The sequence below is a fragment of the Coffea arabica genome, chromosome 1c (assembly GCF_036785885.1).
Source record: "Coffea arabica cultivar ET-39 chromosome 1c, Coffea Arabica ET-39 HiFi, whole genome shotgun sequence".
Lineage (NCBI taxonomy): Eukaryota > Viridiplantae > Streptophyta > Magnoliopsida > Gentianales > Rubiaceae > Coffea > Coffea arabica.
In genome coordinates this window covers 3,935,857-4,057,973 of record NC_092310.1, presented here as the reverse complement: position 1 = coordinate 4,057,973, position 122,117 = coordinate 3,935,857, and the positions used below count along the sequence as shown (strand labels likewise).

Here is a 122,117-nt window from a genome sequence, read left to right as displayed (position 1 = left end):
AGAACTATAGGCAATAGCCCCAATCATCAACTTAAGAAATCTATGAAATTGTCTGAAAAATTATGTTCAATTATCATCTACTATAGCAATTTCCTACCATTTGTTCTATTCTATAAAAATTCATCTCATTCATCATGCTGTACCTAAGAATTTACAATATTCTGAAATTGTCCATGAACAACAAAAGAATTATTTTTTTTTTGTAGTTTTGTCAAGTAACTTTTTTTTAGTAACTTACATCTTTACCTTCACAAAATAAACTTAAAAAACATCCAAAAGACAATGAAAAAAATTGTGATCTATGAGAAAAATCTAGTGTGTAATCTCATAAAATTCTACCTTATGGGGTTTGTAAATAGCCATTCAAAATGTTTTCAGAAAATTCCACAAAACAGTCCCAAAACCAATCCATGCGTATCGTTGCTTATTTAAGTTCCCATAGCAAAATCAATTCGCCTTAAAGCTTACCCTTAGTATAAGAGTATTATATTGAACATTTTCCAAATATAATCACTGTGAGTATGCGATATGATTAGAACTATGTAAGTAAGAAATGTTAAAGAAAGAGAAAAAGAATACACATCAAAAAGCTATATTCATGAAGAGAAGATACTAAATAAACAAAAGAATAATTAGGATTGTGTAGTTGCTTTAAAATTTGCTAATAATAGACAACTTCTTTATCCCAACCAAAGATAATAGATGAAAAAGAAAACTAATTAACCAATATAAGTATGCAAAATAAATCAAAGTTTAAAATATGCACTTTATTATATACAATATAGAAAAGTGTTCTACACATGCCATGTTTGATAATCCAATTCAGAATTTAAATTTAATGTATTCAAATCTTAATATATTCAGGTACATTTGATAACTAAAACTAAAATATTTGAATTCATTAAGTGACACTGAATTTTTTAAGAAAAATTTGCTCCAAAAAATAAGTAATAAACTATTTACTTATCACTTAATGTAATATACACTCAAATATATCAAATTTAATACTTAAAAATTCACTAATTTAATGGATTTAGATTTTATATTTCAAACTTCAAAATTTAGTTTTCAGATTTTAGTTTTATCAAACGTACCCTTAGTTTTAGGCTCTTCTTTAAACCTATTAGGTCAAAGTATAGGCTTGGATGCATGAAAATTAAAAATATATATATATATATATATATATATAGTTCAAGTTTATGGTTTTAGTTCAAGCCCTATCCTCTGTCATGTATAAAGAATGGAATATTTGAATTAGTGAAAACATAAATAATTGAGTCAAAGTTGAGATGATGTGTTAGGGAAGTTTGGTACTTTATATTAGTTCAAATAATTAGAAAAAAAGCCTAATAAGAAGTGTCCTAATTTCAAAGAGTAATGCTCACATAGAGGAAAACATAATAGTAATGTACTACTATAAAAATATTTATAAAATGAAAATTTTGAGATTGTATTTTTATGTTGTTCAAATATTTTTTCTAGAATAATATCACGATAGAATTGAATTTCGTGACTTCATTAACACAAGATTTTGTTAAACAAAGTCATGAACTAAGAGTTTAACATACAATTGATACAACAATTTCCTATGTGCAGTCTTAAAAAATGAAAAAATGAAAGATAAATTTTATAATAAATGAATAAAAGAAAAATGTATGTTTTGTTACAAGATAAGAAAAAGATTAAATATTTAGTTTGATTACGCAAGTTAGAATATATGAGCATCTATGTAGTTTTTTTAATGTCCATTCTGAAAAATTGATGGGAAACACACCTTGCATTTTGGGAGATCCGATTTCTTGCAAGAATGTTAGATTTTCTAGGAAAAGCAAATAGATCAAAAAAAATTGGGAAAAGCAAAGAGATGAAAAAAAATTGGGTTTGTTACAGTATTTTTATTCTTTTTTTAAAAAAAAATTTGATGCTCTATTCAAATCATGAGAAATGGGAAATTTTCCTTAATTTAGTATTCAACACATTAGATTTTGGGTGAATTTCAATTTGGCCTTTCAAAGTAGACCAAAGTGTCAATTTAGCCCCTAAAAGTGATTTAACTCCCAATTAAGCCCTTCAAAGTGGAAATCTGATTCCAAATAAGCTTTTTCACCATTTGATATTTGGTCAATAAAATTTGACAATACTTTAGTAGTAAAGTGAAACCCTACCTATTTTTTAGGGACTTTAAAACAATTAATTTCTTGCCTAAATGATCTAAAAGGGATAAAATATTGCTCTTCTAATCTTAAAAAAAAAATTCTGATGCTATTTTTAGTGTTCCAAATCTGGTTAGAAGAGTATTATTCTATTCCTTTTGGATCATTTAAGTGAGAAGTTAATTGCTCAAAAGTAAGTAAAAATTATTAGATTTCACTATACCACTAAGGTTTAATTAAACGTTATTGATCAAATGTAAATTGACAGAAGGTCCTATTTAGAACAAAAGTTCCAGTTAAGAGGGCTTAATTGAAACTTGTTCACTTTCATGGACCGAATCAATACTTTGGCCTATTTCAAAGGGCTAAATCGAAATTTGCCCTTTAATTTTTTACAATTTCGTTTATTTGGTGTTCAGATCATTGAGTTGTTCACCGTTATATTTAGTAAAATGCACCAATTCTAAAGATGTTTTGTTAGTTTGGTGTTATAACAAGTGCCCATAGGGCATTCATTAGAAAAATCGTTAATTATTAGATAGTTATAGCTATTTTTGTTAAGGTTAATAAAAGATTAAGGTAGTTGGGGGAATCTTTCTTAACATTTAATTATTCACTATAATTTTGGTAAAGTTAGGAAATTTTAACCATCGTCTAATTTTTTGGTAACGTTTAGAAATTTCGGTTGTTAAGGACTAAAGTTTTTTTTAAGAAAAAACTATTTTTAGATTGAATGCACACAAAAGGAATTAATGATACTAAATTAGCAGTAGAAGGCGCTAATTAAGAAAACATGTTTAACTTTTTTCTTGGTTAACTCACCTATATATGAGTGTGACTAGCTGTTAATTTGTCTACTTCTTTTGCACTTGAAAATTCTACACTACAGCCTCCTAAATCCCACGGCAAACCATGAGGAGTTACTCTAGTTTTGCAACTGCGATTGTTCTTCTCTTCATCACAGTCGGTAAAGAATCTCATTACTTCTCTTTTTTTTTTTTTTCCTTAAATGCCTGTTTTGCTGTTCTTCATGAATAATACGAGGAAGATACTAGTTTTGATTAGATTACAGTGTAGAATCATAGAAGACACAATCGACACTTTTTAATATTATGATTTTTAATGCACTTCAGTTATCAAGGCATGTACATTTTCAACGACTACAAAAGAGTTTCCAACTATTGTTTCAAGAGCTTAAATTAAATCACATAAAATCTTTCTCCAGTAGTTTCGTTTTCTCTAATTTCTATAAAATTATTCCTTTGTAAGGAGACTATTCAAAGAGTAAATAAGAAGTTAAATAGTTTCCAACTAGAAATGTCAATGGGTCAAATCTTATGTAGATCCAACCCAAACCTAATATAATTGGATAGGATTGGATTTAATTTCTCAAATTCAAACTCTACCCAGAGAGTTATAAGCCTGAGTAGGATCTGATTTTTTACGATCCATACCTAAATATAGATCCAACCCTACTTAGACTCATGTATGAATAAATAATAGTGTGCGTATACACACATACGTGTGTGTGTGTGTGTAAGTAAAGTTATAAAATAATATAATATTTTATGACCATTAGATCGAATATAGTAAGATTTCATGACTGTTAGATTAAAGGAGAAAAAATAAAGGTAAACAAATGAAAGATTGGATGTGAATGCAAATGAAATTTTAAAGATAAATAGAAATAGTTGAAAATAATTTTTTCTTTGAGTTCATAATATTACATTCAACTTCTTGAATGTTAATTTTGTTATTTGAAAATAAAATTAGCTGGTATTTATGTTTTTTGGAGCTCTATATATTTTTAAATAATTTTACTTTAGTTGTTCATTGAATGTTCAGTAAAATTACCCACGGATACCTATTGAATACCAAAATCCATGAGGGTTCGAGTCTGAATTTACTTTTTCAGATCTAATTAAATTTAATTCTAGATCTAGATCAAAAGAATCCAATCCAGACGCTACCCATTAACATATCCAATTCCAACAACAATAGAACAAGATATATTTACACACACTTGCAAAAACTGACTTTTTTAAGACAATGGCAATTAGGGGTTTTCTTAGTTACTTGCTTTAACAATATTCTCAAATTCCGTTCCAACTTTTGAATGATCAAATGTAGGGAATGGATCAGTGTCAAAGGTGGACGCAATAACTAGAGAATGTGCAGTCATTATTCCTACTGGAAAAACATGTAACAGCAATACTTGCAATGCGGAATGTTTGAAAGAACATGGAGGAAAAAACCAAACAATAGCTAGCGGATTCTGCTCCAGCTATAATCCTGACCAGTGTCTCTGCTTCTTTTGTTGCTTTCCCCATTGTGGTCTGAAAGACATCATGGAAATGGCAAAAAAGAAACTGGGATAAAATTCATGTCCATTGTTATCTTGGTTCAGTTGATGTTTGTTTTTGGTTTTTTTGGTGATGCTCACGTTAGATGAGCAGGAATTGACCAAATGGCAATAAAAGATAACTTTCTAAGTCTTTTTTTTTTCTTTTTTTTTTTTTACCAATTTACCCTACTCTCTTTCTTCTTTTAGTGTGAATCATTTATTTGCTTTCGATATATTAAATGTAAATAAATTACTGAATCCCTAGTTTGGACAATTGAAGTTCTTTCTTGCATAATGGTCCAGAGAAGGCGTGGGTGAAGTTCGTGTGGAGGCGTGATTCTTAATGCTATCTTATTGTAGCGAAATGGAGAAGTCAATCCACGCTTTTTAGGAGGAAGGAAAGGAGGCGTAAATTTGAGGAGCAAATACCAAAGCACGTCTTTGTAGTTGGGGTATGCAACTAATTTTCACTTTGATTGTGCATAATTCATATGTTTCTTAACGAATTTAGTCTACAGAGATGATCCACATGGACAAAAATCTGTGCGAATTTTATGAATTTATGTTTAATAATAGTGAATTATGAGTTTATGACAGATAAAACAAGGATCTATTCTAAATCAAAACTCAGTTTGGAGTTATCTTGTTTGCAAAAAAATTAATTTAGTGAATGAGTGATAATGCTAGATTTCATAATTGAGAAAAGCAAAAGAAAACATATTGCTATAGTAGAGCACTGCACAACTATACATAAAACAACATTACTTTGTTCCTCAAGTGGTGAAGATACTTAACAATTGAAGTAGTCGAATCTCTTATTCTTTTGATGAAAGCAAAAACTTTTATTACTAAACTTGCTGAAAATTTCCTTCTTCAAAATTTTTTTTCCTTCTTCTATTTTCTTCTCCTTTTGCATAGAAGGCTTCTATTTTCTTCCTCTTCCATTTTCTTCTCCTACTAAATTTTCAAGGTGAAAGTGAATGCTGCAGTATTCTTCTTTCGAAAAGTCAATTGTCAACCTTCCCACTCATCTATTTCAACTTATTTTCTCTAGGGGTGTAAATGAGTCTAAATAAGCTAAACAACTTTTTTATTCAAATTTGTTTGATTTTTTTGATGAGTTTAAAATTATGTTCAACCTTGACATGTTTACTTTTTTTAGTTGAGCTCAAATGGGCTTTTATCAAGTCGAATTCAAGTAGTTTATATATAAAATTTCACTTTCATGCTAATCAAATTGAGCTTGAGCTAAACTTGAAAGTTTATTAAACACAAAATGTTATTCAAGTGTGGTTTGATTAGTTAGTAAACCAAACTCAAACGAGCTTTCCTTAAACTAAATTATCGAGTAACTTGATTCGTCTTTCAGTCTTATTTAAGACTATAAAAATTAGTTTTTCAAATGCTATAAAAAAAATTTCAAAAATACTCTAAAAAATAGTCTTAATTTTTTTAATGATTAAAAAATATTCCAAAATATATTCTAAAAATCCTACTACTCTTAAATATTCCAAAATATATTCTAAAAATATTCCAAAATAAACTCTAAAAACTCTGCTACAGTAAAATTTTTTTAAAATGCTCCCAAAAATAGCTTATTCAAATGGAGCCATTTAATGTTTTTCATTCGAAGTCCATGTCCAATTCTCTGTAAAAAACGCAAGAATGGAAACTTTACTAAAAGCCCACGAGCATTCGACGGGTACGCTGAATATCTTTGCAGCCCAATGCAGATGGAGTGTCCAAAAATTAAAATACTATACAAAAATTTATTTGAGTAAAATTAATTGTGCATGATCAAATTAAAAAAAAAATCTTTTCTAGCCAGATTAGAGCTGGTTTAACAAGTAAAATTTGGGTATTTCGTCTAGAGAAGCTTAGATTCTAATTCTGATTTGGTTGGTATTGCGTGTGTGTGGATACTATTGGACAAATATCAGTTAAGATCTTTGGATGTTTATTGAATAAGTATTAAAGTCTTTTTTTGAGAATAAAGGTCACTTGCTTCCATTAAGTGGTTTTGAGATCTATAAGATTTGTTTGGACGGATACTACTTACACCAGTTATAAGGGCTACTAAGTTATTCAAAATCCTCTGGAATGGAGGGTGTTCTTAGTTTTAACATTTTTGAAAGGCCTCAAGTTTAAGTTCTTTTCCATCTCTGGATCAGTTAAGTGCGATTTGACATTTCCACTTCTGCATTCTTTGCAAAGAATACCAAAACTCAGATTGTCCTGAAATGGTTCTGTCAAGTTGTTTACAGTTATTATAGCAAGGGAATACATTAATACAGGTAATGTGATGCATGAAAACACCACAGCGACAAAATGTTCAGTCATTATTTGATCATGTTGCTTGCACGATAATAGTTTGGAATGTCGAATGATGAAATATGATTTTCATCGACAGTAAAATAGGGTGGAGCTAAATCCACACCTCTTTAGTCTAAATCCACACCCTTTACACCAAAATGTCTATAAAGCCCAAACTATTTATCAGGATTTCATAGGAACTCTTTCAATACCAAACCTAACCTTTTGTGGTGAAAAAAGATGAAGTCAATCAAGTTTATCTTTTTCCCCACTTTACAGTATCATTTTATCGTCCTCGTCCTTACCTTCCAATACCGAAGACTTATAGTGGCAACTATCATCATCAACTAAAATGCACTAGAGTATAGCAAACATTTATAAAAAAATTATTATTGATAATAAAAAAAAACAAAAATTTCAGGATCAAATTGAAGAGTGATACTTGATTTTCAAATATCTACTGATAATAAAAAAGAAAACAAATGATGATCATGGCAATGATTTCATATTCACTTGGAACTAGAAGTTTGAAGTTCTTCAGCTGATGATAATAGTGCTGCTATAGTTCGTAAATATCAGAAGGTAAGGAATAGGGATGATGAAAGGATGCAATTGAGTGGGGGAAAAAATAAACTTAATTAGCGCCATCTTTTCCCATCACAAAAGATTAGTTTTGGTATTGAAAAAGTTCCTATGAAATTTTGATAAATAGTATGGGCTTTATAGATATTTTGGTGTAAAAAGTGTGGATTTAGACTAGAGGAGTGTGGATTTTGCTCCACCCTAAATAGTAGGGGCTTTATAGACATTTTGGTATAAAAGGTGTGGATTTAGACTAGAGGGGTGTAGATTTAACCCCACCCTTTAAAATATAGAGAGTGAAGTACAACTAACACCAAACGCTAGGGAGGTTTATAGCAATAAACCTACCATAAATCTCTAAAATAGTCCAATTATTCCTAAGTAAACATACAATATTTGCTTTCAATCAAAAGGGATGTTGAGAATCTTAAAATTGTGGCTAATGAATAATCTTGTCATTGCTTTGAGTAAGAATATTTGGCACATGTAAAGCTTGCAGATGGAGTGCAAGGTAGTAAAATAATTTATTGACAGGGAGTTTTTTTTGTTTTAATTACCATCAGTATTGAGATTCAATCAAAAGGGAATATCAAAGAATAATTCATTTATTTAATTAGCACCGTAATCAAAATGTAACAACTCTAATAAAAAAATACTTTTGAGTATCACAGAAACTAAAGATCAAGAAATACTAACACTTAATTTATCACACCCATGTCTATGTATATGTATGTATGTATATATATATATATATATATATATATATATGGTAAGTGGGAGGTGTTAAACCCAACACCTCCTACTCACAATCCCTCCCCTATATGTATGTATGTACATATATTAATGCCAAAATATCACTTGCTGTATACAATTTGGATGCCTCTTCCCCTGTCATTTCCTATCTCAAAGTTTGCAAGGCATCCTTCATGGCATACAGTTTGATGTACACACGCACATATTATTGTTGTTGTTGCATGAAGAGATGATCTATATGAACAAAACTCACAAGTATAACAATATTCTGTGGTTTTACGGAGCATGTAATATAAAGCCAAACAGTGACGGAGCCAGGATTTTTTTCTAGGGTGGGCCAAAATTTTTTCCTAATAAAATTATCTTAATATATTATGTTCAAAATAATTTTCTTATATTTAAATATATGACATCTAAAAATATCAAATATTAAATTTAATTATAAAGATATGTCTATTCATAAATATACGGTACAGTCATAACAAAAACTAACAAAAAAATAATTTTTGATTAAATATATTATAACATCACAAACCATCCAATTTGCACATTATGAGAAGATGCTCTCTAATATGTCACCTGTGCAATATATATATATATATATATATATATATATATATATATAACCATGTAATATAAATGTAACTATTTTCAATTGAAAAAAGATAAAAGTTATGTTAACATACTTTGAAATTTCAACATCTTTTTTTAGAAGTAAATAGATTTCTACGCTCTTTTATAGAACTTAATTCATCTATGACTGAATCACTGCTAAATTTTTCAGCAACTTCCTTTTCTATATACACAGTTAGACAATCATTCAAGAAATTATCTTCCATCTTGTTTCGGAGCTTTGTCTTGATTATTTTCATAATTAAAAATGCCCGCTCTGTAGTTGCAGTTGATATAGGAAGAGTAAGAACAAGTCTAATCAATCTGTCAATAAGAGGATATATTACTAATTTTCTTATCTTCACCAAGCCTTGACATAACTCATGAATACCAGATAATTCTTGCAATTCAGGATAATTTGGAATGCCGAGCTCAAAATGTGGAAGTTCTATTCTTAGACGTACTAGTTCTTGCTCCATAAAATCATTCGGATAGAATTTCTCTGCAAGTTTACAAATACAATCAATCTTGAACAACATAAATCCATTTCTAGGATCTAAAGTAGTGCTCAAAACAAGCAATTCCATGGTATGATCATTAAACCTGCTATATAACTCTTGCAATTGATAATCAATTGTTGCAAGAAATATATCCACTAGATGACCAATTCATATATACATATATATATCAACTCTCATAATATAAACTAAAATTGTAAAAATTTAGGGGGGCCAATTTTATTTTACACACATATTTACATATTATGAATTAAAATTTTTAAAATTTAGGGGGGCCATGGCCCCCCGCTGCTCCTCCTTGGCTCCATCATTGAAGCCAAACACATGCTGGATTAGTTAGTAAAGACGAATCACTTATAATAATTTATGATTCTGAGAATATGTTCTGGTCCATGATGGTGATTAGAGTTGAAATCAGCCAAATCTAATCTTGAAAGAAAAAATGTAACATAAATAACAATCGTGTAATAATTGAACATAAGACAATTATATTTTGTCCCACCCAGTGGCAAAGGTGCTTAACTAGCCAATTGGTGTTTATAGATGATGGAAAGGTATTTACAAATAACAATTACAGTAATCAAATCTATCTCCCATCTCCCCTCCTCCCCACCCCTCCTATGTTGTTGTCCATTTGACACAAGAGTTCGAATTTGGAGCTGAAATTTGATCACGCCGATTAACTACTGATTTTTCATGGGAAAAGTGTAATCAACAATTCTTGTTTTGAAAATATTATTTTTACATTATGAATTTTTTCCTTCTCTCAATTTTTCCCCTGACACAGATGGGCCTATAGTTTTGGCCTCGCTGTCCACGTCCAATAGTCTGTAAAACATGTAATGCTCGTAGAAATCCCACAAGCATTTTGTGGAATTCAAAAAGTCCTTGCAGCCCAAGGCATGTTCACATTAAAAAATAAATATTTTTAAGAAAATTTTTTGACAAAAATTCATTGAACCAGTGATATCGCATGTACACTGAAAATGGTTAGATTCATGACACATATATAAAAATTTAATTTTAAATTTAAACTCAAATTAGTTATCATACATCCAACGGTAATAATATATATAATGTTAGTATATGTAAGTACGAGTATAAACGAATCTAATCAATAAAAATACCCTAGTACTCAGATTTGTTTGATTATGTTAACAAGATTAAAATTTTGTTTAAATTTGGCTTATTTATTTGACGAACAGAGTTTGAACTACCTTTTTATCAAATTTGAATGTTATCGAATATAAAACATTATTCAAATTTGGTTCGACTAGTTATCGAATCAAACTTGAATGGGCCCTTAACAAGTCGAACTCGATCTGAGTATTAAGTAACTTGATTCACCTTTTAGCATAAGATTAATGCATAAAGTGTAAATAGAAAACAGCTTTGATATACAGTGGCAGTTTCCAACAAGGATGCTTTTACTCGGGCATTAGCTTTGATATAGGCTTTAGTAGAAATAGGTGGTTCTGCCCAGTTTTTCAAACGCCAAGCAGAAGAATCGAAACTGTTACTTGTCCTAGGCAGGAAAATGTTCTATTCATGTTTATAAGAACAGTACAAACTTCATGGTCTATTTCTTTTTTATCTTACCAAAGGACAAAATAATCCACAAGAAGTAGGCTTCGATTTCCCTTGGCTTAGGGTCTGTTTGGTTGGAAGTAAAATATTTTTCTTGAGAAAATATTTTCCGTGGAAGTAATTTTTCATGAAAATCATTTTCCTTTCATCATTTTCAGGTGTTTGGTTAGCTTATTGAAAATATTTTCTTACTTCATTTTTCTGGTGTTTGTTTAACCTTTGAAATATTTCACTTTTATCTCTATCTTTACTTTCTACACATTATAACTACATACTTCTTCCCATGCAAAATAAGAAAATTTATCTCATTGTTTAACTTTAAAAAATCTTGGAGAAATGTATATATGAATAAAAAAATATCTCCTTAAACAATAAACAAATTACTGGCCATTTAGTGTCAAATATCAATCACATGCAATGCTTATTGTGACATATATCTTGCACTCTCACTGCTGAAAGTTTCTCTAGAAAAGAATGTCCCTGTTATACATAATTAATTACTAGCATAGGATGAGCAGGATGAGGTTTTTTTTATTTTGAATATACTAGGGGAGTTGGGTTGGGTTGGGTTGGGTGGTACGGGGGAGAGAGTGTACGGAAGAGGTTTTGGGTTCGAGCCCTCCTGTTTACACTAAAAAAAAAAAAAAAGAACATACTACAAGATGATTTCAATAAGTTTGGGACATACTACAGGCAAGATGCATGCATTTCGGAAAACAATTTCAGTAAGTTTGGAAGGGAAGTCTGAAGTTGTTTTCCATAAGATGAGTGAAAATATTTTACATAGGAAAATATTTTCAGTAACTTTTGTGCAACCAAACACGGGAAATTAAGAAAATATTTTCCTGAAAAACATTTTCACCCAAAACAAACGGACCCTTACTGTTGAATTGAACTTGAAGCTTTAGATCCAATCACTATAAACAGTTTCCTGATAGAACTGCCTAGCAAGTAGCAATGGGTTCAATATTTAGTTATGTTATCCTTTAGGTTCTAAATGATCTCAGGTTGGAATATAAAAGGCCATCATAAGATTTCTTGCCAGTTTTAACTCGAATCTCTGAGGACATATCAACTGGACTAACAAATTGAAATGGTCATTTGGCCTGATTTTTTTACTAGAGTTGCAGAAAATGAAACCTCAATTCGGTTTCCAGAAATTTAGCTTATTAAGTAGAAAGAAACTCAAGTTAGGCACAATAACAATTTGCACTAACAAGTTCCGTTCTTAATGAATTTCACGCACTAGTTCTTCATCTATTACAACTCTTTATTCATACAAAACAAATTGATACATAAAAATGCACCTGGTGCTTAAGTACATCTAAGAATTTCTACTAACAAGAATGTGATTTTTGCAACAGGTTTATAGAATGAAACACAAGCCAAGCCTGCCAGCTTGGAAAGACATGAGGCTAGGTCAACATACACGTAGCTTCTGGGTATACCAATCCTATCTTGAGCCACAGGATTCCCAATTCTTTCTTTCACAGTCCACCGCCGATACTATCTTCAGTCACTGGATTCCCAGTTCTTTCTTCCACAAAAGATGCATCCAATTTTTTTTTTGCACAAGCCATCCATATATTTATAAGAATATATTCAACCTTCCGATCTCGGCAACACTTTAATGTTGAGTCGTTAATATATGATTTATTATACCTAATAAACTCATTTCCTTCCAAGTTACCTCCTCATAAGTCGGAATAAATCGTCCCCACAATCAATCTCATGTATATATATTTATATCAATTTATCAATTAATTCACCTCACAACGCAGTAACAATTAATATCAATAACTTATACATAGAAACCGTGGTCGTACAACATGATCAATCTCTCACTTGAAGACACCAAGCACATGAAACACAAGAACGGCCGAATTCATCACCAAATTTAAGTTTCTGCAAAAGTAATGTTTCATGTCCAGCAGCACGGAATAGATATATCTCCTTCATAATTAAAGTGAATGAATACCTGTATCGTTGAAGACCAATTGAGCTTCCAACAGCTCCGATTAAGCTTTACAACTGCACCGCTTCTATTTCTCTGCTTGTGTTTCGAATCTTGCCATCAATATTTAAAGGTAGATTTCGGTTTAGGGTTATGTCAAAATTAGTTTGAGTGACCAATGTACCCTTTATCATCATGGCCAAAAGGACAAAGGGACCGCAGATGTTGGAAAACTTGCTAAATTAGCCCCTGATAAGTCTTTTTATAAATTTTTGGAATTCCATTTTTTGGGTTTAGAGCAATAATTTAGGAGCTAATTACAGTAAACACCCAATAGAATTGGGGGTAGTTACACTTTGCCCCCAAAGCCCACAAAAACATGCAATCAAGGGACACTTTATACCAAGAACATTATACTTAAAAGATTCCATTAGACCTTAGACAAAAATTGACAGTTAAAATCTTCTAATACTCACACTAATTTCATTTTACCCTTCTATATTTTTTGTATATGACATTTTAGATACTAGTGTTAGTATAATTTGTAAATTCTATTAAAAGAAAACTCACAACTGTTAAAGATACTCATCTTTTACTTTGCTTTGTTTTTTTTTTCTGCCTTTTTTTCCTTTAGTTTATTGTATATAACTTTTAATTTTTTAGCTTCCACAGTCACTATTAAAAACACTTATAGAGATAGAAAAATCTTTTTTTTTTCTCCTTTACAAAGTGATTTATTTTTGTTTGTAAACGGAGGACTGTACATGTTATATGATTATGAAAATTTAAGATATGATTATGAAAATCTTAATTAGAACAATCCTTAATTTTCGGGTTATAAAATGTGTATGCATTATTCATGTATTAATCCAATAGAGTTAAGGTTACTTTATGTTGATCTTACTAATGTTATTGTTGTTTAAATATTTATTAACAACATGGTAATTCTTCTATAGTTGGATTTCAGGGAAGTTTCTTTTTTTTTTTTTATTTCCAGAAAACAAGCAAATTAATAGCAGTGAGACCCATCTAAGATGCATATTCTGTAGGTTGGGTATAGGCTGGGCATTGGCAAGATCAAGTTTCTTTAATTCTTCATAACTTTTCCAGTTTTTTTTCTTTCTATATACTTGAATGGGTAAAACAAGGTCATGGCCTCATGGGTATCCTCCTTTTGACATGGTATAATTTCTTTTTTCAATTGTAGAGCAAATTGGATATGTTGTAAAAGGGGCAAAAAGAAAAAAGAAAAGAAAAGCTCACCACATATTGCGACCATGTTGTCCCTAGATTGTTGTTTCGATTTGCACAATATTTGCAAGTAGCTTCTAACGTAGCTAAGAGTTCCTAAGGGAGTTTTGTCCTCTACAATGGGTAGGTTTCCAATTCCATTGGCTTTGTATTGCGTTGAATTTGAAGGTTCTGATCTATTCACTGTGAATTCTTGCACACAATACAGGGTTGGAATCTCCTAATGTATGAAGAAAATGATCATATATGAACATCTGCAGAGTACAATTAAGGATATAACAAAATGCTACAAGATGTAAGCGTTACATAGGTTGTTCGTGGCCTTGTTTGAATTGCGAGTTCTTGTAAAAAAAATTTTCTCAATATTTGTCAATATTGCTAAAGTATAATTTTTTTACAAAAGCTTCAAAAAAATAAAAACTTACAATCCAAACGAGGTAAGTGTCAACTTTACGGCTTTCCAATAGAATTATTTCTGCCAATTATAACTGTCTTCGAGAAAGAACATCTCGACAAATTAAATGGCAACTTTGCTGATCTTTTCAACAAACAATTGCAGGAAAAATAGCATATTAAGCAGGGGAAGAAAATCAATTTACATTCACAATGAATTTCATACACGAGTTGTTATTCTTCAAAGTACAAAAAGTAAGAAAATGTAAAAAATTTCAATAAAGCATTGGTTTGCTTCCCATTCACACGAAAAACATATTGATACATCATATGCCTTCGGCGTGACAAGAATAATCTTTCCGAAAGTAAGCCTAATACAATGGCTGTTATACTCAATTCCTAGAGCTAACAATGAAAACGTAACATACTTATATCCAATTTCTTTTGCACAAGCCATCCACATTCTTTCGCTCAAGCCACAATTTCTTTGGCAATCCACATTCCAATTTCTTTTGCACAAGCCATCCACATTCGTTTGCACAAGCCACAATTTCTTTTGCACAAGCCCAACCTCAATCCAAATGGTAGAAACAAGGACGAATTGCAAACATATTGTAAAGACAGGAACTGTTTTCGTCATATGCAAATTGGCTGACAAGGTAGCTAACATTGGTCCCAAGAGGGATGAATTCAACATTAGTTAGGCAGATAAGAAGTCGAAACTGAGAGATGCTGTGGTGGCATGTGCAACCAAAAGTCATACCACAAATAATGACGTTTGTCATTCGATATATCAATCGAAATATTTCAATATATCCTATAAATCTATCTCACGAGGCAGTAACAATTAATCTCATCCATATATTTTTTCTAAAATATACCTATTAATTCACCTCATGAGGCAATAATAACTAATTCCATCAACTTATACAAAGAAACCGTGGTCACAAAACCTAATTAATTTCTGGTTCGGAGATGCCAAGCACATGAAACACAACAAGAATAGCACAAAACATCACCAAATCTAAATTTCTGCAGAAATAATGTTTCACCTCCAACAGCACCGAATGGGTACATGTCTAAAACCATGACTGCGCCGCTTCTACTCTCCTTGCGTTTGGAATCACTCGGAATCGATATTTAAACGCATATATCCTCTTTAGGGTTACGCTAGATGGACCACTATACCCTTTATTGTGCAAATTGCTAAAACAGCCCCTTAGAAGTCATATATTCGATTGGTCTCATCGAAATTTGAAATTGTCATATTTTTCCTTTTGAATTATCCCCAAATATTTGTCACATACCCAAATGGATAATTAAATCCCTCTTGTTCAATTTTTTACCCTTTAGGATTCCCTCATATTTTACATTTATTAGTGGACCTCTTGAATTTCATTTGTTATGGACAAAAGTTGTTTTGCAACATAAAAAAAAAAAAAGGCTAAAACTTGCACTGAATTGGTACTACGCACAAGAAGTTCAAATTCCAAAATATGACAAAAGCTTTTGGGATGGAGGGAGTTTAAGTTTTGTAGATTTCATATTTAGAGTCCAAAATTAAAGGTTTGTCACAGTAAATACCTTTTTATATTAGTTCTGAAGTACTAGTATTAGTTTAAATTGTAAACTCGTTAAAATAAAAATTCACAATTTTTCTGCGTACTCATCTTTTCCATTTCTTTTTTCTTCCCCTTTTTCTTACCCTCCTGACGTTTATCATTCTTTTTAGGGATAATTGCAGAAACCTCTCCTGAGATTTCTGACATTTGCACTGACCTCTCCTGTGGTTTGAAAAATTACACTAACCTCCCCTGAGGTTACTAATCCTTTGTAAATTTAGTCCAAATGATTAAAATATTATTTTAGAGAGTGAAATTAGAATTTTGTACCAGATTTGCCCTTTGTTCTACATATCCAATGAATGACAAAGTATTATAAATCAATTAACAATTAATAAATTTTAAGGAGTACAATTTATGGGCAAACACGCATTACTCATTTAAAGTACCAGTTCTTTACGAGTATTTTGCTTTCAAATATTTAATTTATGATAAATATATCAATATTTGTAACTAAAATTCAAAAATTGTTATAGTAATATTCTTGCAAAAAGGAAATCAATAGGTTATTTATTTAATATAAATTAAATAATTTTTTTAAAAAAATAAATGCTCCATAAAGTATTAATTTTTTATAACTTTCATCCATTACACGAGTAAAGTATTCGCTCTTTATGTGCATTTTATTCTGAATCATTTAATTTATGTTAAATACATAAATGTTTGTAACTAAAATTGAAAAAGTGTTATATTAATATTTTTACGGAAGAGAGATTGGTAGGTTTTGTATTTAACAAAAATTAAATATTTGAAAGTAAATACAAATCTGAATTTGAGCGTAAATATTTGTATTAAATTAAATGTTTGAAAGTAAAATACCCTTAAAGAACCGGTACTTTAAATAGTTACCGACTCTCTATAGGCAAACACGTATTACTCATTTAAAGTACCGGCTTTTTTCGGATATTTTACTTTCAAACATTTAATTTATGATAAATATATCAATATTTGTTAGTAAAATTCAAAAAGTGTTACAGTAATATTCTTGTAAAAAAGAAATCGGTAGGTTATTTATTTAATATAAATTAAATATTTTTTTTTAAAATGACCCATAAAGTATTAATTCTTTATGGCTTTCATCCATTACATGAGTAAAGTATTGACTTTTTATGGGTATTTTATTTTGAATCATTTAATTTATGTTAAATACATAAATGTTTGTAACTAAAATTAAAAAGTGTTATATTAATATTTTTACGGAAGAGAGATTGGTAGTTTTTGTATTTAACAAAAATTAAATATTTGAAAGTAAATACAAATATGTATTTAAGCGTAAATATTTGTATTAAATTAAATGTTTGAAAGTAAAATACCCATAAAGAACCGATACTTTAAATAGGCAATGCATATTTGCCTATAAACTATACTCCTTAAATTTTATTAATTATTAATTGATTTATAGTATTTTGTTATTCATTGGATATGTAATACAAAGGACAAATTTGATAAAAAAAATTCTAATTTCACTCCCTAAAACAATATTTTAATCATTTGGACTGAATTTGCAAAGGATTAGTAACCTCATGGGAGGTTAGTGTAATTTTTCAAACCACAAGGGAGGTCATTGCAAATGTCAGAAACCTCAGGGGAGGTTTCTGCAATTATCCCTTCTTTTTAACTAATGTAAGCATTGAATTTCCACATTCGATATTAGCTTAAAAGTGATTTATGTTTGCTAATAAATGGAACTACCCAAGTCATCATCTTGACATGTATAAAATAATTAACAGGATTTAAAGGTATTGATTAAGCAAACTGCAGCTAGGAAATTTTCCTTGAAAAATAACCCAAAAAAAAAAAAAAAAACATCATCATAGAAAAATCAACCAACATTTTGCTGAGTCAAATAGGACCTTTTTTTTGCTGGGATTAAGGGTTAGTAAATTTGCCGAAAAAGTCTTTGGGCTTTGGTAATAAAAAATAGGACCTTTTTTTTGGAGGATCATCCTAATCAACCAAAAGAAAGAATAAAAAGTAACCAGACATCCAATCCACAACGAAACATCTACTGGAGCCTGGAGTTTGAGCAAATCAGCTTGTGACTGTCTGCAGAGGAAAAACTACCAACAACTAGTAGAGAAATCCAGAATTCCAGATAAAGAAACATCACTCGCAAAACTAGATTTCCAATAATCAAAAACATAAGATGCCCTATAGATAGTCATTAGCACAAGTCATTTAACTTGATCCATCAACCTGCAATTGTTTTTGGTTGGCCACTAATACCATCAAGCAAATCAGACAAACGTCAGACTGAACAGAAATACCGATGTTAACTGTGTTAAGATGGCTATAATGGACGTTTAATGAATCCATAATGAGGCAAACCCATCCCACTTAGGGGCCAGAAACAATAGCAGAACATCCACTGAAAACATCCGAAAGAAGCCTAATAACAGACCATCTTTCCTCCACAAAAACCCCATCCCAAGTGAGAGTATGCCCTTCTACAAGGGAATACAATAAGAACGAACTAGAAATTGTCCTACAAAAGTGAAGGAAAATGTAAGAACAGAATGGACTCGCTTAGATAACTAAAGGACGTGTAAAAAGGGAGGATGAAAGATTGATATACGAAAAAATTGATGCCGCATCAATTCCATGAAATGGTACATAAGCAGCAGTAAGTGTCCCAGATCCTACACCTCGTTTTGCTGTATCTGCGTACAGTTTCAGGATAGCAACTGCAAGAGAGTAGCATCATCTGCCCTTCTGTAAATTCTTTCTGCCAACCCACCTCATTTGAAACATATGATAACAAATCTCAGAAACAGCTCTTGATGCACAAAGCAGCAAGCACAGACCTTCTGTAAGACAGTCACTGAACCATAGCATATGCAGCTTCATCATAAAAAGTAATCTGGTGTTCTCCTAGTTACATCTGGCTCTCCTCTCCGAGGAGCAGGCTCAAACTGCAGCCACAAATATGTTTAACTCGGGGATCAAAAGGCAAAAAGAAGCAAACGATACATCCAAACAGCTAATGCAAGCAAGACTCTTTTCCTTCTACTCACCATTAAACACATGAAAGGGGAATGTGTAGGCGAAACAAATTAGACAGATTACCTGAATAAATGTGTGGCCTTTGCAGTCATCCACTTCCAGGATGGACGCCATGTTTCCACAGCGATAGCAATAATTTGGTGCGCTAAATATGGTAACAACTTTTTGATCCTGTAATAATTAGCATTATAATGTGAACAGTCATATCCCATTTTGGAAAAAGTTGGAGGGTGAAAAGGGGGGGGGGGGGGGGTAAGGCATCACAGTGTTGAGAGATTATTTACATGAGCCCAATTGAATCCTTCCATAACCAACTGATGTGCCCTAGCAATAAGCTTTAAATTGTTGGTGTGATTAAATTGCTCTGATATGTCCTGTTGAAATTCGAGAAACAAGAAAGTTTACTTCGCGTGATATCAATGATTCAACGAAAACAACTGAAGGGAAGAGCAGATACTTGGCCAAATGTATATCCAGCACCGCGGGGTGAAATGCCCCAACCACAACGGTCATCAGGGTCAGACCACAAAAGATCACACATGGGTCCCTCGTGAGGAACTTCTTGTACACGATCAAAATTTCGTATGTTGTCTAGAGTTTCAACTGACGGAGACAACCCTCCATGCAGACAGAAAATTTCTGACTCAACCTAGAATATTTCAAGACAAGACATTAAACACGTACAAGATATGACCACATCGTCAACAGCAAGACACAAGGCAAGAGAAACAGTATAATCTAGAGAGCCCATCTAAGTTGAGAAAACTATCACTAAGACTACAAGAATCATCCATTCAACTTTCTCACATAAGACCATGGCACTCCAGTTTGCACTTCAGCACACATAAAAGCAGTGCTCCTGACAGGATACCACCAAACTAGTAGCACCAATGAAACTAGTATGTGGTGATAAAGGTTCTTCGTGCTCAGTTGAAAGACTGATCCTTAATATGGTTAAGGAGACAGTCTTGATGGCAACTGCTATAAAAGTGCGCAATTTTTCCACCAAAGCAGGTAGAAAAAGAGGACAGGCAATTAATCAGTTTTACTCACTTCTCTCCTCCCAAACAAACCACATCCTTGCAGAGTCACAAGAAAACCTCTTTCCAAGAAATTAAGAGCAAAAACAAGATAAAATGAAGGCTATGACGTAATAACCCACAATACCAAATGGGGTGGGGCATCTGCAAATCTGAAGAATTGCACAAGCAATAGAATTGCTGCCACATGTTTTACAACTTGAGAAATCTAAATTACATATTGACTTCTTGGATTCATTAATCATTCATTGTCTGGCCAAAGAATTTACCAACAATTCCCCAGTGCTTCACCATATCCCCCGAAGTGATTAATGATTGAACACAAATTCAAGTTTTGTTCCCCCATTTCACTTTCGATCAAATAACTTCAAAAAATGCAATAAGCCAATGATCCCAACAAAAATTCATTTACTTTGAAAAACAAGGGCTTGATTGGAGGATGGTCATGTCAGGGATGACCAGGGAAAATGAGCATTAAGGGATTATGTTTTTGACATCCAAATAAAGTGGTTGCAAAGAACATCTTTATCATTTACGGCCGCACCTGCAACCAAGTCAAAATCCCAACCATCTGAAATTACAAGACTTATTTAACATCTTTTAACATATTATAACATGTCAGAAGTAATTTATCAACCTTCAGAGCGCTACTTCCCAACAAATGCATATCTAATGTCAAGATGCTGTGACATGTAATCAAATGAAACAATTTCTGTGACTTCAAGAAAAAATTCAAACACTAACCACTCTGCAATGTCCACAAGAAGAAAAGTCCTGATCAATTTAGGAAAAAGTACACCAATAATTGCCAACATGGAATGTTAATTACCAGCGCAGTGAGTGGAAAGTAGTCAAATAGATCAGTAAAAATCTTCCAGACATTTGCATTGCCATATCTGCAAGGTAGAGATAGCCAACAATTAATACAGTCAGTTCCAATTAATACACTGCAGCCGTAGACATTAAATACAATGAGTTCACGATCAAGTAGACAATTTGGGATCTATAACGTAGACAAGTAAAAGAAATCCATTGTGGCTACTACATCTGAAACACTTTTCAACACCTGTTTTCCCTTGAATTCCCTCAATTGTCTTGTATCATTTTCAACATTAAGATTTTGTTCATGTCACATTTTGCACCAATTCGACACCCCTGACAATTAGAAATGGATAGGGGTAACAGGATGCCAACTTCCAAATGCAATATTTCTATAAAACAAAATCAGTTGCAAATGACACCTCTTTTGGCAAAGCAAAAGAAGTTTGCCAGCAACTGTGTACAAATTCATAAAAGCAGTGTGCCAAGGTACAATGCTGAATTGTACAAAGGTTCCAATAACATCTAGACAAATCAATATTACTCCAATGCATATTGCAAGGTGTATCTTCAGAAAGGTCAAAACCATTCTAAATTCAATGCACTTAAGCAAGCAGCAATAAGCCCCATATATATATATATTCCATGAAAAGTAGATTTTATCATCTAAAGCTTCACATGAAAGATAATTAGCTTCACATGCAAGATAATTAATCAACTGATGATACTGAGTTCATTGAGTTCAACTTTTATACTACCAACTTTTGCTCAACCTTTAACCTGCCAAATTAGCTTAGCATCAAATTTTCAACTTAAGCATGAACAATAAAAGCCAAAAGGGACAAAGGGAGTAGCATTTCCAAAGGAAAGTCTGAAACTGAAAAAGAAGACAAGAACTTACTTCCTTAGGCATTCATCATAAAACCCATATACTTGAGTAATCTGAGACAGGAAATGGGGGGAAAAGAGCCAGTTTAGCATAAAGCATCCAAACCCAAAAGACATAACATGATGGGAAATTTCAAAATGAAATAAATCCAGCAGAATACAGAAGAGAATAGACCTATAATCTCTCAAATTACAACTTCTGACGATAAAAAAGGGTAGCTACCACCCAGCTCCACTTAATGTTAGAATTTCAACACATTGGGGACTCATCCTAGTGAACAAGAAATGGGAGCCATAACTGGGTTGTTTAACAGCTAAAGAAAGTGTATGAGAAGCAAGACAGGTTAGTCTATATACCTGTCGACTCTCATGATTTCCTCTTAGAATAGTAATTCGTTGAGGGTAACGCACTTTGAGGGATACCAGAAGCTGAGAAGAAATTTGACTAATCAAAATTAGAACAACCATTGCAGCACCCAAAATGCAGTACTAACTAAAGAAACATGGCAAGAAAGAAAGAAGGGGAAAAACAAAGAAAAAAAGAAGACATACATTAACTATTAGACCAAAACCACCAAAAGTTTCAGGAACTGAGTATTGAAACATATAGAATAGGAAATTCTGGCATATACCTTTGTGTTCTAAATACTAAAGTATAAGATAAAAGTCACTAACTATTTTTGCCCTCACAAATATTTTAAACCAAATTCTGCATGCTACAACAAAGTAGGAAGCATATTTGAGAAGACTAGCGAAAACCAAGCACAAAATAACTTGCCAAAACATGATGATCTATGTGAGTAAAAATAAGTTTGCAGGGACACAGTTGTGCACACAGCATGCTCAATTTCATGCAAGGAATAAGGAGAATTTATTTCAGTGTATTCACCCAGCTTAAATTTTTTAATGGCAACTCAAAATTTTTAACTAACAGGACTGACACACATGAAGATCATTTTTTCCAATTCAAAGCCTCAATTTACACATCTCAAGATCAATTTTTCTCTAGCCATAGCATTGCACAAGCTATAGTTAAAACCTGAATTTAGATTGCCAACCTATACTTAATTTGCCACCATCAGCTGCCCAATATCTAAAATAAATTTGAGTCTCCTAACAAAAAGAGAGAGAGGAGAAAAAAAGAAGTAATGCAATTGCAGATATTCTGGTTATCACGATTAACATGGCTAAGCAAAGAAACTATTTTCATTAATATGTAACAGATTGAAAGAAAAGTTTAAAACTCACAGTTACAGTTTCAACTGAATAATACCCACGATCTACATAATCTCCCATAAACAAATAATTTGTATCTGGACACTGCAAAGCACGCAAATAAACTTAATTAGTAAGATTCAACTTGACAAACATATTAAGGAGAAAAAAAGCTTAATCAAGTCAAATCCCAAGGATATAGATTATGTTACCAAAATATAAAAAACATGAATAACTGACAAGACCTAGAAAGACTCCAGTACCATAACAATGTTGCAATAGGAGGACAAACAACTAGACAAGCATTTGAACCGCAGAGAGAGAGAGAGAATCATGCTACGATGGGACCAATCCATTCAGGTCATTTGGAAAAATTATATACCCTTCCTGCCCCAATATAAAAACTTGGTCTAATACCCAAAGTACAGAGAGATGAAACAACTGAACACAGTTATCTCAAGAAACCAATTGATTGAGGAGGCAGAGTATTGATTGAGCAGATACCTTGCCACCAATACGGAAAAGCTCAGCAAGATCGTGGAATTGTCCATGAATGTCACCACATATGGTCACAGGACTCTTCACAGGCTACACAGACATCAAAAGAAAGTGAAACTCCTTACATCACATTACATTCTATAAACCAGGAAGATTCTTTGATAGACAACAAACAATATGACAAGACCAAATGAAAGACCAAAATGAATAAAAACTGTCAGGCTTCATGTTACACCCATTCAAAAGGCATAGTAAAGCTCCTTGCATGCATATTAAACATAGAGTTTCTGCTAAGTCAATAAAAATGCTTTGAAGATCATTGCCTCACTATATATGATGTTGAGACCAACTATGACCAACAAACACAGCCTATATCTATCAGAAGAAAAACTTATTACCAAGTTCATGCAAATTCTGGGGCAAAAAACTTTCTAGCTACATCATTTAAAAAAATGTGATTTCAGACTATGCAGCAGAACCATAGATATCATAAAAAATTTTCTAGGAGGACAACAACAAAGCTTTGTCAGTTTGATAATTCACAAAAGCAACTCCAAAACCTCAAAATCACCGAAACAACAGCTTTAAGTTGAAAAAAATTAGATCATTTAAAGGAGATCAAAACATGCAGCATGAATTAAAGCTGAAACCTTTTGACTCCACATAACCAAAAAATCCACCACATGTAAATGCATAAACAAGTTAGCATATTTTCTTTAACTTTCTCCCCTACATAAAATATTACTTTTACAATTAAATGTTAAACAACAAGTTTTCTCCCAACCATGTACCATCAGAAGAATGTTCTACCGTAACCAACAGTTCCTCTTACATGCACCTCAATATAATAGTTCACGGACAACAAAAATCAAGTACATAAGCAACCAGAAGATTGTGCATTGCAGCATTAATAAAATTATCAGAGAAAATCATACTTGAACATTGCTCTCATCCATTAAGATCTCCTTGGCCTTCTCACATAGCAGTCTCACCTATATACAGGAAGAAAAGAGCACTTGAAAAATAATATTTCAACCACCAAAACAAAAAATTCAATAGGATTACACAACAAGATAAATAATTCAAATGTGTATATGACGCATTACCACAGATAGAATTTACCTATTTTGGATAATAATCATTCCAAATTTACATCTTGACATGCAATTGATCACTTTAAATATGTATACTAACCTATGTCTCATTCTATGGAAAGTCGCCTCAAACTGTAATTCTTCTTTGTTTTAGGTTTCTTCATAACCAGCCTCAACCACATTAAACTTCAGTTCCTACAAACTCAGAGAAGATTGACTATAATTTGATGCTCCCAATCTCATCTTGCCCTCCCTCCTTTAAATCATTGCACATCTACATCTTGACACGCAACTGATCACTCTAAATATGCATACAAAGCTGTGTCTCATTCTATGGAAAATCGCCTCAAACTGTAATTCTTCCTTTTTTTTAAGATTCTTCATAACTAGCCCCAACCACATTAAATTTCAGTTGCCACAAATTCAGAGAAGATTGACTACAATTTGATGCTCCCAATCCCATCCTGCTCTCCCCCCTTAACCCCATAACATATCTAGCAAATGAACTTATCCCAAACACAAACAAAACAGCTGGCCTATTATAAATATTCTCTGAGACTTGTTCTAATGTTTCAGTGACTGTAACAAGATATGTAATCCTCTATCAAAATTTAACAATAAAGAACTTGCTCAACCTAGAAAGGTCTAGAATTGAATATTCCAAATGGTTAACAGTGTTTATTCCTCATCTTAAAGTGAAAATTTCAATTATCACTGTCCCCATACCCCATCAGCTTCTTCCCCTCACCCCTCCCCTTCTACAGGAATAGTAAAAAGATCAGCATTTTCTCCCCCTCTCCACCCCACCACCACCCCCCCCCCCCAAAAAAAACTAAACTAAAATAAACTAAATAAAATGGTTGTTTCTACTGAAAGACCATTTCTACATCATAACGAAATTTGTAGCACAATCAACCTTACTACGAAGTGCGTAAACTCCATGTCCCAAAAAAAAAGGAAAAAAAAACTCGAAAAATCTCTTTGTATATTAAATTATCCAGGAACAGAACTCAAATGCTAAATTTCCAGAATCCCATTGAAGAATAAGGGGTCAATTAATTTTTTTAAAAAAAGGAAAAAAACCAAAAAAAATTCCATTCCTTTGGTTTTATAAATGAAAGAAAACAAGCAAATAATTCTGGTGCATTCTGATGTTATCCCAAAAAAAATCGAAAACCAAAAAAGTTCAAAACTTTCCAACCTTCTCCTCCATTACAAAATAAAAAAAATTCCAAAATAGATCTGATTTAACAAACCCATTTCACTACATCACCAGATTCAACCACGTACACGAAAAGCTCCTTAATTTCGCCAAAAAAAGTACCGTAAACTCCCACAAGGAAAGGAAGAAAAACCGAAATTCAAGAAACAGATCAAAGAGCATCTCTAACAAATACGTAAATAACTTTTGCACATTCACCTCTTGTTCGGACAAGGGTTTGCACTGCATAAGCTGAGAAATCTGCTCATCGAGGCTGCCGCCATGAACAGAACCGGGAGACGGCACAGCCGAATCGGAGCTCATTTTTAACAATTAAAAATTTTTCTCTTTTTTTACAGAGAATTTATAGAAATAGATGATAAATCTGCAGAATTGTGGAGTTGTTGGATGGAACCCAAGATGGCTTCTCTCTTTTGCGGATTTTTGGTTTCGGCCCGCCTTCGGCTACGACGTCGTTTGGAGGATTGAAAGTGGAGGGAGAGAAACGAATGGAGAGTGGAGGCAGTGAACGGTGGTGGTGAAACCAACGAGAGTGAAAGGGAAAGAGAGAGAGAGAGAGAGAGAGAGAGAGAAGGAATTCCCAAGGGTAAAATGGGAAGGATATTTTATTTTTTAGTTTTTCTTCTTTAAAAAAAATAATTATTTTTAGTAGGAGTATAATTTTTCTGTACAGCAGAATTTGTTTTTTTTTGTGGTGGGGAAGGAATCAGGGACTTGTCCGGATTGCTGTTTTTTTTTTTTTTTTATAGATAAATTTCTATTTAGAAATTAGAATGGCACAATTTGGAACCTATTTGCACATGTGACCAAAATTTGTTGCGCTAAATTCCATATGGACCCATGATGTTTTGACAAAATGTCGCTTAAGGCCTATTTTGGGAGTTTATATTTTCAAGGAGAAGGAGAAGGAAATTGGTTTAAATACATTCCGCTTCCTTGTAATTAGGTATTAGTAGCAAATGTCCCTTGTATTCATGAAACCTACAAATTATCCTATGATGGTAATAGTCTAATGTATTTGGACAGCAAAAAAGATAAATTATGCCAATGTTGTTATTAAAATATTGTCCAATGACCATTTGTCATTTTCTCCTTCTTTTTGTTGTTTTTCTTATTATTGTTTAATTTCTTTCCCAGTATGAAATACAAATTTTCATAATAAAGTACTAAAGAATGTTTTATGAAAAATTTAATTATCATGAAAAAATTAAAAAATATATATTTATTCTAAGTAACTCCTTGTTATGCATTAATTGTTACTATTGTTATGCATTAATTGTTACTAAAATTAATTAATATTTAGTACAAATATATTACTTCTATTTTCTCTTTTTCGTCGTCTACTTTTCTTCTTTGTGCTTATTATCAGTTTACTTGACACTTAATTATACACAGTTATTTTTTCTATTGAATTTTTTTTATTGTAAGCAGAAGAACTCAAACCTGAAACCTCTTGCTTACCACCCAACCCATCCCTCCGCCCCTTTTCTATTGAATATTTAATGACAGTACTTTATGTACCTTTTAGTTTTGTTAAACAATTAGTGCATTATAAACATCACAACTGTTAAAGAAAAATAGAAATTGCTTTAGGTTTTTTATTAAATATACACTTTCACATATCGTTTAATAATTTATGATAGTTAAATATTTTACATAACTAAATAGTGACAAATATATTTACTAATTAAAAGAATTTATTTACAAGAAAATAACAAAATATGTTAAACCACAAAAGAAGTTTTTTGGTACCTTATTTAAAATTTGTAAATCACAGTCTATAGAGTAAGAAGAAAACTATATATATTAGGAAAAAGGATGGGAAAAAAAGAAAAGAAAAAGGATCATCTAACAAATGAGGGCATAATTATCTTTTTGCTAGAGATATATATATTTACCTAATAGTCTTTTTTCCAAACAATAACATATTTGCCTAATAGTTGACGGGGGTAATTTGTAAGTTTAGTAAATAGAGGGGATAATACTTGACCCTAATTACAAGGGGCAATACGTGATTAAACCAAGAAAATACAAACTTAAAACCTACTTTTTTTAAAACAAAAGGTTTCAAATTCAGAATCTTCTACCTACATTATCTTACCTTATCACTCAACCCAACTTAAAGCCAACTTGTTATTATGTGCAATCTTATACAAACTTAAATTTCAATATGTCTTTTTTTGTTTCTTTTTTTTTTCTATTTGTTTTTTTGAAAGAAGCTTTAGTTCACTCTCTCTTAGTTATGTCTCCATACTTCAAAATAAAATTTGTTTTACCTCCAACATCTTCAATTTTTCTTTGTTTCTCCTAAATTTACTAATAATGGATTAAAAAGGCGCATGTCTCTTTTGCACCAAATTGGTGAGGAAACTAGGGCTGATTTCCTGCAAGAAATTATTCCACAAATAACCATGGCCAAAATTCCTGGCAAACATTAACAAAATATCATAACGAGTATACATCTTGATCTACAAACAATCCCACTTGCAGCTATATAAAGCACCCCCACGGAAACTGAAAGGCCTCACTCCAGTCGATCTGGTTTAGCGATTGTCTTTGCTTGCTTCAAACTTGAAAGATATGAAGTCTTGCACTAATCTATTTTTGGCTTTTTTGTTCTGATCATGTTTTATCCGGGTAATTCATTAAGGAAGTACACTTAGTTTATCCATTTCATCTGTACAAAGTGGTTTTATTTTATATACTCTAGCTTTTACTATCCCATACTATTTGCAGCCATAATTGTTAATCAAATTCTTGGCTTTTACTGTCAAAAGCAAAGAACAAAAGTCATGATAATCTTTTTAGGAAGTTTGTCTATACATACATACATATATATACATATATATATATTATAAATCTTTCTTGCGCTGATAGTGTAAACACTATTAACATTGAATGAATGACAACTTTATAAAATTTAAATTTGAAATTTAATTTTTGCACATATTATGAATCTAACAATGATAATATATATATTGTCAGTGTATATAAAATTTACTTATATATATGTATATATATATATGTGTGTGTGTGTGTGTAATATACAGAGAAATTCTATGGTCACTTTAAAACATTGCAAGGTATGATGTAAATGCTTAACCATATTGCTTGATTTTGTTGTACGAGGTTGTGAGCTACAGTTGCATCTATTTTGTTACTCGTACTAATGTTCTTTGCTGGCAGAAACAAGAGTCATGGTGGTCAGGGACCAGGGGCTATCAATGTTGGAAACTACTACTAGTAGGACAAATTGTACCTAGCTTTTTCATCAGATCAATGCAACGCCTTAACTGATATTTGTTCTGTTGAATGTATGGTTTGAGGGATAATGGAGACATTTCACGTTGTTTGTGTGGTCGACAAGTGAATCAAGTGGAGGAGTCAACTGTGTAATATTTAATAAAAAATATCACATGTTTATTTTGAATTCAAACACAATAATTTATAAATTCTTTAATAAAATTTCAGTTACAAGTTCAATCATTCAAATGCATAGTTATTAAATCAACACAGCAGAAGAACCGGATTAGCAGGTCAGTGGTCACCGGTTGAACCGTCAAGTCACATTATATAATAAAAAATATATAATATAATTAAATAAACATATAAATAATAATATAAGTACAGAAATTCTTAAATGTTAACAAGTCATAACCTATTTATATTTCATAGTTCCTACATACAAACCATACCCATGTATGTTCCTTAGTTCATGAATTCATATTAATATTATACACAAACATAAATAATAAATCTAAGTGTTAAAGAAAGAAAGAAACCCCTACTCCCAAATCCCTTTTCAATTTTTCTCATCTAATTGTCAAAAACACAACAATACCCATGTTAATGTGGTTGGTCAAATTAAAAATTTAGGTAAAAAGGTAATTTTAAAAAAATTTCCAAAATCCATCGGGTTTATAAAAAACCGCTAAGTTTAGCAGGTCACCAGTTTGACCATCCGAGTCAAATGGTTCAAACGAGTTATCTGCAACTCCGATCCAATTGCTAAACCGGCCCGATTCCATGTGGGTCCATCGGTTGATCGGTTCAACTGTCGGATCAGGTTGGGTTTAATAACTATATTCAAAAGTGTAACATATGTCTTTAAAATGAGACTTAGATTTATGCCTTGAATTGTGTAACCTAAGTAATAATTAGTTTTATGAATTCATTTAGTGAATTTTTATCATTATACAATGAACCTGGAACTTTTCAATTTGTAGTTGAAAATATGAGGCGTTAATTTCTCTTAATATTAGTATTTTAATACTCCCAATTTCTCTGCCTATAAATGGAGGTTTCTATCTACTGAGTCTTACACATATTTTGCTATTTCTAGACTATCTTCTATTTTACTTTCTCTCACTACTATAAGAGTTTATAGGGCAAAGACGGTGTTATGTAAAGTTTCTGTTTACTCCAATAATGTAAATTGGAGTAGACTAATGAGATAGATTGGGTTATTTTATTCTAGGGGCGACACATTTAGACTTACTGCACCAAAGGATATTTCATAGGGGTGCGAATCGTCTTAAAGAAAGTGACTTATTCTGCGTTTCAACCCATGCCAAATTAACTTTTTATGGTACATATTATTTACATTTTTTAATGCAATATTGAGGTATGAGATTTTTGTTAATTTATTTGTTAAATTTTATTAGAGAAATTATTGTTACTTATATGATTATTTTGGTCTAAAACCAACAATTTTAAGACAATTAGCCTCTTATTGCAAAAGAATTTTTTGCTTAATCTTGACTAGCGTGATTAAGGAAAAATCATTGGATTTGTGGTTTCCTTTAGACTCAGGTGCATTAGTGAGTCTTAGCTAAGTTTTTGTTGCTTATTAGTTTGTGAGTAACCTGAAAAGTTAGAGGCTAGATATTGTGGCAATATAAGAACAAATTTGAGAAACTAAACATGCTACTTTGTACAAAATTTGAAATTGTCAATTATCTTAGCTTATGAAAAATGTCTTTCTCTACAATTTCGATTATTGACATATTTTGTACCTAGACCTAATTTTTCTCACTCCTTTGAGATGCCACATCTCTGGTTTTAAAATTTCATAGTCGAGTATCATAGTTGCTTGTTGGTGATAACTGGTACAAATTATTAGCTTTGGATAACTGTCAATAGATCTAGTGATTGATAATGGCATTAAGCCCTTGAGTACTTAAGTCATTCTATGTGGCAGTAATCTTAGAACAAATATCTTTTTTAATCCTATAATAGACTGTATCTCAAAATCGCATCACATCCTATAGAAATATGATAAATAGTGGGGGTAAGTAAATCTCTATGGCTAGTATGAAATTTGTTCTTAATTGCTATAAGCAATAGTTTTGTCAAGTGACTATCTCAAATTATTTTTTGCATACATTAATGCCTTCCTTAAATTATTATTATTTGTTGGCATGTATTGATGAAAAGGAAAAGTCGGAATTGGAGCATTATGAAGTGATAGTATGCATTACTGCTCCTCTGTTGGAAGGTGAAGGATTTTAATATATTTTAAAATTTGCTACCATTTTGATGTCTCGTGTGCAACTCTTGATAAATGTATTTTTGAAATAAAACACCGTGATAGTGGAAGTGGTGAAAAAATAATGAGATATCATTTTATTTGCTCAATTTATGAGTATAACATTATTTTTTTTTTGGATTTATTTTCACTCTTTTTTTGAGTTATGTAGACTAGCACTCACTGAAAAGTATGACCTGATGTGAAGGTATTTGAATTATTTTCTTGGTATTTTTGCAAAAGCAAAAATAACCATGGAGTTTTTTGAGAAGGGCTTCTAGTGCGCTACTAGACTACTAGCCATTGAGAAAAAAGTGAAAAAGTTGAATATGAACAAATATATGCCTATACTATTTGGCAAATATAAATAGATGAGAAATTTTCTCACTAGAGATTGATTCAATATATTTGGCCCACTAAGAGAGATTATTTGGAAAAATTCGAGAACATCATATGTTTGCTATTTTATTTGTGTAAAAGATAAATCTCAAATTAAAGTCAAAGATATGATATACATCGAAGGGGATATGACAAAAGCCCAATATATATTAAAAATCGTCTACGAGAATACAATTGCTTAGGGACTGGAGATCCCAAGAACTAGGTTGGAGACAAACAAATCATAGAGTGGTTTGATTGATTAATATGCATTATTTTGATTAAATTGTCTATCCCTATGGCGTAAGTGCATTAGTGATGGAATCACGATAAGTGAGGTTGAGTATTTCAAGTCCTTATGGGTAGCCCTTATGGGTAGGATGTCTAAATCATGGGAGAATTCTTGATAGATTCACCTATATAATTGTGGACGTGGGGTTGTTTCCTACGAGAATTTGGATTAGTTCTCTAGGGTTGTCATGAAAACTAGAATAAAGCACAAGGCCATAAATGTGTTTGCTTATGAAACCTGTTTTAGAACATTGAAAGGTTCATGTATGTGATATGATTCCACGTGCCCTCAAGTAGTCATCGTTTAAAGGCTAAATCCACCTTCACTTTAGTACAGGAATTGTTGAATGCTAAATGAAGGTTTAAAGGCACTGCCACCTTTATTATGCATGAACTTTTAATCTTTGCCCTATTAAGTGTTTAGTATTGAACACTATATTATTTTTTATTAAATAAGTGGGGGATTGTTAGATATTTTAATTAAAAATGTCACATGTTTATTTGAAATTCAAACACAATAAATTACAAATTCTTTAATGAAATTTCAGCTACAAATTCAATCATTGAAAAGTGTAACTTATAGCTTGAAGTGTGTAACCTATGCGATGATTAGTTTTATGAATTCATTGAGTGATACAATGTACCTATGCCTTTTCAATTTGTAGCTGAAAATATGAGGTACTAATTCCTTTTAATGTTAGTATTTTAATACTCCTAATTCTCAGTCTATAAATAGAGATTTCTATCCACCGAGTCTTACACGTACTTTGCTGTTTCTAGATTATCTTCTATTTTTCTTCATCTCACTACTATAAGAGTTTATAAGGCAAAGAACGGTGTTATGTAAGGTTTTCTGTCATATTCCAATAGTGTAGATTGGAGTAGGCTACAATGAGATAGGTTGGGCTATTGTATCCTAGAGGTGACATGCTGAAACCTACTACACTGGAGGATACTTCGTAGAGGCATGAATCGTCTTAAAGAGAGCGACCTAGTCCATGCCGCAACCCACGCCAAAATAACTTTTTATGGTACAAATTATTTGCATTTTTAATGCAATATTGAGGTATGAGATTTTTGTTAATTTCTTTGTTAAATTTTATTAGAGAAATTATTGTTACCTATATGATTATTTTGACCTAGAACCAACATCAAGAACAAAAGAATATAACTGTTGCATTGTGATAAGTGAAGATATTTGGTTTTCCATTTTGTCTTTTTTTCCCATTTAAATGGATTAATTTGAGAATAATAGTATCACAATTGAGATTGGCGTGTGAACTGTTTCCTGGTTTGTAATGTATAAATCAATTAAAGAGTCAGTTGATCAATGTATGTGTATATATATATGTGTATAGGTGTGTATATATATATATATATATATATATAGGATGTGTGTGTGTATATATATAGTTGGAGAATAGGGCTGAAAACAAGTGTCATTGAGTTGGACAGAAGTATGTTCAAAATTGGTTTGAAGATTAAAAGTAATCTTTGAACTTGTCTTGTATTTGACAATTTTTTGAAAGAAATTGATCAAGTTTGGCTTGAAATTTCTAATGTATGTTCATAAAAAGTTGGCTTGCCTTATCTTAGTATCGAAGTCAAGCACATACAATCAAAGCTCGGTTTAGCATGACTTGAAATTTTATGTTGAATTAAATAAAGATTTTCACCCTAATTTATTGCTTTTTTCCCTTAATTTTTGCCCCATGATTTTCAAGAAATCTATACGATGAATTAGGGATGTGATTAAAGTCAATTATACCTATTCAAGAAATCTATTATGATAAATTATGGATATGATTAAAATCAATTATGCCTATTTAAGAGATATAAGTATTATATGCTTGTTATTTAATAAGATAAGCAATATACGGAAGGAAAGAAGTGAAGTTCAGGAAGGAAATTTTAGACATATTTTTATGAAATTTACTTATATTATATGTTCCTGAATATATAGAGTTGAACAATATGAAGATCGTAATTTGTTTGTTAATATTTTCAAGTTTAAAATTATGTTCGAATTTGGATTGATACCTAAATAAACAAGTTTGAACGAGTTTGATTCGAGTCGAGTATCAAGGTGATTGATCCGATTTATTGTCCTGTTTGGAAGGGATGGAATACTGTGATCAAAGAAGCGGAAAGTGGAAATGGGGAATTGAGGAGATTCATACAATAACTATGACATCTTCGTTTTGTTTTCTCAAATGAAGAAAACAATCACACTTCTAACCATTTGTCCTTTTAATGGCCTTGCAAGTTCTTGTTGTGCGTACAAATTATAGTATGTAGCGTTTCAATTGGGTTCTTTTGGAAACCCAAGTCTTGGCCCAAACTATAAATATTAATTAGGCTTGGTCGTGATCCATTTCAGTTAGATAAACCTGACTCAAGCTAAGATATTTTTTTTGTTTGGCTTTGGGCTTGGAAACATTCTGGCCCAAATTAAAGAGTTTCTTCTTTAAAACTTATTAACTATTATTTTCCCCACAGTGTTATTTATTTATGACATACAATACCAAATTTCAAAAACAACTTCAAAAATAACTCTAAAATCTCAAATACAACTTACAAAAAATAAAATAAAATAAAATAAAAAGAAAAATAACAAATTCTATCACCTTTTTCTTCTTCCACTCATTATCACCAGCCACCCACACTACCATCTATCGTCGCTACCATTTCTCCACTCCTCTCTCCTCCACATCCACTATCACTACTGCGACTCCTCTCTCCTCTCTCTTCCTCTCCCTCCCTCTTATTCCTCCCTTTTCCCCTCCCCTGCTTCGCAGTCCTTCCTCTCTCTTCCTTCTTGGTCTAGTCGCGGCCTACCCTCCCCCTTGGTCTGGTCGCAGCCCACCATACTAGGGGACAAAGGGAAGGGAAGGGAAGGGGAAGGAGAGAGGATGAGGGAGGAGGAAAGATGTGGTGGCAATGATCGATAGTGGTAATAGGTGGTTGAATAAGCATGTTGATTTGTTCATATTAAATAAGTATGTTGATTTGTTATTATTTTGTATAAATTAAGTACAATTTGATATAAGTTGATTACTATCATTTAATATAAGTTGAAAGCAATTTGGTGTAAATTGAGAGTATATTGTTAATTTATACCACCTTGTGCGAATGAAATTCGTGAAGCCCCATTTCTGTATAATTTTCTTAACACGAGCCCTCAAGAGTAGAAAAGCAATGCGGCCTGAATGGTTCGATTTGAAGGACAATGTTGGAGTTACACGCATCGATTGTCAAATGTTACGAGTGTAAGAAAAAGCTTAGGGAACAGATTTGTTTAGTTACTGCTATGCGCTCTTCTTTTTGGGAGAATTTGTTTCAAAAGAATATTGTTGTGCAGAAACTGCCAATCGAAAAATAATTTGAGTGTTTTTGTAGACGTACAATTGCACATTCCGAGTTCCCTGGTAGAAGTCAGGAGCTTCAACAAATAACGTCTTAATGAACCACTAGAATTTTACCCGTAACTTAGTACGGGTCTTTTTTTTATTGTGAATTTATATAAATATGAATAATTTAAATATGAAAATTAATAACAATCGTACATGTCCATTCATATTCACTTTAAAAAATTAATGTACTCTAAATGTTTAACTATTTACTAATTTTTAAAAATTTATTTACATACTTTCACTTTAATATGATAGTATATATTAAATAATGTATCTCATATCAAAAACTTGATAGATATTCTTTTTTTAAAACATTCTTTAAGATAATTTAAATTTTTATAAGGGAAAATCATTTAAAACTTCCCTCATATTTTGTAAAATGATTTTTTTCGTCTATCACTTTTAAAAGTATACTTTTACGTCCTTTATAAATTTATATTGATCAAATTTTGTCCTTATCTAGATTTTCAACTAATTTTTTGTCGAAATTCACCACATGCCTTGCACGTGATCATTTTTTAAGGATAGAATTGTTAAATCCAAATTTACATAATCCGATCCATAGTTCCTTACATTTCACAAAATGAATTTTTTTATCTCTCACATTTCACAAAATGGATTGTTTCGTCCCTCACATTTCACAAAATAAATTTTTTCATCCCTCATTGATCATGTATACGAATAACTTTTTTTTTTAAACTCATGTATATATCTATTTGATTTTGCTTGAACGTACTGTTTAAGTGAAATTAAATATTTTTTAAACTCATGTATATATCTATTTGATCGCTTGAACGTACTGTTTAAGTGAAATTAAATAGATATATATATATATATATATATGGGTTTAAAAATTGTTAGTTTTTCACTGATGTTCATTTCCTTTTACTCGAAAATTGAAAATAAAGAAGACATTTAATCCTAAACATTGTCAAGTGTTTATATCGAATTAAATTTGGACAGAAAAATACACAAAGGAAAAGTATGACAAAAAAAAGTAAGTGATTGATACTTTCAAATTTTACGACAATCACAAGGCAAAAACTTAAAGGTAGTGAGTAAAAATTTTAAATTTAAACTGTAATTTGTTAGCATGATTATAGAATTCGAATTAGGATCGATTTTTAGATAGCCTTATTACACAATTCAATAAATGAATTATTACCAAAAGTGAAAGGTTATAAATATTGAATAGATTCACATGGTGAAATCAAATAAATAAATATATATGGGTTTAAACCAATATTGTTAAGTTTAAACCCATGTATATATCTATTGAATAGCATGTATACAATTACAATTAGTCTGTTTAAATGAAATCAAATAGAGATATATTACATGATATTCGTACTGTTTGGGTAAAATCAAATAGATATATACATGGATTTAAAAAAAAATTATTTGTACACATGGTCAATGAGGGATGGAAAAATTTATTTTCTGAAATTTGAGGAATTAAAAATTTTATTTTGTGAAATATGAGGGACGAAACAATTCATTTTGTAAAATATAAGGGATTATAGATCGAATTAGGTAAATTTTAATTTGACCATTTTACCCTTAAAAATGATCATATGCAAGGCACTTGATGAATTCCTGCCAAAAATTAGTTGAAAACTTAGGTAGGCGTCAAATTTGACCAATGTGAATTTGTAAGGGACGAAAAATACACTTTTAAAAGTGAGGGACGAAAAAATCATTTTATAAAATATGAGAGATGTTTTGAACGATTTTTTCTTTTTTTATAATAATCATAAATCTATAACTATATATTCACATTTAATTAAGTAGAAAAGTTCCAGCAATCCACTTTTTTTCATTAATAAATATTTAGTTTCTAACAATATTGGTAATTCTGTCGATGCAATAATTAATTCTCTTTTTTACACTAAGTTAATTCAAAATTAAGGAAAGAGATGATGAGTAATTTGAATACTAATCAACAATATGGTGATGAAAGGAAGTAATTTATGGAATATGTAAGATTTTACTAATTATAATTTGAAAAGGGTTTACTATAGTTCTATATAATAATTTGATAGAAAGCAAATATCATTAAAATAAGATTACTTATTTTTAAAAGTCATTTTAGATATCATTAAGATAAGATAAGTTATTTTTTAAATTTATTTTAAAATTAGGGACAATTTTTTAAACATATAATATAATATTCAATAAGGGTAAAATCCAAATGATCCATAACTCGTTAATTCTTTTCAATTAAGCATGCCACATAGGAGTGATAAATACTCTAATTAAAATAGGTATTTTCATATATATATATATATATATATATATATATATATATATATATATATATATATATAGATTAGTTTATTGTTGTTAAGCAAATTCTTCTGTAAGGAAAAAAAAGCAACACATTTTTTTTCTCTTTGTAAGCTTATAAGAGTGGTATTGGAACTTTCGAATAAGATTTGTAACTAATTACATGTTTGTTACTTCTTGGAAATGGGGACAAGAAAAATGGTATTATCACGTTACTCGGTTAAACTATAGCACTATTACTAATTTATCCATTCGCATGATTATTAATTTACCCATTTACGTTATTTTTTAGCTACTTTACTTCTACCGAAACCGACTCAACATGTTGAAAATTTTAGAAGAAGAGTACCCTCATCTCTTATGCACTACTACAGGGCTATCATCATTTTACTTCCTAAAACTATAGTGCTACTATCAGTTTACCACCTAACGTTATTTCTTAAATATTTCACTCCACCATTAAGCAACTCAATATGTTGAAAATTTCTTAATGAAAATATCCTTCTCCCAATCTGTAGTCAAAACAATACAAATTTTGGAAAAACTTTTGACAGGTTGTCGAAACCTGTGCAATAATAAAACGTGCTCAAACTAAAAATAATTTCTGTAAATAGCGGTAAGCAGGGTCGAATCCACAGGGACTGGGAGTAATTGTTTCTTTTCGAATTCTCAGTGACAAGGGGGTGTTTTTATCTCAGAGGTGACAATTTAAACAATCCAACTAAGAGTAAAATAATAAAAATAAAATAGCCAACTAGAAATTAAAATAACAATTTACCAAAATCAAAGGATCTAGCCAAGGAATAACTTCAGCAATGGTTCACCTAATTGATCATCGATAAGCAAAGGCAATTCCAATTATTTATCAATAAATAGGTTATAACTGCCAAACAAGCGAAGACAGTCAACCCCTCCTTACTGTGTCGATGATTAAGGTACGCCCGTTAATCACTGCTCTAATTGAGAAATAATCCTAGGTACGCCCATAGAATTTAATTTCCCAATTGCCTTACGTATTAGAGGAGCCCTATTCTAATCAAATAACGCACTACCAGGGTTATTTTAGATTAGCCCGCGTATTCCCCTGACACAAGTCTAATTATGCCAGTTGTCACTATTTTGAGGCAATTAAACAATTACGGATTCAATCCCTCAATTGACAATAGATTATTAAATTGATTAATTATCCGGATCCAAGACAATCAATTAATTAAATAACCATAAGCACTGCAATCAAAGAATATGCCAATACCAATAAATAAGAGAAAAAGATAAAATTAAATCGATCTCACAAATTTAGGCCAACCAAGACCTCCGTTGTTCCTTGACTAGAAAAGAAAAATTAGTTCATTCCTGGTGAACAAATCCCACGCAAAGTTGGAGAGGAAGCCGCAGCCATTGTCCTTGACCAAGGGAGCTCAGTTCGCTCAGTTGATGGAAGAATATAGAAAGTGACCAAGACCTTCAATTGCTCCTGACATGCGCAGGAGACATCCACCCAAGACTCAAGGGAAAAGTCAAAAGGAAAACTATGCTAAAGGTCCTACGTACGAGGAAGGTAAAACAACTACTAAGAACTAAAAGGGAAGAAAAGTCAACAAAGGCAACTCCCTGGTGCTAGTGCTCATTCTCTGCCATATATCAATTGCTCCTATTCTAATGGCTACTGTGTGCGGCAGCCCCCTTGCGGAGAGGACGGAGCCTCCGAAGGAAGAAGAAGCACACCTTGTGCGGCGCTCCAGCCTCCAGTAAAATAGAGGCCTCTGCCCTGCTCTCTTCTTTTGAAATTACCAAAATGGGCAAAAGTCTTCCTTTGCCAATAATGCCCCCGGGATAAGCTCTGTGCCTTGGACTCTTTTTCTGTCAAATTAGCACCTGTTATTATATTTTCGTTCTATTCCCTGAAATAAATGCAAAATACTAAAAGTGAGTAGAATCCCGCAATTAATCCACATCAAGTCAGGTAATAGGAGAAATTAATTATAAAATAAATGATAGAATTGCAACCTATCAATTCCCCCCACACCTAAACCATGCTTGTCCTCAAGCATGAGAACATCAAATAAACACCAATATTTGACAATGGTCATTACTCCATCTACCATATTGCCAAGATACCAAGAAAAATAATAATCAAGCATCAATAGTCAAGTCCAAGAAACATCACTCCGGTTAGCTTCTAAACCACAAACTTCTCTAATTTCAGGATAACTAATCTAAGAAAAAGGAATAACGCATAACATTTATCAGCAAATGGTCCAACTATTAACCAAAATCTCAACATTAAATCCATAATTCGGCAAGCTGACTTTTATTACACACTAACACAACCTTCACTTTTTTTTTCACATTTTTTTCTACTTTTCTCTCTTTTTTTTTTGAATAGTAACAAAAGACTTAGTCGCTAGCCATTAGAGCCTTTTGACGCGAACTCCAACATTGGCCAGATGAAGGAGCCCGGTTACTCAGCTTCTATCGCCACGTGACCACGTACTCATAGCAATTACTACTTTTTGACGCGAGAATCGACACTTTTAGGTGCAAATCCCCGGTTATTCAGTAGTAACTAATAGCGGAGTACAGTCAAGTTTATGCATAGCTAAAAATCACAAAAACTCAATATAACACAAGAACCAAAAGAAAACTTGTATCAGCTAGCCTCATTTTCAAACATGGAGAACTAAAGTTAATAACCGGACCAATTCACATGAAAATGCCAATAATCATTCCCTATGCCTAGGAAAGTTAACCAAAAATTATAAGAGTAAAACAATCATCGATATTCACCAAAGAGATGTTTTTGAATTCAACCACGTGAACTGGATATCCTTTTATTATTAAAACTTGGCAAAAGTAGAAATAAAGGCAATAATCCAACATCAAACTTGGCAGTCATAGGAGAGCTAGACAGATAAATGACAAAAAGTAAACGAAAACTAGACAAATAACAGACTAAAAATAAAAGAAAAATATCTGAAAACTAAGAACTAGAAAAACTAACACCATAACTGCTCCCCCCCACACCTAAATCCTACATTGTCCTCAATGGAGGTAATAAAGTAATTAGAGTGAAGAGAACAATGAAACTTCCCTCTTGAGTGGTGAAGGGATAGGCGGGAATGGTGGAGGAAAACCGATGTGACGGAAATATGCACCCAAGTGCTGAGACATCTAACTCAATTCAACTAGCAAATGCAAAACTCTGTCCACCCAAAATCTCAACAAATAGCTCCAATTGGCCAGTTACCGTTTGAACTCAAAATCAGCAATAGCAATGCAGAAATTAGACAGTAACAAATCAATAAAAATACTCAGCTCTCAATCAAACAGTCACCCAAATAGCAACCTAAGTCAGCAGCCATCTTGGCACCGACTAATCACTTAAATTGGACCTAAGTCAACGAGTAGATTCAAGTGCCCTCGTGCCACCCAAAACGTCAACCAAGTGAAACAAACGGGCAGAGTATTCTTCAAATTGTTAACTTAAATCCAGTCAACAACCAAGGCAGCAAAACAACCCAAAACAGTGCAATTAGCAACCCCAGCAATTCAATCAGATGCACCCAATTGGAATAAGCAATGTAAATGGCATAGAAACCTCCCAATTTAACAAACAAGTGCGGTATTTCAGCTCACCCAAAGTCCCAACAGTCAGTTCAAAGCAACAGAAGATCCCACAAGTATAGAAACCAGCAGAAGCAACTGGCAAAAGAAACTCAGCAAACAACAAAGCAAAACTCTCCCAGTAGTAACCCAATTAATAACAAACAAAAGAATTTTAGCAAGTAATTCATGCGGCCAGCCCCTCTAATTCACAAGCAATTTCAGAAATAACTCAACCAAAATCCCAAAAGAAACCTCAGCGAGTTATCCAGCAATTCAAGCAAAATAATGCCCAGCAATTCACAACTAGTCAACCAATGTCCACAAGCAACATGAGGTCCAAAGTGTCCTCCAAAGTTAACAAACAGTCACAGCAATCAGCTCACCCAAAGTCCCAACAAATGGCTCCAGTTGGCCAATGAATTGCACAATTTAACCCAACCCAAAAGAAATAGCAGTTCCAATCAACAATAGTCCGACCAGTACCACTGGCGGAAATCACCAATTGAGAAAATAAATTCCAACCGTCAACAATGCTAACTATGAAAAAACCCCGACAGTACCAATTAGTTATTAAGAGATTGGGGGGCAAGTTCCAAATTACCTCCACCGTAGATGACAACCAAACTGAAGGTGACAGTGGCGGGTGGCTTCAGGCGCGCAAGTGAGGCGCGTGGCTGTGGTCAAGGGTGGAGCAGGGGCGAGCGGCTACGTGGGCAGCAGAGGCGGGCAGCGAGGTGCGAAGTGGATGGCTGGCTGGTCCTTCGCGCGAGACGCGAGGTGGCGGCGTGAGTGAGGTGGGCGGCGCGAGTAGGCGGAAAGCAAAAGGGATTCGGACAACAGAGAGAGAGCAGGAGAGAAGGAAGAAAGAAAGAAGAAAGAAGAAAGAAAGAAAAATTTTTTTTTTTTTTTTTGGAAAACTGAGCTACGGTGAAAAGGGAAGCAGAAGAAAAAAAAGAAAAAAAAAATTTTTTTATTGAGAAACCTAGCTACGGTTGAGAAATTTTTCTCTTTTTTTTTTCCTTTTTTTTTTTTGAATCCTTACCTTTCCCGCGAACGTGACGCGGGCACGTCAAGAGAGCAAGCGAGCTCCCAGAAGTTTCTGATCGTGAGCTTCCTGCACATCACCACGCGGGCGCGTCATGAGGGCAAGAGAGCTCCCAGAAGTTTCTGATCGTGAGCTTCATGCACGTCACCACGCGGGTGCGTCATGACTGAAGGTCACCTACAAATCAGCAAAAACGAAAATTAACACCCAAAACCAATCAAACTCAAGAAAAACATATTTAAACTATCACACGAAATCAAACAAATAATTAAAAGGAACAATTGGGTTGCCTCCCAATGAGCGCCTCTCTTTAATGTCTTTGGCTAGACATTATCATGTTTTGTTCATGGAGGATAAAATCGTGTGGCTCGTTTTAATGCTTCATCCTCTATATAGTCCTGATAACCCTCGTAAATAGAATAATCCTTGAGCATACGAGCTACGGGCATCCATGGACTAGTGAATGGCGCCAAACGAGTCGATGATAATTTGCATTCTCCATTCACTTCTCCCTCACTTGCATTTATTGGTTCAAGATATCTCGCCATCGCCACTCTTAATTTATTCCTGTCATGAAATTCAAAATTGTCTGGTATAATAAAGTCAATTTCGTTAACAGGAATTGAAGAGTAAGAGTCAGGAGAATATTGATGAAGGAGTGGAGAAGATGTCACCGCATTTGGAGATTGTTCACTGGATTCTTTCACGTGAATGGGTTGCGGTTGGGGTTCCATTTCTTTCTTTTTGGCTTCTTTTTCAACTGCATCTGTAGATTCCTCATTTTGACACTCTTGCATCTCCTCATCACTAGTCAAGCAAATTGCACTCTCGTTTTCTTCTAGATCAACAACGATTTTCGAGGGCAATTTTTCCATTTGAGAAGCCCATCGATTTATTCTGGATGTCAATAGACGTAGTTGATCTGCCAGATAATTTAATGCATCCTTCATCATCTCATTCTCCATTAGTGTCTCCTGTTGGAATTGGTATGTGTTAGTAGCTATTGGTTTAACTATTTCTTCAAGAGACATACCTGACATAGATGCCGATTCTTGAGACTCATACTGCTGAAAATTCATTGGCCCCGTTGGATAATTATAATTGGAGTTATCCCACCCTCCTTGATCATACCCATATGGATTAGGGTTATACCCCGTTTGAGACCAGTGTGAAAAATCTCCATAATTATTGAGTGGGACACTCAGATTATCTTGATATTCGGGGCACATACTGGTTGAATGATCCCTGGCATAACAAATTTTACATGTTGCAGCAGCCATTCTTTTTCTAATAGAGTTTACTGCCTCTGCATATGCCAACTCAGGAAAAAAACAAATCTCATCGCCTTGCCCGGAAATAAAATCCAATACATCACCAAAATACGGAGTGTTAGAAGCCATAAACTATATCAAAAAAATAAGAGAAAAAATAAATAAAAAATGAAAACAAAATGAACTCAAAAGGAAACAAATTAATCTGACACCAGTCCCCGGCAGCGGCGCCAAAAATTGACAGGTTGTCGAAACCTGTGCAATAATAAAACCTGCTCAAACTAAAAATAATTTCTGTAGATAGCGGTAAGTAGGGTCGAATCCACAGGGACTGGGAGTAATTGTTTCTTTTCGAATTCTCAGTGACAAGGGGGTGTTTTTATCTCAGAGGTGACAATTTAAACAATCCAACTAAGAGTAAAATAATAAAAATAAAATAGCCAACTAGAAATTAAAATAACAATTTACCAAAATCAAAGGATCTAGCCAAGGAATAACTTCAGCAATGGTTCACCTAATTGATCATCGATAAGCAAAGGCAATTCCAATTCTTTATCAATAAATAGGTTATAACTGCCAAACAAGCGAAGACAGTCAACCCCTCCTTACTGTGTCGATGATTAAGGTACGCCCGTTAATCACTGCTCTAATTGAGAAATAATCCTAGGTACGCCCATAGAATTTAATTTCCCAATTGCCTTACGTATTAGAGGAGCCCTATTCTAATCAAATAACGCACTACCAGGGTTATTTTAGATTAGCCCGCGTATTCCCCTGACACAAGTCTAATTATGCCAGTTGTCACTATTTTGAGGCAATTAAACAATTACGGATTCAATCCCTCAATTGACAATAGATTATTAAATTGATTAATTATCCGGATCCAAGACAATCAATTAATTAAATAACCATAAGCACTGCAATCAAAGAATATGCCAATACCAATAAATAAGAGAAAAAGATAAAATTAAATCGATCTCACAAATTTAGGCCAACCAAGACCTCCGTTGTTCCTTGACTAGAAAAGAAAAATTAGTTCATTCCTGGTGAACAAATCCCACGCAAAGTTGGAGAGGAAGCCGCAGCCATTGTCCTTGACCAAGGGAGCTCAGTTCGCTCAGTTGATGGAAGAATATAGAAAGTGACCAAGACCTTCAATTGCTCCTGACATGCGCAGGAGACATCCACCCAAGACTCAAGGGAAAAGTCAAAAGGAAAACTATGCTAAAGGTCCTACGTACGAGGAAGGTAAAACAACTACTAAGAACTAAAAGGGAAGAAAAGTCAACAAAGGCAACTCCCTGGTGCTAGTGCTCATTCTCTGCCATATATCAATTGCTCCTATTCTAATGGCTACTGTGTGCGGCAGCCCCCTTGCGGAGAGGACGGAGCCTCCGAAGGAAGAAGAAGCACACCTTGTGCGGCGCTCCAGCCTCCAGTAAAATAGAGGCCTCTGCCCTGCTCTCTTCTTTTGAAATTACCAAAATGGGCAAAAGTCTTCCTTTGCCAATAATGCCCCCGGGATAAGCTCTGTGCCTTGGACTCTTTTTCTGTCAAATTAGCACCTGTTATTATATTTTCGTTCTATTCCCTGAAATAAATGCAAAATACTAAAAGTGAGTAGAATCCCGCAATTAATCCACATCAAGTCAGGTAATAGGAGAAATTAATTATAAAATAAATGATAGAATTGCAACCTATCAACTTTCACTTTTTTTTTCACTCTAAGCGTACCCAAAAAAAAAAAAAGAAAAAGGATTTGTCTCCTCTTTTTTTCACTGTTACTAATGTCAAGGGAATGAAAAAAAAAAGGGGATAGAGAGATGGGACGGAAGGATACAAAAGCACAATTTTTGAAAGCAGAAAAATAAAAAGGAATTCAATATTATTATTACTTTAAGATTGTTTGTGTTGGAATTGGGTGGTAGGTGGAAGAATAAGAAGTGATTTTAAAATAATAAGTATACTAGATTCTTTCTTATTTTTCCTTTTTTTTAAAAAAAAATTGAACTCTCTCTCTCTCTCTCTCTCTCTCAGCATTACTAAGAATGCAAACCAAAAAAAAAAGGAAGGGAACAGTTTTGCTTTGGTAAATAAAAAGAAGAACCAATATGTGTGTGTATACACAATACATAATTAATCTTATATATATTGACAGTGTATATGCTATCACGATTGGATGCATGAATAAATACACTATCACGATTGGATACATGACATGTATGGAAAATTATATATATATATATATATATAGATATATATATATATATATATATACATACTCTGTGTGTGTGTGAAATGAAAAATGCTCTGCTGTCTCTGCTAAACTCTGCCAAATAGCATTCAGACTAAACAAAACAAAAAGGAAGAAGAGGTGGCTGTGCATTCATATTTGGTCGACCGACTGGGGAAGTTCTCAACTGAAGCCTTTAGTTGAAATGCACTTCGACGTTCAATGTGAAAAGGTTCATTTGAATAGCTGGATTCTAGATCATATTCTGCTGCAATGTGGAAAGATTGGGAATTCAATTTTGTCTTGATGGGAAACATGTATTTAATAAATCAAATCAGCTGCAGAGGCGGCCAATGTTTCAAGTGGAAATGCTACGAGAAAAATAAAGGAGCAAGTATACAGAATATGAGCTGGACATCTAGCCCTCTAAACATGGCATAATTCGAAGCTTAAGACAACTTGTGATAACATGAATGGTTTCCACCAACAATTGAGAGATTCTCTACATGGCTGTTTACCTTCAAATTGTTTGTTCTTGATTTAAAAGGAGAAAAAATAACAAAAAGAAGGAAAAAAATAACGCAAAATTCAATATGGTATTTGAAATTCTCCGACCATCAATATTTATCGACCACCATGAATGGCTCAGCATGTTTGTCGAAAAAAGATACAATAGACATCCAGCTACCCTAAGAGGAGATGGTAGAAATAGGGATACCTGTGCAGGTGCAGCTGAGTTCGGTTATTGTATTTCTTGTAATAGGTGTATCCTTACCTAAATTATTGTATTTTTTATAGAGGATAATTTTAGAAACCTCTCTCGAGATTTTTAACAATTTCACTTAGTTCTCTTGAGATTTAAAAAATTGCACTTAACTCCCTTAAATTTATCATTTTGGTAACAAAAACTATTCTTTTTTTTTTTTTTTTAACAAACGGCAATATCAGGTAACAAAAACTATTCAATGCTCAAAATTTTGAATGAATAACCAATTTGCCCTTATGAAATTGTGAAGTTCATTTTATCTTCTTATAAAATTCTATAAAAAAAAATATGGAATGTGCACAAAACCTCAAACCCACTTTCAACCCTTATTTCTACTATTCTAAACCTTTCATATTCTTACATCTCAAATTAGTACCACTATCTTCATGACCACCGCTACCATCAGTCCCAAAATCCTAAAATCTCAATCTAAGTTACAAAAGAAAAAAAGAGTACCGTAAAATTTAAAAAATTTGACTAACTGTATTAATATAACATTCCATCTCTCAAATGTTGGAGTACCAATATATGCCCCGTTATATTTAAATCGTCAACTTGCATCTCCTTCTATTCATCTTTAGATCTTTCAAGTCAAGTTAAAATTAATTTGTAATATGTTAGAATTATGTTTAGGATATAATTAGTTATTCTATAAGTAAACCTTATTTTTGTTTCCATTAAATATTTAATTGTGTGGTGCATTCCTATGCACAAGATTAGGAGCGTATTATTTAATTGTATGAAAAATATTAATATATTAAGGTTATTATGATCATTTTATAGGGTCAAGGGAGACAAGTGTACTATTGAAAATCTTAACGGTACTAGATGAAATTGTCAGAAACCTCGAGAAAGGTTTCTGAAAAATGCCTTTTTATAATTATTTGGTCTATACAAACAAAATTTATATTTTTTGCCAATAAAAAGAGTAAAATTTACATGTACAACACGATAATATAACTGTATGCAAAAACAGTGTAATAATTGTAACTAGCGCATGCAACCGTGACTTAGATTAGCGTACCCATCACTTTTCTATAAATATAATTACATGATAATCGAATCCACGACATCTAATTCCTAATGCCTTGACCCTCATTTTGTTTTATAACTTGAGCAATTTTAGACACCAGTTGATGGATTAGATATACCGCATTACGAGCCTACACTTTTCATTCCAGTTTTGGAATTAGGCTAAATCATTATTGTCATTCACCATAATAAATTAGAGTTAATTTTATATAGGATTATTATTACTTTACCCCTTTAACGTTTGGTGTCACTATCAATTTCCTCCTTAACATTATCTTTTAGTCACTTTACCCTCAAAACTAACGGTCAAACTAAACGGAGTTTGTTAATTAAAGTGAAAAGACGTGTTTAACCCTAAAATGATTATCACTTTACTCCCATAAACTATAGTCTCATTATCAATTTATGGCCCTAGAGTTATTTTTTAGACAATTTATCTTACCATTAAACCAACTTAACAAGTTAAAAAACTTTAGAAGCAAATACTCTCCTCTTTGCATGATAAAAATAATAAAAAATTTAGAGTAGCTTTTCTCAGGGGCGGAGGGAAGGGGGGGCCGGGGGGCAACCGCCCCCCCTCCAATTGTTAAAAAAAAAAATTCTAAGTAAAATTTTTTTATTATTATGTTTTGCCCCCCCCAAAATTGATCAAAAAATTCATTTTGCCCCCCCAAGGGCCCAAACAATAATGTTTGAAAGCTATTTGGACTTGGTCCAAATAACAGAGAATTGCCACTATTTTCTTAACGGAGAATAACAGATTTGGTCCAAATAACTTACCTACTATTTTCTAAACTTTACAATTGCCGTTTTTCACCAATTCACCTCTTATTTCCTTCTTACAGAAAAGCCTCAACTCTCAATTCCCAACTTCAATTCCCTCTTCGATCTCCAATTTTATTTTTTTTTTCATTTCAAAATACAAGCTAATACTCTATGGCAGAGAATTGTAACTCCTCAGTTCTCACCCGAATTTTTCTGCAAAAGTTGAAATGCGCGGCTTTGAAACTGGATGTACCAAAAGCTCTGAAATTTCAAGCTATTACCATTTACCAGGTTAGTTTGACATTGCATTTATTTAGTGAAATGTGGGTGTAAAAAGTTCGCCCGCCAGTTGTTTGATGAATTGCTCGAGAGGGACTTGTATTGTTTTTCGTACTTGGCCTTCTGAATTCGGGTGATAAGCATTTATTTTAGTTGATTCTGAGACTGGTTTCCTTTTCCAATTTTCATACTAATCTTATTTTAAGGATCCTGTTGGCTTCCTTGGGTGATGGCCGGGCTTTTCAGTCAGGCTGAATGGCCGAAATTTGTAAGGGAATTAGGGAAACCAATTTTTGCATTGGTCAAATTCCCATCTCTATAGGCCATAACTAGTATTTCTCAATCAATTTTATTTCGATTACAGGTTGTTGTTTTGTTGCAAATATAGTGGTAATGGCCAACAAGACAATTGATTCTTTTTTCAAGAAAAGACATCTAGAACCAAGTGGAAATAGTGAAACTCCTTGTCCTCTTCGTGATTCTTCTCCTAAGCATCAAACAAAGAAAATTTGTAGAGTTGAATCATTAGAGTTTGATATTTCATCCATAGAACGTGATCCTGGAAAAGCGAAAATCCATTTAGGAATATCTAGAGCATCAAAGGGTTGAGGTACGGAGAGCATATATTAAGTTTGGGCCATACCAACCTGAGCTTCCGATTGAATCAATGGTTGTTGACAAGAAGGGCCGACGTTTCCTTTTCTCTTGGTATAAATTGTTTCCAGATTAGTTGGAATTTTCTCCAACAAAGAAGGCTGCCTTTTGTCTTCCTTGCTCACTTTTTTCCAAGCCAACGGACCGTTTTGGATCAATGGCCTTCACAACTAATGGATTTAAATCATGGAAGAAGGTAAATGATGGAAAAAATTGTGCTTTTTTAAATCACATTGGAAAAGATCCTAACTCATCACACAAAGTGGCAATGCAATGCTATCATGATTTGGGAAACTCATTGCAACATCTTGATAAAATTATTGAGAAGCAAAATTCTGAGCAGGTTGCAAAAAATCGGTTGCAATTTCAAGTTTCCATAGATGCTGCAAAATGGTGTGCATTTCAAGCGGTGGCTTTTAGGGGTCATGATGAAAGTTTAGATTCTAACAATCGAGGTAATTTTATTGAGTTGATCAAGCATGTGTCTTCTTATAATGAAAAAGTGGCTGCTGTGGTCCTTGATAATGCTCCTCGAAATGCATCTTATACTTCTCCTACGATCCAAAAGGAGATATTATCCATTTGGTCGAGCAAGATACAAAAGTATATTTGAGAGGAGATTAGTGATTCAAAATTTTCTATACTTGTTGATGAGGCTCAAGATAGATCAAAAAGAGAGCAAATGGCTATTGTTCTTAGATTTGTGGACAAGCAAGGCTATATTCAAGAGAGATTTTTTGACGTTGTTCATGTGCACGAAACCAATTCCTTGACTTTGAAGAAGGAGATATGTGATGTCCTTTCTCGCCATAATCTTAGTGTGCAAAACATTCGTGGCCAAAGATATAATGGAGCTAGTAACATGCGTGGAGAATGGAATGGACTGCAAGCATTATTTATTCAGGAGTGCCCCTATGCATATTATATTCACTGTTTTGCTCATCGGCTGCAATTAATATTGGTAACAACATCTCAAGAGGTAATTCCTGTGGAACAATTCTTTACATACTTATCTCTTCTTATAAATTTAATTTCATCTTCTTGCAAACGTGTGGACCAACTTAGAGTTGCTAGAGCTGCTAGAATTGCTGAATTGATTGCTATTGATGAACTTGAGACTGGTAGGGGTCAGAATCAGATTGGTACCTTAAAACGGCCAGGGACTACAAGATGGGGGTCTCATTTTAGTTCTATCTGTAGCTTATTCATAGAATATGAAGACATTTGCTCTGTCCTAATTGATGTTATCAATTATGGAAATACATCAACTCAAAGAAGGGAAGCTGACAGAGTTTACGATTTCATAACATCCTTTGATTTTGTTCTTGTTATGCATATGATGAGGGACATTTTAGGATTTGCACAAGTACTTTCTCAAGCTTTACAATGCAAATCTCAAGATATTTTGAATGCCCTTAAATTGGTTTCAGTAACAAAGGATCGACTTCAAAGTTACAGAGATAATGGATGGAATGAATTGTTCACAAATGTAAAGACATTTTGTGATGCACGAAATATAGAGGTGCCTGATATGAATGTCATTTATAAAGCAGGTCGAGGAAGAATTCGAAAACAAAATGATCCAATTACCATGGAGCATCACTACAGGATTGATGTGTTTTTGGCAACGGTTGATTCTCAAATACTTGAATGAAGAATAGGTTTAAGGAAGATATAATAGAGTTGCTTATTCTTAGTTTAGCAATGCACCCCAAAGATAATTTTCAGGCTTTCAATATTGAACAAAGTTGTCAACTTGCAAACAAGTTTTATTCAGCTGACTTCACAGATCAAGAGAAGTTACACTTAAGAACTCAATTAGACCTTTTCCAGATTGAGTTTTCCTGTAATTCTCAGCTTCAAAATTTGTCATCACTTCAGGAGTTGTTCCAAGTGTTAGCAAAGACAAGAAAGTCAATGTGCTATACTCTTATTGATAGATTGATTCATCTTATTTTGACTCTTCCTGTTTGAACAGCTACAACAGAGCGTGCATTTTCTGCTATGAAAATCATCAAGACTTGTTTGCATTCTAGGATGGAGGAAGACTTTCTTGCTAACTCTATGATAATGTATATTAAGAAAGAAATTGCTAGAACTTTTGATATAAATTCAATCATTGATGACTTTGATAAAATTAAAAGTCGTCGTGCACAATTTCATATGTCCCACATAGTCAAATAGATTTGTAAATATGATGGTATTTTTGTATATGTGAAATGTATAAGTACTTTTCATTCTATATAAGGTTGTTTCTAATCTTGTGGTATATATGTTTACATTATTTTTTTTTGTAAATATATTTTACTTTCATTGCTATAGACTCCCCCCCCCCAAAGTTAATTCCTAGCTCCGCCACTCTCCTTTTTAGTATCAAGAAAAAAAGTCAAAGAATTCATTTCTTTCTTCTTGACAATTTTATTAATATTGAAAAAAAATAGAAAGATGGAGAGGGGGAGGGGAGAGAGAGAGAGAGAAAGTTCAATTCTTTTTTTAAAAATTACAAATAAGAAAGAATTGAATACTTTTATTATTTTAAAATTATTTCACATTTCTATTTACTACCAAATTCCAATCTTAATCTCGACAACCTTAAAGTAATACGATAATGTTATACTTTTATTTACTTTCTTTTTTTGCAAAATCTAATTTTTTGTCTCCTTCTTTCCCATCTCTTTTTCTTTTTCGAGTATTAATAAGTGTGAAAAAAAGAAATTTGAGAAACCCCTTTTATTTTTATGTTTTTTGATCTTTTAAAGTGAAAAAAAGGAAGAATAACCATTTCAACTTTTTTATTTTTAATTATATATAAAAAAGGGTAAATATATTTAAAATTTTTTGACCATAGTAGTTAGATTAATGATGAGGTAAAATGCCTAGAAAATAATGTTAGGAACTAAAGTGATTGTATTGTATCACTATAATCTAAACGAATAAAGTGACGATAACAATGTAGTAATGTTATAAAATAAAAGGGTATTTTTGTCCAAAATTTCTTAATGTATTGAGTTGAATTACTTATGGAGGTAAAGTGACTAAAAGATAATGTTAGGGGGCAAACTGGTAGTAGTAATATAGTTAAGGAGGTAAAGTGATAATAACCCTTTTATATATACTGTACTTATCGTGTATACACTATCACATTTAGATACATGACACATATGTAAAATTTGAATTTCACATTTAATTTTAGATTATGCATCATATATCTAATGATAAAAGTGTATATGATTTCGGTGTGTAACAAATTAATTCAATAAATTAAACATTTCAAAACTTGTGAGCAATTGGTCCCTCAGTCCCTAGCCAAGAGTGTGACGCCTTACAAATCCATCGAAATAAGCCCAGTCATGAACAAAAAAAAAAAAAAGAATAAGAAGCTGATTGATTTCAATAGTGTCATGATCAGCCCATTATCCAAAGAGAAGTTAAAAAAATAATAATGATAAAAATTAGAGTGGTTCTACTGACACTGGATTTTCCTACCCCTCATGGGCAAGGAGTCAAAGAATAAGTTAATTGATTGAAATTAAAATAAAGTTCTTTTTCAGAAAACTATATTAATCACTCCATGCAAAATTTTCCCGGGGAAGGTTGAAACCAAAGTTCTAAAAAATGACTCCATGTTTGATTTGTATTCCTTCCAAAAATACACTCCATTTTATTGACATTAGACTACCAAAGGCAGCCACATTCATTGGCTCAAAATAGAGGAGCCTGATTGAAACTTTCAGTGGAAAATAAAAAAAAAGTAAACCATTCTTCTCAAACAGGTAGAGGAAAAAAAAACAGCGAACCCTAAAAGTTTAGCATTTTCAGCTTTGCTATTTTAGTGATGATTACTAGTTATGACACACAAAAAAAATACAAATTCACTGAAGGTGGACAATTGATTTTTAATCTGGTGGGTAAGAAGTATTTAGCTGAAATTTTTGTAGGGGCCAAAACAAGTTCAAATGCTTTGATTCGTCAGCGATTTTTATTTATTTATAACTCTTTTTTTTTGGGTAAGCACCACATTGTTTTTACACTAGTGTATGGAAAAGTTTGAGTCAATATCATTGTTAAGAAGTAAAATAGTTCCTGCATGTACAAAGTAGCAATTGTAAAAATAGTTTTGGAATAATGGATTAATAATCAGAATTTTCTTCTCCTTAACTTGCCATAATCAAAAATTAACCTTCACAAATTAAATTAAATCTTAATCATATTATGGAGGAAGAAACAAAGCGGAAAGAACTTGCCCTTAACTTGTCTGTCCCAATAATGCCAACTAATGATGATCATGACATGATATGTGACCAAATTATTAAATTAAACTGACGAGATTAAAAAAGAATTAACTGATTAATAACACTTTTATGTGGTTTTCTTACCAGGCAAATATTTAAAACAAGGCTTGCCTGCTACTACGATTTAGTCTTTACTAGGCCATACTTTTGTTGTCTGATTCGGACAAAGAGAACTTTTTATTGCTAATTTCAAATTTTTAAGGGCGCCACCATGGATCAAAGAAAAATTTATCATTGCTTCTATACTACACAGAGTTTACGCTATTTGCTGCTGAATCAATCCTTCCTTCCTTCTCTGAGAACAGAAAACTTTTGCTCCTAATTCCAATTCGAAGCAAGAAAAAATGGCTGATGCTGCTATTAATACAACTATCAATTTCGTTCTGGGGACTGCTGTTTCCCTTGCGGCTGATCGTATCCGTATGATTCTTGGGGTCAAAAAGGAGTTGGAGAGGATAAGCGCGACTGCTGAAACGATCCAAGGTTTCTTGGCTGATGCTGACGGGAAAATGCATAGCCCAGGGGTCCAAGATTGGCTCAAGCAGCTCGAGGGAGAGGTTTTTAAAGCAGAATATGTGCTGGATGAGGTCAATTATGAAAATCTCCGTCAGGAGGTGAAGTATCGTGGTCAAGTCAAGAAGAGGAAGGTATGCTTCTTCTTCTCATTCTCCTGCTTTAGCACAATCGTTTTTCGTTCCAGATTGGCTTCAAAAATCAGGGACATCAACACCAACCTAGACAGGATCAACGGTAAAGCCAACGAGTTGGGATTGGTTGTGAAGTACCAAATTGAAGCCGCACTCCCAGCTGCCGATGGAGCCACCACAAGCCGACAGGCTGACTCTATTCTTGTTCCAAATGTTGTGGGAAGAGCCAGCGATGAATCAAAGATAGTGGACATGATGTTGAGCCCCTCTGATAAAGTTATTTCTGTTGTTCCTATAACAGGCATGGGAGGGTTGGGAAAAACAACTCTCGCTAAATCAGTGTACAATAATCCGCGAATTGATGAGCATTTTGGCAAGAAGATTTGGATTTGCCTGGCTAAAGAAATTGAATTAATGGAGCTGTTCAAATTCGTTTTGGAATCATTGACAAGAAAAAAAGTTGAAGTGGATGGTGGGGATGCTATTGTTCAAGAAATTTGAGGAGAAATTGCGAGAAAACGACATCTCCTTGTTCTTGATGATGTGTGGAATCATGAAGAAGGATTGTGGAATGACTTTTTCACCACTTTGGAGGGACTCAATCCAACCAAAGGAAGCTGGTGTCTTGTTACTACTTGTCTGGACCCAGTAGCTGATGCAATGTCTATACATATGAAGATGAATGATGGTCCATATATCTTGGGAAGGCTAGCCGACGATGAGTGTTGGTCTATTCTGAAAGAAAAGGCAATTAGAGGGGAAGGAGTACCAAAGGAATTGGAAGCATTAAAGGAGAAAATTCTTAGAAGATGTGATGGTCTACCACTAGCAGCAAGTTTAATTGAAGGTATGTTACGTAACAAGGGAAAGGAAAAGTGGCTGTCTATTGTGGAGGAGACTCTTGGATGGAGATCAAGGTGAGATCGAGCAAATACTTAAGGTGAGTATTGATCATTTGTCACCTGTATCAGCCAAGAAATGTTTTGCATGCTGCTCGATCTTCCCCCAGGATACTGAATTGGAACAAGATCTATTAACTGAGCTTTGGATGGCGGAAGGCTTTCTTCAACCAGGCCACCAAAATGGAAGTGTGATGGAGGAAATAGGGAGTGACTATTTGAGAATTTTGCTGCAGGCTTCCTTGTTGGAAAAAGTAGAAGAAGAGGAGAGAACATATTATAAAATGCATGATCTTGTGCATGATTTTGCAAAATCAATCTTGAATCCTAAAAGCAGCAATCAGTACCGCTACCTTGCATTGTACTCATCTGAAGCAAAGGCAAAAAATATCACAGAGAAAATTCCAACCTCACTTCGCACATTATTTCTAGAGAATGGCATATCTGATAACATGTTATCAAAGATGGAGTACTTGCATGTTCTGAAATTGGCTGGACCAGATGTCAATGTGCTGCCAAACTCCATTGGCAGCCTGTTACATTTACGGTTTCTTGATATATCAGATTCTGGTATTACAACTTTGCCAGAATCTCTTTGCAAGCTTTACAACTTGCAAACACTGAGGATCAATGGTGAAAAACTTCATGAAGGTCTTCCAGAGGGCACAAGCAATTTGATTAGCTTGAGACATCTTCACTATTATCATAGTGATGCAGAACTCCAAATGCCGATCAAACTGGGACGATTGACTAGCCTTCAAACATTAGAGTTCTTTAACATAGGAGAAGAGAAGGGTTGTGGCGTTGAAGAGCTTGGAACCTTGAAAGATCTCAAAGGATCGTTGGTGATAAGAAATCTTAAGTTAGTAAAGAGTAAAGAAGGAGCTGCACTAGCAAAATTAATTGAAAAGTCAAATCTGTCTAGGTTGGTATTCGAGTAGGGAAGTGGGGATCGGGAGAGTGATAACGGCGATGGAGCTGTGTTGGAAGGTCTCCAACCTCACTATTATTTACAAATGTCAGAAATTCAAGATTTTATGGGTTACCAATTTCCGCAATGGTTTATGAATTTGTCGAAATTAGTGTCCCTGGAGTTAAAAGGTTGCAACAGATGCAGAGAACTCCCTGCTGGGCTAGGAGAACTACCATTCCTCCAACTTCTTTCTTTGAGTAAATTGGAAAACTTAACATGCATTGGCCTTTCATTCTATGGTATTTTTGATAAGCAGGATGGAAGAGGGAGCACTAGTGAATGCAAATTCTTTCCAGCCCTTAAAAGCCTCACTCTAGAAGATATGGTGAATTTGGTTGAGTGGAGGGACCCAGACGAAGTGAGATCAACAACGGATGAAGATGTAGCTGCATTTCCTGTCCTGTGCTGAAGAGGTTGTCTATCAGTGGTTGCTCCCAACTGACCACTGCTCCAACTCCTAGTCATTTTCCAACTCTTGAGGAGCTCGAAATCAGATTCTATTGCCACTCTTCTCTGGCAGAAAAGGTTTTAAACAATAGAACCACTCTCTCGTCACTCAAACTAGATGGAAGTATGTCTTCGCGACATAATTCTGAAGCTCATCAACAAATAGAATCTCTCCATTTGGTGAAAAGACCTTTGAATTCAGAAGATGGTAGCCACCAAGGGAGTTCTTTGACTCTAGGAGATGGTTGTGAGCTTCTACCGAGTGAAATGGTCGAGCGACTGTGTCATTTTCCAAGTCTTCAACATCTACAAGTGTCGTATTGCCCCAATGTGACGAGTCTAAGAAGATTAAATTGCGGCACCTGTCTTGAGAGTTTAAAATTGTTTGACTGTGATAATTTGAGGGAGTTGCCGGAAAATCTGTATAAGTTCCAGGCCTTTCGTGATTTGTCTATACGGGTATGCCCCCTAATTGATCTTGGAGAAAATCGGAACGATGGACAGAAAAGCCTCCTCAAGTCTCTCAAGAGTTTGACAATTTCTGATTGTGATGGGTTGACCACTATAGCCAGTGAAATGCTAGAGTCCTGTTCACCTCTTCAGAGCCTTCAGGTGTATGAATGTCCCAATCTGGTCTCCTTTCCACTTGATTTGCAACAGACGCCTTCTCTCGAGACCTGCATCTTAACCAATTGCCCCGAATTGATCAATGATATGCCCAAAGGATTTGCCTTTCTTACTTGCTTAACGACAATGATGATCGGGCCCTTCTCAGATTACTCCTTGGTTGATTGGTCTGGATTACTATCATCATCAACACTCTGTGAGCTTGAGTTAAATGGGATGTCTGATATGGAGTCTCTTCCACATCAGCTCCAATACTTGACTACTCTCACGTCACTATCTCTATTCGACTTTGGAAGAATTAAAGCATTACCACATTGGATTGGGAACCTTGCGTCTCTTGAAAGACTAGTATTAGAGAGTTGCGAAGAGCTTCAATATTTGCCCTCCATGGCTGCCATGAGACGCCTCACTAAATTAACATATCTGCGGATTATTGATTGTTCTCTGTTAATCGATAGGTGCAATTTTGAAAGTGGGGACGACTCAGAGTGGTCAAAGATTTCACACATGGAGCTTGATATTGATTAACATTCATCTTTCTAAGTCGTCCTGTAAGATTTTCACCTCTGCTTTGTTCTCTCTAATGTATTCGCTTTTCTTGGTCCCTTCTTTTAATCTCATTAGTTCACTAAATTTGTTCTCAGTGGATATTGATTTCTCTATTCCTTTCTGTAAATATTGGTTTCCTTTCAATTTATAAGCTAATTGTTGTCATTAAGAAAGCGTAATTTCACAGATTGAAAGAGATTAAAGCTGTGGACTTGATCTTCTTCTTTGAACCATCAAAAGATTATCAGCATTTTGGAACTCAAAATGATTTCAAGCACTTTCTTTTTTCATTCCTCTGGTTACCAAATGACACCTTTCCTGGCCGATGTACATACTTAACAATTTGATTTGTTGGCCGGTCATAATTGAAGCAGTACTGTAAGGTAACATTCTGATAATTTTTTGCTGTCTGTTTTATGAAGTAGAGTGGCAGGAAATTTCTTTTCCCAAAAATGTTAACACTTTGAAGATGCTTCAACTCTCTGATGATCTCCATTAGGAGCTATGTTGGAGTAAAGCTCCTGCTATGTTGGAGTAAAGCTCCTTAAAAGAGAAACAGATTGTCATCTGAAGCATTTTATTTTTAACGGTTGAAGCTTTTGCATTCTCCCAGACTTGTATTATCCCTTTGAGGACGTTACAACTTTGTGATGATCATTAACCGTCTGAAGCTTGTTCATTTTCATCATTGTACATATAAAGGATAAACCAACTCCCAATAGAGGAGTTGGCCACCACTGTATATAGTGGGGTGGGAGGTCAAGGGTTCAAATCTTGCCTCCCATCAATGTGCTTGAGTGTTCTAAATTCATACCGTCTGTTTACTTAACTTTTTAAATAGAATCATATAATTATTAGGGTAAATTTCACTTTACCCCCTCATGGTTTAACATTTTTTTTACATATAATTTCGACATTTTTAGAAGTTCTATTACGAGTAACTATTTCCGTCACTTTGACACTTTAATCCAAACCATGAAGGGGTTATGTATAACTTTTGAAATCATAGGGGAGTTATGTAAAAATGCTAAATTATAGGGGGGTAAAATGTAATTTATCCTAATTATTATCACTTGATTTCAAGATACGAGACAAATCATGCTATACATAGTATTAGGCTTTAATGCCTTAAATCTTAACCGTGGACCATTTATAAGTTGCAAAATTGTAAATTTGTGTCACACTAGCACAGCTTGAAATGGAAATCAAAACCTTAAAGTACATCCTTTTAGTAGAGAGGAAAATCAGGTGGGCTAGGGGTAAAGAGTGGCAAGAGATTCATACCCTTTCCGTGCTAGTCTAGCAAAGATATATAACGGTTTACTATTTGTCTTCGTATAAAACCATATATATAATAAAAGATTTTACCACATGATTTCAAAAAATGAGACAAAGTCTCATATACAAGTCGTTAAATGTGAGACCTTTTCTTTTTTGATAGAAAAGATCATTTCATTCAAACAAATTTGTACTAATGATAGAAAATACATCAAACAAACATGACACAAATATATATATATATATATATATATATATATATATATATATATATATATATATATATTTGAAATCAATAAATATAACAGATCTAAGAAAACAATACAAATAAAGATAACATTGATGCTCCCATATATCTTCTATTCGGATGAGTCATTGTAGCTCAATACATCAGTGCATGTTTGCTGATAATTAGATCTGTTTAAAACTAATTCAAATCCAAAGAGAAATTTAGATATGATAATAATGGAGAAATTGTATATATGAGAAACTAGATTTTAGATTTACAGAATCTCAAATTTTACAAAGATAAAACCCTAAAAAACTCTTACAAAGAAAAATCCAAAAGAAAATAAAACTCTCACCAGAATAATTTGGGAGAGAAGAAACTCTTACTAGGAAATCCTAGGAGAGAAGAATTATCTCATTAGAAAATCCTAGGAGAGAATTTATTCATATAAGAAAAACTAAAAACTATAAAAAGTACTTCCTCCCATGGAGAAAGGCCAAATTTGGTCTCTCTTTCATTGAAGAGATGGAAAAAATATTGATTGAAAGAGTTCTAGAGAGAAGGGAAAGAAAAGAGTTTAGGTAGGATGGCAATGGGGCGGGGTTGGGGCGGGGGACCCCTCCCCCGTCCCCCGTCCCCCCAACCCCGCCCCGTTGCCTATTAGTTCCCCCCGTCCCCCGCCTCCCGCCTCCCGCTCCCCTCGCCCCGCCCCGCCTTGCCCCTCTTCCCCCGCGGGGTTAATAAACTTTTATTATATAATTTTATTATAATTAAATTTTAATAAATAATTAAGTACTAAAATATCAACACATCACCAAACTATTATTCATTGTAATTTTACAATTGAAACTCATAAAAACAATCAAACAGAAGTTATTTGAATACAATCCAATATGATGAAATAAATTTAACTAAAATAGTCAAGTTTTCACTTTTAGTACAAATGCAATCACTAATTCATTATTGTGTTTGTGCTTTTTTTTTTGAGAAAAAAGTGTTATTCTATTAAGTGTAATTAGAAATTTAGTATAAATGTATTAGTAAATTTAGTATAACTAATTAATAAATTTTATTAGTAGACATGTATAATTATTCATATAATTGATAATATCAATTATATTACATAAACTACTATACATTATATAATATATCTAACTAATAATATCATTATCATAAGTTTATAACTAATTAACTTACATATTATATATAATTATATATATATATATATATATTTTTTGTGGGGGCGGGGCGGGAGATGGGGCGGGGGTATACTCCCCCGTCCCCCGCCCCGTTTCTAAGCGGGGGGAAAAAATTCCCCCCCGCCCCCGCCCCAACCCCCGCCCCGAGAGCCCCCCGCGGGCACCCGCCCCCATTGCCATCCCTAAATTTAGGTGAGACTTTGATGGCTTAGATCTCACCCGTGAGATTTTAATTGTGGACTTCAATTAGTGCTAGCGGCTTATTTCTCGGTTTGCATCTGCAATTGTGCTAAGTCAACCTAAATTAAGGAGTTGATAGTATGTAATGTAAATAATTAGTTCCCACAAGAAATGATTCTACAATCAACTATGACCAGAATTCGTAGCAAGCAATAACAAAATATCGCAACGAGTATGTATCTAGATTTACATGCAACGAAATCCTTGCTCCTGCCAAAGTGTGAAAAAAATGGAATTTAAATTCAATGTGCTTGATTGAATGCAGCGGAAATTCTTGGAACCGGAGCATGGAAAAATTGGCCGGAAATAGAGGAAATCACTTTGCATGGAAAGGCCAATAATAAAAAGTTCTGTCTTCCATAAAGAAATTCTTGGAACCGGAATGGAGCTTATATCTAAGGCTCCATCCCAAAACTTTTTGCAACTTCAAGTCTTCAATAATTCCACCAGTCATCGTTCTTTATAGAGAAGCTTCATCAATTCTTGGACTGACCAGTGAATTGTAAGTTTCATATTTCTTCAATTTCTTCTCATTTTTATATAAAAGCAGTTCTGCTCTAATTTTGGCTGAAACTAACATGAATAAAGGGACAAGAGAAAGAAAACGGAGGAACAATCAATTTTGAGCTTAAAAACAATGCTCTATGAGCAGCTTTGCTACGGGATTTTGGTTTTTTAGGTCTAATTCTTGGATTAGTATTTTGTGTCTGAGTAGACCTAAATTTGTGTCCAGAGCTTGAAACTTTGTGTCGTCAGATTGGCCTCCATCCCTTTCATTATTGGCAGTGATGATACTGCAAAATAAATGAATAAATAAATGACTTTTTCTGAGAGGAAAGCAAGCGATGATTGTCAGTGTAGATGAGAAGATCAACAGAGAAAGGGAGAGACTAACAGATTGGAAGAACAAAGAGAGCAACAAAGAGACCGGACTTGATTGAAGCCTTCTCCATCTTGAATCCAACAGTTGGCAATGATATTATTAATCTGAGTTTTTTTAGTGCATGAAACCTAATCTATTTTGAGTCATTTTATACAAGGAGGATGAACGAAAACTGGGAACGGATGGGAAGGTTATTGTCTCACTTGGAAGGCATGATGCAGTGGCTCGATTTCCATTCACAACATTGATTGGTCTTCTTCCTTGTTTGATCATATCCAAGGATCTATTTCCTGGGAAAACAAGGAAGCAGATGGACCTTGACCCTCGTATTGCTCGCTACTAGTTTTCAGATTGATTGCCTTGTTTGTACATATTCTTTACCCGAATCATCTGATTTGCACGTTGTTCTTGCCCTGTATGTATGATCAGCATCTGCATCAAAATTCATTTGTTCATCCAAACTTGCATAATACTAACTCCTGAATTATAATCATTGATTCAATGCTTAGAGATGCCAATTTTTACATATTCATCGATATATTACTCGTCTGTCCTATTGAAAGTGTCATACTTTTCTTTTTAATTTGTATCAAATCTATTGTCACTTATCCAAAATGGAAATGTATTTCTCATCCAATTTCAATCTTTGCACTTATATATCCAATGAAAGTTATTTTATTAGTAGAAAAATGTGGGCCCAAACATTTAACTCACTGGTTTTTTTTTTGGTAATTCGTCATTTATTTACTCTACTACTACTCTAACTTAATTCAGAGGAGGCTCAACTGAATCTATAGGAAAGATCATGATGTTTGAATCACCATCGAACCAAATAAATGATGTGAGCCCCAACATATACGAATTTGAGGAAACAACCTACTGTGACGAATGATGACCAAAACTTTGAAGTCTTTGGCAGTCGCTGCCAGCCCAAGCTGCTGGTGGTTATTTAACTCACTAGTAGTGAATGAAAGATTAAAACACTTAGTGTGTGACATACACCATCCAATTTTGAGGATGCTCATGTACACAAATAGGGATGGCAACGGGTGCGGGTGCCTGCAGGGATAAAAATTGGGCGGGGGCAAAATATATCCCCCGTCTCAAAATGGGGCGGGGGACGGGGCAACATACATCCGCCCCATTCCCGCCCCGTCCCCGCGTACATTAAAATATATATATATATATACACAACAATCCCAAATTTTTCTTCGAGCTGTAGGTCAGGCCATCCACCGTCGGCTCCTTTTTCTTCCTTTCTTCTTTGTGTGGGACTTGCATCTATCTTCTTCTATTGGTTTAAAAATATACCTGCAAACCAGTCTGGGCAGTAGATCACGGTTTCTTCTGAATCTGAGTTCAACCCGTTGCCATCATCTCCTCCTCCCTTAGCTGCACGGCTGCTGTCCGCACTGCCTGGCAGCACATCAGCACATCGTTTCCACCACCAACGCAAACCTCCACTCTCGCAACATATCCAGATCGTTGGTGTCTAGCCGCTCCAAGGCAGCGATCTCGCCGGGAAGCTGGCCCTCAACAATTGGATCAAAAGCAACAAACTTTGAGACACATAAACAGAGGTCACCATATTTCTTGACGGACTATATCTCACCTCCAGAGTTCAGATCGACCGCAACTCACGCTCCTGCTCCCAGCCTGGGCACTACCGTCTCTGCTCCATTAGCCACTGATCTGGCAAGAGAGCCTCCGACGAGTAAAGGAAGCATCGCAAACAAGTCTCCCCTTAACTACAAAGTGTCTGAAGGCACTTTGATAGATGAAGTCTTCCACTTCGATTTCTTTCCCTGCGGGGGATTGCGGGGGACACGGGGCGGGGGCGAAGCGGGCGGTGGGGGGCAAAGGGCGGGGGAAGTTATTTAACAACGGGACGGGGGAAGGATCCCCCACCCCATTGCCACCCCTATACACATATGGTCGAGTGACGTGTAAACTCTCGAGACAAACCAAACAAACGGACCTCACACATGTTGACTTCCAAGACATCTCTCCGCTAGTGAGTACGCTTCATAAGAACATAATAAAAGGAAAAGTCTGAAGTAACGATTGTTGCGGTAACGAAACTCTTTTTACCTGATATAACAGGTAAAAACACTTTTAGTGATCATTTAATTATCTATTGGACTGGTCACCTAAATAAGATAGTACCTAAAAATTTGGTTAGTAAGTTTTACATAAAGAATAGTAAGTTAATTCGATAAATTAGTAACTTTTATGTCTCAAAAAGTAAATTAGAATAAATATGCATGGAACTTACTTTTTTTTTTGAAATAAATTACTACTTTATATCCGAAACTTACTTTTTGGAGAGTAAGTTTAGTTCAAGTAATAGTAAGTTTTTATAGATTAATAATAAATATTGTTGATAGAATAGTAAAATTGGTTAGTGGTCAAAACCTACTAGTTTGTGGTATAAATTTGCTATTTTACTTAAAAAACTAATATGTAACAAGTATTAGGAAGTTTATTTGAAATAATGCTGAGATTTTTTATTAATGATTGAAACTTAGTATTTTAGTTAGTAATTACTCGTAATGTAAATGTATGATACACAATTGTATGTATCATTTATAAATGTTATATGTTTTAAGCATTTTAAATATACTATGAAAACTTTTTTTTTTTGCACATGACCTTATAAAATATGTAAGAAAAAATTTTCATATTATAAATTTTGAATTATTTTAGAATTTGTGAAAGGTTAGAAAGTTTGGATGACAATAACAACAAATCTTTCGAGTTATATATAGAATTGCACTTATCTATATATCACAATTTCCATATATTAATACCTATGAGTATAATAAAATGATAAAGGTTTAATAAATTTATTTACTGGGTCACAAGTATAAAAGTTAAAGTTGTATTATAATAACAACAAATTTTTCGAGTTGTATATAAAATAGCACTTACTTATACATCACAATTTTCATATATTAATGCCTATGAATTTAATAAAATGGTAAAATTTTAATAAATTTATTTTCTGGGTCACAAGTATAAAAATTAAAGTTGTATTAATGTAGCATAATCTTTGAAAATTATAGTCAAATTACCCATATGTTAAGTTCCGTGACTTTCAAACATACTTTGTCTCATTTACATTATGGATTTGTTTCTATATTTTTTCTATCAAACTCTTTTTTTATTGGCAAATGGTATGTAAATTATTATAAAATGTCATTTTATAATAATCATAATTTTTTATAGATGAATGTTATGTAAACTGTTAAAATTATCAATTCACAAATGACTAAATCTTACTACTTTATGGCATATATTAGTCTAATTGACTAAAAAATTACTGTAATCATGTGTACGTTGATTGTTGAATTGAAATTTCCTTTATTACCAATACAAGTCCTTCTAATCAAAGCAAAATAAAATCAAATATCTTTTCTTTTTGTATGTAGTAGTTATGCTTAGTAGAAAATTATTAAACCATTTTTACAATACATAATTTCTCCTAAAATTAGTAACATTTTCCATGACCTCTAATCTTGTCAATAATACTAACCACCGACATGTAGATAATCTTAAAAGCAAAGCCATCAATATGACAAAAAAATAATATTTTCGTACTGAACGAAAAAAATTATGATTCTATATAGAATTGAAGAAATTCATCATGAATGAGAATGAATTACAAAGTTATCATATTTCTAATTTCATATGCATCCAGAATTTCACGCAGCATTACTTTAGAGGAACTTTCCTTTTTCACACTAAGGAACCAATCCCAATCTCTACATCTCTTTTATTTTTTCTTTAACCATTAGATGTGGTCAAAGTTGTTAGCAGTAAAATACTAAATAAATTTAATTCCATTTCAAGCTCTACTTAATTGTATACTAATATTTTACGCCACAATTAATTGAGCACCAATTTCCTTTTTTTAAGTAGCTATTATTTATTTTATTACTTAGGTTAAATATTTACATATAAAATAATAGCAATAGAATGCCAATCCTCAGATCAATGGAACTTCAATTATTGTTAATAAAACTAATTTTGCATTGATAATAATTAGTCTACAGAATGAAAAGTCAATGGCAACAATTGCAAAAATATAGCAATTTTTAATTATGGGAAAATAAACAACTAAGTTCCCAAAATATTTCACTTTTATTGTTTAAAAAATCTCAACTTGTTAACTAAATTCAAAATAATTCTATTGTCAAAAATATTTTTTCTCAAATTAACTTTAATGATTAGATGTGAGATACAAATATGGTAAAATTTCCCTCATACGTATGTCATGGATATTTGAGACTTTTAGTAAAAAAAAAATTTTGTTGTTAAAATAGCATTGTATCATAGTGTACTAATTATTTTAGGACCATTTTATACATGGACTAAATTTAATTTAAATTATACAATAGATTATATATGCATGTGATTCTCATTTATAATTGTTGGATCCCATTTTTATGAACAATCTCCCAAAAAGTCCAATCATACTGATTTTCTTATATTAATTGTTATACTAATTTTGTCATTTTTATTGTTATATTATTTCTCATTTTGTTTGGGCTTTAACTCTTATTATTTCTTGTATCCCAAATGTAAATTTATTAAAACTTTATCATGTTATTATATTCATAGGTGTTAACTTATAAAAATTTTGATATATAAACAAGTGATATTCTATATATAACTAGGAAGATTTGTTGTTATTGTTATCCAAACTTTCAAACTTTTAAAAATTGAAAATGATTAAAAACTTATAATATGATAAAATTTTATTATATATTTTACGAGATTATGTAAAAAGTCAAACTATTTTTCATAGTATTTTAAAATATATAAATACAAAATAATTTTAAATTATACCTATAATCATGTATTATATAGGTATATTACGAGTACTTACTAACCAAGGTACTAAGCATTAATCATTAATAAAACATCTTATCGTTATTTCAAATAAATTTCCTAATACTAGTTTGAAATATGTTTTAAAGTAAAATAGTATATGTGTCCCATAAATCAGTAAGTTTTGATTATTAATCAAATTTACTATATTATCAGTAAGAATTACTATTTATGTATAAAAACTTACTATTACTTGAATTAAACTTACTCCCTAAAAATTAAGTTTGGGATATAAAGTAGTAATTTATTTATTTAAAAAGTTAGTTTAATATTTATTCAAATTTACCTTTTGAAGTATAAAAGCTACTAATTTATTAAGGTTAACTTACTATTTTAGATGGGAAACTTACTTTCTTATTTTTAAGTGTTATCCTATTTAGGTTGATAGGTCCATCAAGTAATCAAATGGTCGCTAAAAGTGCAACAACCTGTTATATCAGGTAAAAAACTGTTTCGTTACCATAACTGTCGTTACTAAAGCATTGTCCCATAATAAAAAAGTAATGCAAAATTGACCAAATTATCTTTACTATTGATAAAAAGCACTCCTCCCAAAAAGTAACCATCTTTTTTTGGAACGGATGGAGTATATTATTATGATTGTGAAAGTCATACTCTGCCAAAAAAGAAAAAAAAAATACTACTCTGGCTACATGTTGGACAATGCCTTTTTTAATGAAACTGATTTGTGGTGTATGCAAGGCTGTTGCTGTTGAAGTAAATGTGCTCTTTGTTTCGAAATTGTGCTTCTGTTTTGTAGAATCTCGAATAGAGTTCCTAGGATTTGAATGTTCTTTGTTTCCATTTTAGTGCTTATTCAAAATAATTTTCTTTTGGTAATTATCGTCCACTTTTAAATTCAGGACTCAAGCAGAGGTCAATCACTTGTGTTTTTTTTATTAGCATTAGTTTTTCCAGCGTCAATTGCAACTTGTTCTCTTGAACTATTACTTGTTATCAATTTTACCCCCTAACAATTTTCAGTTGCTACATTTCACTAAAATTACTATGTATACAACTCAAACCAATTGAACATCAGTGGATAATGGATTCTTGTAATTGGTGTGACAAAATGACACTTCTGCTGTTTCACTTGTAAGCCACCACCAAAATAAAAAGTCTCACGACAACAAATCACTAATTTCCAACTTTTCCTTTTTGTTTCCCTTACCCAATTTGAATGCTAGCTCAACATCAGTAAAAGGTATCAATTGGCCTGAATTGATATAAGGTTAAAACACCCACAAAGAAACTTTCACAGGTGATTATCCATAAAATTTAGGACAAATTCCACTTTACCCCCCTGTGGTTTAGCATTTTTTTTACATAATCCCCCTATGATTTCAAAAGCTATACATAACCCCCTTATGGTTTGGATTAAAGTGTCAAAGTAACGAAAATAGTCACTCGTAACGGCATCACCTAAAATGTCAAAAATACCCTTATGTAAGGTTGAAATTTATGTATTAACCAAAGGGGGTTGTGTGTATATTTTGAAAATCAAAAGGGGGTTATATGGTAAAGTATTAAACCATAAGGGGGTTATATAGTAAAATATAAAAATTATAGGGGGTTAATGTGTCATGTATTTATAAGGGTAATTTCGACATTTTTAGAAGTTCCGTTACGAGTGACTATTTCCGTTACTTTAGCACTTTAATCCAAACCATGAGGGGGTTATGTATAACTTTTGAAACCATAGGGGGGTTATGTAAAAAAAGGGTAAACCACAGGGGGTAAAATATAATTTATCCTAAAATTTAAGGCTTCATTTGGATTGAGAAATTTGCAGAATAATTTGAAATCCACTCAAATTGCTCTAGTTGTTTGAATTGCTTAAAAAATATTTAGGTTTGTAATTCATTAATTATTTAATACATTTTAAACACTAAAATAATTGATGATTTACAAATCTACTTACCTTTTAAATAACATAAATAGCTAGAGAGATTTGAGAGGATTTCAAATCTTTCATCATGACAGAGTGTCGAAACCTGTGCAATAATAAATCCTGCTCAAATTAAAAGTAATTTCTGTAGATAGTGGTAAGTAGGGTCGAATCCACAGGGACTGGGAGTAATTGTTTCTTTTCAAGTTCACAGTAACAAAGGGGGTGTTTTTGTGCAGAAGGTGACAATAAAAGAAGTTCAAATAAAATCTAAGAAACTACTAAAAAATAAATAACAAATTACTAAAATCAAATGAGTGATAATTAAGGATCTAGCCAAGGAATAACTTCAGCAATGGTTCACCTAATTGATCATCGATAAAAAACCAATTACAATTATTTACCAATAAATAGGTTATAACTGCCAAACAAGCGATGACAGTCAACCCCTCTTTACTGTGTCGGTGATTAAGGTACGCTCGTTAATCACTGCTCTAATTGAGAAATAATCCTAAGTACGCCCGTAGGATTTAACTTCCCAATTGCCTTACGTATTAGAGGAGCCCTATTCTAACCAAATAACACACTATCAGGGTTATTTCAGATTAGCCCGCGTATCTCCCTGACACGAATCCAATCATGCCAGTTATCACTATTTTGAGACAATTAAACAATTACGGATTTAACGTCCCAATTGACAATAGATTATCAAATTAACTAATTATCCGGATCCAAAACAATCAATTAATTAAACAATCATAAGCACTGTAATCAGGAAATATGCGAATATCAATAAATAAAAGCAAAAGATAAAATTAAATCGATCTCACAATTTTTAGACAACCCAAAGCATCCGTCGTTTCTTGACTAGAATGGGAAAATTAGTTCATATTGAATGCTAAAACCCACACGCAATTGAAGAGAAAGCAGCTGTCATCGTCCTTTGAGATTTGGGCAATTCAAATTGTCCAAGTGTTGACTAGATCGTAAGCCACAGGAAGTAATTGATAGCTTTTTCTTTGTCTGACATACAATGGGTAGAGAAGCTACCCAAAATTCCTAAGAGAAGAAAAGTCAAAATCCTAAGCTAAAACTAAAGAAACGGAAAAACTAAGAGGACAAGCCAGAGCCTCCTTCCTCTGCTATTCTTTTGGTTTTTATCCTCTGCCTCCTCCCAGATGTGCGGCGGCTCTTAGGAGAAAGAAACCCTCCGTCCGTCATTCCTCTGCAGAAATTACCGAAATGGGCATGACATCTTTTTTTCCAAAAATGCCCTTGGGGCAAGCTCTATCACTTGGGCTCGTTTTCTGCTAAATTGGTACTTATTATCATAATTTTGTTCTACTCCCTGAAATGAATGCAAAATACTAAAAAGAAAGTAAAATATAGCAATTAATCCACATCAGGTCAGGTAATAAGAGAAATTAATAATTAAATAAATGATAAAATTGCAACCTATCAATTCCCCCCATACCTAAACCATGCTTGTTCTCAAGCATAAGAACAGTAAACAAACACCAATATTTGACAATGGCTATTGCTCCATCTATCTTATTGCTAAGATACCAAGAAAAACATATATCAAGCATCAGTAATAAAGATTCAAGAAACATCACTTTGGTTAGTTTCTAAACCACAAACTCCTCTAATTTTAGGTTAACTAATCTAAGAAAATGGAATGAAACACAACATTTATCAGCAAATGGTCCAACTATTAACCAACATCTCAACACTAAATTCATAAATCGGCAAGCTGACTTTTATCACACACTAACACAACCTTCACTTTATTTTTTTATGTTTTCTATCTTTTTCCTTTTTTTCTTTTTCTTTTTTTTCAATAGTAACAAAAGACTTAATCTCTGGCCATTGAAGCTTTTTGACGCGAACTCCGACATTTGTCAGATGAAAGAGTCCGGTTATTCAGCTCCTATCGCCACGTGACCACGCACTCATAGCAATTACTACTTTTTGACGCGATAATCGACACTTTTGGTGAAGATCTCCAGTTACTCGGTAGTAAATACTAGCAGAGTACAGTCAACTCTTATTCACAGCCAAATAACACCCAAAACTTCAAAATAACACAAAAAATCAAAAGAAAATTTGCATCAGCTAGCCTCATTTTCAAATATGGAGAACTAAGGTTAATAATCGGACCAATTCACATGAAAATGCCAACAGTCATTCCCTACGCCTAGGAAAGTTAACCAAAAATTATAAGGGTAAAACAATCATCGATATTCATCAAAGAAATGTCCTTGGATTCAACCACATTAACTTGATACATTCTTTTATTATTAAAACTTGGCAAAAGTAGAAATAGAGACAATAATCCAACATCAAACTTGAGCTAATCACTAAAAAGAAGAAAAAGAAAATGAACGAAAGACACTAGCACCATAACTGCTCCCCCCACACCTAAATCCTACATTGTCCTCAATGGAGGTAATAAAGTAATGAAAGCGAAGAGAATAATGAAACTTCCCTGTTGAACAGCTAAGGGATAGGAGGGAACAGTGGAGGGAAGCCGAGTTCTAAGACATCCTTGCCACTTGGCGGGTGATGTTCGTCATTCGCTCATCTACGTTGTGAACCTGTGCTTGTAAGTGGCGCCACTCACCATTGTCGCCAATTATCACCCCAAACAACAAAAGACAGAATATCCAACAAAGATAGCAACCAACAAATGTAAATCCATAGGCACTGGTGTTCCCGAACTCAATAGTCAAATGCAAAAGCAAACACGGGCACCCAAGCCCAAATATGGTCAACAAAGCAACAGTTGCACTCCAAAACTAACAATTAGAAACTATTATCAACAACTGGAAACTAGCAAAGGCACGTCAATAAGCACAGGGACTACCCAATTCAGTCAGTCAAAAATAATATGTTAACCCCAGCGATATGAGTTCAGAAATTGAGCAATAGCCACACAGTCACAGGCCCGTGGCAGTCAATCGGATGTCGAATCAAATAGAGTTAACAAATACTCGCACCAGTACCACTGGTGCAAATCACAGTCCAAAATGAGAGAAATTGCTATAGCAGAGCAAAGCAGTAATAAATCGACAGCCCCAAGTATTAACCCAATCATAAGATAGAGAATGCGCCAGCAACCAAGCAATATCAGGGCAGAGCAATAGTCATCTATGTCTCCCAATTCATCAGGCAACAACGGCTCCCAAATTTACAGGTAAAAGTAGACAAAGGTCAACCAGAATCCCAACAAATGGTCCCAATTTGACAATTAACCGCACAATGTTAACCAACCCAAAAGAAGCATCAAATTGAAGTGAAAACAATCCAACCAGTACCACTGGCGGAAAATGGAATTAACAACCCAATCAAACAGCCCCAAGAAAGAACAATGCAATCAATAATAACTCATAAATTCGACAGTAGCAGAGTAATTCCAAGTGCCCAACCTCCAACAGTCAGCCAAAAGAGTAGAAGTGACCCAGTGAAGCCAAAATACCCAAACAGTGGATGAAACAAGTTCAACGGCTAACCTACACTAGTGAGACCCCCTAAATAATGTAGCTCAATTCGGACAACAAGCAATGTATCCACAGGATTCTCAGTCAAATCTAATAATGAACCCAGCATTTCAACTAGATGCACTGAACTGGAATAAGCGATGTAAATGGTATAGAAGCCTCCAAATTTAACAAACAAGTGCAATATTTCAGCTCACCCAAATTCTCAACAAATGGCTCCAGTTGGCCAGTTAAAGTTTTAACTCAAAATTAGCAATCTCAATGATAACAGTTTAGAAATTTGACAATAATAACTCAGACAACCAAATGAAGGTACCAAATTCACGTCCAATTTACCCCACCAGTACCACTGGTGGATTCCTCAGTAAAAGAAAAACAACTCCGCGTCCCGCTCAAACAAAAAATGACCCCCAAACAACACCAAATACTACTGAGGAGTTGTGGAACGAATGTCAAATACCTCAATTGTTTGATGGTCGAAAGAAGTGGGATAGGCACAAGTCCTGGCGTGCATGCGTGAGCGAGAAACAGCGACTGTGGGAGAAGCGGCTTCGCTGGTGGCTTGTGAGGAAGAGGTCACGCTGCGATGTGGAGGAAGGTGGTGACAGTCGCTGGAGTGAGATCGGGGAAGAGGAGACGCGCGGCTGGTTGACTGCTGGAGTAGACCTGAGCGCAGGTGGAGGCTGGGTGGCAGTAGTGGAGCTCGACGGTAGTAGCTGCGGGTGGAGGGTGAGATCGAGAGGGAGAAAGGTGTGAGCTGCTGGTGGCGCTGCCTGCTGGGCAGAGGCGCGCAAGCTCCAGCAACGGTGAGGGCGGTGTCACGCGATGGTGGTCGTCGCTGGTGCAAGGGCAGAGAAAAGATGTCACGGCTGTGAAGTGGAGGAGTGGACTGCGCGGAGCAGCGGCGCACGATGCTGCGGACGGCGGCGGCCAATGGGTTTGCTGTGGTGGAGTCGCGAGTGGAGAGCTCACTGGCGAGGAGGAGAGAGGGCGCGCGCGGTGGATGCGATGTCGACTAAGGGGCGGCGGCGCCCCTCTACTTGGGTGCGAGGCACTGCAGCCGTGCACCTGGCGACGGCGAGATCGCAGGCAGCGGCGGTGGCTTTGCTGGCGGCGCGCAATTAGAGAGATCGACGGCGGCCAGTTGCGGCGTTGTTCGTCGTGCGTGAAGGTGAGCTGCGGTAGAGGTGGAGACGCACTGGGCGTTGGTCGCGGGTGAAGGAGATGGCGGTGGGCATGAGGTGTGCTCGGCCGACAAAGAGGAAGGAAAAACAGGGGAGAAGAAAGAAAGAATAGAGAGAGAAAGAAAGAAAGAAAGAAAAAGGAAGAAAACAAAAGAAAAGAGAAAAGAAAAAATTTTTTTTTTTTTTTGAAATTGAGAAACCTTGTGACGGCCCCACTTCTCCCCAAGGCGAACCAAGAGATATCTGCGGAACGCCTGCCCAGCTCTCGCCAGGACTCACGCAAGAAATCTAGCCAAAACCCTTCCGAAGAATAACCTAATCTATTACAATATCGCTTCCCTCCAAAATGGTCATTAACCAAACCACATTAATTTCAGAGATAACAGCATTCAATATAGCCAATCGTCGACTCTTAAGAACCTTACGCGTTACAACCCAAGTCTAAAGTCATACCATCCCAAGCATACAAGTTCATACAACACAAGTACGAACGTACAAGCCGAATATCTGAATCAGGGATTTCACTTTTCCAACTTCAAGTGGCAATCCAAAGCAATAAGTACACCTAGCTTAACGTATCTCCAATCCGATACATGACATAAGTAACATTAAACATTACAGACCGCAAAGCGAAGTCATAGTATTCATTTACATCCATAAGAAAGTCTAAGTAAATTGTAAAGCTCTCAATTTTCAGAACCTGTCAAGGAAAACAAATATACACGGTGAGCCAATAGCTCGTGAGGCCAAGAAAACACACATGCACGCACGTTGTCCAAGTAGAACAATAAGGTTCAAGTAATTTACAATTCAAGCGAGGCAAGTAAACAGAAACAATTCAAGGATATAGGAGCTCTCAGGAGCTATTTTCCACTTGCTTCGCCACGGCTCGATCCGATACCCCCTCACGATGACCCTCCGTCATTCGGGTGGATATATATCCGTAGAAACTTCACTTATTACTCTCTCCGGCCAACATTCCATCCTCTCGGATCCGTAACCAAACATGCACGAAAAGGGCGATACTCATTGAGTATGCCGAACGAGACCTCAAGAGATCAAGTTTTGATTTTTGAACACGCACGAAAAGGGCGATATTCCACGAGTATGCCAAACAAGATCTCAAAAGATCAAGTTATGTTTTGTTGTTCTCTTGGCTTTTCAAGCTTCTCGACCAAGCCCATGCCGACTCGAGTTGCAAGATTGGCTAAGAGAATTTGGGCGTCCCCATAAGCCGAGAAGTTTCACTCCACCCGACAACACGTCACGCACGACACGTACACGAAAACGGGTATATTTTAGCCGACGAGATTCACTCAAATCGACTTGAAAACCAAGTTAATACGAATAAAGTTCAAGTAAAGGAGAGCGAGTGCGATAAAGTACACACTCGTCCCATCAAGCGATATTCACGTATATAAGCAGGTAAACCAAGTAAACACGACAAGTCATGCACTTGACACTCACCTATTCAAAAGTAATTGAACGAGAAAATCTTTAATTGTCCCCTCCGGGATTCTCTTCAAGACTAGCTTGAGCACCTGAAGCAATTGACAAGTATTTTTTTTTTTTTTACTCATAATCACGCATTAATCAAGAAAGGAGTTACACTCATCTAGACTTGTCAATACCTCAAATCAAGAACCTTAGCCACTCCAAATAAAGGTTCAAAAGTGAGGTTTTATTAACACAAGGAAAAATAATTTCCTTCATGAAATCAAGTTTAAAGCGACCAATTATCATCAAGAAGGAATAACGGGTTTTTTCAAAATTTCATTTTCTAAGAAATCGGCAAATTTCAGCTGTGCACGTCAAACTTAGAAAAATCAGGTCTTGCACTCAGTAGGTCCAAAATTGAAAAACTTGGTACCATTGGAAACTAATTCCAAAGTATTAAAAGTTCCTCGAAGACACTTTTCCATGATTCCAAATGAAAAATATTCAAAATGAGCTCAAGGACGCTGCTTTGGTTCATAAGACAGATTTAAGTTGATTTTTGGTCAACTTTGAAAATTCGGAAAAATTCACTCGTTGGGAACTAGCTTTTGAAATTTGGTACTCTTTTAGAGTCGTAATCCAAGTGTACAGTAAAACAAACAGAATGAGAAACGGAGTTTTGAATATTAAGATATGGCAACTCAAAGTTACCAAAATTTCCTTGTGAAACATGGGTTTTTCAAGCTCGAGTCATGAACTTTGGTAATTTATTTGACCCATGAAACGGTCTCAGAATAACACCAAAATTAGCAGTATAATACTACCATATAAGGGTTGTCCCTCTACCAAATTTCATAGGAAAATATACACGGAAAGTCACTTAACAAAATCACTCAAGTTTCCAAAATTTTTAAGGCAAAGTTGCCTTGTATATGAACATTTCCTTTTCTAAACTTTTGACCAAGGAAAATCCTCTAAACATGGTTCATTTGCATAGAAAAGGTTTAAGGGTCATCCCAGAACAACATTTGTGGTGATTAACACCAAGAGTTTTAATTTGCAAGTCTATACCGAGCCTTGCATCAAATCTGTCTAAAAATCAGGGTTTTCAAGGACAGAGCAGGTTTCCTATTTTGATCATAGATCACTCAAATTAACTAGGAATTTGGCATGGTTTATGGCGTTGGAAAACATATTCATAGAGCTATAATTTCACAGAAGAAATCACTTTGAAATTCGGCACACAACTAGCTCGAATTCGAGCCACAAGTTGCAGCCTCATCATTTTGTTCTTGTAAAACAGAGAAACAGGACAGCCGACTTAAAATGGCTGGTTCGGCTCACACACATGGAACCAGAATGTGCATTTTATACCGTCGGAAAGGCTGGGATGTGTAGTTTTAAATGCCGCTAACGGCACTTAATTTCGACATCAGAGCACAGATTTATAGCCGAAATACGAAAGCTGGTCAGAATATTACGGAAACAGTTCCAGATTTACTAGCTTTGTGAAATCATTTTATTTGACCAACCAAATCTCAATATTTTCAATGAAACTTTGTACACCACATATTCAACATATAAACATAATATACGAGTCATGAAACCCTCAAAATTCTACAAAAAGGGGTGTGATTAAAACAAGGCAAAACTGAACATTTTTGAACTATGCATCCCTTGAAGTCTAGACTAGCTAGATATCATTAATCTAGCTATTTAAACACTAAACTAGCATTATATCCATCATCAATCATTTCATCAACCATCAATTCAAGGGTGGGAGTTCATAGAGCCCACCATCAAAATTTTCCCAACGTGAAATAAAACGAATAACATGTAATTTTAGCAAATAGATCCACCACAGTAAATCTGTCATCGGCTAAAACATGATATTAAGTACTCAATTTCGGCATGCAATTACTTAGCTAGTCGATTAATATTTCCAGTTCAAAATTAGATTCAAGCAATAACTAAAATCATCCAAAATTCCAGAAATTGGTTTAGCTATCTCGGATGAGGTTGCATACGACAGATTGTAGCTTATTCTTATTATAATTTTTTTTCCTTGTTTAGCCGAGCTGCTCAGCCTCATGTAAGACTTAATTATCTTGTTCTTAGTTTGATCCTTACATTTATCAGCTCAGGTTACCACAAATAAGCAAATTAAGGTCTGCATTTCTAAATCCATCTCACGGCAGTTTTCATTTCTTCCAAACCAGAATTTCCGATGCTCTTAGTTCATCATCCGAATGCATACTCTCAACATGCAAGTCTTAATCCTCTAGTTCTTAATTAGTTAATTGTAGTTACAAGCTCAGCTTCCTTCAAATAAATAAGATTAAGGCTGCATTATCAATTCAGCTTTCCAGCAAAACCCATTCCTTCGCACATCAGGTTTTCTTTTCCTAAAATCATCATCCAATCGCCTAAGCTTCACATGCACAGCCGTAGATAGCTCAATCTACCTCTGGTCAATGTAGTTTAGCTTAAGAATTACCTCAGATCGAAGCTTATACTCACGATAGAAAGCTAATGTTTCTTCCCTCTCGGCTCGCACGCGACTGGATGGTTGGCTGCTGTCTTGGTTGCCGGTGGTTGCAGATGTGGTGTTTGTAGTTGGAGATGGTTGCAACTGGTTGAAGTTGCAGCAAGGATTGAAACTCACGCAGTGCTGCTCTCCTTTCTTCCCTCTTAGCCCACGGTCAGAACAGAAGAAGGAAAAGAAAAAAAAAATATTGCAGCTTGCGGTTTCTCTCTTTTCTTTTCTCTCGGTTGCAGCAGGAGATGGAAATGAGGAAGTTGTGTTGTGGAGGATTGGAATTGATATGGTGAAGTGAATTGATTATAGTTGAGGTGAGATGGTGGAGTGATTGTGGTGCTAGGTAGCAGAGATGATTTACGGTAGTTGAGGGATTGCGTGTTGGTGAGGTTTGAGTGTTGGATTGGAGAAAGTTTCATTGGCCGGATGGGGTGGTGAGTGATGATGTTGTCAGAGGGTGTTGGATTGCATGGTGATTTGTGAGGTTGTGAGGGTAGTTTAGTCTTTTCACTTTTCCTTCTAATGACCACTTAAGTCCTTAATTCTAACTTAACTCCAAAAATCTATTCTGAATATAAATTAAGCTCCTAATAATGCACTAATCTTGCAAGGTTTCAATTATCAAAATTTTTACGTCCTACACGTATTTAGTATACTTGTATTGTTTTTATCTAAATTTTATCGGCCTCGTCTTAACGTGAAATTTCTATTAACATTTAACGTTATTATCTATTTGGAGTTAATTATTGGAATCCAAGTAATTTATTTTAAAGTAGTAAAATTAATCTGCTCAGGTAGTATTAATTTAACATAATGGAGACTAAGTATTTTAATATTTTATGTTGGGGTGCTAAAATTATTCTAACTCTAAAGGTGTTAATTTAGTTTAGCAAAACAAAAGAAATTTCGTAACTTAGAAAAATTATATTATTTTTCACATGAAAATTGTTTTATGCACTTATTTACAAACAAGTGAAAGTAATGCTAAAATTTATTAGAGAATTAGAAATGCAAATGAAATATGCAATGTTATTTGTATATATATTTTCAGGGTTCTCACAAACCTAGCTACGGTTGAATTTTTTTTTCTTTTTTTTTGTTTTTTTTTAAAAAAAATTTTTTTTTACATTTTTTTTTTTGCAAATGTTATTTTCGAAATTCAAAATTAGAGATTAACCGAAAATCAATAACCGTTCTTGAGTTTTTTTTTTGAATACTTCCCTTTCCCGCGAATGTGACGTGGGCACGTCATGAAGGCACGGAATCTGGAGCTCTCCATATGACATGACGCGGGCACGTCATGAGGGCAGAAACCCCTTTTGACGATTCTGACCGTGAGCTTTCCAGACGTCATGACTCGGGCGCGTCATGACAGAAAGACACCTACAAATCATCAAAAACGAAAATTGAAACCCGAAATCAGTCAAATTCAAGGAAAACATATTTAAATTATCACACGAAATCAAAACAAACAATTAAAAGGAATAATTGGGTTGCCTACTAATGAGCGCCTTTCTTTAATGTCTTTGACTAAACATTATCATGTTTTGCTCATGGAGGATAAAATCTTGTGACTCGTTTCAATGTTTCATCTTCAATGTGATCCTGGTAACCCTCATAGATGGAGTAATCTTGAACACACGAGCTACGGTCTTCCACGGACTAGTTGATGGCGCCAAATAATCAAGCAGTGATCTCAATTCTTCATCCACTCCTCCATCAAGAGCACTCAACGGTTTAAAATATTTGATCATAGCTACTCTTAACTTATTTCTGCCATGAGACTCAAAAACCTCCGGTATAACAAAATCAATCTTATTAACAGAAATCATGGAGTAAGAGTTAAGAAAATGCGGGTTAGGGAATGGAGGTGGTGTCACCATATTTGATGATTCTTCACTGGATTCTTTCACTTGAATGGGTTGCGGTTGGAGTTCCATTTCTTCCTTTTCGCCTTCTTTTTCAACTGCATCTGTAGATTTCTCATTTTGACACTCTTGCATCTCCTCATCACTAGTCAAGCAAACTGCACTCTAATTTTCTTCTAGATCAACAATGGTTTTCGAGGGCAATTCTTCTATTTGAGAAGCCAATCGATTTATTCTGGATGTCAATAGACATAGTTGATCTGCCAGATAACTCATTGCATCCTTCATCATCTCATTCCTCATTTGTGTCTCCTGTTGGAATTGGTATGTATTAGTAGCTATTGATTCAACTATTTCTTCAAGAGACATACCTGACATAGATGACGATTCTTGAGACTCATACTGCTGAAAATTCATTGGCCCCGTTGTATAATTATAATTGGAGTTATCCCACCATCCTTGATCATACCCGTTTGGATTAGGGTTATACCACGTTTGAGACCAGGGTGAAAAATCTCCATAATTATTGAATGGGACACTCAGATTATCTTGATATTCGGGGCACATACCGATTGAATGATCCCTGGCATAACAAATTTTACAGGTTGCAGCAGCCATTCTTTCTCTAATAGAGTTTAGTGTCTTTGCATATGCAAACTCAGGAAAAAAACAAGCCTCATTGCCTTCCCTGGAAACAAAATCCAGTCTATCACCAGAATACGGAGTGTTAGAAGCCATAAACTATATAAAAAAAATAAGAGAAAAATAAATAAATAAATAAAAACAAGATGAACTCAAAAAGAAACAAATTAATTTGGCACCAGTCCCCGGCAACGACGCCAAAAATTGACAGGGTGTCGAAACCTGTGCAATAATAAAACCTGCTCAAACTAAAAGTAATTTCTGTAGATAGTGGTAAGTAGGGTCGAATCCACAGGGACTGGGAGTAATTGTTTCTTTTCAAGTTCACAGTAACAAAGGGGGTGTTTTTGTGCAGAAGGTGACAATAAAAGAAGTTCAAATAAAATCTAAGAAACTACTAAAAATTAAATAACAAATTACTAAAATCAAATGAGTGATAATTAAGGATTTAGCCAAGGAATAATTTCAGCAATGGTTCACCTAATTGATCATCGATACAAAGCCAATTACAATTATTTACCAATAAATAGGTTATAACTGTCAAACAAGCGATGACAGTCAACCCCTCCTTACTGTGTCGGTGATTAAGGTACGTCCGTTAATCACTGCTCTAATTGAGAAATAATCCTAGGTACGCCCGTATGATTTAACTTCCCAATTGCCTTACGTATTAAAGGAACCCTATTCTAATCAAATAACGCACTATCAGAGTTATTTCAGATTAGCCCGTGTATCCCCCTGACACGAATCCAATCATGTCAGTTATCACTATTTTGAGACAATTAAACAATTACGGATTTAACGTCCCAATTGATAATAGATTATCAAATTAACTAATTATCCGGATCCAAAACAATCAATTAATTAAACAATCATAAGCACTGTAATCAGGAATATGCGAATATCAATAAATAAAAGTAAAAGATAAAATTAAATCGATCTCATAATTTTTAGACAATCTAAAACATCCATCGTTTCTTGACTAGAATGGAAAAATTAGTTCATATTGAATGCTAAAAACCCACACGCAATTGAAGAGAAAGCAGCTGTCATCGTCCTTGGAGATTTGGGCAATTCAAATCGTCCAAGTGTTGACTAGATCGTAAGCCACAGGAAGTAATTGATAGCTTTTTCTTTGTCTGACATACAATGGGTAGAGAAGCTACCCAAAATTCCTAAGAGAAGAAAAGTCAAAATCCTACGCTAAAACTAAAGAAACGGAAAAACTAAGAGGACAAGCCAGAGCCTCCTTCCTCTGCTATTCTTTTGGTTTTTATCCTCTGCCTCCTCCCAGATGTGCGGCGGCTCTTAGGTGAAAGAAACCCTTCGTCCGTCATTCCTCTGCAGAAATTATCGAAATGGGCGTGATATCTTCTTTTTCAAAAATGCCCTTGGGGCAAGCTCTATCACTTGGGCTCCCTTTCTGCTAAATTGGTACTTATTATCATAATTTCGTTCTACTCCCTGAAATGAATGCAAAATACTAAAAAGTAAGTAAAACATAGCAATTAATCCACATCAGGTCAGGTAATAAGAGAAATTAATAATAAAAATAAATGATAAAATTGCAACCTATCACATCAAATCTCTCAATCCAAACGCAGTCAAGGGTTTTCTATTTGGTGCAAATGAGGCCCCATCAAATCTCTCGATCCAAACGCAGTCAAGGGTTTTCTATTTGGTGCAAATGAGGCCCCAGCACCTGGTGGTAGTAATAATTTTGCAGATGAACTATTCATGAAATCAAAAGCTCCATGCACCATTCAGCGGGTACCCCATTCACAAATGCAGAACTAGCATAATAAGCCATATGTAGATTAGTTCCTCATGCATTTTCAGAAATCATAACCAAGGAAAAAATTTAAATAGCAGTTAATATTTATAAAAATTAATTTTTTATGCACTTACACTGTAATAATTTTTTTACACTAACAATTTTTTTTACACTGTAATAATTTTTTTACACTAACAATCTTAGATGTATGTCTCATGTGCATGATTCGAATTCAACTTTGAATTCATATCATATAGCATGAACTAAACCTGTTTGTGTAAAAGAAAAACAAAAATCTTTACACTAACAATGTATAAAAGGTTATCCTATATCTAAAGGCCCTGGATATTTTTCTTCATTGTTTCTCTGGAGTTCTTTGAATGTGAGATAAGTGCTGTATTTTGACCAGATTCTTTTCTTTGGCATGATATGGCAGAAGTGTAGATTGCTTGTTAGTTCAGAAAAGGCAATGGAGGTCTTCATCATTAAGGTAAATCTTAATCTCAGGTGACCTATCTCTTTTTCTTGACTCTTCAAGTGCTTGGTTTTGTTAAACTTGAAAGAAATGCCTTGCTTCGGTATGACCATGAGCATATTAGCTAATCTTCTGCAGATGTCTATTAATGCTTTACAGTAATTTCATAACTATAGCTGAATTTTGATGATATACATAAACATGCACCAAGTTTTGAACCTTATTCTTGACCATTGTCAAACTCTTCATTTTCTTATTTGTATACAGTTTAATTGGTTTTTCTTTAACGATGAAGAGAATAAGGTTTAGACCACCCTTGATGCATACTTTTCCATATAATATTTTTATGATCTTGCTTCCCCAAACCAAAGCCCCTATGTATGATAGAAAATTAAAAAATATAGCAGAAAATTCATAAAAAAATCTCATTTTTTATGCATTTTAATTTTTTGAGTTTGTTAAATTTTGTGTATTACTCAATTAATAGTTATTGGATCTTAAGGAAGCAAAAAAGAATTAAAACATGATGTTTATGAAGGACAAATAGCAATATAATAAAAAGTGGGACAGAGATTTGGCACAGGTGTGGGACAGAAGATCCGTTGCGCCCTATGTCGAGGCAAAGAATAAAGAAAAGCACCCAATTCTAGTGTTTTTGTGTTTTAAGAATTCAAAGTGATACTAATTTAAATACTTTGTCATGAAGATGCTTTGGAAGTTTGATCAAGCAAAGAATCAATCTGGCGTCTGCTTAGTGTTATGTATTCGAGGTGATCAAACCTATGCTACCTACGCCAATATTTCCTCTGGCAATAAATTTTTAGCTACCGAAAAAAGGGAAAAAAAACTCCTTCCTTCCACTCTACCACATACCAAAGAGAGGACAATGGCTGACGCACTGGTTGCTGCTAGCATACAGATTGTCTTGGAAAAGTTAGTTTCTGCCACCACTGATGTGATTGGTGTGGCTTTTGGAGGATTCAAGGAGGAGTTGGAGAAGCTAAAAGGATCTGTTGCCATGATCCAAGCTGTCATGGCTGATGCTGAGAAGAAGCAAGTGCAGAACCAGGACGTGCAACTATGGTTGAAGAGGCTTGAAGGAGTGGCTTTTGATGCTGATAATCTGTTGGATGAGATCAACTATGAATTTCTTCGTCGTAGGATGGAGACTCAAAATCGTCTCAAGCAAAAGGTATGCCTTTTCTTCTCCACCTCCTGTACTTTTGCTTTTCGTTGGAGAATGGCTTCTAAGGTCAAGAATCTCAACATGAAGTTGAAATCTATCAATCAAGAAGCTGTTGGTTTTGGGCTTAGTAGGTCCCAAATGGGAGGTGGTGCATATGTATCTCCCCTCCCTGCTATGACTATGAGTCGGGAGACTGACTCCATAGCTCGTCAAAATGTAGTTGGAAGAGCCACCGATGCATCCAACATAGTTGGAACATTGTTGAGCTCGTCTGCAAAAGTTGTCTCTGTTATTCCCATAACAGGCCTGGGGGGGTTGGGCAAAACAACTTTGGCTCAGTTAGTCTATAATGATCCAGAAATCAATAGGCAGTTCGATAAAAAGATCTGGGTTTGTGTGTCTCGTAATTTTGAAGTTACGAGGCTTTTCAAACTGATCCTAGAATCATTAACAAAGAGAAAAGCCGATGTCGAAAGCAGGGAGCCTATAGTTCAAGAAGTTCGAAGAGAAATTGAAGGAAAAAGATATCTTCTGGTACTTGATGATGTATGGAATGAGAGATCTGAGCTGTGGGAGGATTTCATTCATTCTTTGGTTGGAATTAGCACTACAAATGGAAATTGGATTCTTGTAACAACTCGTAATATAGAAGTGGCCACACGTGTGGCTACACATCCTCCATATTCATTGAGTAAATTAGGAGATGATGATTGTTGGTCGATTGTGAAAGAGAAAGTGTTTCCAAGTGGAGAAGTACCAAAAGAATTGGAAGCACTAAAGAGTAGAATAATAAAAAGATGTCAAGGTCTACCTCTTGCTGCGACTGTAATTGGAGGTTTGTTACGTTTCAAGAGGAAAGAGGAGTGGCTAGCTATTTTGGAGAGTGGGTTTGCGCGTTTGGGTGGGGAAGAAAGTAGTGTGATGCAACTTCTTAAGTTGAGCTTTGACCATTTGCCAAGTGCGTCCATCAAAAAGTGTTTTGCATACTGCTCAATCGCTGGCAAAGGTTCTGTCATGAGTAGGCAGAAGCTAACCTTGCTCTGGATGGCAGAAGGTTTTCTGCAACCAAGATTTAATGAGGTATTGGAGGACATAGGCAAGGAGCACTTCGACATTTTATTGCAAAGCTCCTTGTTTGAAGAGGTAGCAATGTTCGGCCCCTTTTATCATATAGGCGATAGAAACTGTACAATGCATGATTTTGTGCATGACCTTGCACAATCAGTATTGAGATCTGACAGCATCACCGATGAGAATTGCCGCTACCTATTGCTGCCTTCATTTGATGGAGAAACGCAAGAAAACTTGAAAAGCAGATCAAGTTCACTCCGGACTTTACTTGGGAACGGGAATATAGAGTCTGGAGAGGTATTCTTGAAATTAAAGTACTTGCGTGTTCTCCAGTTGCCTCTTGTGACTAGTCAGGAGCTGCCAACCTCAATTAGCAAGCTAATCCATTTACGATTTCTTGACCTATCACACTCAAGGTTCAAAGCTTTGCCAGAGTCCATTTGCAAGCTATATAATTTGCAGACACTGGTATTGAGCAACCACTTTAACCCTACAATCTTGAAGGAGCTTCCTGATGGGATGAGAAACTTGATCAACTTGAGACATCTTTTTTTTTTCACTCCTGATAGCAAATTTAGAATGCCAAAAGGGATGGGACAATTAACTTGTCTTCAAACATTACAATTCTTCAACATAGGCAAGGAGGAAGGTTGCAAAATTGAGGAGGTAGGATGCTTAAAAAACCTCAGAGGCCAAATTCTAATACGCAACCTCGAATTTGTAAATGCTAAAAGAGAAGCACACCAGGAAGATTTGTTGAGTAAGCCAAATTTGAGTGATTTGGCATTTGAGTGGGGTAGCGGTCGAGAAGGAGACTACAATGATGAAGATGTGTTGGAAGGTCTCCTGCCTCACCCAAATTTGCAATCTTTATATGTGAAAAATTATATGGGGAGCCAATTTCCACGTTGGTTGATGAATATGAGCATAGCAAAGTACAATATGTATGGCTCCTTAAGAAGACTTGACAGATTGGTAAAGCTGGTATTAGTAGACTGCAAAATGTGCGAAGACGCCCCTGCCCTTGGAAGGTTGCCTTCTCTTGAATTTCTCGTGTTGGATGGCCTAGATAAGTTAACATGCCTTGGACGTTCCTTCTATGACATGGACGATCGCCGTGCATCAAGAAACAACAGCAGCAGTGAAGTGTCAAACACATTGTTTCCAGCTCTTAAAAGTCTCGTACTATCAAAGATGCCAAATCTGAGAGAATGGATGGATGCACAAGCTGAGTCAAGAAGAGAGAGTAATGAAGATGTTAAAGTGTTTCCCATTCTTGAGGATTTGACAATTAAGAAGTGCTACCGCCTGGTCAACGCTCCAAGCAATTTTCCAAGTCTGAAGAGTTTGAAAATTCAGAAGATTGACAAGCTTCAGCCAGTGAAAAAGATTTGCAGCAATGCAACCAACCTCTCAGCTGTCTGGATCAAAGGGATGGCAGATCTCACTCATGTTCAAGATGTTTTGAATGGCTTGAACCTTCAGGCACTGATACTAGAAAAATGCCCCGAATTAGTTGACATACATGGCGGTCTCCATCAATTACAGAATTTGGATTCTTTGGTCATCGGGGGTTGCCATAATTTGGAGACAATTCCAATTCCTAGTGGACAAAAAGGCCTGACCTCCCTCAAAGATTTGAGAATCGGTTATTGCAACGGGTTAACTAGTCTACCAGTTGAAATGCTGGAGGCTCGTTCATCTCTATTGTCTCTGACGGTGTGTAAGTGCCCCAACCTTGTCTCCTTTCCAATTGATTTGCGGCAAATGCCGTCTCTTGTTTCATTAGCATTGTTCGGGTGTCCAAAGCTGACCACTATTCCTAAAGGACTAGATCAGGTTTCCAGCTTGAGTATGTTGCATGTTGGTCCCTTCTTAGATTCCCACACGGAGAATGAATGGTTATCAGCATTGGCTTCCTCTTCTGTTCAGAGACTATCATTGGTTGGTCAGCCTCAATCAGACTCTCTGCCCGTACAGCTTCAATACCTTACTAGCCTGACAGCACTAGGTCTACATGGTTTTGGAGTGGAAGTTTTACCAGACTGGTTGGCGAATCTTGCATCCCTTGAGGAACTACGGCTAGATGGTTGTGAAAAGCTTCAGCATTTACCTTCCACTGCTGCCATGAGGCGCCTCACCAAATTAAAATTCCTGGGAAGTTTTGGTTGTTCTCTCCTAGAGAAAAATTTCACTCCTGGCGCTACATCCGAGTGGCCCAAGATTTTTAATATTTCCCACATTCAATTTGAGGACAAACCTATTGGGGCTTACTGAAATTTCATTCTGTCTGGTAAGATTCTACTATCTGATGCATTTTCTTATCATTCCCATAATTGCTAATTTGGGTATATCTTTGCTTTTTATTCCCCAAAAAAATGATTCTCTTCTCTTCTCCTTGAACATTCTCTCTCGTTTTCTTTTCACTTTCCATTTGTTGTGCATAAGTATTTGTCTGTTTGAATATTGGTACTGACAACTTTCTTAATTGGCCAGACAAATTTGAACTGTAAGCATTGCCATGACTACTTGGAAAATGTCATGTCAACTATTCCAAAGGGGTTGCAGTAAACCACTGCTCCCATTTATGGTTAAAAGGAATACATCTTCAGCAGCCACAATTGCTTCTATTTCATTGTCTTTCGAATAGGACTATATTTCAATTGTACGAACCAAGCAGAGCAAAACAGCAAGCTCTGGTTAATTGAGTGAGCACTGCAAAGTGACATACAAGTGTGAAGACTCGTACTTTGTCTAGTCAGTGTATTGTGCGGATAAAAATACTCTCTGTGTTGGTCATATACTGTATTCAATAATAATATTTGCAGTTGTATTGTCTGTCGAAGTATAATAAAGTGCTCAAACTTGAGTTGTACTCCTGCTCAATGTCTCTTCTCTTCATTTCAACCAATGTCTACCATTTCTGCTTTCCTGCTATAAGTACTTTTTGAGCTTGATACAAAGTGTGGGATTCTTTTGACCCTTACCATGTTTTTCTTAATTTCCTTCTCAGAAAGATTCATGAAAACAGCAGATGTTGCTTGATTTCCAACCAGCAGATCGCTGCATGCAAGTTCCTAGCTTGTTATTTCTTCTTGTTCTTGTGCTTTTCTGTTCATGAATTATTTGTCTTCTTTTTTTTTTTGAACAATGAATTATTTGTCTTTTAAAGTAGCTGTGCAGGAAAGATGCACCTCTCGGAGCAGCCCCAACACTACAGATTTCATACTGCAAGTCTTAGCAGCTATTCATTCTAGATATGTGCATTTCCTGAGTTCTATCCTATAAGCTCCCAAACTATTATTTTCTCTTATAACTTGATTCTTGTAAATGATATTTAAGGATATTTTTGAAAACTCACATGCGTTTTTGAATGTTTATCTGCAATCCTTCCTATCTATCCAGTATAATTTGCTTTGGCCCCCCCCCCCCGCCCCACACACACACACACACACAGAGTAAGAGACCACAAGGGGTTTCTGGTGGCTGGATAGTTTTCTTGAGCCACTCTCAACATTTCATCACAATTTGTTTGCTGCAGATAATGATAAGAACACATAATTGTCCTTGAATTTTCATAGTGCAGGTGCAATTTTCTTTCGTTCCCCTTCAATCAATTAAAGTATGATGAACAATTGCATTAATGAAATGATTGTTATCTTTCTGAAACCAATTATTAGCTTGTTTGTTTGCTGTTCTAGACTGAATGTTTTGATAGCTAAAAATCAGCTCACTCTGTTCAAATATGGCAAATACTTTACAAATTCGACTTCTTTTGGTTTTACATAGTGTATTGCTTGCGGTGGGTACTGCCCATTGTTGTTTTGGACTATAATAAACCAGATTTAGCTCCTGGAAAGTTTAGACTTAAAACAGCAGTTGAATGGTCAATTCTGCATTTGAGCATAGGAAACAAACATTGAGAAGTGCAAAGTCCCCATCCACAATACATGTAACATACCAGAAACAATACAATACCCTGAATTGGCTTTTCTTCAAAAAGTAAAATTGGTTTCACATCGAAATTATTGTCTCTGATCTTTTAAATGCTTTAATTTGGAAAAAAAAAAAAAAAAATAGGAGCAGTACAGAGGTAACTCTAGTTTCCCTCCTTTTCTTCTTCTTCCCTGGTTGAGTCCTATTTGAATTTGTGCCACAAACATTGAAATTTTAGTTGCAGCAAATTCACTAATCCAAAGGGAATCTTCATCCAGGACTCTCTAGGCCAGATTTCTAGGAAATTGTAATTATTGAACTAATTTGTAATGCTTAAATACCCTATAGTGTCCTAGCCAAGAAGATGTCATTGTTTTCTACCTCTTGACTGTTTGCTGCAGTTTTAGAATCTTTTAACTATCCATCTATCAATGGCAGACCTCTGAGGTCCTTATAGAATTGGCGGAAGACATTATACAACATATAGCCTCTCTTCTCACTACCAAAGATGCAGCCAAAACCAACATCTTTTCTCAGGCATGGTTGAGCAATGTGCACACCCGACTTTGGAACTCAATAATAGCTTGTTCTTTTTTAAGGAATTGAAAACAAAATGATATCACCAGTAGGATCCTGTAACAAAGAAAGAGAGATGCATGAAGTTCTTTAAATACACGGACCGCACCTTGCTGGTGTACAAGAAGCAGAAAATAGGTAAGGTAGAAACTTTTAAGCTTGAGTTGAGCAGGAATTTTCATCTGCTAATGTAGTTTTGGCTTCCATTGCTGAAAGACGGATGAAAAATGCTGTAGAAAGTGGTGCAGCAAAATCCAAATCCATATCCATTCTTATAATTTGCCTCAGATAGTTCTTGGAGCAAATTCTCTCGTAGATTTACATATTAGCAATGCTGCTTAAAACTAGAATCCAATAAGAAAATAATGTACTACTACTAGTGTCTCAAACAACTGTGTCTCTTCTGGGACATGCTTAGATCAGGTAATGTCCCAGGATATCATTTCGAGTTGTCAATTGATTGCAATCTTGGAACATGACTACTGTTTTGGCATGAAAGATCTTATTGTGACTAAGCTTCAAAATCTTAAGCAGATTTATGGCTCACTTGTCTACTCGAGATGGATAGATAGCTTATAGTCGAAGCAGCTTGCCTGGAATTCTTTGCTTGTGGTAAAAAATCACTAGATGTTGGACCATGCTTAGACTGTATCCATGCCAAGACCTCAAGTTTCTATGGCTGGCTTGTGTTAGTATACCAGGCAAGTTTTCGTCAAATTTGGATATAGATTACCAAATATTAAAGCTTTGAGAATTCAGGATTGCCCTAGATTGGAAAAGTAGAATCTTCAAGTAACTCTTTTTTTTTTGGGTATCGACGTTAGGGGTGAGCAAAAATATCTGCTAATTAAAAAATCCACCATATCTGATCCGGTTTGATTCGAAAATTAGGATATTCGATCCATATTATTTGACCGGGTCAAAAGAGGGTTGGATATCCATTTAGATGTGAGGCAGGTTAGAATCACATAATAAAAAACCAGCAGGTAAACGACCCGCCGGACATATATTTTTTTATTTTTATACACATACTACAAAATAATATTTTTAGAACTAAATAAGCAATTTCATTGAACAAATTGCATTATAAATATGGGAGACTATAATTTGTTTACAATATTCATTTATAGAGGTCATGATCTTATGTTTTTGAGAAAAGAGTTTAATTAATGTGGAATATATATTTAAAAAATGTAGTATTTATTTTAAATTTTCATTGATTTTGAATCCTTTTAATTTTTTTTTTCCTTTTTCTTATATTCTCTTTGCATGTTTGTTTCTTGGAGGGAGATTTTTTTTTAAAAAAATTATTAAATCTTAGATAAATATGTAAAATACAAAATTAAATTAGTATAATTATTTTTTAAAAAAAATTAAATGATAAACGGGGCGAAATGGATGTCGTTGACTCGACCCTATCTCAACGGGTAGCCACTAATATGCTGGGGGTAAGGGTCAGAAAATGACAGAAAATTAGATTTTGCAAAGAAAGAAAATAATGAAGAATCTAATATTATCATATTACTTTAGGAGCTAAATTGTCTAGAAAATAACTTTAGGGGGTCAATTGATAACTATAGTTTATTGGTTAAAGTGATGATAATGTTAAAGACTAAACATATCTCTTCACTTGAATTAACAAAATCTTTTAAGTTTGACCGTTAGTCTTGGGGGTAAAGTTAGGGTTGGCAACGGGGCGGGGTTGGGGCGGGGGACCCCTCCCTCGTCCCCCGCCCCGCCCCGCCCCGCCTTGCCCCGCTTCCCCCGCGGGGTTAATAAAATTTTACTATATAATTTTATTATAATTAAATTTTAATAAATAATCAAGTACTAAAATATCAACATATCACCAAATTATTATTCATTGTAATTTTACAATTGAAACTCATAAAAACAATCAAACAGAAGTTATTTGAATACAATCCAATATGATGAAATAAATATAACTAAAATAGTCAAATTTTCACTTTTAGTACAAATGCAATCACTAATTCATCATTGTGTTTGTGCTTTTTTTGAGAAAAAAGTGTTATTCTATTAAGTGTAATTAGAAATTTAGTATAAATGTATTAGTAAATTTAGTATAACTAATTAATAAATTCTATTAGTAGACATGTATAATTAGTCATATAATTGATAATATCAATTATATTACATAAACTAATATACATTATATAATACATCTAACTAATAATATCATTATCATAAGTTTATAACTAATTAACTTACATATAATATATAGTCATTTATATATATATATATATATTTTTTATTTTTTTTTTGTTTTGCGGGTGGCGGGGTGGGGGTATACTCCCCCGCCCCCCGCCCCGTTTCTAAGCGGGGGGAAAAAATTCCCCCCCGCCCCGTGAGCGGGCACCCGCCCCCATTGCCATCCCTAGATAAAGTGATTAAAAAAGTAACGTTAAGGAGGAAAATAATAGTAACACTAAACGTCCTACTTATGTTTTTCGTACACTTCAAAATAATTCAAAAATTACTCATACTTTTCAATTGTACAAGGCATGTAATAAACTTTTGACTTATCGTACTTCATGAATTATATTACTATTTTTGGAAAAAGTTTAAAAAATATGTGTAAGGATAATAACAAAATTTTCGAGTTATATACAAAATAGCAATACCATACATCATAATTTATATAGGTACATGCATATAAAAGTGATTAGTTTGTAAAATTTTGATTAATTTAGTGTCTTGTTGATAAGAGTTAAATTTGGGATTAATATACAATAAAATAATCTTTGAAAGTCATAGTAACATTATCCATATTTTTATTTTCGTAACTTTTGATAAGAGACCATTGATTTGCTGTCATCTGGCTTCTAAATTTTGAAGTCCGGGGATTAAAATTGGTATACAAAGTAGCTTATGCACGGTATTTTTTGGGGTTGTGAAGGAACCTTGAAACTTGGGAGAGCAACAAAGTAGCTTATACACGGTATTGAAAACCAAGAATTGCAATGACTAAAATAGACCATGAACGATTTGACCCCAAAATAATAACAATAACAGTCCATGAACAACAATATTCTTTGATTGTTTAATCAGGAGGACATCTTTGGCTGCTTGTTCACCAAGCTTAGGTTGCCTTGAAATCAGAATAATGCCAGAATATCACAACAGAGTCTGATTCCACAAATATTTCACCAAAAAAATTGTTAATTCTTCCCATCCATAAATTAAATCAAAATGTTAAACCTTCTATAAAGGAAAAAAGAATTAATCTGTAGTCTCCATCCAAAAATATTTCTTTTTTTGTCCTGCTAACTAATCTGTTGATTAGTTTATCCTCGTTTGGAATCTGAGTTTTTTTAAAATTTATCTAAAATTTTATTGTCGATCAGTGTAGAAATTGTAGAAAAATTTTTGTAAGAGAAAAAACTTTTTTTCCTTTTCATTTTCTTTCTTACATTTTCTTTTTTCTTTTCTTTCCTCCGTTCCCGCTTCTTCTCCCTGCCCCTTCCCCCATCCCTCCCCTGTTCCCTCTCTCGAAGCTGCCAATGAAGCGGCAGATTCAAGGCTTTTTTTTTTTTTTTTTTTTTTTGCATTTTATCTCTACCCAAGCAACAGATTCAGGACCACCTCTTTTCTCCCTCTCCCTCTCCCCCTCTCCTCCCCTCTACCCTTCCCCCTCGCCCGCCACTGCTTCACCTACCTGCAGGGGAGGCAGCAGCAGAAATCTTTTTTTTTTTTTTCTAATTTTCCCTCTCCCTCTCCCCCTCTCCTCCCCTCTGCCCTTCCCTCGCCGCCGCTGCTTCCCCTGCTGGCAGAGGTGGGAGCAACATAAACTTTTTTTTTTCAATTTTCCCTCTCCCTCTCCTCCCCTCTTCTCTCCATCTCTTGCTGGACAGGTCAGGTACAGAAACTTTTTATTTTTGTTGCAATTTTCCCTCTCCCCGTCTTCCCCCCTTCCCCCTTGCCCAGCTACCCTCGCCTTAAGTTTAAAAAAAAAAAAAGAAAAGTCAAACCTTTCCTCAAGTTTAATAATCCGCTCTCTGATGCCGCTGGTGAAGTTGCAGGGAAATTTTTTGTTGGAGAACTTTTCCCTCTGGTGCCAGACCGTGGGAGAAGTTGAAGGGAAAGTTCACCAGAAGAAAGAACTCTCTGATGCCAATGAAGAAAAGTTCTCTCTCTCAAGAAAAGTTTTTCGGAAATTTTTTGTGTATTAGAAAAGTTGAAGGGAAAATTTTTTTAAGTTTGTAGGTTAAAAATTTTGATAAATTCTTTAGAGTTTTTGTAACAAAAGTTATCAAAAAAACTAGTAGTATATAAACCTGGAAAAAACTTGGGGGTTCCAAACAGGCCCTCATTTCACCTACATGTTGACACCAGCACTAAAAAACAGAGCAGGTTGAATTTACAGCCCAAAAAAAAAAGAAGGGAAAAAAAGGGAGGGGACCTCCGAAGTCAGATCTGGGGTGCATTGCATTTTAGCTCTCCGTACTTTCTTTTCCTTTTTATTTTTCAGGTAAACGCAGAATCCATCAATTTATCTTACTTATCTTTAAAAAAGATTAGGAAAAGAACCTCTGATGAACCGAATTAAGTCAAAATTACAAGATATTATAAATCAACTTTGGCAATTGAGAGGGAGCAAGTTACTTAAAAAATTACTAATGAACTAAAGGAAACGTGTTAATAGAACTTTTAAGTGTAATGTATGTACATAAATCATCAACAATTGTCCTATAGAAAGAGATTCATAATCTATTTAAAGTCAATACTTTCTCGTCAATTCTTATCCTTTGATTAACAAAAGAGAACCAAAATATGGCAGAAACATTTCTCACCAAAAGAGGTAAAAGAAGAAGAAGTTGTACCAAAACACGTAGAATCAAGAAATGCATAAATAGTATACGTAATGTTGATTATTTGGATTAATGTTATACACACTGTTAATGTAAGGTTGTGTTTGGATTGCATTTTCCGTCATTTTTCATGGAAAAATTACTGTAGCGATTTGATATATGTAAGAGAAAAAAGTGATAGAGAAATGTGATCACGAAAAATAACAATATTTTCCGACGGAAACAAGCAATCCAAGCATGGCCTAAAATTTTTTTACATTAACAGATATAGATATATGACACATGGACAAAAAGTAAATTTAAAATTTGAACAGTGATAATGCGACATTCATTTAAATCTGCTTGTGTGTAAAAAAAATATTTACACAAACAGTGTATTAAAAATAATCCCTTGATTATATTAATTTTCTTCTTAATGCAGTTTCTTTCAAGTTTCAATACCCATTAAAAAAAAATGCTTTCACACTTACATGACTGGCAAAGTCTTTGTTTAATTTACACTATAATGCATTCCGCGTCAACAGTCATACAAAATTGAACCTTAACCTTAAGGCAGCGATTCTAGCCCCCCATTGACATCTCTTCAAGAACATAACTCACGAACCCTTTTCCCAAAAACACAAAAAGAAAACTGTAGTGTGATCGAGAAATCAAGAATGGCTGATGCTCTTGTTGGTGCTACCATAAGGATTACGTTAGAGAAGGCAGTTGGCATTGCTAGTGACCAGATTGGCGTGGTTTATGGATTCAAGGAGGATCTGGTGAAGTTCAAAGCATCTGTGGAGATGATCCTAGCTGTCTTGGCTGATGCTGAGGAAGAGCAGCCGAAGCAGCAGGCAGTGCAGCTTTGGCTGAAGAGACTTGAAGGACTGGCTTATGAAGCTGATAACGTGTTGGATGAGCTCAACTATGATGTTCTAAGACAACAGGTAGAGACCGGAAAGAGAAATGGTAACCAACTGAAAGGAAAGGTACGCTCTCTTTTCCATTCTAACTCAATTGGTTTTCGTTGGAAAATGGGTCAAAAGATAAGGGATTTGAACAAGAAGTTGAACATTATTAATGAAGAAGCGAATAGCTTTGGACTCAAGTCCCAATTGGGGGGTAGTGGTACAAAAGCTACTCTGCTTCCCGACATTAGTAGAACTGTGATGGTCAATCGTGAGACTGACTCCGTTGTTTTTCCTAATATTGTGGGTAGAGAGCATGATAAGTTCAAAATAGTGCAGAAGATTTCGAGTGAGACCAGCAATGTTATTTATGTTTTGCCCATAACTGGAATGGGTGGTTTGGGAAAAACAACTCTGGCTCAGTCAATTTTCAACGACCAGCAAATCGAGAGGCATTTCGATTTAAAGATTTGGGTTTGTGTATCTGAAGATTTTGAGGTCACTAGGATATTCAGACTAATCTTGGAATCGTTGACAAGACGCAAAGTTGATGTAGCTAGCAGAGACGTTATTGTCCAAGAGATTCGAAAAGAAATCGAGGGCAAACGATATCTTCTTGTATTGGATGATCTTTGGAATGAAATTCCTTTACTCTGGACGGATTTTTATCGTTCTTTGACTGGAATAAGCACGACCAGAGGAAACTGGTGTCTTGTGACTACTCGTCAGCTACAAGTGGCAACCGTTGTGGCTACATATCCTCCCTATTCATTAGGGAAGCTATCTGATGATGATTGCTGGACTATAATAAAAGACAAAATGATAGGAAGTGGGGAAGTACCAGAAGAATTGCAAGTACAAGAAAAGGAAATCACAAAATGGTGCCAAGGTCTACCACTTGTTGCAATTGTTATTGGAGGTATGTTGCGTATGACAAGGAAGGAGGAGTGGCTCTCAATTGTGAAGAATGGGCTTTTGAAGTCTACTGGAGATGACTGTAGTGTCATGCAAATACTCAAGCTGAGCTTTGATCATTTGCCATCTCTATCCATTAAAAAATGCTTTGCATACTGCTCGATGTTTTGCAAGGATTTCAAGATAGAAAGGAGGAAGTTAATCCAACTTTGGATGGCAGAGGGATTTCTTCAATCAAATCTTGAAAATGAAGTAATGGAGGAAATAGGTGATAAGTATTTCAGAGTTTTGGTGGACAGTTCCTTGTTGCATGAAGAAATTAGCAGTGATAAGCGGACATTTGGTCGAATGCATGATCTCGTACATGACCTTGCACAATCTATTTCGAGATGTGAAAGCATTGTTTTAAACTCATCTGGAGAAATTACACCAAAAAACTCTGAAGTCATATCTAGTTCACTTCGTTCATTATTTCCAAGGAGTCCTATATCGGAGGACCTAGTACCAAAGTTGAAGAACTTGCGTGTTCTAGACTTGTCTTCAGCAAATACTGTGGAGTTGCCAACATCAATTGGTAAACTAATCCATCTGCGCTATCTTGAGTTTCCACACACTCAAATAAAAACTTTGCCAGAATCTCTTTGCAAGCTTTATAATTTGCAGACTCTGAAGTTCAATTGCATTTCTCCAATGGACCTTCCAGAGCAGATGAGCAAGTTGATTAGCTTGAGACATCTATCCTATTACAATAATGATAGAAAAGTGCAGATGCCGCTAGGGATGGGGAGATTAACTTGTCTTCAAACGCTGGACTTCTTCAATGTTGGTGAAGAGAAAGGACGCCAAATTGAAGAGCTTGGATGCTTAAGAGACCTGAAAGGTTTCCTGAGGATCCGCAATCTTGAACTAGTAGAAGGCAAAGAAGCAGCTGAAAGGGCAAAATTGTTCGAAAAGCAGAATTTGTCTTCGCTATCACTTGAATGGGGTGGTAGATGGGAAGTTGACGGTGCTGATATAAATGTGTTGGATGGCCTCCAACCTCACCCCAATCTGCAAGTATTAGAAGTTGAAAATTTCATGAGTAATCGATTTCCACTGTGGTTGATGAATCTGTCAACAAGTCTCGACAAATTGGTATGTCTACGGCTAATAAACTGCAGAAGATGCACAGAGCTTCCTGCACTTGGACAACTGCCATTTCTCCAGTCTCTGGCCATGATTGGACTGGAAAAGGTAACAGTCATTGGGCATTCATTCTATGGCTTATGCAATCCAAGTGGATCCAGAAGCTCTCGTAGTTCTAGTCAATTGTCTAGAAAGGTGTTTCCACATCTTAAATGTCTCTACCTCTACAATATGAACAATCTCGTTGAGTGGATGGAGGCAGAAGCAACAGAAGGTGAAGTATTAGATGTGTTCCCCATGCTGGAGACATTGAAGATACAGAATTGCTGTAAACTAAACAGAGCTCCAAATTATTTCCCATGCCTTAGACAATTGGTAATTGAAAATTATCGTGATGGTTTGTATTATCAGTTGAAAACACCGAATAAAAGCCATGCTTTGGTGTTAAAAGATATTTTGAGCAAAGCGACCACTCTCTCAACACTCAGTATAGGAGGCCAGGCAGGACTCACATGCGTTTCTGATGTGTTAGCAGTTCACAACAGCCAAAATTTAAAATACCTGTCATTAGAGAGCTGTCCTCATTTACTGCATCTAGGTGACTTGCATAAGTTGCTTTCTTTGGAACACTTGTCAGTAGTAAGGTGTCCTAATCTCAAGACTATCGATCTTATAGTTCCAAATGACCAGCAACATCTCAAATCTCTTCGAAGTTTGACAATTGGTCAATGCAATGGCTTGAGAAGTCTTCCAAGTGAAATTTTAGAGCTCAATACATCTCTCCGGGAACTCAGACTGTACGAATGCCACAATCTTGTGTGGTTTCCAGTTGATTTGCAACAGATGCCTTCTCTTTCAGTGTTATGGCTAAGTAACTGTCCCAAGTTAACCACTATGCCCCAAGGATTTGGTGGTCTTACCAGCTTAAGGGAATTATGTATTGGTCCCTTCTCAGATACTTCAATGGAGAACTATGGATATGATTGGTTAGCTTTATGTTCTTTTTTTCCTGTCCGAAAACTGACATTACAGGGGTGGCCTCGCTCTGAGTCCCTGCCAAATCAACTTCAAAATCTGACTGCCCTGATAGAATTACATCTATTTGGCTTTGGAATAGAAGCTTTACCAGAATGGTTGGGGAACCTTGTTCATCTTGAAGAACTAGAAGTAGTGAATTGTGCTAAACTTCGAACTTTACCCTCCATGGCTGCTATGAGACGCCTCACTAAGTTAAGTGAATTGTGCATCAAACACTGTCCCTTGTTGGAGGAACTATGTACTCCTCAAAGCGGCCCTGACTCTGAGTGGTCTAAGATTAACCATATACCTCATATCTTTGTTGGTCAGATGACTGTTCAGTATTTACCTTGTAAGATTCTCAACCTTCAAATCACTTGTAATTCTTTTGTTGGGTTTCCACAAAAAAAATCTCTCCTTTTCGCCGTCTCCAATTTGTTTCCATATTTTCTTTTGTTCTATTTTTTCAACTTTTCGATCTTTTTCCTTTTGGATATGAATATATCTAATTTTGGTTTGTTAGTATCAGAACTTCTTCATCAGTTCTCGATGTGAAATTCTCCAAATGGGATGTTGCTAGTCATGATGAACATGTTTATGCTTTCTACGTTTTGCATTATTGATTTGTTAATTCCTTCAACTGCAGATCACAGCTGGACAAGTCTTCTGCAGCAATGAGTCTTCTGTATGATGCAACTAAAGCTCGAGAAGCATATTTTGGTAAAAATTAAAACATAATTTCTTTTCTATGTCTTTAAGTTTATATTTTTCTTGTCATTTTGGGGGTCACTGAAAAATGATCATACCTTTTGGTGTCATACCTTTCTTCTCCTTCATATCAGCATAATCATTGATAGTTTTTTTGGAATATGCAAATGATTTCTTCTTTCTCTCGTATCTATATATATCTATCTATTTGTACCCCCTATCATAGTACAGCGAGTCTTAGTAGATGAGAGTGTAAGCAAATTTCTGTCTAAGTTTTCAGTGATGCCTAATGCCCTTTTCTTCTAACTAGTCATGGAGCACGTGCTTTGCACGTGAATATGATGCTTTTAGATTTTTATCCTTTAAAATTTTCAGAAAATTAGTTATTTTGAAGGAATAAATATAATTGAGAAAAAATGTGATATTTACTATTTATATTATTTTATATTTTTCTAAACTTAGTTCGCTCTAACCAATACAATCGTACAAACAATAAATCATTCTTTGTTCCAAGAGCACTTTTATTTTGTAATAGTATCGATATTTTTGTCTTATTTTTGTCTTTTGGTTAAATTCGGATGATCAAAATTCTCTTTTTTATGCCATTTGAGTTTAAATTTTTAATTTTTTGAATAATTTATTGCTTCCCTTTAAGTCATTCTATGAATTGTTTATTAGTTTTAGTGAGATTTTCTAATTATTATTATTTGTTTGCCAACGGTGGATTGTAAAATGATGTATAATGCCATTGTAATATAATATATAGTATATAAACATATTGAAATTCCATAAGTCAAATTTAAATAGCTTAACTGTGAAGAAAAATATTCTGATTTGGTGAAATTTATTTGTAGTTCTCATTGATGACATGCTTTATGATTATAAAGTTTATATGATTAAAATTTGTAAGACTTTAAGATTATTTATTATGTAATAGTCAAACTGAACTTGGATATATTTTTATTCACCCATAAAGTACTCCTTGAAATTGATATTTTTTTTTAAAATATTTTTTGGCTTAATTCACCATAACTCAAAGGGATGTTTCATTTTTGTAATTAATATTATGATTGTCATTGATGAATTTAATATTCATTAATACTGTTAGTTGTTACAAGAATATGATTGATAAAGTTCATTAAATTTAATCTTTATTGCAACTTAAATAAATAAATTCCCAACATAAAACTCTTTGCCTACCTTGGTACTCTATTTCCTATTATATTTTGTATAAAAGTTTTGTACTCAAAGCTAATAAATGCAAATTTAAACGGTGCTCTTAAGGCTTAATTTAGTTGTATCCAAAAAATAAAATGACAAGTGGTGTTGTGAAACTAATAAAATGAAATACTACAATAGGAATTGAAGAAGTATTAGAGAAAGGAGTAGAGAAAGGGAGAATGATATCCTTATATTCTAACAAGATACAAAAGTACTTCCAAAAATGTGTCAATGTACCTCTATATATAGGTACTACAAGATCAAAGGTATATTAATCCTATTAAACACCCACTACTACAAGAATATGAAGAAACTTATGAAACGGTTCTTCCACTATATGAATAGATTTATGAATTGTAAGTTCTATACATAATGTAGCCATAAATCAAGAATTAATTCTCTTGGGAATACAAAGGGACATCCATACTTTTAATTGTTTCATAACACTCCCCCTTGGATGTCCATTATACAAAGAATATGCCTCGTTAAAACCTTACTAGAGAAAAATCCAGTGGGACCAAAAACCCTAGTGAAGGAAAAAGAGTACACTATTCTTGTGTATTAATTTCTCCCCCCGATGCAAACATCATTTGAGATCTTTTAATCGTCGCATTCCAATATTCTTTGCCAATTGCACTGAGATATGGTACTTCAGGACCAAGTATCTCTTCATCTTCCTTTCGTGATCTAAAAGGATCTTTATTAGAATCTAATGATCTGACGATCATTGGAGTACTTAATATATGTGCATTATCCATATAAAATCGCTTTAATACCTTTCGGGTATATGTAATTTGGTGGATAAAAATTTCACTTTTCAAATGCTCAATTTGTAAATCAAGGTAGAATTTTGTTTTTCCAAAATTCTTGATCTCAAAATCCTTCTTTAAATATTCAACATTATTTTGAATCTCTTCAGGAGTTCCAATCAAATTTAGATCATCAACATATACAGCAATTATCACAAAATTTGATCCATTTTTCTTAATAAAAACATATGGACATATTGGATCATTGGTATAACCTTCATTTGTCAGACATTCATTGAGACGGTTAACCACATACGTCCAGATTGTTTGAGCCCATACAGAGACCTTTGTAATTTAATAGAATAAATATTTTTAGAAGTTGATTTGCATGCTTCAGGCATGTTGAATCCTTCGGAGATTCTCATATAAATATCATTTTCAAGATTTTCATATAAATATGCAGTAACGACGTCCATTAGACGCATATCTAATTTTTCATGTATTGCAAAATTCACAAGATATCTAAATGTAATAGCATCCACTACAGGTGAATACGTTTCATCATAATCAAATCCAGACCTTTGTAAAAATTCTTGGGCTACAAGTCTCACAATTTCTTTTTTCTCATTTCTTTTTCTCACAAATACCCATTTATATTCTACTGGCTTTACACTTTCAGGTGTTTGGACTACAGGTCCAAAAACTTTTCTTGTAGCCAGTGAGTCCAATTCAAATTGAATCGCATCTTTCCATTTTTCCAAGCATTTCTATACCGACATTCATCAACCGATCTAGATTCATGATCCTCATCAACTTCTATAACATCAAGTGCTACATTTTATTAGACTCCAATTAAATTTTCTATGATTTAATTCTCTTCAAGAGTTGGCTCTTCAGGAGCAATCTCTTCAAGAGGTTGAATTTTGTCATGACATTTATTTAATCTCCAGAGATATTTGAAATCAATTTATACCTTATTTTGGTAGGCCGGCCTTAAATTTATTTGCAGCACTTATGCATGTCCTTCAGGGACATCAATTTTAACCAAGGTATTTCCTGCAGGAATAGTTGATTTAATAACTCTTCTGGAGTCGATAATATATCTGACAACTGATTTGCAATTTTCTGCAAATGAATAATTTTTTGAACTTCCAGTTCACGTTATTTTGTATGAGGATCGAGGAAATCCAATTTTTTAGGTGATTTCCTTTCGGTTGATTTCTTCCTCCCCCTAATGTCGGGAATTGTAACTCATCAGAATAAATAAATCATTTAATAGATCACCCATCAATATTTTACGATATTTAATCGTAAAAAGTGGTTCATACCCGACATAAATTTAAAAAATTTTTTTGGAGCCATATATAATATAAAGGGGTATGTATAAATATTTGTCGGCTCTCAAATATTTTCACTTTTGTCAAATCATATATCCGTTGGGATCAGTAAACTTCTGGTTTACTGCAAGTGATGATTATAAATCAAATGAGAATGAAGACAATTATATCGATAAAAGTTTCTCTCTCGAATGATTATTATGATATAATCAACATTTATCTCATTTGATTTTTAAACATGATCTCTCTCATTTAGTGTCTCAATTTGATATCCATTTTGACGGATATTCAAATTTAATAATTCTTTCGAGACATGGTAAAAAGTAGTACTTTATTTATGATAAACTTTTCTCCTACAGGGAGAAATATAGTAGTGGCTCTTCTGGAGCTTTCAATCACTTAAGCACTACCACTAATTGTGTTTGTCTCTTTTGTTGAAAAATAGTATATATAGTAGTACTTATTAATGAGACACATATCATTATCACCATAATTTTTATGGGACAAATATCATCACCATAATCCTTTGATCCCAAATGTTTAACATCCATTTCTTCTTCAGGAAGAAAAGCTAATTAAATCAATCATTATACACCTTCAGGGTGTTTAAAGAAATTGACTATGTGAAGATGCTATTATAATTTTGATTCGTCAAATGTACTTCGGGACATTTATCTTTAGAATTCTTATTTTCTTGTCCTTATCATTATTATCCCACTTTAAGTGGTAACTTTTTCTCTTGTCATGGTACAATATATATTTACCAAAATCATAATCATGGCAACAACCATAACTAATAAATTGAAATTTAGTCACATTCACTTCTGGGAATGGACTAGAATTAACATGCAATAAGTACAAAATACTTCTCAAAATTTCTCTTAATATTGTTACTACAGGAGCATATTCAAGAAATCAATTGTGGAGAGTATCATTTTCAATATATCTTATGAGTAAAATTTTCTCAACACAATTTCAATTGAGAAGTAATTCTGAAAATTGCATAATTATGTTTTATAGCCACAGGTAAATTTATCATACCAGGCTTTTGAAATAATGACCATCTTCTAGTGGTCAAATCTTTTTATTAAAGAACAACCATCTTCAGGTGATCGAATCTTTTTCTTTAAATATTTCAAAGGACAAGTAGATTTTCAAATATAATTGATTTTCTATAATAGCATCTCCAAAATTCAATGCATTAGAATATAAGTATCTATAACGAATAATTCTAAATGTAAATAAATAGAATTAAAAGAAGAAATATTATCTCAAAGGTGTCAAACAGTATATGTTTGTGTTTAGTGATTGTTCAGCAATAGGCACTTGTATTTTTTGCGATAATTCAAATGTTAGCCATAAGAAATTGACATAAGTTTGTGGGTCAAAGATTTACCTTAGAAGTTACTTGAAGAAATACGGGCAGAATTTTGGCAAAACCTTGTGTTTCACTTTTGTTCACGGTAGAGGCTCCGTTTTCACCTTTTGCTCAAAAATAGAGACTCGTACTGATAACGTGTTGTGAAACTAATAAAATGAAATACTACAATAGGAATTGAAGAAGTATTAGAGAAAGGAGTAGAGAAAGGGAGAATGATATCCTTATATTCTAACAAGATACAAAAGTACTTCCAAAAAGGTGTCAATGTACCTCTATATATAGGTACTACAAGATCAAAGGTATATTAATCCTATTAAACACCCACTACTACAAGAATATGAAGAAACCTATGAAACGGTTCCTCCACTACATGAATAGATTTATGGATTGTAACTTCTATACATAATGTAGCCATAAATCAAGAATTAATCCTCTTGGGAATACAAAGGGACATCCATACTTTTAATTGTTTCATAACAAGTGGTACTTTTTAAGAGACTTATAGTACCAATTTATTATATTTTGTCTAATGTTTGAAGTACTCTCTAAACTTGGATTTTGTTAAAAAAAAAATTGTTCTTCTTTCTTTTGGTAAATAAAAAAGTAAGGAATCTTTCATTTTTGTAACTGCTAGCATGTTTGATATTATTTATTAATGATGAAATGCAACACAATTTTTTCATTTATTAGAGAGGAATGTAATTTTGGCATCACAAAAACTAATATCATTTTTTGTTACACTATTAACCACTAAGATTCTCCATATTATTTTATGATTCATAAATAAAATTTGTTCTTATTTTTTTTATTTAATTCACTATAACTCAGGGGAATGTTTTTCATTCTTGCAATTGTTGGCATAATTGATATTAATATTGATGAAATGCAATGAATTCATTGTTCTTTTTTGGTTTAATTCACCAAAATCACCACAATTTAAGAAATGTTTATTTGTAACTATTAGCATAAATCTTATTATTAATTATTAAGAAAATGCAATGTAATCTTATCCATTTATTAGTGTCAAGGGCAATATTGGTATCACAAAAACTAAGATGGGTTTTTGCTTACACTTGCACTAAAGACTCATCATACTTTTTATATAGTAATAATAATAGTAATAGATGATTAGATGCATTCCAATAATACTGACAATGATAGCAGTTATAGAATAAAATGTCTTAAACTAGAGTAAAATTCATTACTTAAGTAATTACAATTCGCAACACTAGTTTCTTCATCTTTTTTCCCGAGAACATAAAATACAGTGCTATGAATATAGCAAGTTGCAGGTTTATGCTTCTTGGATTGTTCAGTTTAATTACACCAGATAAATCATCCCCCCTGCATTTTTACTGGCTCCTCAAGTCAATTTAGTGACTGATATTGGCATATCTCCATATCTACTAATGGACATGTCCTGATTTTTGCAATTGCAGATATTCAATCTCAATCACTTTTCAGTATTGCTGATCTCTCAGATGTTGCTTTCAATTTCAACAAGTTGAAAATTTCAGTGCAGTATTTCTTGTACTTGATATTGAGGATTTGTCCATAGACACGGCTATGATCCTTCCATCGACATCATCTACCTTGTTAGCTCTTCTGAGTGCATGGATGCTTTTGGAGTTTTCAAACTAAAACTATTAAATTCCCAGTTTGAAGAAAGTTGAGTTTTGGCAGCTTAATCTAAAGTGAAAGTTGAGACCTTCAGAAAGGCTGAATGAAGTCTGCAGCTTGAGCCTATGGACTGGGAAGCTGCAGTATGTTGTTCTTGATGGCAGCTTGTTAGTCCGTTTCAACTGAAGAATGATGAGCATGCGACCCCTTGTTACAGAAAATGAAAGCTATAGCTTCATAGCAGAAGTGATCTATCTGTGGTGGTGTATTTGTTACAGGGCATGGTGTAGAATCAAACTATATTGTAATCACGTTGTGTTGTTGCATATTTCAAGTACATAGAACATTTTTATTCATATAAATCAAGTTTTGTTCCAAAACAATATATTTGTGTCCCATATACTACCAAAAAAAAAAAAAAAAAAAAAAAACTACAACAGAGGCAATAATTGTACACGACTGTACCAACTCTCCGTTGTACCTGCCCCAAGTTAATTCCCTTTGGATTTTTTTGTGGGAATAATTGTTCTGTCGATCCTTTTCTATTCATCGTAGTTTACGTATTCATGTTGAATACTTTGATTTATCAGTTCCATAGGCTTTTGAATATAAAGCAATATATATATATATAAAGACACACACGCACAGTGTGAGAAGAGACGTGCGGCAAACAGATACGGTTTTACTCTTCCCCTACATCCTGTTTCCAGCAGCGTAAAACTTACTACATAACATTATTTTGTTGCTAACATTGGACATGGATCAATTTGTTATATGTTTCTCAATATTTCACACTTAAGTTCCGTTGAATAAAATTGAATTTGAATTCTAAAAAAAACGCACACACAAGTTCAACATCAATTAACAAGTTCAATAAATAAATTTTTTTTAAACAAACAATTAAAACATCAAAATATTTGAAAAAGTTCAATTTTAACATTTTTTTATATTATTAGAAAGATTCTAAGGTTAAGCACACATGGTTAAGAAAAGACAATCTCAACCGTTGATCGATGCTACTTTATACATGTGTCTATCATCTAGACATGCATTTGGGGGAAATTGGAGAAGAGCCTACTCCCACCACACCCGTGTCAACTACTAGTATCATGATGACATTTGGTAGATATAAAAGTATGATTTAGTACTTTCTTAATTTTTGATTAATGCAAGATAAAAGGCTCATATAATTAAAGGGTTTTTTTTAATCGATATCCAATTGATACTCGTTGATACACTTTAATCACAATCAATTTATCATGTGAATACACACAAGCAATTAATGTCCTCCTTCCCTTTTATGTGGAAATGGGGCAGGAACGGTTGTCTCTGACAACTGTTCCTGAAGGTTTACGGTCACGATGTGGTTTCAAAAATTTGTGCGGCTCAGATTACAGCATGTAAGTCGATTTTCACGCCATGTGTGGGCCCCACAAAAAATTGTTCTAAAGTTACTCCATATGTAAAGAAAGTTACGCGATGTGCAAAAAATGTTACGTGCTGTTGGAAAATGCACAAACCGGCACAAACGGCTGCACCTGCAACCGTTTGTGCCCTTTGTCCCTTGTCCCTTTTATGTATACACTTTTCCTTAATTAACTACATTTTTTTTTCTTTTGATACAAAGAGGGACAAATTTTATTAATAGCATACTAAATCTGCTAAAAGAGCAAAAACAACGAAGCAAGGTGGAGATTGATTCCACATACAAGAATCAGGAATTGATAATGCATACTTAGCTAAAAAATGAACAACCGTATTGTTATTTCTAAGAGTCCAAGAAGCCTCCCAAACTGAGAAATTTTGCAAATAAAATATCCATAATTATCTTCATTCTAACAAGTGCCCATTGGACACTCATTAGATATACTCATAATTAAATAATCTTCTTCCTCTCAATCAATAAAGAAAGCTTTGTTTTCTAAGATTACATAAACAAAGAATTAAGTGTGAAAAAAGTCATATGTAACAAGTCTTTGAATTGAGTGTTTGTTGTACCGTCTTTTACCAGGCTCCAATGTAGTAGAAGAAGAAATAGAGTTTACTAATGAATGACTTAAAGATTCAGAGCTGATATATGTTTGAAGATCAAATTTTGGCTTATTCTTAGCAGAAAGGATAACAGTGTTTTTTGAGATAAGAGATGATTTTGTCAATACGGTAGTTATATACCTTTTCCTAGAAGACTGTGTTGCATGATAATCATGAGAAGATCCACATTGTTCTTCTCTTTGCATAATCGTACCAGTTTTTTTCCTACCTCTTCCACTCCCTAGCTCACCAATAAGTGAAGTTTCTGTAATGTATATAAATTAAAGGCTGGATTTGTAGCAGGATAGAATGCCTAACTAAAAATAAGGCAAGATACTGGTATAACAATAGAGTGACAAAGACATGGCTGATCTGTAGGGAGAAATCAGGCTGGATATACCTTCGGGAATAATAAAAAGTGGATTTGATTCAATGGGAACAACAGAAGAAGGAGTAGGACCAGAAACATTAGTGACAGCAGCTCCACTACTGGTCATGAAGTCCAATCCCTCTTTAATTAGAACATCCTGATAACCAATCGACCTATGTTGTAACATTTCATTCAGTGTAGCATCGTTGTTCCGACTATCCTGAATGTTACTGTCTCCACGTGAAGAAGAATTAGGGAAGAATACATAACCGAGTGGAACACTACGAACAAAAGAACGCGATGATTCTTTTCTTTTCTTTGCAGCCCTAGCTTCACTTCGACGGCGTAAAAGCGCAGCCTTCTCATTTTGGGGCATTTCTGCATATCTTTTTCGGCGTATTGCATTTCTATCCATCTAACTTAATTAATCAAAGAACAAGGAACAGTTTATCCATCTAACTTAATTAACCAAAGAACAAGGAACAGAAAATAATTTACAAAAGCACAGACAAAAAAAAAAGGAGACAAAAGAGAGAAAAGTAGTATCTAAAACCAACACAACAACGAACAATAAAATTCAAGTAACAGAACCAAGAAAGAAATAGATATACAGTAGAAACAGATATAAAGATTAATATCTATTGAATACAACAGGAAAATAAAGGAGTAAATGAAAACTAATCAATAAATGACATCAAAATACGAAAGATCTGTCAAACAATTATTGGACAGACTCATATCCATTTGCAAAACTTTAAGAAGAAACAAAAACTGCCAGAACAAAAACTAAACAGGGGGAAAAAATAACAAACATGTAACTTACAGCAAAATTTTTAAAAAAAATAAGTTGCAGAGTATTTAATAGAAAATATCGAAGAAATAAAAAACTGGTAGAACAAAAATCTATAAAAAAAAAAAAAGACAGAAAGATTAGCTAACCTGAAACAATTCAAGCTCCAGATATATAACAGATGAAGAAGAAAGAAAATTCTTTACAGCAACCACGGACGAAGAAAACTGCACGCAAAATGTAAAGAGGAAATAGGAGAAAAATGCAAAACATAAATAAGAATAAATAATGGACAATTGAAAGGTAGAACAAAGAATCAAAGAACACAAGAAATTTCTTGTAGGTGACAATTAGCATCAAACAGCTTCATCATGGCCATGGAACTATTACAGACATTACTTGTTGACTGTTATTTACCTAGTTACCCTTCAAAGACTTTATTCTACTGGTGAATCAAACACTATCCAGTAAGTCAGAGCTTGCAATAAATAACCTTAACTTGTAGAAGAGATACTCAGGTAGAATACACTAAGGAAGACAATAAAACAGTAAGGCCAGAGAAAGAGCAAGGAGTCGTGGCAACACAAGTCCCTGGTGATTTAATTAGAGACAACATAAAAAGTTGTAACCAAGGGAATTGCTATCAGAAAACTTGGTCTATCGAGTTAATACTACCCCATGTTCTAATATTTACCGAACAGCCAAAAAAATCAAACTGGAAAAGATGAAAGGCAAATAAAAGACATTGGCATAACAACTTATCCAAATAGGAGAAGACATACACCTAGTGAATGCCGTGCAAAATACCACTATTTGAAGCCAGAATACTCCATATCAAGAACAAAAAAGCAAACTAAAACTACAAAAGTAACTTCCAGCCATTATGATAGATCACAGGATATCAAGAACCAGTTGTGAACAAATTTCGTTTGATACTTCCTGTCATTTCCCTACTGCATATTGTGATTCCAAAACAAAAGCAAGATATACATGTTAGGGGAACTGGGAAGCCCATCAGTAAACGACACACATAAAACTGCTTTCTAGTGATAAAAATACCTCCGAGGACTGCATCAGGACCATCATTTGGGTTCTCTATATAGTCTAGCAAGAGATATAGCTTGCTATATTGCAATACCCTCCTCCTGCTCAAGTTCTTATCTTACGCTATTCCATCTTTTTTCCTAGTTCTATTAGCTTCAAAGTTGTACTTTGCAATGAAAAATTCAGGTAAAAGAAGGAATTTCCAAACCAGTTTCTAAAACTGAATAATCCAAAGACCATATGTTTAAATCCATATACTCCATCTTTGAACTATCAATCACCATTATTTGAATAAACCCAGGGAAAAAAAGAACCTAGGTGGCTCAGGTTCCTATCAAATCTACAAAATTGCACAAGAAAGAAATAAAAAGAGCAAAAAAATGTTCACCTTGTTCTGTCTATTCTGATGGATAAAAGTCGGTTGGCAGCTAGCTCATCTGACCAATCTTTATGAAAGAGAGCAAAACGAAGAAGCAGCTTCGAAAGAACAGAGCAATACAAAAGAAAATGAGAATCGAACAAAGCAACTCCCAAAGATAATCATGTAAAAGAGAAGATAGGATGTTGTGCTATAAAGAATGATACAAAAAAGAAATGCAAAAATTAAAGACATCACTAACCATTATTAGCACAAGAAGAAAATGCCGGCGACAATGCATAGCTCTATCTGCAGCGGTGGGTTGGACAGAGCAAAGAAACAGCGGTGGGTTGGACAGAACAAAGAAACTGCTACAGTCCTCCTTCCAATAGCGTCAACAGTATTTAGAATTATGGTTTTTTACAAATACAACCCAAAGGTAAATAGAAATTGACCTCCTGACATGAACATGAAGAAGAAGAAGGAAACGGTAAGAACAAAATCAATTTGTTATGGCCGGTAAGAAAATTATAATGGAAGGGTAAAATTGTAATATAACTGTCCTGATAGTCAACTAAGCTCAGTTGTCACAATGATGACAATCAAGTCCCAACACATATGGGAAAAGCCAAAACAGAAATGCTGCTAAAGAGGTCCAATCGGGTGCAAGGAAAGTGAAGGCATGCAGCATTCATTTGAAAAATAGAGTAATAACATTTCCATTCGGAACTTTTGTTTGCACAATTGTGATATAACATTTCCATTCGGAATTTTTGTTTGCACAAGAGAGTTCCTTTTTTTTGTGATGTGGCAAAATTGTAATATAACTGTCCTTATAGTCAATTAAGCTCAGTTATTACAATGATGACAATCAAGTCCCAACACATATGGAAAAGGCCGAAACAGAAATGCTGCTAAAGGGGTCCAATCGGGTGCAAGGAAAGTGAAGGCATGCAGCATTCATTTGAAAAATAGAGTAATAACATTTCCATTCGGAACTTTTGTTTGCACTAACAAGGGCAATCCTCACGTACAAGGACGACCATAAATGGTCCAATAATATTTTGCCACATCACAAAAAAAGAGCTCTCTTGGCACACCTCTACGCATTTAGTACATATGTGTTAATCAACACAGGCATCAACACAGCAGGAGAACCGGATTAGCGGGTCAGTGGTCACCGGTTGAACCGTCAAGTCACATTATATAATAAAAAATATATAATAAAATTAAATAAGCATATAAATTATAATATAAATACAGAAATTCTTAAATGTTAACAAGTCATAACCTATTTATATTTCATAGTTCATACATACAAACCATACCAATATATGTTCCTTAGTTCATGAATTCATATTAATATTATACACAAACATAAATAATAAATCTAAGTGTTAAAGAAAGAAAGAAACCCCTAATCCCAAATCCCTTTTCAATTTTTCTCATCTAATTGTCAAAAACACAACAATACCCATGTTAATGTGGTTGGTCAAATTAAAAATTTAGGTAAAAAGGAAATTTTAAAAAAATTTCCAAAATCCATCGGATTCAAAAAAATCGCCGGGTTTAGCAGGTCACCAATTTGACCATCCAAGTCAAATGGTTCAAACGAGTCATCTGCAACTCCGATCCAATTGCTAAACCGACCCGATTTCATGTTGGGTCCATCGGTTCAACCGTCGGATCAGGTTGGGTTTAATAACTATATTCAAAAGTGTAACATATGTCTTTAAAATGAGACTTAGATTTATGTCTTGAATTGTGTAACCTAAGTAATAATTAGTTTTATGAATTCATTTAGTGAATTTTTATCGTTATACAATGAACCTAGAACTTTTCAATTTGTAGTTGAAAATATGAGGCGTTAATTTCTCTTAATATTAGTATTTTAATACTCCCAATTTCTCTGCCTATAAATGGAGGTTTCTATCTACTGAGTCTTACACATATTTTGCTATTTCTAGACTATCTTCTATTTTACTTTCTCTCACTACTATAAGAGTTTATAGGGCAAAGACGGTGTTATGTAAAGTTTCTGTCTTACTTCAACAATGTAAATTGGAGTAGACTAGTGAGATAGATTGGGTTATTTTATTTTAGAGGCGACACATTGAGACTTACTACACCAAAGGATATTTCGTAGAGGTGCGAATCATCTTAAAGAAAGTGACCTATTTTGTGTTTCAACCCACGCCAAATTAACTTTTTATGGTACATATTATTTGCATTTTTTAATGCAATATTGAGGTATGAGATTTTTGTTAATTTATTTGTTAAATTTTATTAGAGAAATTATTGTTATTTATATGATTATTTTGATCTAAAACCAACAATTTTAAGACAATTAGCCTCTTATTGCAAAAGAAATTTTTGCTTAATCTTGACTAGCGTGATTAAGGAAAAATCATTGGATTTGTGGTTTCCTTTAGACTCAGGTGCATTAGTGAGTCTTAGCTAAGTTTTTATTGCTTATTAGTGTGTGAGTAACCTGAAAAATTAGAGGCTAGATATTGTGGCAATATAAGAACAAATTTGAGAAACTAAACATGCTACTTTGTACAAAATTTGAAATTGTCAATTATCTTAGCTTATGAAAAATGTCTTTCTCTACAATTTCGATTATTGACATATTTTGTACCTAGACCTAATTTTTCTCACTCCTTTGAGATGCCACGTCTCTGGTTTTAAAATTTCATAGTCGAGTATCATAGTTGCTTGTTGGTGATAACTGGTACAGATTATTAGCTTTGGATAACTGTCAATAGATCTAGTGATTGATAATGGCAATAAGCCATTGAGTACTTAAGTCATTCTATGTGGCAGTAATCTTAGAACAAATATCTTTGTATCTCAAAATCGCATCACATCCTATAGAAATATGATAAATAGTGGGGGTAAGTAAATCTCTATGGCTACTATGAAATTTGTTCTTAATTGCTATAAGCAATAGTTTTGTCAAGTGACTATCTCAAGTTATTTTTTGCATACAGTAATGGCTTCCTTAAATTAGTATTATTTGTTGGCATGTATTGATGAAAAGGAAAAGTCGGAATTGGAGCATTATGAAGTGATAGTATGCATCACTACTCCTCTATTGGAAGGTGAAGGATTTTAATATATTTTCAAATTTGCTACCATTTTGATGTCTCGTGCAACTCTTGATAAATGTATTTTTGAAATAAAACACCGTGATAGTGGAAGTGATGAAAAAATAATGAGATATCATTTTATTTGCTCAATTTATGAGTATAACATTATTATGATTTTTTGGATTTATTTTCACTCTTTTTTTGAGTTATGTAGACTAGCACTCACTGAAAAGTATGACCTGATGTGAAGGTATTTGAATTATTTTCTTGGCATTTTTGCAAAAGCAAAAATAACCATGGAGTTTTTTGAGAAGGGCTTCTAGTGCGCTACTAGACTACTAGCCATTGAGAAAAAAGTGAAAAAGTTGAATATGAACAAATATATGCCTATACTATTTGGCAAATATAAATAGATGAAAAATTTTCTCACTAGAAATTGATTCAATATATTTGGCCCACTAAGAGAGATTATTTGGAAAATTTCGAGAACATCATATGTTTGCTATTTTATTTCTGTAAAAGATAAATACCAAATTTAAGTCAAAGATATGATATACATTGAAGGGGATACGACAAAGGCCCAATATATATTAAAAATCGTCTACGAGAATACAATTGCTTAGGGACTGGAGATCCCAAGAACTAGGTTGGAGACAAACGAATCATAGAGTGGTTTGATTGATTAATATACATTATTTTGATTAAATTGTCTATCTCTATGGCATAAGTGCATTAGTGATGGAATCACGATAAGTGAGGTTGAGAATTTCAAGTCCTTATGGGTAGCCCTTATGGGTAGGATGTCTAAATCGTGGGAGCATTCTTGATAGATTCACCTATATAATTGTGGACGTGGGGTCGTTTCCTACGAGAATTTGGATTAGTTCTCTAGGGCTGTCATGAAAACTAGAATAAAGCACAAGGCCATAAATGTGTTTGCTTATGAAACCTGTTTTAGAACATTGAAAGGTTCATGTATGTGATATGATTCCACGTGCCCTCAAGTTATCATCATTTAAAGGCTAAATCCACCTTCACTTTAGTACGGGAATTGTTGAATGCTAAGTGAAGGTTTAAAGACACTGCCACCTTTATTATGCATGAACTTTTAATCTTTGCCCTATTAAGTGTTTAGTATTGAATACTATATTATTTTTTATTAAATAAGTGGGGGATTGTTAGATATTTTAATTAAAAATGTCACATGTTTATTTGAAATTCAAACACAATAAATTACAAATTCTTTAATGAAATTTCAGCTACAAATTCAATCATTGAAAAGTGTAACTTATAGCTTGAAGTGTGTAACCTATGTGATGATTAGTTTTATGAATTCATTTAGTGATACAATGTACCTATTGTGAGGATTCGCAAATTTCTTATATTTTTCCTCAAAAATGCCTTTTATTTGAAATTAATATTTATTCAAGCCCTCCTACCCAATCCTACCACAATAAGTGTAAATAAACCTAGAAAGTAGGGTTTCACTCTTCGGTTTCGGGGTTGGAGCAAAATTAGGGTTTTCGCGATTTTTCGCCGGATGAATTTTCGGAACGAAGCAAGGATCAAATTTGGTGATTAAAAGTGACTTTTAAGTGAGAAATAAAATATGATTAGGAGCAATGAGATAAGGTTGGTGAATAGGAAGTAAAAACCCTAGTATGTGTGTTTTTAAGAAAAACGGCGCGAACCGGCGGGTCCCGCGCACTACCGATTGAACACACCACTTGACCACCACTTTCTTACCATACAAGCTCATTAATATTTGAGCAAAATATCTCCTAATTTCCAGCTAAGCTTGACCGAAATTAAAGGCTGAAAATACAAGAGAGAAAAAGAAAATTTTACTTGGTAAGGGATGTGACAAGTGTCACACCATTAGGGGCCATTGACCAAGACAATTGTCCAACCTTCTTATCCCCCAAATTGCTCCATACTCCTTCATTTTTCTGCTGAAGAGCCGAGAGAGAGAGAGAGAGAGAGAGGGAAAGAACAAGAGAAAAACTTCTTCATTTCTTCTTGAATCTAGCAACCAAGGGAGGAAACAAAGAAAATAAACCGATTAAACTCACCTTTGAGTGTTTAGTTAGTGAAGTGTTGGTGAGATTTTGAAAGGGAAAGCTAGGGTTTCACTTGGTGGATACTAATCAAGGCAAGGATGATGATTTCTCTAATTCTTACTTTCAATCTTGTGTAAATTAGCTTAGTAACTGAAGTTTGTGATGAATAACGGTTGTAGCATGTCTTGGGGGTTGTTTTTCTTGTGGACATATGAGTTAGGGTTTGGGGGAATTGCTGCCAAACTTGATGTATGATTAATATATGTTGTATATAACATTATATAAGGGGCTTTGGTAGTATTGGAAGTAAGAAATCAAGAAAGGTTGCATTGAAATCAACAAATTCCAGATTTCTGGAAAATTTCCCCCCTTTCTGCCCGGTTTTGTTGCTCCATGTTAGAGGCCGAATTGGCCTTAGTTTAAAACATGAAAGTTGTAGATAATGGTATTTTATAGCTTCCTACAAAATTTCAACTCAATCGGAGCAACTTAGCTTGTGAAAAGATGAAAATACCCTTGCTGATCTAGGTCACTTTCCAGAGTTCCGCGTGGACAGTTTAGTCTCTTTTGTTGAGTTTATTCACTATAATTCGTTCGTATTTAATCATTTGTTAAAACATGAAAGTTTCAGTACCCTGTCTTAGCTTTGTAACGCCACCAAGAACGTCTTAAACAGACCTCAGTAGACTGAGATATGGTCATTTGAGTGCAGTGCGGTTGATTAGCCGAATAGTTGAAACCAGGTTATGTGAGTTGGGAAATTGATCAGGTTACACTGAAAATTTGACTGAGTACTCTTCATGAAAACTGTAGGCTTTTGTCTTAGCTTCGAATTGGTATAATTTGCGCCTCAATCCGACAAGTGTACCTTCGGATGTGGCCGTTCCGCAAAAACCCGGCAAATCTGTCTTTTGCTGGATTGCCTTTCCGCACTTGTTATCACTTTGATTTTTGTTCTTATGTTGTTTTGAGCCTATGGAATGGCTAATGAACTAAAATTATGTTATGGATGACGTTGGGTTGGATTGAGTAAGGATTGAAGCCTAAATGGCTGGAAATTAGGTAAACACAAAGGGCATGCTGCCCAAATTTACGTTCAAGGACTATAAAAATACATTTGCAACTTGGGTCAAGTTGAGATGAATAGTACTTGAGCCATTTAGGATTTTGGCTATCTTGAATTGAGGGTTATACGTTAAAACCTAACCGAACTTGTACTTTGAGGAAAAGACATAATGGCCAATGTAAACTTGTATTTCCTTGTACTTCCAACTCAAGTGTTATTTCCAAGTATATATGCTACAAAATCTTACGATTTGAAAAGCGAGCAAGTGTTTCACGAATGTCTTCCAAATGAATTTCAATTGGTCAATTCTTATGAACGGAACGTTTAAGTTTTGAATCCTACTCGTGTTTCAAAGTTCTCAAACTGAATTTTTATCGCAGATCTGGACTCCAAGCCTGGAGTATAAGTGAACGTGAATACTTGAAGCACTATATTTTGGTGAGTGCTTCCAAATATCCGATTGTACTTGATACATGTGTTCCTTACTTGACTTGTATGATTACATGAAAAGGAATCATAGGGCAAGGGTGTACTTTACCGCACTTGCCCTAATATGACTTGTTCTTGCTATTGATTACACTTGACTTGCTCTACATGTACCTGAGATATGTCTTGCCTGGAATTCCAGAAACCCTGTGGCTAGTTAATCGAGTCGAGCCGGCAAGGGCCTGGTCGATTAGATAACAAACCCTGGGTCACTAGTAATGTCAAGTGGAGTGCTATCTTCTCGACTAGACGGTATGCTCGAATATTACCACCCATGTTTCGTGTGGCGTACGGGCCCGGGAAAGGGGGTTGATCGGTGGATGGAGACGGGCGTGTAGTGGAGTTTTGTTTGGACTAGTTATTACTTGAAAGTTGACGGAGTGTCAACTACCGATTGATCAAGCTGGAATGGAGTCGAGACTTGAATTACTGTATCCTTACATGTGAATGTGAACTCGATGTTGCTAGACTAGCTCAAATGCTATTTCTCTGATTTAACTTGTTTGCTCGCTGTTTCACTATTATTTTGCTATCACTTGGTTGCTGGCCAATTTGATATCTGGAACTTCACTGAGCGTTGGCTCACCCCCGTTAGTTTTGTTTTCCTTACAGGGGTACGAGCGAGACGTGAGACTTGAAAAGACTAACGTAACCTTTTGTTTTTTATCTTTGACTTTTGGGCTTGTACTCGCGCTATTCCTCGAATGAAACATTTTGTACTTGGATTGTATACGATTTGAACTAGTTTGGTATATGAGACTTGTTACCTTGATTTGTATCAATGTAAATTATAAGCTTGAATTGTGGATGTTATTTATGGTTCATGGATGTGTGTACATGATTCGAGTTTCATAGTGAGTGAGTCCTGGCGAGAGCTGGGCAGACGGTCCGCCGAACCCTTTGGTACGCCTTAGGGGGAGGTGGGGTCGTCACACCTATGCCTTTTCAATTTGTAGCTGAAAATATGAGGTACTTATTCCTCTTAATGTTAGTATTTTAATACTCCTAATGCTTAGTCTAAAAATAGAGATTTCTATCCACCGAGTCTTACACGTACTTTGCTGTTTCTAGATTATCTTCTATTTTTCTTCATCTCACTACTATAAGAGTTTATAGGGCAAAGAACAGTGTTATGTAAGGTTTTCCGTCTTATTCCAATAGTGTAGATTGGAGTAAACTACAGTGAGATAGGTTGGGCTATTGTATCCTAGAGGTGACGTGCTGAAACCTACTACACCGGAGGATATTTCGTAGGGGTACGAATCGTGTTAAAGAGAGCGACCTAGTCCACGCCTCAACCCACACCAAATTAACTTTTTATGGTTCAAATTATTTGCATTTTTTAATGCAATATTGAGGTATGAGATTTTTGTTAATTTCTTTGTTAAATTTTATTAGAGAAATTATTGTTACCTATATAATTATTTTGACCTAGAACCAACATCAAGAACAAAAGAATATAACTGTTGCATTGTGATAAGTGAAGATATTTGGTTTTCCATTTTGTCTTTTTTTCCCATTTAAATGGATTAATTTGAGAATAATAGTATCACAATTGAGATCGGCATGTGAACTGTTTCCTGGTTTGTAATGTATAAATCAATTAAAGAGTCAGTTGATCGACGTATGTGTATATATATATATGTATAGGTCTGTGTGTGTGTGTGTATATATAGATATAGGATGTGTGTGTGTGTATATATAGTTGGAGAATAGGGCTGAAAACAAGTGTCATTGAGTTGGACAGAAGCATGTTCAAAATTGGTTTGAAGATTAAAAGTAATCTTTGAACTTGTCTTGTATTTGATAATTTTTTGAAAGAAATTGATCAAGTTTGGCTTGAAATTTCTAATGTATGTCCATAAAAAGTTTGGCTTGGCTTATCTTAGTATCGAAGTCAAGCACATACAATCAAAGCTTGATTTAGCTTGACTTGAAATTTTATGTTGTATTAAATAAAGATGTTCACCCTAATTTATTGCTTTTTTTCCCTTAATTTTTGCCCTATGATATTCAAGAAATCTATTACGATGAATTAGGGATGTGATTAAAGTCAATTATACCTATTCAAGAAATCTATTATGATAAATTATGGATGTGATTAAAATCAATTATGTCTATTCAAGAGATATAAGTATTATATGCTTGTTATTTTATAAGATAAGCAATATAAGGAAGGAAAGAAGTGAAGTTAAGAAAGGAAATTTTAGATATATTTTTATGAAATTTACTTATATTATATGTTCCTGAATATATAGAGTTGAACAATATGAAGATCGTAATTTGTTTGTTAATATTTTCGAGTTTAAAATTATGTTCGAATTTGGATTGATACCTAAATAAACAAGTTTGAACGAGTTTGATTCGAGTCGAGTATCAAGGTGATTGATCCGATTTATTGTCCTGCTTGGAAGGGATGGAATACTGTGATCAAAGAAGCGGAAAGTGGAAATGGGGAAATGAGGAGATTCATACAATAACCATGACAATCTTCGTTTTGTGTTCTCAAATGAAGAAAACAATCACACTTCTAACCATTTGTCTTTTTAATGGCCTTGCAAGTTCTTGTTGTGCATGCAAATTATAGTATGTAGCGTTTCAATTGGGTCCTTTTGGAAACCCAAGTCTTGGCCCAAACTATAAATATTAATCAGGCTTGGTCGTGATCCATTTCAGTTGGATAAACCTGACTCAAGCTAAGATTTTTTTTTTGTTGGGATTTGGGCTCGGAAACATTCTGGCCCAAACTAAAGAGTTTATTCTTTAAAACTTATTAACTATTTTTTCCCTACAGTGTTATTTATTTATGACACACAATACCAAATTTCAAAAACAACTTAAAAAATAACTCTAAAATCTCAAATACAACTTAAAAAAATAAAATAAAAAGAAAAATAACAAATTCTATCACCTTTTTCTTCTTCCTCTCATTATCACCAGCCACCCACACTACCATCTTCCGTCGCTACCATTTCTCCTCTTCTCTCTCCTCTCTCCTCCACATTTATTGTCACTGCTGCAACTCCTCTCTCCCGCATCCTCTCTCCTCTCTCTTCCCTTCTCTTCCCTTCCCTTTCCTTTGTCCCCTAGTATGGTGGGCTGCGACTAGACCAAGGGGAAGGGTAGGCCACGACTAGACCAAGAAGGAAGAGAGAGGAAGGACTGCGAAGACAAAGGAAAGGGAAGGGAAGAGAAGGGAAGGGAAGGAGAGAGGATGAGGGAGGAGGAAAGATGTGGTGGCAATGATCGATGGTGGTAATAGGTGGTTGAATAAGTATCTTGATTTGTTCATATTAAATAAGTATGTTGATTTGTTATTATTTTGTATAAATTAAGTACAATTTGATATAAGTTGATTACTATCATTTAATATAAGTTGAAAGCAATTTGGTGTAAATTGAGAGTATATTGTTAATTTATACCACCTTGTGCGAATGAAATTCGTGAAGCCCCGTTTCTGTATAACTTTCTTAACACGAGCCCTCAAGAGTAGAAAAGCAATGCGGCCTGAATGGTTCGATTTGAAGGACAATGTTGGAGTTACACGCATCGATTGTCAAATGTTACGAGCGTAAGAAAAAGCTTAGGGAACAGATTTGTTTAGTTACTGCTATGCGCTCTTCTTTTTGGGAGAATTTGTTTCAAAAGAATATTGTTGCGCAGAAACTGCCAATCGAAAAATAATTTGAGTGTTTTTGTAGACGCACAATTGCACATTCCGAGTTCCCTGGTAGAAGTCAGGAGCTTCAACAAATAACGTCTTAATGAACCACTAGAATTTTACCCGTAACTTAGTACGGGTCTTTTTTTTTTTTGTGAATTTATATAAATATGAAAATTAATAACAATCCTACATGTCCATTCATATTCACTTTAAAAAATTAATGTACTCTAAATGTTTAACTATTTACTAAATTTTAAAAATTTAATTACATACTTTCACTTTAATATGATAGTATATATCAAATAATGTATCTCATATCAAAAACTTGATAGATATTCTTTTTTTTAAAAACATTCTTTAAGATAATTTAAATTTTTATAAGGGAAAATCGTTTAAAACTTCCCTTACATTTTGTAAAATGATTTTTTTCGTCTATTACTTTTAAAAGTATACTTTTACGTCCTTTATAAATTTATATTGATCAAATTTTGTCCTTATCTAGATTTTCGACTAGTTTTTGTCGAAAGTCATCACATGCCTTGCACGTGATCATTTTTTAAGGACAAAATTGTTAAATCAAAATTTACATAATCTGATCCATAGTTCCTTACATTTCACAAAATGAATTTTTTTATCTCTCACATTTTATAAAATGAATTGTTTCGTCCCTCACATTTGACAAAATGAATTTTTTCATTCCTCAAATTTTATAAAATGAATTTTTTCATTCCTCAAATTTTATAAAATAAATTATTTCATCCCTCATTGATCATGTGTACGAATAATTTTTTTTAAACTCATGTATATATCTATTTGATTTCGCTTGAATGTACTGTTTAAGTGAAATTAAATAGATATATATATGTGTGTGTTTAAAAAAATTGTTAGTTTTTCACTGATGTTCATTTCCTTTTACTCGAAAATTGAAAATAAAGAAGACATTTAATCCTAAACATTATCAAGTGTTTATAGTGAATTAAATATGGACAGAAAAATACACAAAGGAAAAGTATGACAAAAAAAAGTAAGTGATTGACACTTTCAAATTTTACGACAATCACAAGGCAAAAACTTAAAGGTAGTGAGTAAAAATTTTAAATTTAAACTGTAATTTGTTAGTATGATTATAGAATTCGAATTAGGATCGATTTTTAGATGGCCTTATTACACAATTCAATAAATGAATTATTACCAAAAGAGAAAGGTTATAAATATTGAATAGATTCACATGGTGAAATCAAATAAATAAATATATATGGGTTTAAACCAATATTATTAAGTTTAAACTCATGTATATATCTATTGAATAGCATGTATACAATTACAATTAGTCTGTTTAGGTGAAATCAAATAGAGATATATTACATGCTATTCGTGTTGTTTAGGTAAAATCAAATAGATATATACATGGATTTAAAAAAAAAACTATTTGTACACATGGTCAATGAGGGATGAAAAAATTTATTTTCTGAAATTTGAGGAATTAAAAATTTTATTTTGTGAAATGTGAGGGACGAAACAATTCATTTTGTGAAATATAAGGGATTATAGATCGAATTAGGTAAATTTTAATTTGACAATTTTACCCTTAAAACATGATCATATGCCTTGATGAATTCCTGCCAAAAATTAGTTGAAAACTTAGGTAGGGGTCAAATTTGACCAATGTGAATTTGTAACGGACGTAAAAATACACTTTTAAAAGTGAGGGACGAAAAAATCATTTTATAAAATATGAGAGATGTTTTGAACGATTTTCCTTTTTTTTTTTTATAATGATCATAAATCTATAACTATATATTCACATTTAATTAAGTAGAAAAGTTCCAGCAATCCACTTTTTTTCATTAATAAATATTTAGTTTCTAACAATATTGGTAATTCTGTCTGTGCAATAATTAATTCTCTTTTTTACACTAAGTTAATTCAAAATTAAGGAAAGATATGATGAGTAATTTGAATACTAATCAACAATATGGTGATGAAAGGAAGTAATTTATGGAATGTGTAAGATTTTACTAATTATAATTTGAAAAGGGTTTACTATAGTTCTATATAATAATTTGATAGAAAGCAAATATCATTAAAATAAGATTACTTATTTTTAAAAGTCATTTTAGATATCATTAAGATAAGATAAGTTATTTTTTAAATTTATTTTAAAATTATGGACAATTTTTTAAACATATAATATAATATTCAATAAGGGTAAAATCCAAATGATCCATAACTCGTTAATTCTTTTCAATTAAGCATGCTACATAGGAGTGATAAACACTCTAATTAAAATAGGTACTTTCATATATATATATATATAGATTAGTTTATTGTTGTTAAGCAAATTCTTCTGTAAGGAAAAAAAAGCAACACATTTGTTTTCTCTTTGTAAGCTTATAAGAGTGGTATTGGAACTTTTGGATAAGATTTGTAACTAATTATATGTTTGTTACTTCTTGGAAATGGGGACAAGAAAAATGGTATTATCACTTTACTCGGTTAAACTATAGCACTATTACTAATTTATCCATTCGCATGATTATTAATTTACCCATTTGCGTTATTTTTTAGCTACTTTACCTCTACCGTTAAACTGACACATGTTGAAAATTTTAGAAGAAGAGTACCCTCATCTCTTATGCACTACTATAGGGCTATCATCATTTTACTTCCTAAAACTATAGTGCTACTATCAGTTTACCACCTAACATTATTTCTTAAATATTTC

General features: G+C 34.0%; 7 protein-coding genes and 2 long non-coding RNA genes across 9 annotated transcripts; 6 read left to right on the top strand and 3 right to left on the bottom strand.

The window, feature by feature from the left end:
- Positions 1–12,068: 12,068 nt before the first annotated feature.
- LOC140006148 (uncharacterized) lies at positions 12,069–13,029 on the bottom strand. Its single transcript, XR_011813785.1, has 2 exons — positions 12,841–13,029; positions 12,069–12,767 (listed from the first exon to the last, which is right to left on the bottom strand). It is a non-coding gene; the product is annotated as an uncharacterized lncRNA (long non-coding RNA).
- A 5,307-nt stretch (positions 13,030–18,336) lies between these two features.
- On the bottom strand, positions 18,337–26,402 carry LOC113701685 (serine/threonine-protein phosphatase PP2A-2 catalytic subunit-like). Its single transcript, XM_027222478.2, has 11 exons — positions 26,060–26,402; positions 24,481–24,537; positions 23,552–23,635; positions 23,081–23,152; positions 22,190–22,261; positions 21,846–21,886; positions 20,955–21,021; positions 19,543–19,734; positions 19,370–19,459; positions 19,149–19,256; positions 18,337–18,994 (listed from the first exon to the last, which is right to left on the bottom strand). The coding sequence occupies exons 1-11, from the start codon at positions 26,162–26,164 to the stop codon at positions 18,929–18,931; spliced, it is 954 nt and encodes a 317-aa protein (XP_027078279.1). The 5' UTR covers positions 26,165–26,402; the 3' UTR covers positions 18,337–18,928.
- Positions 26,403–50,089: 23,687 nt separating this feature from the next.
- LOC113736500 (uncharacterized) lies at positions 50,090–51,061 on the top strand. The gene has a single exon (XM_027263521.2). The coding sequence runs from the start codon at positions 50,090–50,092 to the stop codon at positions 51,059–51,061; it is 972 nt and encodes a 323-aa protein (XP_027119322.2).
- Positions 51,062–55,024: 3,963 nt separating this feature from the next.
- LOC113736461 (putative disease resistance protein RGA3) lies at positions 55,025–56,627 on the top strand. Its single transcript, XM_072083788.1, has 3 exons — positions 55,025–55,193; positions 55,318–56,090; positions 56,187–56,627. The coding sequence occupies exons 1-3, from the start codon at positions 55,025–55,027 to the stop codon at positions 56,625–56,627; spliced, it is 1,383 nt and encodes a 460-aa protein (XP_071939889.1).
- A 164-nt stretch (positions 56,628–56,791) lies between these two features.
- Positions 56,792–57,820, top strand: LOC113736484 (putative disease resistance protein At3g14460). Its single transcript, XM_027263501.1, has one exon. The coding sequence runs from the start codon at positions 56,792–56,794 to the stop codon at positions 57,818–57,820; it is 1,029 nt and encodes a 342-aa protein (XP_027119302.1).
- A 24,936-nt stretch (positions 57,821–82,756) lies between these two features.
- On the top strand, positions 82,757–86,404 carry LOC113736478 (disease resistance protein RGA2-like). The gene has a single exon (XM_072083778.1). The coding sequence runs from the start codon at positions 82,757–82,759 to the stop codon at positions 86,402–86,404; it is 3,648 nt and encodes a 1,215-aa protein (XP_071939879.1).
- A 7,720-nt stretch (positions 86,405–94,124) lies between these two features.
- Positions 94,125–96,291, top strand: LOC113736470 (putative disease resistance protein RGA3). The gene is made up of 2 exons (XM_072083776.1): positions 94,125–96,153; positions 96,266–96,291. Exons 1-2 carry the CDS (start codon positions 94,125–94,127, stop codon positions 96,289–96,291), a joined length of 2,055 nt encoding a protein of 684 aa, XP_071939877.1.
- Positions 96,292–96,332: 41 nt separating this feature from the next.
- On the top strand, positions 96,333–98,332 carry LOC140006100 (putative disease resistance protein At3g14460). Its single transcript, XM_072047847.1, has 2 exons — positions 96,333–97,767; positions 98,062–98,332. The coding sequence occupies exons 1-2, from the start codon at positions 96,351–96,353 to the stop codon at positions 98,091–98,093; spliced, it is 1,449 nt and encodes a 482-aa protein (XP_071903948.1). The 5' UTR covers positions 96,333–96,350; the 3' UTR covers positions 98,094–98,332.
- A 9,450-nt stretch (positions 98,333–107,782) lies between these two features.
- On the bottom strand, positions 107,783–109,392 carry LOC140006147 (uncharacterized). Its single transcript, XR_011813784.1, has 3 exons — positions 109,287–109,392; positions 109,055–109,143; positions 107,783–107,849 (listed from the first exon to the last, which is right to left on the bottom strand). It is a non-coding gene; the product is annotated as an uncharacterized lncRNA (long non-coding RNA).
- Between the last annotated feature and the right edge of the window lie 12,725 nt (positions 109,393–122,117).

Bases quoted from the DNA above. Each gene is read 5' to 3' on its own strand.
- LOC113736470 (XM_072083776.1), top strand. From the start codon at position 94,125: ATGGCTGATGCTCTTGTTGGTGCTACCATAAGGATTACGTTAGAGAAG. The intron at 96,154-96,265 runs GTTTCCTGAGGA...ATGGGGTGGTAG, and splicing joins ATGCTTAAGAGACCTGAAAG to ATGGGAAGTTGACGGTGCTG.
- LOC113736500 (XM_027263521.2), top strand. From the start codon at position 50,090: ATGGCTATTGTTCTTAGATTTGTGGACAAGCAAGGCTATATTCAAGAG.
- LOC113736484 (XM_027263501.1), top strand. From the start codon at position 56,792: ATGTCTTCGCGACATAATTCTGAAGCTCATCAACAAATAGAATCTCTC.
- LOC113701685 (XM_027222478.2), bottom strand. From the start codon at position 26,164: ATGAGCTCCGATTCGGCTGTGCCGTCTCCCGGTTCTGTTCATGGCGGC. The intron at 23,636-24,480 runs GTATGATTTTCT...ATGTCTGTGTAG, and splicing joins TGGATGAGAGCAATGTTCAA to CCTGTGAAGAGTCCTGTGAC. The intron at 21,022-21,845 runs GTAAGTTCTTGT...TCTACCTTGCAG, and splicing joins TATGATGAATGCCTAAGGAA to ATATGGCAATGCAAATGTCT.
- LOC113736478 (XM_072083778.1), top strand. From the start codon at position 82,757: ATGGCTGACGCACTGGTTGCTGCTAGCATACAGATTGTCTTGGAAAAG.
- LOC113736461 (XM_072083788.1), top strand. From the start codon at position 55,025: ATGAATGATGGTCCATATATCTTGGGAAGGCTAGCCGACGATGAGTGT. The intron at 55,194-55,317 runs GTATGTTACGTA...CACCTGTATCAG, and splicing joins AGCAGCAAGTTTAATTGAAG to CCAAGAAATGTTTTGCATGC. The intron at 56,091-56,186 runs GTGATAAGAAAT...GTATTCGAGTAG, and splicing joins AAGATCTCAAAGGATCGTTG to GGAAGTGGGGATCGGGAGAG.
- LOC140006100 (XM_072047847.1), top strand. From the start codon at position 96,351: ATGAGTAATCGATTTCCACTGTGGTTGATGAATCTGTCAACAAGTCTC. The intron at 97,768-98,061 runs GTAAGATTCTCA...CTTCAACTGCAG, and splicing joins GACTGTTCAGTATTTACCTT to ATCACAGCTGGACAAGTCTT.